Source organism: Crinia signifera, chromosome 12 (assembly GCF_055691185.1).
Source record: "Crinia signifera chromosome 12, ASM5569118v1, whole genome shotgun sequence".
Classification (NCBI taxonomy): domain Eukaryota; kingdom Metazoa; phylum Chordata; class Amphibia; order Anura; family Myobatrachidae; genus Crinia; species Crinia signifera.
This window is the reverse complement of record NC_139228.1, coordinates 20,812,404-20,956,582: the sequence shown is the minus strand read 5'-3', so window position 1 is coordinate 20,956,582 and position 144,179 is coordinate 20,812,404. Positions and strand designations below refer to the sequence as shown.

At 45.9% G+C, this 144,179-nt stretch overlaps 1 protein-coding gene across 2 annotated transcripts; it reads right to left on the bottom strand.

Moving 5' to 3' along the window:
- Positions 1-67,152: 67,152 nt before the first annotated feature.
- Positions 67,153-134,828, bottom strand: PELI2 (pellino E3 ubiquitin protein ligase family member 2). 2 transcript variants are annotated; one of them, XM_083167447.1, is made up of 6 exons: positions 134,749-134,828; positions 93,899-94,028; positions 80,399-80,500; positions 71,078-71,272; positions 69,236-69,424; positions 67,153-68,549 (listed from the first exon to the last, which is right to left on the bottom strand). In XM_083167447.1, exons 1-6 carry the CDS (start codon positions 134,811-134,813, stop codon positions 67,983-67,985), a joined length of 1,248 nt encoding a protein of 415 aa, XP_083023573.1. In that variant the 5' UTR covers positions 134,814-134,828; the 3' UTR covers positions 67,153-67,982. The 2 variants fall into 2 exon arrangements, with proteins under 2 accessions (XP_083023573.1, XP_083023572.1); XM_083167446.1 differs by lacking the exon at positions 134,749-134,828 and adding an exon at positions 121,071-121,592.
- Positions 134,829-144,179: the final 9,351 nt, after the last annotated feature.

The following is a 144,179-nucleotide window of genomic DNA, read 5'->3' as shown; positions in this document are numbered from 1 at the left end:
TATATCACCCACACTAATACACCCTCCCATCTACCCTACTAACACCTAAATTACCCACAGTAATACACCCTCCCACCTAACACCTATATCACCCACACTAATACACCCTCCCACCTAACCCACTAACACCTATATTACCCACACTAATCCACCCTCCCACCTAACACCTATATCACCCACACTAATACACCCTCCCACCTAACCTAGTAACACCTATATCACCCACACTAATACACCCTCCCACCTAACCTACTAACACTACAGTATATCAACCACACTAATACACCCTCCCACCTAACCTACTAACACCTATATCACCCACACTAATACACCCTCCCACCTAACCTACTAACACCTCTATATTACCCACACTAATACACATTCCCACCTTCCCTACTAACACCGATATTACCCACAATAATACACCCTCCCACCTAACCTACTAACACCTATATCACCCACACTAATACACCCTCCCCACCTAACCCACTAACACCTACAGTATATCAACCACACTAATACACCGCCCAACCTAACCTACTAACACCTATATTACCCACACTAATACACCCTCCCACCTAACCTACTAACACCTATATTACCCACACTAATACACCTTCCCACCTACCCTTTTAACACTAATATTAACCACACTAATACACCCTCCCACTTAACCTACCAACACCTATATCACCCACACTAATACACTGTCCCACCTAACCTACTAACACTAATATTAACCACACTAATACACCCTCCCACTTAACCTATTAACACCTATATCACCCACACTAATACACCCCCCACCTAACCTACTAACACTAATATTAACCACACTAATACACCCTCCCACTTAACCTACCAACACCTATATTATCCACAGTAATACATCCTCACACCCAACCTACTAACACCTATATCACCCACACTAATACACCCTCCCACCTAACCTACTAACACCTATACCACCCACACTAATACACCCTCCCATCTAACCTACTGACACCTGTATCACCCACACTAATACATCCTATTACCTAACCTACTGACACCTGTATCACCCACACTAATACATCCTCCCACCTAACCTACTAACACCTATATCACCCACACTAATACACCCTCCCACCTAACCTACTAACACCTATATATTACCCACACTAATACACCCTTCCACATAACCTACTAACACATATATTACCCACACTAATACACCTCTCCCACCTACCCTACTAACACCGATATTACTCACAATAATACACCCTCCCACATAACCTACTAACACCTATATCACCCACACTAATACACCCTCCCACCTAACCCACTAACACCTAAATCACCCACACCAATACACCCTCCCACCTAACCTATTAACACCTATATTACCCACACTAATACACCTCCCACCTAACCTACTAAAACCGTTTATTACCTACACTAATACACCATCCCACCTAACCTATTAACACATATATTACCCACACTAATATACCCTCCCACCTAACCTACTAACTCCTATATTACCCACACCAATACACCCCTCCCACCTAACCTATTAACACCTATATCACCCACACTAATACACCTCCCACCTAACCTACTAAAACCGTTATTACCTACACAAATACACCCTCCCACCTAACCTATTAACACATATATTACCCACACTAATATACCCTCCCACCTAACCTACTAACTCCTATATTACCCACACTAATACACCCTCCCACCTAACACCTATATCACCCCACACCAATACACCCTAACACCGAACCTATTAACACCTATATCACCCACACTAATACACCTCCCACCTAACCTACTAAAACCGTTATTACCTACACTAATACACCCTCCCACCTAACCTATTAACACATATATTACCCACACTAATATACCCTCCCACCTAACCTACTAACTCCTATATTACCCACACCAATACACCCTCCCACCTAACCTATTAACACCTATATCACCCACACTAATACACCTCCCACCTAACCTACTAAAACCGTTATTACCTACACTAATACACCCTCCCACCTAACCTATTAACACATATATTACCCACACTAATATACCCTCCCACCTAACCTACTAACTCCTATATTACCCACACTAATACACCCTCCCACCTAACACCTATATCACCCACACCAATACACCCTCCCACCTAACCTATTAACACCTATATCACCCACTAATACACCTCCCACCTAACCTACTAAAACCGTTATTACCTACACTAATACACCCTCCCACCTAACCTATTAACACATATATTACCCACACTAATATACCCTCCCACCTAACCTACTAACACCTATATATTACCCACACTTATACACCCTTCCACCTAACCTACTAACACCTATATTACCCACACTAATACACCTTCCCACCTACCCTACTAACACCGATATTACTCACAATAATACACCCTCCCACATAACCTACTAACACCTATATCACCCACACTAATACACCCTCCCACCTAACCCACTAACACCTAAATCACCCACACCAATACACCCTCCCACCTAACTTATTAACACCTATATCACCCACACTAATACACCTCCCACCTAACCTACTAAAACCGTTATTACCTACACTAATACACCCTCCCACCTAACCTATTAACACATATATTACCCACACTAATATACCCTCCCACCTAACCTACTAACTCCTATATTACCCACACTAATACACCCTCCCACCTAACACCTATATCACCCACACCAATACACCCTAACACCGAACCTACTAACACCTATATTACCCACACTAATACACCCTCCATCTAACCTATTAACACCTATATCACCCACACTGATACACCTCCCACATAACCTACTATCACCTATATTATCCACAGTAATACATCCTCACACCCAACCTACTAACACCTATATCACCCACACGAATACACCTTCCCACTTAACCTACTAACACCTATATCACCCACACTAATAAACCCTCCCACCTAACCTAGTAACACCTATACCACCCACACTAATACATCCTCCAAACTAACCTATTAACACCGTTATTACCCACACTAATACACCCTCCCACCTAACCTATTAACACATATATTACCCACACTAATACACCCTCCCACCTAACCTACTAACTCCTATATCACCCACACTAAAACACCCTCCCACCTAACATACTAACACATATATCACCCACACTAATACACCCTCCCACCTAACCCACTAACACCTACAGTATATCACCCACACTAATACACCGTCCCACCTAACCTACTAACACCTATATTACCCACACTAAACCACCCTCCCACCTAACCTACTAACACCTATATTACCCACACTAATACACCTTCCCACCTACCCTACAGTAATACATCCTCACACCCAACCTACTAACACCTATATCACCCACACTAATACACCCCCCCACCTAACCTACTAACACTAATATTAACCACACTAATACACCCTCCCACTTAACCTACCAACACCTATATCACCCACACTAAAACATCCTCCAAACTTACTTATTAACACCGATATGACCCACACTAATACACCCTCCCACCTAACCTACTAACACCTGTATCACCCACACGAATACATCCTCTCACCTAACCTACTAACCCCTATATCACCCACACTAATACACCCTCCCACCTAACCTACTAACACCTATATCACCCACACTAATACACCCTCCCACCTAACATACTAACACCTATATCACCCACACTAATACACCCTCCCACCTAACATACTAACACCTATATCACCCACACTAATACACCCTCCCACCTAACCTACTAACACCTATATCACCCACACTAATACACCCTCCCACCTAACCTACTAACACATATATCACCCACACTAATACACCTTCCCACCTAACCCACTAACACCTAAATCACCCACACCAATACACCCTCCCACCTAACCTACTAACACCTATATTACCCACACTAATACACCCTCCACCTAACCTATTAACACCTATATCACCCACACTGATACTCCTCCCACATAACCTACAAACACCGATATTACCCACACTAATACACCCTCCCACCTAACCTATTAACACACCGAAATCACCCACACCAATACACCCTCCCACCGAACCTACTAACACCTATATTACCCACACTAATACACCCTCCACCTAACCTATTAACACCTATATCACCCACACTGATACTCCTCCCACATAACCTACAAACACCGATATTACCCACACTAATACACCCTCCCACCTAACCTACTACCACCTATTTTACCCACACTAATACACCCTCACACCTTACCTACTAACACCTATATTACCCACACTAATACACCTTCTTACCTACCCTACTAACACCGATATTACCCACAATAATACACCCTCCCACCTAACCTACAAACACCTAAATCACCCACACCAATACACCCTCCCACCTAACCTATTAACACCTATATCACCCACACGAATACACCTCCCACCTAACCTACTAAAACCGTTATTACCTACACTAATACACCCTCCCACCTAACCTACTAACACATATATTACCCACACTAATACACCCTCCCACCTAACCTACTAACTCCTATATTAACCACACTAATACACCCTCCCACCTAACACCTATATCACCCACACCAATACACCCTCCCACCGAACCTACTAACACATATATTACCCACACTAATACACCCTCCATCTAACCTATTAACACCTATATCACCCAGAATGATACACCTCCCACATAACCTACTATCACCTATATTATCCACAGTAATACATCCTCACACCCAACCTACTAACACCTATATCACCTACACTAATACACCTTCCCACTTAACCTACTAACACCTATATCACCCACACTAATAAACCCTCCCACCTAACCTACTAACACTTATACCACACACACTAATACATCCTCCAAACTAACCTTTTAACACCGATATCACCCACACTAATAAATCCTCCCACGTAACCTACTAACACCTATATCACCCACACTAATATACCCTCCCACCTAACCTACTAACACCTATATCACCCACACTAATACACCCTCCCACCTAACCTACTAACACCTATATATTACCCACACTAATACACCCTTCCACCTAACCTACTAACACCTATATTACCCACACTAATACACCTTCCCACCTACCCTACTAACACCTATGTTACCCACAATAATACACCCTCCCACCTAACCTACTAACACCTATATCACCCACACTAATACACCCTCCCACCTAACCCACTAACACCTAAATCACCCACACCAATACACCCTCCCACCTAACCTATTAAAACCTATATCACCCACAGTAATACACCTCCCACCTAACCTACTAAAACCTTTATTACCAACACTAATACACCCTCCCACCTAACCTATTAACACATATATTACCCACACTAATACACCCTCCCACCTAACCTACTAACTTTTATATCACCCACACTAATACACCCTCCCACATAACACCTATATCACCCACACTAATACACCCTCCCACCTAACATACTAACACCTATATCACCCACACTAATACACCCTCCCACCTAACTACTAACATATATATCGCCCACACTAATACACCTTCCCACCTAACCTACTAACACCTAAATCACCCACACCAATACACCCTCCCACCTAACCTACTAACACCTATATTACCCACACTAATACACCCTCCCACCTAACCTACTAACACCTATATTACCCACACTAATACACCTTCCCACCTACCCTACTAACACTGATATCACCCACAATAATACACCCTCCCACCTAACCTACTAACACCTATATCACCCACACTAATACACCGTCCCACCTAACCTACGAACACCTATATTACCCACACTAATACACCCTCCCACCTAACCTACTAACACCTATATTACCCACACTAATACACCTTCCCACCTACCCTACTAACACCGATATTACCCACAATAATACACCCTCCCACCTAACCTACTAACACCTATATCACCCACACTAAAACACCCTCCCACCTAACCCACTAACACCTAAATCGCCCACACCAATACACCCTCCCACCTAACCTATTAACACCTATATCACCCACACTAATACACCCTCCCACCTAACATACTAACACATATATCATCCACACTAATACACCCTCACACCTAACCTACTAACACCTACTGTATATTACCCACAGTAATACATCCTCATACCCAACCTACTAAAACCTATATCACCCACACTAATACACCCCCCCACCTAACCTACTAGCACTAATATTACCCACACTAATATACCCTCCCACTTAACCCACTATCACCTATATCACCCACACTAATAAACCCTCCCACCTAACCTACTAACACCTGTATCACCCACACTAATACATCCTCCCACCTAACCTACTAACCGCTTTATCACCCACACTAATACACCCTCCCACCTAACCTACTAACACCTATATTAGCCACACTAATACACGCTCCCACCTAACCTAACACCTATATCACCCACACTAATACACTGTCAACCCTACTAACACCTATATTACCCACACTAATACACCTTCCCACCTAACCTACTAACACCTATATTACCCACACTAATACACCTTCCCACCTACCATACTAACACCGATATTACCAACAATAATACACCCTCCCACCTAACCTACTAACACCTATATCACCCACACTAATACACCCTCCCACCTAACCCACTAACACCTATATCACCCACGCTAATACACCCTCCCACCTAACCTACTAACACCTAGATAACCCACAATAATACATCCTCCCACCCAACCTAATAACACCTATAACACCCATACTAATACACCCTCCCAGCTAACCTACTAACACCTAAATCACCCACACCAATACACCTCCCACCTAACCTACTAACATCCTTATTATCCACACTAATACACCCTCCCACCTAACCTATTAACACCAATATTACCCACACTAATACACCCTCCCACCTAACCTACCAACACCTATATTACCCTGACTAATACACCCTTCCACATAACACCTATATCACCCACTCTATTACACCCTCCCACCTAACATACTAACACATATATCATCCACACTAATACACCCTCGCACCTAACATACTAACACCTAGTGTATATTACCCACAGTAATACATCCTCACACCCAACCTACTAACACTTATATCACCCACACTAATACACCCACCACCTAACCTACTAATACCAATATTAACCACACTAATACACCCTCCCACTTAACCTACTAACACCTACATCACCCACACTAATAAACCCTCCCACCTAACCTACATACCTATATCACCCACAGTAATACATCCTCACAACTTACCTATTAACACCGATATGACCCACACTAATACACCCTCCCATCTAACCTACTAACACCTGTATCACCCCCACTAATACATCCTCCCACCTAACCTACTAACATCTATATTAGCCACACTAATACACGCTCCCACCTAACCTACTAACACCTATATCATCCACACTAATACAGCCTCCCACCTAACCCACTAACACCTATATCACCCACACTAATACACCCTCCCACCTAACCTACTAAAACCTATATAACCCACACTAATACACCCTCCCACATAAACTACTTACACCTATATCACCCACACTAATACACCCTCCCACCTAACCTACTAACACCTATATCACCCACACTAGAACACGCTCCCACCTAACCTACTAACACCTAAATCACCCTCAATAATACACCCTAACACCTAACCTACTATCTCGTGTATCACCCACACTAATACACCCTCCCTCCTAACCTAATAACACCTATATAACCCACACTAATACACCCTCCCACCTAACCTACTTACACCTATATCACCCACACTAATACATCCTCCCAAATAAACTACTATCACCGATATCACCCACACTAATACACCCTCCCACTTAACCTACTAACATCGATATCACCCACACTAATACACCCTCCCACCTAACGTACTAACACCTATATAACCCACACTATTACACCTTCCCACCTAACCTACTAACACCTATATCACCCACACTAATACACCCTTCCACCTAACCTACTAACACCTATATCACCCACACTAATACACCCTTCCACCTAACCTACTAACACCTATATCACCCACACTAATATACCCTCCCACCTAACCTACTAACACCTATAACACCCACACTAATACACTGTCCCACCTAACCTACTAACACCTATATTACCCACACTAATACACCCTCCCACCTAACCTACTAACACTTATATTACCCACACTAATACACCTTCCCACCTACCCTACTAACACCAATATTACCCACACTAATACATCCTCCCACCCAACCTACTAACACCGATATTACCCACACTAATACACCCTCCCACCTAACCTAATTACACCTATATTACCCACACTAATACACCCTCCCACCTAACCTACTAACACCTATTTTACCCACACTAATACACCCTCCCACCTAACCTACTAACACCTATATTTCCCACACTAATACACCCTCCCACCTAACCTACTAACACCTATATTACCCACACTAATACACCCTCCGACCTAACACCTATATCACCCACACTAATACACCCTCCCACCTAACATACTAACACCTATATCACCCACACTAATACACCCTCCCACCTAACATACTAACACCTACATCACCCACAATAATACATCCTCCCACCCAACCTACTAACACCTATAACACCCACACTAATACACCCTCCCAGCTAACCTACTAACACCTAAATCACCCACACCAATACATCCTCCCACCTAACCTACTAACACCGATATTACCCACACTAATACATCCTCCCATCTAACCTACTAACACCTGTATCCCCCACACTAATACACCCTCCCACCCAACCTACTAACACCTATATCACCCACACTAATACACCCTCCCACCTAACCTACTAAGACCTATATCACCCACACTAATACACCCTCCCACCTAACCTACTAACACCGATATCACCCACACTAATACACCCTTCCACCTAACCTATTAACACCTATTTTACCTACACTAATACACCCTCCCACCTAACCTACTAACAACTATATCACCCACACTAATACACCCTCCCACCTAACCTACTAACATTGATATCACCCACACTAATACACCCTCCCACCTACCCTGCTAACACCTATATTACCCACAGTAATACACCCTCCCACCTAACACCTATATCACCCACACTAATACACCCTCCCACCTAACCTACTAACACCAATACTACCTACACTAATACACCTTACACCTAACCTACTAACTCCTATATTACCCACACTAACACACCTCCACACCTAACCTACTCCCACCTGTACTACCCACACTAATACAACCTCACACCTTCCCTACTCCTACCTGTACTACCCACACTAATACACCCTCACACCTACCCTACCTATACGACCTACACTAATACACCCTCACACCTCCCCTACTCCCACTTATACTACCCACACTAATACACCCTCACACCTCCCCTACTCCTACCTGTACTACCCACACTATTACACCCTCACACCTCCCCTACTCCTACCTGTACTAACTCACACTAATACACGCTCACACCTACCCTACTCCTACCTATACTACCTACACTAATACACCCTCACATCTAGCCTACTCCCACCTATACTACCCACAATAATACACCCTCACACCTCCCCTACTCCTACCTGTACTACCCACACTAATACATTCTTACACCTCCCCTACTCCTGCCTGTACTATCCACACTAATACACCCTCACATCACTACGTTTGGCACACTATTTTATTCTCCCACCACGCCCTAGTGGATGGTAGGGCATGAAATACCGTCTGTCGGAACATGTCGGTTCAAAAAACAGTGTCCATGTCCACCTTTTGACTGTCGACCTAGCCCATGTCGACCCAATGCTTGTGTTGACCTAAACCTATGTCGACCTAGACCCATGTCGACCTTGCTGCCTGTCGACCTAGTGGTGTCGACCCAGTGCTTGTTGACCTAGTTTGTGTAAACCTAATGACCTTATCCCTACTACCCACACTAAAACACCCTCACACCTCCCCTACTCCCTCTTATACTAACTACACTACTGCACCCTCACACCTCCCCTACTCCCACTTATACCTCCCCTAATCCCCTACTCCCTCTTATACTACCAACACTAATACACCCTCACACCTCCCCTACTCCCACCTTTACTACCCACACTAATACACCCTCACACCTCCCCTACTCCAACTTATATTACCAACACTAATACACCCCACACCTCCCCTACTCCCACCTGTACTAACCACACTAATAAACCCTCACACCTACCCTACTCCCAACTGTACTACCTACAATAATACACCCTCACACCTCCCCTACTCCCACTTATACTACCAACACTAATACACCCTCGCACCTCCCCTACTCCCACCTTTACTACCCACACTAATACACCCTCACACCTCCCCTACTACCACTTATACTACCATAACTAATACACCCTCACACCTCCCCTACTCCCACTTATACTACCAACACTAATGCACCCTCACACCTACCCTATTCCCACTTATACTACCAACACTAATACACCCTCAGACCTCCCCTACTCCCACCTTTACTACCCACACTAATACACCCTCACACCTCCCCTACTCCAACTTATACTACCAACACTAATACACCCTCACCCCCCCTACTCCCACCTTTACTACTCACACTAATACACCCCCACACCTCCCCTACTCCCAAGTGTACTACCTACAATAATACACCCTCACGCCTCCCCTACTCCTACCTATATGTACCTGCCAAGTAGGGAGGAGTTGTAGATTGCCAATGATCTGGGATATCAGCCTTTGCTGCACTGTAAGTGCTTCAGTAAGGATTTATTTTTATAGGAGGGCACAGAGCAGTCAATGTTATTAAGAAGCTAGATCTGCGCTAATGTCCTGACTCTTGATTTCTTCTTTGGTCAGAGAAATGACAGAGTTCCAGAAGGGACGGCGTGAGGTACAATCCCATCAGATGGAAAGCTTAGCGGGTGAGTGTGGGGATGCCACTAAGCCAGGGAGAGGCTCCCCTCTGCTGGTTATTCCACGCACCTGCCTTTAAAAAAAAAAAAAGGGAGCAGTGTACTGTATACCCGCCGCCACCGAACCTGCTCTGCCTCTGGCTGCCAAAAGCAGTGGGCTGGGAGTGCGGCTGGTGATCTCCTCCTCTGCATTCTTCATTGGCACCTCTGCAAAGGGGCACATCTGCCCAGATAAGTGGGGACAAATGTGGATGCAGGGTAGTGAGGTGTGTGATGGAGTTGAGGGAGGGTAATTTAAGGCAGTCAGGTGTGGGGCAGAAGCACTGGATAAGCAGTGAGGAACTCCGCTCTGCTGCCTATCTCCAACTGGATCCCGCACCTGCTGTTCAAGTAAAATAAAAAATACAGGATCCAGGATAAGTGGGTGGGGGAAGTGGAGGCTCAGAGACCCTGCATTACTCAAAAAATGGGCACCACCTTAAAGGAAACAGATGCTAAAGGTCCTCCTGCACCTCTAGCATCTGTCAGTATGCCCACCACTACCCGGAACGGCTGATTCTGGGAGTACTGGCACGCTGTGCTCCTGCAGCCACGGGTAGCGAACATGTACCCCACCCTCAGCCCCTGGCAACAAGCATGAAACCCCTGGCAATGAGCATGTAAACCCATTGCATCAAGCAAGAAACCCCTCGGCAAGTAGCACTTAGGTGGCATAATGTGTAATGGGCATCATGGTCTGAGGAGTAATGAGTAAGGGGTATCACAGTCTGAGGCATAATGCGTAATGGGCATTATGGTGTTAGGCGCAATGTGTAATGAGCATCACAGTGTGAGGCACGCATGTAATGGGCATTGTGGTTTAATGGGCATTACGGTGTGTAGTATAATGGGCACTACAGTGTGTGGTGTAATGGGCATTACAGTGTTTGGTGTAATGTGCATTGGGAATTACAGTGTATGGTATAACGTGTAATGGGCATTGTAGCTTGTGGTATATTATGTAATGGGTGTGTGATGTGTAATAGGCATTATGGTGTAACTTTTTTATACATAAATAAGTCACTTTCTATTTAGTTTGTATTGATGCCCAGTAGGCTGTGATGGACACGCCAAAAATGCTGTGATGGACACTGATAAAACAGATATTTATCTGATAAGCTTAGATATGATAAATAACCCAAACCAAATATATTTACTTTATTACCTTTAAATATAACAGCAACGCTGAAATGATTGCACACCCACACAACCTTATTATAAAATGTATGGCAATGCTTTACTTAAAGAATAGCTTCATTACAGATATTTGCAAATGCAGACTAACACAAGAAACATAAAATTGATTAGCTAATACTTAAACAGTAATTCTAAATCAAATCAAAATGGACACCTTTCAAGGACAGTGATCAGCCATGATTAAACCTCCTTCATAGTTACCTCCAGCCCCCTGTGCTTGCTGGTTCTTCCTCAACTGCCTTGTCCCTCCTTCTATCACTCTGATATTTAAACCTTTATCACATTAATTAATTAATTACTCATAAGCATTGAGTCTTATTGGAAAGCTCTGCTTTCAATCATGATGTCATAATTAACCCAACACCCAACTTCAGTGGCCTTGTGGGTCTACGCATGTGTGGCCTTGTTCCCATATAGTTGATGATTGTGGAGTCTAGGTGTCTGTCCTTGTTCTATTATACTGTCAACATCACATTCTTAAGCTTCTAAAACCAAAAACAATATTCTATAAGAAATCACTTTTACAGCTTTATTCTGACTCCACACGCCATCTTGTAACGAGATATGCAAGTCATGCCTCACAAAATGGCTGCTGCTTCTAACATATAATAACTGTTTAGCGCAAAGGGAAGGCCTCATACGCAGTGAATAGTACATTGTGCAACAAGCTAAAGTCATCTGCAGCAATAATAACAATATTTGAGAAAACAGAGTATAACAAAAGTATATAATTATTGATGCGTTATTTCAGTTTTAACAGTCCATCCTCTGAACTTCTCCAAAGAAAGTTCATATCTCTTGCAAAACGCATCATTTGTTTCTCTCTTAATACATCGGAAAACCTTCTTGAAGCATTTCACTAGTATACAGAAAAATCAATAATATTATCTTGGCAAAAACATTAAACTTCTTAAAGCATATATAACATTGACTTATGCGAACCAGTTATTGGGGTTCAACCAAATAAACCAACTGTAGGGAATCACATCACTCACACCTGTTCAATAAACTAATTTTTAACCCAAATAATTTCATTCAACTTTCCTTTTAATGTCACCATCAGTTTTGTACCATATTTTAATTATATTCACAAATTCAAATACAATTTTATAAACTTGGGAAAATGTAAATAAGTGTGTTTCTTTAATATACCATGTGTTACTTTCAAATCTTCATGTTGAATCACCACTGTATTAATTAGTAAAAGTAAATTTTATTACAATAGATCTTGTTTGTAACCATTTAGAAACCTTAAGTTTGTAAATATAGTATAATCCTTGTGGTAATATCCATGGCTTATGAGACAGTATGTTTGAGAAAACATCATAAGAAACAATTCAATGAGTACCCTTTTTTATTAAGATTTTCCACTAGCTCACCCAACTCTGTCACATGATAACTACATGTTTTGTTGTACTCCAAAATATCTCCTGTTATTACACTCTTTACCAATTTTAAACCTAGGGAGAGTCAGTAACCTTATAAGATTCACTCGTGTAAATCCTACATAGAAAATTAAGTGTTGTTTGATTTGACTGCAAATATAAGTAGCCATTAACCCAACATTACCAGAGTGATACCGTAGATGACAATATAACCAACAATCAGTTTACCTTATTGTTATTTTTATCAGCTCATGATGAGCGTCTTAAAGAAGAAATGTCAGTTTGCATATAGATATTATGTTTGCACCATTGTTACCATCCTTACTTAGAATGCCTCTTCTTTACTGATACCTCAACTAGATGTATTCTATCAATAGTTCTGGTGTGGGCGTTCTCAGTTACTTTTATGTTATTACTCATATATTTATTTTAAACCTTCTAATTAGTTTAACATATTGGCTATCAGTGTTTTATTACCATCCTCTGATGCATACCGAAACCTGGGAGCATCAGTAGTATGATGTATATGTGTGTCTGTTATGATTATTACTATACTTGTGGGATTAAAATTAAAAGCAGAAGTAGAATACACCACCATGACTCTAGTAATACCTCTTTGATAACTATACACACTGTCCTTGCCAGCAACCAATCCCTGGTAACCCTCATTCACTATAAAAATATGAAAACTTAAAAAAACCAAAATGACTTCTTCAGTTAGTTAATGTATGGGAAACTTGGTCACTCATGGGGATCATTGTTTTACACCTTGTCCACAACCCGCAGGGACACCACTAAGGGTATCCCCCGATTCCGTGGACCTCTTCTTGCCCACAACCCGCAGGGACACCACTAAGGATGCCCCCCGATTCCGTGGACCTTGTCTTGGTCTGTGTGGGGGCCCTGGACAGGCCCATCATCAAATAAGTTTATTAAGTTAGAATCAAAGTCACAATATTTATCTGCATCAGTTTATTTTTCTTTCAACTGATATCACCACCAGGTCGGAAACCTTCTTGCAGTGAGACGCATTAATTCAATTGGTTTGTTTCACAGGGACGGGTCTTGCCTTTGATCTACGAGACTTTTAGTTGTAAGAATTTTCTCACCATTGCATAGTCTCCAGGCTGGACCTTATAACAACATCCCTTCATAAGCTTGTTTGCTTTTCTGGCAAAGTATTTAGATGTTGTGAGAATTAGAGTGACAAGTCTGCTGCTGGATGTTGAATAGGGATTGATGGTCTCCCAAAAAAATGTATATATCAATTAAAATAATGATCTTATAAGGGGACAGGTTCAGTGGCTGCTGAGGAGTAGTGTGAATGTCATACAAAACCGAAGACAAAACTTCAAGTCAACTCATGGTAATTTCCACACCCACCCTAAATAATGTGTTCTCAATGTGCATTTGTTAACATGTTCAATTTTGACTAAAACCTTTTAGTGTGTGGTGAGTGCAACCAACCTTCAATACCCATATATTGACTTATTCCTTAGAATACCTTTCCTGTCAAATATGTACCTCTATGATTTCTTTAATACCATATACCTTATGGGATAACATATCTGAACACAAATTTCTCAATAAATTTCTTTGCTGTAAAGGATGCTGTACATGGGACAGCAAGGATGTTCCTTCTAATCAAAATAACATATCAGATACCATTTAAATATAATGACAATTTTAAATGCATGTAAATTCCCCAAAAATTATTTTTTAACCTTAGGAATGGACCAGTGGTAGGAGAAATGTTTGATGGTTCTATAGGAATAATTTTCCTGAGTTCATTCTTCTGCAGATGCGTTTGGGCCTCTGCATAAGATGAAATCAACATACATGCCCTCTCTCTCCCTACATGGGTCATCCCATGGGCAGCTTCCGCATATGCCAGGAGGAGGGGTTTTGAGAGCTACTGGTCTGCCCCCACCATCTTTACATAGGCCATTAGCCTTTTAACTGCATCCATTCATCATCCATTGGCACATTCCTTTTAAATACACAACTCTTGATGTTTTATAAGATTCTGCTGGTCAATTGTAAAAACATTAAATTGTATAGTGGTGTGATTCACAACAGTGGCCATCTTATTTTTGTTACCAAGTGCAACAAGATCACTTTATAGCATGTGAGCTTGACACTTAACAACTACTGCCTTTGCAGGGAGTTGCACAGCCTCAATGAGCTCCTGTACTTGCTGTGATATTAGCGTATTATATAATAGCAAAATCACGATGGAAAATGAGGATCTCTAAATCCAATACTACCGCATATCCCGTATATGGCCATCCTGAGTCTCCTTGTTGGTGACAACTACAATCTTTGTAGATGGTAGTGGCGTGTCAGAGATATCAGGTCTAATTGGAGAAATTTTGCTTTAAATATTCCTCACAATCATGTTCTAAATCCTGCCTCTCATCCATCCTCTGGGACTCCCGTGTCCCACCAGGTAGCAGAGTAGCAGGATTTAGCGTACCACACCTGACAATAGTCAGGTCATGTGGCGCTGGGAGAAAAGTTCCCAACGAGAGAACCATGCACTGGAAATGTGTCTTGTCCGTGAGGAATTCAGTAGAAAAGATGTAGCATTAGAGACACATAGTGTGCGGTGTTCTGTAATTTCTATACAAAGGCTGCAGCAGCCGCCACAGTCCTTAAACATGTTGGTAAAGCAGATGCCACTCGGTCAAATGTGCAACTGTAGTACCTGATGGGTCTATGTGAACCCCCATGTATATGTGTTCAAACTCCCAAGGCCGCTGCTTGTTGTTCATTACAGTAAAGACAGGTATATGATAAATCTGATATATCCAGTGCTGTGGTTTCTGTCAGTTCGTGTATCAGAGCCTCAAATGAAGCAATTATGTCAGTATATTGTACTTTGCCAGCTCTGTGTCAGTTAGATTTAGTAGTAGTAATAGAAAAGGTGTCAGTAAGAGAATCCTGTTAAGAATTTAAACACATCATTAGATCATAAACATATTGAATCAGCATTGTGGTAGCAATCATGCAACTCATTGTGGGACATAGTGGGACTGTCCATAAAACTTTGGCTTAATTAAGTCCACGTATATTGGACTGTGCTGTAAATAAATGTACTAAGTCCTGACTATCTGCTTTAAGAACTATGCAGATCATAAATCAATGATTAGATGACTGTAATAATCACATTGGACAGATAACCTGCAATAACAGAGTGTTGCAAATACTATGGGTATTAAATAGTATGCGTTGTTGTAAAATCTGGAAAAAAAACTATTTCTTGTGGTCCATAGATGTTTAGAAACTTGTGACATGATTAGTAATGAAAAACTCATCAAAATCCTCTAACCCCGTGAGGGTCCTCATATCGGTTAGTGCCTTCTGACAGCAGTCTCTCATGGATTCCTGTTAATAATACACAATTTCTTCCAAACCACTCTGAGAAAAAAATAATCATTAAATCATTACAAATATTTGAGATAATATCATGATTAGTTGTGCAGCAATTGTGATTTACTAGTAGCAGAACCCAGTAGCGCTGCACCTAATTGTGACCTCCATTCCTTATTTGTGGGCTCATATGCATGACCAATGGATCTAGTAAAGTGGCAACATGCAATCAGATAAATAAGTAAGCATAAAAATGCAACTCAATATGCATCTTATAATAATCACTATAAAATCTGTATTTTTCAATAAGGGCTTTGATAAGGATTCTGCAGCATTACCTGCAGACTCAATATTTTTTCTAAATAATTTCTAGTGGCTCAGTAATAATAATAATAATAATAATAGTAATAATAATAATAATATTATTTTTTTAAACACTTGCTTTTTCTGTGCAAAATGAAATGCATCAATTTGTAAATTAATCTTTTCTCTGGAATGGTCACACCTCTATTAGCTGGGATTTAATTTAAATAAAACAAGCAAAAGCAATAGCATTATTAAGCTCAGACATCATATTAGCATTTGTCATTTGGAAAAAAAAATGGCAGTTTTTTAAACAGATGTTGACAAAACAACATTATCACTTGAGGGAAGCAATGGGGAGGGGGCTGGAGGTCATCCTTGGGTATGGCTGATCACTGTCCCATACAGAACATTGCAATAACTTTAATCTATTCATTGTGCCTTTTCAAAAGGGTAAACAATATCTTCAATTCTAAGATCTTTTAACACATAATTGTTTATATGTCCTTGTTATGGAAAACAGTTCTGTAACACTCCTTGGATATTTCACATCATTTAGGAATAAAACTTTACTCTCTTATCAATCTCATTAACCATTTCCTGCCTTTAATCTCCAACAGAGTTATTTCTGATGTTACTCTCACCTCATCACTGAAAAAAAAACTTATTCCCTTCTGCTTTTTCAAAAATAAACAAAAAATTTTCAAAATTATTCTTTTTTTTCCCCATTTTTTTTTTCTCCCTAAGGCTCTAAAAGAAATATCACCTCTCCTCACTTCTTCACTGAACAGAATTAACCCCTCAGTGAGACAGTACAATCTTTCCAAACATATGTGGGTTAGTGGGATATACTATCTCAATTCTTGGAGCTTTCACCACCTGTCACCAGACCATTGCGCGTTCACTCTCATCAAATAATCATTACCTCACAGGTGCATCATCATCGCCAATTCCAACTAACTATGACCAGCATAGTATTTTCTATTCCTTCTCACTTGCTCACACTAGTCACATACTCAGAGAACTTTCTGTGATCCCATACAAATGCTTAAAAAGGTGTTACCTCTTTCAAAGACAAAAATATAAATAAAATAAATGAAAAATGTCCCCAAAAAACCTAACCTAGCGTTATATGTCACCCAAATGTTATCATACCTACGCTGCGTTATGTGTCGCCCAATGTTATCACACCTACGCTTTCCACGCTGCGTTATGTGTCACCCAATGTTATCACACCTACGCTTCCACGTGTCCCACCCCCACCCTGTCTTCTTTTATTATGTTTCCCCATATATTCTACCTTGTACGTAGGTGGCAGATACCCCCTGTGAATCTCGCTACCGGTCAGCACTCTTCACAGGAAAAAATCAACTCATCAAATCAGAAAAAAATTATATGCAATATGTCATTCTTTGTTACCATATCTGCACATTGTCTAAGTGATCATTACCCGATTAGATCACTATCTCCCCTGGTTATCTAGCTAACTGTGGCCACAGTATTAACCCCTTAAGATACTCTATAAATTTAGTACCCTCCCCCTTTCAAAACAAACAAAATTAAATTAACACAAATCAAAAACAAAACAAAAATTGGCTTAAAGAAAACCCCACAGCCTTGGGTCAGTTATCACTGATTACCTTCCATTCATAAGAATAAAAATAAACCCAGGATTTATCTGCGCATTACTCAAGGTATATCTGATTCAATATATGTATCCAGATTAAGCAAATAAGCAATAGAAATTGCCAACAGAAAACATGGTCTAATATATCAATATGAACCTTTAAGAATAGATGTTATATTGGACTTATATCTCATCGATATATATCACTTTTCTTATCCAAAATGTATTACTCATTAAATGAAAAAAACATTGAATTCACATGATCATTTCCTGTTTCTTCACCTAACATGGACAACTCCTTATCTCGCATTACATCAACTGAATCCATCACTTTAGAGTTTCCAACTCACAGCTGCTTTGTTTAATAAACCAAAAAAATTAAATCAAAAACCCATAGCAGAAAAACATCAGTCCTACATTACGGACTTCATCTCCGCAAGACAGGAGACCAAAAAAACTTTACAATGAGATAAACTCGATCTTTCTTTGTTATAAACAATATTCCAATTAACTTTATTTATTCTGGTGGTAAAAATGAACTGTTACTTGGCTTACAATATTAGCGTCTACTCCTTTAAACTCTGTATTTTAACGGACCTCTGTCTATGGATAAAAGAAACTATCTCAAATTGTTATTGTAATCCGACTGCTTGCTAGCTCTACCAATGCAACGTATACTTAATTATTTATTAACATTTTCTTATATAAACCATATACAGTAGAAAAAATCCGAGGGTTTCCAAACAATACAGATTATGGATAAATCATGCATTCCATTTCTTCCACATGTTGCTGGCCAGACAACCAGAAAGAAATGTAAATACACAATCTCCTATCTCTAATCACCAAATTATAAGCACGGGAAAACCTACAACAAATATATGCAACTTCTTTAAAATTTATAGATTGGACAAACAAAGAAACTCTAATTATCAAAACAACCGCTACAAATTAGTTACTTCAGCAATATCCTCAGCAGACAATATACACCAAACAATCCAACCGCGGTCAAAAAATAAAAACAAACAAAAAAATACTGTCATTTAAAGAATATTTTTTTTTAAAAAAGTAGAAAATTTATTGCCAGCATAACCTTTATACCAATATGCTTGCTATAGTCTGCATGCTTTGCAAATAAACTAAAGAAATACTCTTCCTGACCCAAGCAACGTTGTTTACAACTTCTTGCCAAGTTTCTCACTGCTCTCCTTATCTATTCTCTGACACAGAGAAGAAATGGGCGATGCGGGGGGGTTTAGCAAGCTGACAGTCTGCAAAATGCAGCGTTGTCTTTCCATGCCTTAAATTACGATCTATTTGTTTTATAATTAAATAGCGAAGTTGCTTCAAGTAATTGTGGATTACCATACCTTAACAGATGTTTGAGAAGATTAGGGTACACAAATGCACCGACTTTAAAAAAATTCTACACATTTTTTTTTTTTTTTTTCCAATAGCTAATTTTTTTTTCAAACTTTGATCTTCTCAATAACTGATAAAATATGGACACCAACCATCATTGAATCTCGCTGGGGCCTCCAACTGATAAAACAGATATTTATCTGATAAGCTTAGATATGATAAATAACCCAAACCAAATATATTTACTTTATTACCTTTAAATATAACAGCAACGCTGAAATGATTGCACACCCACACAACCTTATTATAAAATGTATGGCAATGCTTTACTTAAAGAATAGCTTCATTACAGATATTTGCAAATGCAGACTAACACAAGAAACATAAAATTGATTAGCTAATACTTAAACAGTAATTCTAAATCAAATCAAAATGGACACCTTTCAAGGACAGTGATCAGCCATGATTAAACCTCCTTCATAGTTACCTCCAGCCCCCTGTGCTTGCTGGTTCTTCCTCAACTGCCTTGTCCCTCCTTCTATCACTCTGATATTTAAACCTTTATCACATTAATTAATTAATTACTCATAAGCATTGAGTCTTATTGGAAAGCTCTGCTTTCAATCATGATGTCATAATTAACCCAACACCCAACTTCAGTGGCCTTGTGGGTCTACGCATGTGTGGCCTTGTTCCCATATAGTTGATGATTGTGGAGTCTAGGTGTCTGTCCTTGTTCTATTATACTGTCAACATCACATTCTTAAGCTTCTAAAACCAAAAACAATATTCTATAAGAAATCACTTTTACAGCTTTATTCTGACTCCACACGCCATCTTGTAACGAGATATGCAAGTCATGCCTCACAAAATGGCTGCTGCTTCTAACATATAATAACTGTTTAGCGCAAAGGGAAGGCCTCATACGCAGTGAATAGTACATTGTGCAACAAGCTAAAGTCATCTGCAGCAATAATAACAATATTTGAGAAAACAGAGTATAACAAAAGTATATAATTATTGATGCGTTATTTCAGTTTTAACAACACGTCCAATGGTGCACCCCCTAAGGAAATGAGCTGCGAACGCCTATGTTTATAGCCTGTTACAGGGATTCAAAAGTTGTAAGTGGTCTACTCGTTGATCAGTGGTCTTGAAAGAAAATGTTTAACATGGCGATGTCTCCAGATTTTGGAAGAGGGTAGATCCAGGTCTCACATACTGAAGGGAAGGAAAGCCCATCTGAAGGGGAAACCATGTTGACCTTTTAACTGTCGACCTTAAGCTTGTGTTAACCTTCCAACCCTGTAGACCTTAGCCATGTGGACCTATTTCAACCTGTCGACCTAAGCCCTGCTGTCCTTTAGTGGTCAAACTAATGTATGCCGACCTTTACCGACCCTGTGACCCATACCCTATGACCCATCTTCTAGCGTGATGTTTGTATTCAACCTCTCAGAGATTTCATTTATTGCTCTTTGTGATGTCTAGATGCCGGTGAAGGATTCTAATGGTGGCTGAAATACCTCTCTGGTGCCGGCACATTGATGTACAGTTGACATTTTATAATCTGTACGCGACTGACCTGGCCAGTTGGCACAAGTCAGTAACTTTAGGCAAATTACTTAATGGAGACGGTTTACACTTCCAGAATCCAACCCAATCAGTTAATGTAATAAATGTTCACATTTTGCTAGCACAGATATTATCTACTCCTGAATACCTCCAGCATCCATTACTCATTTTAATAGAGTATTGATCACCGTACCAATAGACATTGCTCAGCCGCTGCGTGCGCACTGTCTAATAATCGAAATTAATACAGCTAGAGGAAAGTTACAATAATAATAATGAGATATAGCATTTATACGTCTCTGCATGAGAATTCATTTGAGTCTATGCAACTTGGAAAGGGCTAGTTGCTGGTGTTCCGTGTCTAGCCAACCGATCGGCAAAGAATAAATAGCCAAACTGGAATACTTATATATTTTTTTTTTTTAATTCAGTAATTTTTATTAAATTTTTACATTTTTGAAACAGCGTACTCCGACAGAAGCAGAATAGACAGGTAGGGTGTGGACGTAGGCAACATCTTGGGTATACAAAGGAGAATGTGTACATAATTAGGATTAAGGCAACATTGTCACTTTTTACCACTGTAGTTGAATCATGCAACCCGAAGGCGCCATCCGGGCATACATAGCAGGAGATTATAGAACACAATCACAGGGCAAATATTTGAAAGATACCTCGGTCCCATATAGAAGAAAAATAACGGAGATTATTTATCTGTCGGAGACTCTATCCTACCCCACTATTTCTATTAAAATAAAATAAACCTCCCCTAAAACCCAAAGCAAACCTCCCAGATAACCCCCCTCCCTGTACAACCCAACCCCAACTAAGGCGTACCTGGATCCCAGTAACAATCCTATACCCACCCTAGGGTGTCCCACTAAACCTACCCTACACTAAACTAAACATATAAATCCCCCTCACCCCCCCCCCCCCCCCCCAATAAGTAAAGAGAGCTCAGGATATTAAGAAGCAAATATGTTGAGGGCTTTACACTTAGGACCCTGAATCAGGCTAGATGTGTCTATCCCACCCACCCAGATGCCCAAGTACAATATACTATACATGTTCAACAGGATATATAAGGACTATTGTCATGGGGCACACATGAAATTCTGAGCTGCTGCATGTAAAACAATAAGCTGAAAAAAAAAAAAAAGGGAAAAAAGAAACATCTTTCTAGGAGACAAAATTGGAAACAAAGAATGGGTTAGACATAGTGGAATATCCAAATCACAATATGATGTGTAGTGTTAGTCCGGCCACTTTTCAAACCGAGGAAAATAGAAGAAGAAAAGGCCAGGTTTTCCGTCTTCATCAAAGGGAAAGGCAGGATGAGTTCCATAATACGGATATAGCCAGATCCAAGTATTGGTATAGTGAATTCTATGTATATGAGGCAAAATGAAGCATGCGGCAGCATAAATGAGACCCCAAGGCCGGGCAATAGGCATATTTTCAAGTATTGAGATAGGACTCTGTGGGTAATTGTCCCGGATATCCGGAGAGGCAGAGACCATGGAAGTTGCGGAGATAGTACACCTATATTTAGTGCCATCAGGCACTGCAGCATGTGCGGCATCGATGCAAGAAGAAAAGGTAATATCCTGCTGCAGATCAGTAAGTTTAGCTAAAAGCCTGTCAGCAGAGGAGGCAATAGCTTGTAAGATATGGTATACAGAAGCCTCCATCTTGGGCTTGGTGAAAGGAGGGGACAAGGGAGCACTCTCAGCCACAGGATATCTCCAAGGGGAAATGGGGACGGCTAGCACGACCCAGCAGTGTATCTGGAAAGGCAGCAACAAGTCCTCCTACACCTTCACTCCTCTCAGTATAGGTATTCCAAGGAATATATCAGAGAGACAAGGCTATGCAGATTCAATTATAATAAGCTGCCAAAGAGCCAATTAGAGATTAGGATGTTTGTACTCGGGTCTGTCCCTCATTAAAATGCCAGGCGTCACCAGGTATATACAGCACGTACCTGCAGGTGTATTATAGAGAGTCCGGAGTGCTGGCAATAGACACCGCAATAGAATCCGGAGTGCTGGCAATAGACGCCACAGCCCCAGAAGCACACGGGCAGGAAGGCGCCCACTCTCCCTGCGCGGCCCGCGGCAGCGCTACCCGAACGGGAGCGCTCCCCGCTCTCCCCGCTCTGTATACAGGGAGCGGTAGGCACCTGTCGCTCCCGCCCGCCACACCAGCCGGAGAGGCAGCGTCAAACGTGGTGCCTCGACAGTACAGGAGAAGGCCAGCAGTGTCCAGTATATATGTAGGCCTCAGCCCCCACTACCTCGAGTCCAGCAGCCAGGTGGTCTCAGGGATCCACCAGTGGGGGTGCAGGACAGTCAGGAGGGTCTCCCACGCCTGTTGTAGGAATCAGGGTCCACGTTGGCAGCAGATCAGGATAAATTTCAGGATGTATAGAGGGAGCTCAGGAGATCTGCTGCCTACTCCATAGACGTCCAGGCCACGCCCCTGGAATACTTATATTTCATTTATTTTTATATAAAGACATAGAGGGTGAGATTTAATAGGATGAGAGATTCAGAAAGTGAGAGATTTGGTAAGAAATCTCCAGTTTTTTTTAAAACGGCAATCATTTACACTTCAAAATCAAACTAATTTTGCAGTGTAAATGATTGCCGCTTTAAAAAAACTGGCGATTTCTTACCAAATCTCTTACTTTCTGAATCTCTCATCCTATTAAATCTCACCCAGAGTTTCTTACATCTACATATACTTATGTAGGAAAAAACATATTTGTAATAATATAACATACAACTTACTATACACAGCTACAAACTGTGGTGTCAGTTGTTGGAGTATAGCAACAGCTACAGTCAATCTTAAGTAGCTGAGCTGTAAACAGTTACACTGGAGGGACAGTAGGTGGAGCTGTAGTTTTACTGTATAGCCACTCTTTGTTGGGACCTAACCATAGTCCAGCGTGAATAAGAAGACTTGTCCTCCATCTGTGTCCTCCCTGGTGTTGCTGTTGGAAAAAACTTTAAGGAAGCTGCTGTCTGTGCTCCAGAATGCTGTGTGTATGGCCATGGATTCTAACATGCTACATTTTAATGTGATAACAGGGGAACTGTAACAGCAGCAGTAGGCACAGGGCTCAGAAGATGCCACAGATGTACTCAGTAACATTGTTGTATCATCAACTGTCTTCTAAATAAATACTAAGGATGTTGAGTGAAGGGTCAGGCAAATGATAGTATGTTGAAATGCGGATTATAAACAGGATTACATGGGGTTGGTGGTGAGAGAGATGGTGTTGGTGAAGGGTGATAGATGGTGCTGGTGGGGGGGAGAGATCATGCTGGTGGAGAGGAGAAATGGGTGTTGGTGGAGGGGAGAGAGATTGTTTTGATGGAGTGGAGAGAGATATTGTCAGTGGATGGAGGGATGAGAAATGGTGTTGCTGAAGAAGGAGAGATGTTTGTGGAGGGGCAAGAGATGGTGTTGATAGAAGGGAGAAAGGCAATGGCCCTTATTCTAATCGGAACGGTACGGCCCGCGTGCGGCCGTACCGCCGATGTTTTAACACTGCACATGCGCAGAGGTGAATCTGCGCATGTGCAGCCCCCTTCGCCGCAGACGGATTTCGTCCGCCGCAAAGGGGGCGGATAGGGGCGTGAGAGGCATCATGCCCTCATTTCCCTATGTGTACGCCCCGCGTTTCATGGGCGTTCCCATGCAAACGCGGGGCGTATGCATGGTAATGAGGGCATGACGCCCTCATTACCATGACATGGGGGCGGAAAGCTGACGTCGCCGGATGTCAGCTTTCAGCCCCCATACAAGCTACCACACGGACGATTGTCCGTGTGGTCTTAGCTTGCGGGAGCTGCCGCGGCGTGCGGGCCTGCCTTCGATGGTCGACGACCATCGAATGCAGGGGGCAGCTCCCACCATGGTGGAGGCGTAGCCTCCACCATTTTAATGCGGATCGCCAGCCGTCCGTGTACGGACGGCCGTGGCGATCCGTCTGGTGGGCGGCCCTTGGTTTGTGCGGTCGGAGCCCCGTGTGCGGCTCTGACCGCACCAACCAGAATAAGGGCCAATGTTGGTGAAGGGGCAAGAGACAATCTTGGTGGATGGGCAAGAGATGGCATTGGTGGAGGGGAGAAAGACATTATTGGTGGAGGGAAATGAGATGGTTGATGGAAGGAGAGAGACCGTTTTGGTGACAGGGCAAGAGTTGGTCTTGATGGACATGGTGGGTGGGATAAAGATTATGTTAGTGGAGGGAAGGGAGAGTGATGGCATTGGCGAGAGACAAAGATGGAGAGGGAGAATGATGGTGATGGTGGAGGACAAAGAGAAAGAGGAACTTTTTTTAAAGGGGCAATTCTTTAAAAGGCATGGTTTTGCCTTGAAAATGACTGACCTTTAATAGAAAAAACCTCAGAGTTTGTCCAGGATTCCGCACACCCACACAGAGGCTATTACATTTGGCTGCTGGTGTTGGTGAAGAGGAGAGAGCGACCATGTTGGTGGATGGGAGAAAAATGATGTTGGTGGAGGAAAAGAGATGGTTTTGGCAGAGGGATAGAGATGGTGTTGGCAAAAGGAGAAAGGTGGTGTTGGTAGAAATAGAAAGAGATGGTGTTGGTTGAGAGATATAGATGGTGGTAGAGGAAGAGAGATGGTGTTGGTAGAGGAAATCAATTCCACTCAGAACCTGAAACTGATTCCAAAGTGGGACTTGATTCGATTTGGAACCCCCAAAACTTTTGACTGTTTGACTGTGTCGAGCTATTGTGTATGTCAACCTTTTGTATTCTACGCACGCACAATAAGACTCTCCAATAGCCTCCAAACATTCAAGCGTTCCCCTCTGAGGCACTTATGTATTATATAGCTTCCCTTCTGGACTTGTAACTTGGTGGGACTGCTATGGTATTACTGGTGCCTGTCCTTGTGTTTCCCCCTATATCCCTATAGATTGTAAGCTTGCAGCAGGGCTCTCCTACCTCCAAGTCTGTCTGTTGTTACCCAGTTTGTTTTATCACTGTCTACTATTGTAAAGCGCAACGGAATCTGCTGCGCTATATAAGAACCTGTAAATAAATAAATAAATAAATAATTCTACCATTTGCACATTGACCTACTGCCCCTGTCAACCTTTTGACACCGTTAACCCAATGCATGTTATTAAAACCGTTATTTTAATAACCCAGTGAATAATGTAGTAGTTACACTATATACATTACCTTCTACACCATGCAACAGGTTACCCCTGGCAACTACAGCCTGATACAGAGCAGAGCTTCTCCAATGTGACAATGTGAATGGTTGTAAAACACATTAGCATATGACTAGATGCTCCTGAATCCAATGTAAAGTATATTACAGGTTTAACCTATTCACTGGTTTTATAAGAAATAAAGCTTTACACTTTATATACTGTATGTCTAATGCAGCCGCACAGCTATTTAAACGTATCATTCAGACGCATCAGCGTATGAGACTCTCAATGAGAGGTTATGCAATGAATATATCTTTATAACCTTTGGATCACCATTAATTTACTGATTTTATCAGTCGACATACAAATCAGTCACTATTAAGGCTGGTGCTGCTAAGACACCGCTAATAGTTATAAAGAAATAGTACACTTAGACACTGGTTATATGAAGATCACGGATCTGACCCCGTGTCTTATTATATTGAAGTCCGTAGTAGACACAGGGGGTTACAATGTAACAAACAATATATATAAACTAGAGACTAATGCAGTACAGCTTATACATGGAAAAGAAACATTACTACAATGGGTATAAATGCATGTACAGCTAACCTATAAGAACTAGCACATATAAGGAATAACAATTACTGTCAAAGGAAGCAGAGACCACGATCGCATAAGAATCCCCCAAAGATCTTGGGAATGTGTTCTGATTAGATCACACGTGTGTTCAGCGATCCCGGGTTTAGGCTTTTAAAGCAAGGGGGTGTGGGGTCAAACTGGATGGTCATTGGTTAAAGGAAAGGGGCTTGGGCATCTCTTCATTGGCTCTCAGCTTCACAGGGACGTCTTCCTGTTCATGAGAGCCATGCGGTCCTTTGTCATGAGGATAAGGGGAAAACCAGTTTCTACTGGGATTATAGTTCATTGTTCCTTTGTTTGGTGTCTTCACATGTTGAATCTGGAGATAACACAGTCTGACTATCTCTAAGGTCGTGTATGGTGATTGTATTACAATCACCATACTGACCTTGCGTCTGTGACGGTAATTATAACAAGGTTAAAGAAATAAAGAAATCTAGTATGGACGGTCAGATTCCAATACTTGGGGAGTTACATAGAACATCATCAAAGGGGACATGTAATTACAATTTAACCATTAATGCTTCACGTCCGTTCTTGGTCGCTATACTTAAGCTAGAGATGCAAATGGCGTAGTTAATAGTGAGAAAGGCGGTCATAATACATTAATGGCGTAGAGATACAATTTAGACTTCCACAATGTTGACCCCATATATATAGGAGTTGATCTGTTAATTTATTTATTTATTTATTTATTATTTATTTATTTGCAGTATCTTATATAGCGCAGCAGATTCCGTTGCGCTTTACAATAGTAAACAGTGATAAAACAAACTGGGTAACAACAGACAGACATGGAGGTAGGAGGGCCCTGCTGCAAGCTTACAATCTATAGGGATATAGGAGGGAAACACAAGGACAGGCACCAGTAATAGCATAGCAGTCCCAACAAGTTACAAGTCCAGAAGGGAAGCTATATAATACATAAGTGCCTCAGAGGGTTATGCGTGTAGAACTTAAATATGATAGGCTTGCCTGAAGAGGTGAGTTTTCAGGGAACGCTTGAAAGTTTGGAGGCTAGCGGAGAGTCTAATTGTGCATGGAAGGGCATTCCATAGGATGGGAGCAGCCCGATGAAAGTCCTGTAATAGTGAATGGGAGCTAGTGATCCGCTCAGATGAGAGACGCAAATCTTGTGCAGAGCGGAGTGGTCGAGATGGGAGATATTGTGTGATAAGTGCAGAGATATATGCTGGTGCAGTATGGTTAATAGCTTTATATGCAAGTAGAAGTGTTTTATATTGAATACGGTAATATACAGGCAACCAATGGAGGGACTGGCAGAGCGGATCAGCAGACGATGAGCGTCTTGCAAGGAAGATCAGCCTAGCAGCAGCATTTAAAATGGATTGCAGTGGTGAGAGTCTGTTCTTGGGAAGTCCAGTTAGGAGACTATTGCAATAATCAATGCGGGATATAATGAGTGCATGGATAAGAGATTTAGTAGTGTCTTGTGTGAGATACGGTCGTATTTTGGATATGTTTTTTTAGATGCATGTAACATGATTTGGAGACAGATTGAATGTGGGGAACAAAGGACAGGTCAGAGTCGAGGGTGACCCCTAAGCAACGAGCTTGTTGGGTAGGGTAGATTGTCGAGTTGTCAACAGTGATGGAGATATCAGGATGGTAACTGTTCTTAGTTGGCGGGAATATAAGTAATTCCGTTTTGGAAATATTGAGTTTGAGTTGGCGAGAAGACATCCAAAGTGAGATGGCAGAGAGACATTCAGAGACTCGGCCCAAAACCACTGGTGACAACTCTGGGGTTGATAGATAGATTTGAGTATCATCCGCATATAAGTGATACTGAAATCCGAAGGAGCTGATTAGTTTGCCAAGCGAGGAGGTATAGATTGAGAAAAGCAGAGGACCTAAGACTGAGCCTTGCGGAACTCCGACTGACAGAGGTAGTGAAGAGGAAGTAGAGTCAGAGAAGCGAACAGTGAAAGAGCGATCAGATAGGTAAGATGTGAACCAGGAAAGGGCTGTATCATTAAGACCTAGGGAGTGTAGTGTTTGTAAAAGGAGAGTGTGATCCACAGTGTCAAACGCAGCAGAAAGATCTAGAAGAATAAGCAGTGAGTAATGGCCTTTAGACTTAGCTGTTACCAGATCATTAACCACTTTAGTCAGTGCTGTCTCAGTGGAGTGTTGAGAGCGAAAGCCTGACTGAAGCGGGTCTAATAGGGTGTTGAAGTTTAGAAAGTTTGTTAGGCGAGAGTAGACAAGTCTCTCAAGTAGCTTGGAGAGGCATGGGAGCTGAGAGATAGGACGATAGTTAGAGAGAGAGTTAGGGTCAGAATTGTGTTTTTTCAGAATGGGAGTAATCGCTGCATGTTTGAGCAGAGACGGAAAAGTACCAGTAGCAAGAGAGAGATTGCAGATTTTAGTTAAGGTTGGAATAAGCACAGGAGATAGATTTTTAATGACTTGTGCAGGTATAGGATCAAGAGGAGAGGTAGTAGAGTAGGAGGATAAGAAGAGTGCGGATACTTCCTTTTCATTTGTGGGCTCAAACGAAGAGAAAGTGCCAGAGGGTTCAGGTGTGGCAGAAAGAGGGTTAGAGATTGTGGAGCATACCATTTCATCTCGGATGTTATCAATCTTGTCCTTAAAGTAGGAGGCAAGTTCTTGTGCACTGATGGTAGCCGGTGGGGGAGGAGGGGGAGGGTACAGAAGAGACTTAAATGTGTTAAAAAGTCGCCTAGGGTTGGTGGCATGAGAAGAGATGAGAGATTGGTAGTATGTTTGTTTGGCCGTGTCCAAAGCATTGCAGTAGGAGTGGTAGCTAGTCTTATATGTGAGGAAATCAGTAATATTACGAGATTTACGCCATTGGCGTTCAACTTTACGTGACTGATTTCGTAGTTGTCTTGTTGTGTTGGAGTGCCACGGTTGGCATCTAAGCCTACGTGGGGTATAATGGGTAGCTGGAGCCACTTCATCAAGGGCTGTTTCAAGAGTCTCGTAGAGGTGGGAAACAGCAGAGTCAGGAGAGGTAAATGTAGAAATTAGTGAGAGCTGTTGTTGCAGGGAGGTGGAAAGTTGTGGAAAATTAATAGCATTAGTGTTTCTGCGGGTTAGAGTAGGCTTGCATGATTTCTGTGTCAGTGAGCTTGAGGTAATGGAGGAGAGTGAGAGAGTAATGAGGTTGTGATCAGAGAGAGGGAAGGGAGTGTTAGTAAAATCAGAGACTGAGCACAGCCTGGTGAAAACGAGGTCAAGGCAGTGGCCTTCCTCATGAGTAGCGGCGTCGGACCACTGGGAGAGGCCAAGAGAGGAGGTTAGAGAGAGGAGTTTGGAGGCATGCAGAGATGGTGGACTGTCAATAGCAATGTTGAAGTCACCCAGGATGATAGTGGAGATGTCAGAGGATAAGAAATGGGGGAGCCAGGCAGAGAATTCTTCCAGAAATTTAGATTTGGGAAGCCCAGGTGGACGATAGATAGCAGCAACACGCAGAGAGAGAAAGGGGAAAAAACCCTAATGGAGTGTACTTCAAATGATGTAAATGTGAGTGAAGGAACTGGTGGGAGAACTGAGTATGTGAAGTCTTGTGACAGTAATATACCAACTCCACCTCCTTTACAGTTACCAGGCCTAGAGGTGTGAGTGAAGTGGAAACCACCATGTGACAGTGCTGCAGGTGAGACCGTGTCTGATTGTGTGAGCCAGGTTTCTGTAATTGCCATCAGATTGAAGTTGTGGGAGATGAAGAGGTCATGGATGGATGTTAATTTATTGCAAACAGAGCGTGCATTCAATAGGGCACATGTAAGTTGTTTGGTGTGTGGTGGGAGGCATGTGATAACCGTCGGCCTATTCCTGGTTGACCAATTGATCCACACCCATTTTAAGGCAGCAAAGTACTCTGCACTGTACCTTGCACTGTACATTGCACTGTACCTTGCAGCCATATTGTACAATAGAGATATTATTCCATTTGCCCAGCTTGAATGCAGTATATTTCTCCCAGCAACAAGTTTATTACAAGAGGTGTCTCCAATAATTAATGTAAAATGAATTACATGCAGAACTAATTATCAGACAGTGGTTTCCCAGTAATTGCTGTGATGAATGGGGATGATTTATGCTGGACTTGAAGCTTTAAGGATACCGCTCTGCACAGTCTGCACACGCCGCAGAGCCCAAAATGCCCAACACCCCCATCCTGCCATAACTTCCATGACTGTGAGCCAGCCAGGAGGCAGAATATTAATTGTCAGCAGTGACTGCAGCCAAGCTGGGGCTGCCTGTTGTAGCGGATAGGGAGTCTTTGTTTCTGAATGACAGAATCCCAGAAATAGAGGCGTGCTGCAGGGCAGGAGCGCAGCATTGTCGCCGGTCCAAAAAAAAACCATATTGAGTCATTGTTGCTGTCTCTCTCCCAGGGGCTTAGATCATCCACCAGCTGAGGTTTGCCTGCTGGTGCCCAGACATGACAACTCGGCCATGGTGCTGGCATAGGAATGGTTTCCCGCAGAGGTGTATGCTTGCCACCTGTTTCAAAACATTTGTTCTAGTGGACATGACATAAATCAGAATGGATCATGCATTATCCCCAAGGCGGGTATGGATTAGACAGCATGATGGTCGACAAGCATTAAGGTCAACATGCATTAAGGTTGACATGGGTTAGGTTGACAAGATCATTAGGTCGACACAGGCATTAGATGGACATAGGGAAGGTCGACATGGGTTTCCACATTTTTTTTGTGCTGAATTTATAAACAGTCGACATGGACACTGAAACGTAGCAACACGTCCCCTCGCATTTTATTCTCCCACCGCGCCCTAGTGGATGGTAGGGCATGAAATACCGCCTGCCGGCACATGTCAGCTAAAAAAAAACCTCATGTAGACCTTTTGACTCCTCAACCTTCCCCGTTTTGACCTAATGCTTGTCAACCTAATGCTTGTGTCGACCTAATGACCCTGTTGACCTTCCTGCAAGTCGACCTTCCTGCATGTTGACCTTAATGCATGTCGACCATCTGCTTGTAGATCTAGTGACCGTATCCCCCCAAGGCTCATTCCATACCGCAGATCACACAAAGAAGTGTAAATGCAATTTAAACCAATTCCCCCCCATATATAACCTTATAGTGTAATGATGTATTTATTTCCATGGCGTCCCTTGATTCAAAGGTTGACACAAATAGTGTTGTTTCGGCATCTGTTCATTGCAGCATCCGATCAACATCAGAATCATCGCCGAGGCATCAGAGCTCTGAGTAATCTGTGGGTATTATTTGCAGTATAAAATACGGTGGTTGCTAGGGTCAGTCAGCCTTAAATGTTAATATTTGCAGGTATTCCCCGAAAGAGCTGTCCTGCAATTATTGTTTAATATATATGCCCCCAGGGCCGGTGCAAGGCACCGGAGTGCCCCAGGCGTGGGTGGGGGGGCGCCCCGGTGCTCACCCGGTCCACGGAGGAGGGGGGTGCGAGTGTGCGGTGGCCCGGCTACTGTGCTACACAGTAGCCGGGGGAGGAGAGGTGTCGGGCAGCTGCTACACAGAGGGGGGGGGGGAACGGGTGCCGGGCGTGCGTCAAACCCGGCAACTGTGCTACACAGTAGCTGGGAGAGGGAGGGTGTCAGGCGGCCGCTACACGGAGGGGGGGTGCTGGGCATGCGTCGGACCCGGCTAGTAGCCGGGGGAGGGGGTGTCGGGCAGCTGGTACACGGGGGGGTTGGGAATGCTCTTGCGGACTCACCCAAGCCTGGCGTGTCACTCCACGGGGGGCGGCGATGGGCGATGCGGCGGCGACAGGGGTGGAGGGGGGTTCAGCTGCTCCAACTTCCGCCCTCCAGTGGCCGGTGCCCTAGGCAAATGTCTAAGGCTGCCTAGTGGTAGCGCCGGCCCTGTATGCCCCTAAATCCTGTTAAAACATCCTAACATATAGTCCTACGGGAGACTCCAGTTTTTGCCATAAATCTCCTGCTCTCATGCATTGTACTCCTGATCTCCTGAGTTCTTCCGATTCAGGGATGCTACCACAGAGTTTTTTGCAATGACAATGATTTGCTGGAACCACTGTGATTGGCTGTATCTGCTCAGGAGTCCCAGCTGATGACTCATTATTTTTATTATTATTATCCCCCTTGTGGGAACCCCTGGCGGGAGAGAGACACATGATCTCCTTATCTGTGCTGGTGTGCACTCATCCACAGTGTACTGCTGCTGATCTGCTAGTTAGTTGTGATTTAGGGTGAGAATTATTGTTCGTTAAATTTCTGTAGTTATACACATTTGTTCCATTATAGTATCTGGTGTCCATAATGATTTGGCTAATGCTATAATGGTATGGAAAACAGCACATTCAGTAAATGTAGGTTGTGCCTACAAGATGCAGACAGTTCATAAAAAAAAAATACATTTAACATACTGAAAACATACTTATATGCTTAGGGATGAATTTACACAAGGTCAAATGGCATTTGGAATTTATTGCATAGGCATCACGTTAATCATGTATACCAGGGGTGTCCAACCTTTCACCTTCCCTGGGCCACATTAGAAGATGAACATTTGGTTTGGTCCGCACATAAAATAAAATAACAGTAACGATACCTGATCAGCCAAAAAAAACATAGACAACATAGTTAACATATTAAACTTAATTGGAAATGAAGTTAGTGAGATGTTTGACATTGTTTCTCACATTCTGACACAGAGAATAAGCCGAAATTCACTTTCTGACACAGGGAATGAGTAAAAATTCACATTGTGACACACAGAATAAGCCAAAATTCACATTGTGACACAGAAAATAAGCCAAAATTCACATTGTGACACAGAAAATAAGCCAAAATTCACATTGTGACACAGAAAATAAGCTGAAATACACATTCTGACACAGGGAATGAGTAAAAATTCACATTCTGACACAGGGTGCCAGATAACACATGCCCCCACAGTGCCAGGTGACACATATGCCCCCACAGTGCCATATGACACATATGCCCCCACAGTGCCATATGACACATATGCCCCCACAGTGCCATATGCCCCCACAGTGCCAGGTGACACACATGCCCCCACAGTGCCAGGTGACACACATGCCCCCACAGTGCCAGGTGACACACATGCCCCCACAGTGCCAGGTGACACACATGCCCCACTATACATATGCCCCACATTAAGCTCCATTATAGATATACCACACACACTGTCATGCACCATTATCTATATGTCCCACACCGTGATGCACCATTATACATATGCCACACCGTGATGCTCCATTATACATATGCCCCAAAATGTGAAGCTCCATTATACAAATGCCCCACAGCGTGAAGCTCCTTTATACATATGCCCCACACATTGATGCTCATTAAACATATGCCACACACCTTGATGCTCATTAATTAATAATCATCAAGGTGTGTGGGGCATATGTCACACACATGATGCCACACACATGATGCCCATTATACAAATGCCCCACAGCGTGAAGCTCATTATTAATGAGCATCAAGGTGTGGGCCATTTCTATAATGGGCATCATGTGTGTGGCATATGCCCCACACACCTTGATGATTATTAATTAATGAGCATCAAGGTGTGGGGCATATGTTTAATGGGCATCATGTGTGTAGCATATGTTTAATGTTTTATTAAACATATGCTACACACATGATGCCCATTAAACATATGCCCCACACCTTGATGCTCATTAATTAATAATCATCAAGGTGTGTACCTCAAGCAGTGAAAACAAAATTTTTACCTAACGCAGAGCAGAGGCTGTGGCGCAGGACTGACTCTTGAGCAGAGGCTGTGGCGCAGGACTGACTCTTGAGCAGAGGCTGTGGCGCAGGACTGACTCTTGAGCAGAGGCTGTGGCGCAGGACTGACTCTTGAGCAGAGGCTGTGGCGTCTATAGAAAGTGCGCAATTTCATACGCTGGGGACGTCAGCAGGTCACGTGGCACTCTGAGACCTCCTGCCGCCAACCGCTACGCTGCAGGAGGTCACTGCCGCAAAGTCAGGGCTACAAACGCGGCGTTAAATCACTTCCTGACCTCCTGCCGCCAAGCAAGGAACCTCTACGCGGCAGGAGGTCACTGAAACACGCCGAGCTACTTGAAAACACCCGGCGAGCTACCCGTCGCTCGACGGGTTGGCGAAGCCTGCCCTATATTATACTTAGAATTTCTTAAAATGCACTGGGCCGCATTACTACCCGACCTGGGCCGCATGCGGGCCGCGGGTTGGACAAGCCTGATGTATACTGTGCTGAGTGAGAAGAAAAGTAATATCACAGTCAGGGCCGCCGAGAGGGGGGGGGGGGGGGGTGTCGGGTACTAATTACCTGGGCCCGGGCTTGCTGGAGGGCCCGTCTCTCCCGGGCGGCAGCAGCAGCAGTACTAACCGACAGCATGTGCTGTCAGCGTGAGAGCTCTTGCTGAGCCTGTCAGTACAGCACATGGTGTGTGCTGCTGCTGAGGGGGGCGGGTAAGAACACTCCCCCCTCGTTTTTTTCACCCACCATAAACATTTTGGGGGTGTGGCCTAATCACTGGAGGTGGCCACGCCTCCCATGATTATGCCACACCCCAAACATTTTACCTGGGCCCAGCATACCTCTCGGCGGCCCTGATCACAGTGAGTATATAGTTGCAAACAAGAAATCCCATAATGCAGGGAGCAATGTCCATATGGGTTGGGATCGTTTGGTCTACAGTAAGCTGGACGACAAGCATTAGGTCGACATGGTTCTAGGTCAACAGGATGTTAGGTTGACACAAGCATTAGGTCGACATGGGGTTTTTCACTTTTTTTTTACCCGAATGTTGACACAGTCGACATGGACACAGTTTGAAGTGCACCGCATCCACTCGCATCACTCGCCATGCTTCGGGCACGGTGCTCAGCACACTATTTTATTCTCCCACCACTCCCTAGTGGATGGTAGGGCATGAAATAATGCCTGTCGGCACATGTCGGCTCAAAAAACAGTGAAAAAGCCCATGTCAACCTTTTGACTTTCGACCTAGACACTGTCGACCTAATGCTTGTGTCGACCTAACCCCATGTCGACCTAATGATGTCGACCCAATGCTTGTCAACCAACATACTGTAGACCAAATGACCGCATCCCGCCCATATCGATACTTGCAAAACTTTCCAAAATATCATATTCATATATCATATCATAACAACAAGCATTTATGCACGACACACCCATATGTGGAGCTGGACACGCCCTTTAGCAGTGTGACACGCCCCCTTGACTTCGTGCTGCGCATCCTACTGTAATCTCCCTCAATCTAGTTTTCAAAAGTAGACAAGTATACCAGGGTTGCCGACTTGCATTACGAGTTTTGGGGGCGGGGCTTAACTGTGACGTCATTAAGCCCCGCCCCCATTACAGCAAATAGCAGAAATAACTGATGTCCATGGAGGGGGCGGGGCTAAAACGTCATGATTGTGCCGTTTTAGCTCCGCCCCCTCCCCTGAGACCCGCGGATCGCGGCATATAAATGCCGCGATCGGGGGGCTCAGTGGGGGTCCCCCTGATTCCGGGAGGGTTGCCCACCCTTCCGGGGGCCGGGAGGAAGGACCCGATTTTCGGGAGACTCCCGCAAATTCCGGGAGGGTCGGCAACCCTGAAGTATACCTTATACTTGCAATCCTGATATAGTAAGTGGGTTCCAGATCTTCTGCTGGTGGGGTATTGCAGAGGATAAAATAGTAACTGGGTGTAGGAATGAGTTAAATGCAGCATTAATTGTCCTGCATTGTTTTCCTAATGTTATTGTACCCTGTGGCTGTCACTAGGCTGCTGCTGCTGCTGCTGAATGTTTATTCCGGAATAACTATCGGACCTCCGCATACGATCATTTTATAGTTTGTAGCTGACCCATAAGAAACAGCTCCGGGGTGAGGCTGTAACCAGCCTTATTGATTTCTCTGGAAACTAGATCAATACTAGTGCTTATTATTATCAGTATCATTTCAGCTTTCATTTGTTAGGAAGAAAAGTTCTTGAAGGTTTAAAAAAATAAATACAGATCTCAAAAGGAGTCCCTCGTGGTGCCTTTAGTATTAAGAGCTTGTGATGCATTTGTGGTTAACTCTTCCAGCTCTGGACAAAACATGATCTTGTGTCATCTGGATCATCAAAACTATCGATGACTGGTTGCATAATTGCCATCAATGGCGACTGCACCAATGGCCATCCCTAGCTGAAAGCAGCTCAGTTTTGCCGTTTGAGCTCAAAAGTCGCCCAGTGTGTATGGTTCAGCAGTGAGCGATGATGCGTGCTCCCGCATCATCGCCAGCCACCGATTACCAGCAGGTGAGCACACGGAATGGACGGCTTTCTATAGCGTCCTGTTCCTGGGGGAAATTGCTCAGTGTGTTAGCAATGAGCGATTTTCAGCTCAGGGATTTTTACCAATCGTCAATGTTCATACACGCTGAACAAAAACACCCACTGTATATGGAGCTTTACATTTAAATATTCTTTCTTTAACAATGCAACAATTCTACTTTAAAGTAAAGGCCCATACACACTGGGTGACTTTGAACTGAAAGCTGCTAAAAATAGCATGTTTGAGTGGCTTTCAGCTCAAAGCCACCCAGTTTGTATGCCCCGGCAATGAGCTCAACATCCCCAGGCAATGAGCGCAACATCTCCCGCAACATCTCCGGGAAAGCCGCTCATCTGCTGGTTATACCAGCAGATGAGCGGCTTTGAGGACGGCTTTGCATAGCTCTGTGCTATGCAAAGCCGTCCTCCCCCCTCCGTCGGTGCCGGGCAGGGGGAAATACCTGCAGCGGTGATTGTCATCAACGCTGTCCATACACGCTGGGCATAGTCGCCCAGTGTGTATGGACCTTTAGTTAGTCTGTAGAAATTGAGGTATACAAGTGATTGTGAATCTTTTTAAAAATAAATTAGTTTGTTTTGTTGCACATATTACTGCAATAAAACCATTATCTCCACTTTTGAGTCTATCCCTTGGGGTGTAAACAGTAATCACACCAGTCTCACAATTCTCATTTCAGACACATTAAGCAAGGTGCATTTAAAGGAAATGCTTTTTATTTGTAAATTAAATTACTGGAGTTTCAGGTAATAAAATCAGCCAACTGATGTAAAAGCAAACAAAGAAAATCTCTTTGTAATGTAGTTCATATGTACTAAAAACAAAATGGTCACTTTATTGATGTTGTGAAACAAAGTGTGCAGGTGTTGACATTGAGTTATATAGGCACATACCAGTGGATGACTCAAACTATCAACATCCCAGTTACTTAAACAGTGGTCTAGTCTACTAATAGATAGCAGACCCAGCTGTACTCACTGTTACATGCACACTGATAATGGAGGGGAGAAGGGGTCATACAGATCACCATCTGGTGAGTGTAGGATGAAAACAGGTAGCAGAACATAATGCTAAATCAAATTAATAGCTCATATTGGGTCTCTCATAGGAGTCCCACATTGTGGGTCTCTCATAGGAGTCTCAATGTGGGTCTCTCATAGGAGTCCCACATTGTAAAGAACAAGTTGGCCCCTTCACATGTCAGTAGAGATCCTGACAGCCATCTTGGCATATGGCATGATGCCTTCAGCATGCTCCTTTTTGACAATCCTCATTTTCTTTGACCTTGCTGGACACCACCAAGACTGTTGCCATGTCCACCAGACCTTGCTTGTTATGCCTTGTTTCCATTTGAAACCTGAAAAATATGAATATTAATACAGTACAGCACTTCATGAGCAATACTCTGTAGATACTTATTCTTTGTGATTTCACATGCTCCATTGGGTGACAAAATGTCTGCATGCGCTGTGTTTACAAAACAGATGCACTTTTAGCATCTCTGGTATGGAATGTCCCCCAGAGCAGGCCCTAGACATAGGCAAACTAGCCAAATGCCTATTGCCATACTTTCCAAGGTTGGCTTGTATTGCAGTAGTGGTGTGCAGGGCATCTGACGTGGGACATTGGCTGCCTACTGCATTCAAAACACTCCTGTCCAATCGGGCCCCAGCTCATACAGATGAGCTGGCTGATTAATTTATTTTATAAAAATAATATTCATATGTGTAAGAGGCATTACTGAGTGATAATTGGTAGTTGGTGCACTACTGTGTGGCGTTAAAGTGAATAAGGAGCAATATGGTGTGTTATAATGTGAATAAGGGGGCGATACGCTGTGGTGTAATGTGAATAATGGACCCTACTGTGTGATGAAATGTGAATAAAGGACACTATCCTTTGGTATAATGTGAATAAGGTTACAATATTGTGTGGTATAATTTGAAATGCGTGTACTATTGTGCGGCTAGGCCTCCTTCCCAGCAAGAATACACCCCTATTTTGCAGCACATGCCTTTTGGTGCGTTCTGTACTTGTCTGTCTTTAAATTATGGGACATCAAAATTAGGTTTGCTATGGGGAAGGGGTGTTGCTGGCTGCGGCTGAGATCTGTGCTGCTGGGTTATGGGTACTGTGCTGGGTCAGAGGCGGAACTAGCAGCGGTGCTAGGGAGCAACATCCAAAATCTTGCCTAGGGCCTCAGATTGGTTCAGGCCGGCTCTGATGTCATTCTGCTTTTAAATATCTATGTCCCCGTGTCTGTTATTGATACAAGTCCAATGTTATTGCGAGTTGCCTGTTACTGTGTAATATTTAGATTGTGGCTATTCCTAGAGACACAGCCTTTAACCGGAATACATGGTAAGGCAATCATGGGCATATCTGTGTGAATGCCTTTAATAGAAATTCAATCCTCTATACAGCAGCCTCAGCTCTCTAAGGTCACCTTGGAAGAGAAGTCACTGGGGCTTTGTTACTGCAGATATAATAAATCCTAGTAAGGGACAGAACAATTTTATGTACAAATCCTGCCCCGTATGCTTGGCAATTTCAAGCATGCAAGATTTAAAGATGTCACATCAAAGACAGCCAAGTGAGGAAATCTGCTGGAAGTGGAGACTAAAACCTGAAATTCTCCTTTTATTGTATGCGTTTTACTTGTGTTCACGTCTTCTCATGTAAGGGTGGCTGACTGACACAGGATACAGTCATCACAGCCCAATGATCCATGTCACTGATATAGCAGACAGGGCGGGACCCAGTTTTCAGGGGGCATTTTTAAATGCACTAAAGCCGCACCACCGGGGTACCATTGCGGGGGGGTATCCCCAGCCCTATAGAGGGCTATGGGCTTCTCTATACAGGGCTTGTGAGGGATCCGTCATGGATTCCTCCCAGCATGCCCCGCGGCTGGCGCAGAGGGACCCCCTGGTCTCAGACCGGAAGTCCAGTCATAGGTGTCGATTTATGTTTTTGCTGGTGGGTGCTCAAGCCAAAAATATAGGGGAGTGGCTTCAAGGGGAAGGGGCGTGGCCACAAAATAATACCAATACACAGCACAGTTGTTTCCAATATTCAAATTACGGCAGCAGAGTTCCCCTTTTTACACATAACTTGTGGACCTGCAGCTGTTTCTCTATGATAACCGTACGTACCCCCATGCACAGGAATGCCGGGAAGATGCTTTGGTCAGCTCTGTTAATGGCGCTGGGCAGCATCCTTTATGCGGCAGCCGCCGGTTCACTAAAGAGCGGACGGAATACACTCTTCCCGGCATACTGTTTGCCAGGCGGCAGGGCTGGCGATGCGGGTGCTGCAGCTGCAAATTAGCAAGGTAATATGGCGGCCCAGCAGCGCGACTCGGGCCCGTGGGTGCTCATCAATTTGCGTGGGTGCTCGGGCCCTTGAGCACCTACAGAATCGGCACCTTGGAGTCCAGTGCCAAAGCTGCATCACAGAGGACAGCTCTTATAGGAAGAGCTGTCCTTTGCGTTAATAATCACATATGTTAGTAGGATATGTTTCTGCTGTAACGGTGAATGTGAGGCTGTTGATCTTCATATTCTGCAGTTGCAGGAGGCCAAAGGTGACGCACCAGGAGGCCAAAGGCTGTGTGCCAGGACAGGGCCGAAACTAGGGTTTCTGGTGCCCGGGGCAAGACATTAATTTAGTGCCCCCCCCCCAAAATGGTACTTGTGTACTTGCATTTTTTGTAAAAAATCGCATGCGATTTTTAACAGAAATGCATCCAAATTAGTATCAAACATGTTCAATGGCCCCCAAATGTCATTTTTGAGGCTGTACCACCCCCACTATCAACGCGAACCCGAAACATGGCGATATATATATTTTTTTTTTATTATTATTATTATTTTTTCAGAAGCAGGTACACATTTGGTTTTGCACACAAAGAAAAACATTCATCAGAAGCCATTTATGTGCTTACAGACAGCAGAAGTGTGATATTAAACCAACAAACCGGACAATACTGTATATCATATATTATTATATATACACTGTATTCTGAAATGAAATATATATTTATAAATTATCCCTCAGTCACTGACTCTCTGAAGGTAAATTATTAACCAGTTGCTGACTAAGTGGCTCAGTCAGCAGTTGGTTAATAATAATTTACCTTCAGAGAGTCAGTGACTGATGGATAAATATATATTTCATTTCAGAATACAGTCGCTGGCTGGCTAACCCGGACCCCCACTTTCTCCCCAATAATGTACTGACATGTGCAGCTGTAACTTAAGTTGTTAACTTTCACTGACGACTAAAAGGCACCCACTGACTGTCACTCACTCTGCTGGCTCAGGCCAGGGGCTGCCACTGCTCCTCCGGACAGTCCTCTGCGCCGTCCTCTTCAAATGCGGTGATGGCTGGGCAGTGATGGGGAGGCCTGATGGCGCACTGGCAGCGGCTGTAGTGCTGCCTAGTCCTGCCAGCTGTCAGAGGCCAGGGGCTGCCACTGCTCCTCTGGACAGTCCTCTGCGCCGTCCTCTTCAAATGTGGTCATGGCTGGGGCAGTGATGGGGAGGCCTGATGGCGCGCTGGCAGCGGCTGTAGTGTTGCCTAGTCCTGCCAGCTGTCAGAGGCCAGGGGCTGCCACTGCTCCTCTGGACAGTAGTGATGGGAAATCTAGTTCGTTTTGGTGACTAGTTCATTATGATCTAGTTCACCCAAAAGATTAGATCAGAAGATTAGTTCATCTAGTTCATTTAGTTCATTATTCCATCACTGACTCAGAGACTGAGAGGAGTGCATGGATCTAGATGAACTAGACTAGATTATGACACACAGAGCAGGCATGTGTAATACTAGCTCATTGTAGGAGTTATAGTCTTGTTAGAATGATCATATACTGTATGTTTAATAAATCAGATTATTTTCTAGTTTAGAAAAGCAATAAGTTATACAGCACCTTCTAGTGACATGTTTATTGTTTAGCTCTGCAATATTAATCCCATTGTGGTTATTATTTTACATTCCATAATATGCAAGTAAAATACCCAAATTCAGAGTAATTTAATAAGTCAATTTTTTTCTGCTTTTAAAATACAGTAATTAGAAAAAAAACATGTCACCTTGCCCCAATTAAGCTGACCTTAGAGAGAGATAAAGTAGAGACTTTGCAAAGTAACCAGTTGCTGATTGGTTGCTAGGGGCAACTGCTCCACTGTATGCATCATGAAGGTTCATACATATCCATCTCTGACTGTAATGTGGAGTAAACAGAGCTACTACAGTATACTGTATAACATGCAGCAGCCAGCACTGTGTCTGTGGCTGCATACACACAATACATGTGCCTGAGCACAGCAGTGCCACACATGGTAGCTCACAGGTACTGTACAGTCTCAATATGGCTGTATAGTCAGAGATTAGTTCAGGGATCTGTATGATCAGTGAACTAATTGAACTACTAAACTATTTGCAGGACTCATGAGTCATCAGGACAATGTAGTTCATTTGGATCCGCAGAGTCCAGACCATGTCTGAGCTCAGCACTGCCACCTGTGGCAGCAATCATGTACTGCCTCCTGTGTATTGCATGAGAGCTGATAACATGGCTGCTGCAGAAGCACCTACACAGGTCCCAGCAGAAGATTTAGCCCAGCAGTATGCTCAGGACCCAGTACCAGAAGCAGCAGCAAGTGTTTGGACATCTGAACTAATCATATAATGATAGTATCACATAAAGGTGAGCCATAGTTACCTCCCCTCCTGCATTCTGCAGGAGACTCCCTGAAATAGCAGCAATCTCCCTCTCTCCCTCATTAGTCTAGCAATCACCCCCATGTCACCTAGCCCACATTACACTGTTACATTTTTGGGGAAAAAAGGAATAAGATATAGATACATTTACATTGAACCATCAGCACCATTTCCCAGCACTTTACCAAGTATAGTGTCTCTTACTAACTGCTTTGGGCTCATCTACATTTGGATATAAGTCATTATAAAAGATTCCTCTCAGATGTAGCAGTACACACCCACGTTCACAATCTTTTCACAATCTCTCCATATATGGAATTAGACACGCCTTTTGGCTGGAGCATGACACGCCCCCTCAATAGGGCACTGTGCAAAATTCTGCTACCAACTATAATCTCCCTGAAACTGGTTTTCAAAAGTAGGCAAGTATGAGGTGAGCAGCATGAGCACACATTCTCACTCACAGACACACCACACAACTTTGGCTAGGCAGTGCATATTTTTATTTTATTAGATCTGTATTTGCTGGGCTTTGTTGTACTTTTAACTTTAGATTCAGGAAGTAAAGATCCAGTAAATGAGCCTTATGCTGCTGGGCTCTGTCTGTCTGTGTTACACTGGGCTCTGTCTGTCTGTGTGTTACACTTCCCACTTGCTTTACTTTCTGGTGAACTAAATGAACTAATCTTTGCCAGAGCAGTGATCTGAACGATTTAGTTCACTTTGAAGATTAGTTAATTTTGATCTAATCATTCACGAACTACCCATCACTACTGGACAGTCCTCTGCGCCGTCCTCTTCAAATGTGGTCATGGCTGGGGCAGTGATGGGGAGGCCTGATGGCGCACTGGCAGCGGCTGTAGTGCTGCCTAGTCCTGCCAGCTGTCAGAGGCCAGGGGCTGCCACTGCTCCTCCGGACAGTCCTCTGTGCCGTCCTCGTCAATTGCGGTGATGGCTGGGACGGTGATGGGGAGGCCTGATGGCGCACTGGCAGCGGCTATGTAGTGCTGCCAGCCTAGTCCTGCGCAATGCCTTCACGCGCGCGGGAAAGAACAGAACTTCCCGCACGCTGACTTTCCGGCGCCGACTCACTCTTCCCCCTCCTCCTATGATGCACGTGTGGGCGTCACCTGCGTCATGACATCACCCGCACGGCATCACAAGGAGGAGGAACCCGGCGGAGATGTCAAAAAATCAGTGACCCGGCACTGCGGTCACACTTTGACACACTCCACAGTGACAGTATTGCGCCCCCCCCCTCCAGTGCCCGGTGCGCGTGACCCCCTAGCCCCCCCCCCCCCCCCCTAGTTACGGCCCTGGCCAGGAGGCCAACAGCTGCACACCGGCCTCTAAACTGCCAACAATTTGGAGATGCGGGACCTGGTATGCTGGGAGGCATTCCTTTGTATGAAAAAGGGGTGGGGCCTCAGGTGGATCGTACCATGGCTCCTGGTTTCATCATTTTGGGGGCGTGCCTAGTGCTCCCTGAGCAACTGGACAGCCCCCCCGACTTACCTCCCTGCACGGTTAGATTACATACGCGTGGCTTCTATTCAGTGATGACCGTCTGCTTTGCAGTAGCTTATGTCAGTGGCAGTGATGGTGGAAGGTAGGTCTTGCCGTCCTCACCCTTAGAGTCCTGATTCCTGGCCTGCAGTAACTTTGTGTGTTAGTGACTCAGATATTGGGTTGTTACCCGTACAATAGATGGCAGGGGAACCCATTTGCAAATCAAGATCACAGAAGTAATGTAAAGGCGATACTTCTAATGGCTAACTACATTGGAAATCGTTGCAAGCTCCGATCCTCTAAGGAGCCTTTGTCTGTTAATGTAACAGATGGTGCTTGGTGAACCAGAGGAGACCTTGCACTCGCGCTGTAATCTGTTTGATTTGTTTCCATCTATCTAACTGTTGTCAGCATGAAGAGCCCATTACGACTTCCTTACACTGGTGCCAAGTGGCAGATACTAAGCTGATGAGGAGGGCGGAGTCATCTGGCTGACGGGAAAAGCAGAAGCACACATGATCTCTGTGCTGCGTGTTATGCACCCAACAACTCAGAGCCTACAATGAAATATTGATTCCATTCACATAACTCGTCGTCTAGTGCATGCGGGTTATAGAGAACTGAGAATAAACAGGGTCTGGAAATAATCAGATTCATTATAAATAAAATATTAATTGTAGAATTAAAATAAAAAAGTAGTTGAATTAAGCGATCTGAATTTATCAGACACCATTATTGTCTGCCCTCCAGCATTTAGCGGGAGGCTCCTGTTTTCCTTGGCTGTTTATCACTCTCCATTTGATCACTTTTGTAGCTTAGTGCATCTGGCCCAGACACTCCTAATGATGCTCATCCCAGCAATGTGTACACTTTAGGGATCGTGTTTCTGCATACCTCATCAGACCTCAAATGCAACAGTGGATATTACTGGGAGGTATCCAGACAATCTCCTGGTACATTGTGTGATATGTGGCCCATTGGCTACAATGGCAATTAAAGGTCAGTGTAGGGGTCAGTGGGTACCACAAAGTGTAGGGGTCAGCGGGTACCACAAAGTGTAGGGGTCAGCGGGTACCACAAAGTGTAGGGGTCAGCGGGTACCACAAAGTGTAGGGGTCAGTGGGTGCGTGTGGGTGTAGGGCCCTGGAGGTGGGTGTAGAAGATCTGTGGGGAGGAAGAAGGTGGGGCACCCAGAAAGGGTATTACTTGCCTCCTGACACTGCCTATATCAACTGTTGACTATGGCCACTGCACCCCATGACCCAGTACATTGGCGCCTCTTAACTATTTGGGGAGGATGTTGCCCCCTTGCATCCTCTGTTCCATACAAATGCCCACCCACCAAACTTAACTTACTAGTAGGGTCAGATGTACTGATGCAGTAACACACATCAGCTAGCCCACTAGGTCATTGGTTCATTAGGTCACTCCCCTTTGTGGTCAGATCCATGGATCTCCCCCATTTCCATCATTCCAGGATGCACCGGGTCCCAGCGCTAATCAGCGGCCGCACCACTTAGTACTATAATCAGATTATCTATGATGCTGGTGTCCCCTTATTGTAATGTATGCTGGTGGAGGGTAGGGATGGCCATTGGTGCAGTCGCCATCGATGGCGATACTGCAACCAGCCATCAATAGTAACAAACTATGCCGTGGATGACCAACAATAGTTTTTACCTATCGATGGTCATCCCATGGGCCAATCAGAATGGGGGGGCAGGGCTATGCTCAGTGTCCCGGCACCTTGGATAAAAAAAACCATCGGTTTTGCTGTGCCATCGATGGAAGAAACCATCCGGTTCTTCCCCATCGATAGCAAAAGTATTCGACATCAGCCTCTGCACATGTTACATCTGCCCCCCTGCAGTGCACATGGTTTTGTCCATCTAAGAAGGATTTTGTCAGAAAGAATGAACTAGAATAAACCCCTCTGTTTCTATTCATAGTAAGTAAGGCATTACTAAGCATATAAACTAATGTTTACTGAGAAGTTCTACGTTCCATGGGGGAGGTGCGGCAAACATTGGTGAGAGAGATAGAAATAAAGGACCAACCAATCATCTATCATTTTTCAAACACAACCTGCATTAATCAATATCACTTCCTGACATGAAGCCAGCGTCTATGAATAATGCATGTGCTTGCTATACAGTGCTCTGTACTTGGAAGCTTTGCCAAAACCTACATGTTCTTCCCCATGCAGACTTTATCAGTTTTATTCCATTATTCCAATTCCACATTGCCTGACCTATTATTATATCATTGTGAGCACGTCAGTACACAAACATTACTTACACTTGCCAAGAAGGATGAATGCATTGGCGGATCCTGTGTTTGAACAGATGGTTGAGAGAGAGGAGCACTAGGGGGTTGACTAGGCATATACTGAAGTACAGAAAACTATATTAGTATTACTCTGTATGGATCTTATTGTCTCTCACAAACACCTTTATATCATTTATATGCTAAGAGATTTTTTTTTTCATATGTTTGCGTTTCATATTCTAAAAGTTGTGGACAATACAGACTTATTGGTGCAGGGACCAATCAATAATGAAAAAATTCTATTTTAGTCAGGTGGAAACAGGGGGTGGAGGAATGTTGAGTACACACCAGGTGTCACCGGGATATGGTCGAATGGTCGGCCACAAGTTGGTCGACAGTCATTAGGTCGACACCATTAGAAGGACATAAAGGAAGGTCGACAGGGGTCTAGGTTGACAAGGGACTAGGTCGATACATGCGTTAGGTCGACAGTCAAAAGGTTGACATGTTTTTTTTTTACTGTTACTTTGGTACTTGTTTCCTAGCACGGCCACACCGATCATGATCGTGGGCATCGTGAGGAAAAATCGGGGGCATTGCGGCCATCGCAAGCACTAAAAAAATCGGGTGCGATGGTCGCGATTTCCCCATAGGGAACAATGTTAAATGCCTCAATTTACCCGCGATGCCCCCGATTTCCCATAGGAAACAATGTTAAATGGCTCAATTTACCCAAATCATCATAGGGAACAATGGTAAATGGGCCAGAAAACCCAAAAAACACCAATGTCCCCCCAAAAGTAGTTGACGCCACCCCACGATCAACGTGAACCCGAAGCGTGGCGAGCGCAGCGGTACGCGTCCTACGACCTTTTCATACCCCCACTATCCACGTCGGTGTGGAGTTGAGAACAGAATAGTGTGGCGAGCGCAGCGAGCCCCGCGAGGGGATGCGGATACCTGTGAAGCCCGTGAAGGGACGCGTTTACCTGTGAAGGTATCCGCGTCCCCTCGGCGCTTCGGGCTCGGTGGCTCGCTGCGCTCGCCACACTATTCTATTCTCAACTCCACGCCGACGTGGATAGTGGGGGTATGAAAAGGTCGGAGGACGCGTACCGCTGCGCTCGCCACGCTTCGGGTTCACGTTGATCGTGGGGTGGCGTAGACTACTTTTGGGGGGACATTTCACTGTTCAGGGGTGCTTTTTTTGGGTTTTCTGGCCCATTTACCATTGTTCCCTATGATGATTTGGGTAAATTGAGCCATTTAACATTGATTCCTATGGGAAATCGGGGGGCATCGCGGCTAAATTGAGGCATTTAACATAGTTCCCTATGGGGAAATCGGGGGCATCGCGTCTGGACCATTTAAGCCATTTTTAGCCGCATAAGACGCGACCGACGCGATTTTGACTTTTTTCTATGCATTTCAATGGGAAAATCGGGGGCATCGTGTCGGTCGCGTCGCAGACCACTAAAAATTACACCCGATGCCCGCGATTGTGGCCGTGCTAGGAAACAAGTACCGTTACTTTAAGCCGACATGTGCCAACAGTTGTTATTTCATGCGCTACCATCCACTAGGGCTTGGTGGGAGAATAAAATAGCGTGCCCAAAGCAATGCGGTACACTTAAAATTGTATCCATGTCGACATTCGGGTAAAAAAATCCATGTCGACCTTTCGACCTAACCCATATAGACCTAATGTTTGTGTTGACCTAGACCCATGTCAACCTAGAACTCTGTCGACCATGACCCATGTTGACCTAGACCCCTGTCGACCTAATGACTATCAACCAACTTTTGGTTGCCCTTGCTTAAGAACATTTGAAAGCAGTTTTGCAATGTGAAAAACAGAAGGGAATCATCACTTTTGAACCCTTTGAGTGCCAACATCTCTATGTGCAAAATATCCACTAACAATGCCAGCGACACTCACATTTGTTATATATATATACAAATAAAAAATGTTGAATAGGGGTAAAAAAAAGATGGTACTTGTGAGTTATCCGGGCGTCCGATTTTGTACTTACGATTTGCATGCGATTTGCATGCGATATCGCATACGATATCGCATACGATATCGGATCCGATTTGCGATTTACATGCGATTTACATGCGATTTAGCATGCGATTTGCATCAGATTTGCTATTCATTTCATTACCCCACTATCCCCAAAGTGTGTCTATCAACGTGAACCCGAAGCGTGGCGAGCGCAGCGAGCCCGCGAGGGGCGGCGGTACGCGTCCTCCGACCTTTTCATGCCCTACTATCCACTAGGGCGTGGAGTGAGAATAGAATAGTGTGGCGAGCGCAGCGAGCCACCGAGCCCGAAGCGTGGCGAGCGCAGCGAGCCCCGCGAGGGGACGCGGACACCTGTGAAGCCCGCAAGGGCACGCGGATACCTGTGAAGGTGTCCGCGTCCCCTCGCGGGGCTCGCTGCGCTCGCCACGCTTCGGGCTCGGTGGCTCGCTGCGCTCGCCACACTATTCTATTCTCACTCCACGCCCTAGTGGATAGTAGGGCATGAAAAGGTCGGAGGACGCGTACCGCCGCCCCTCGCGGGCTCGCTGCGCTCGCCACGCTTCGGGTTCACGTTGATAGACACACTTTGGGGATAGTGGGGTAATGAAATGAATAGCAAATCGGTACTTGTGAGGCTCCCGATTTTGTACTTACGATTTGCATGCGATTTGCATGCGATATCGCATACGATATCGCATACGATATCGGATCCAAAATCGGACGCCCAGATAACTCACAAGTACCAAAAAGATTATATTTCCTATATAAGACGATGCATGGTCTCTGTCAAACATGATTGGGATGTTGATGTGCTGTCGACATTTCTACCCTATCGGCATACCTGATGTCAAGTCATAGCACATCCGTATAAATGGGGTGAATGGTTAGAATGAAGTGAAATACTATATTATTATATGTATAATTTACACATATGGCAACATTTATTGTAGCGTTAAGGGGGTTCATAAGGTTATGGGTCATAGACATGAATTAGGTCGACAACACAAGGTCAACATGACAGAAGGTGGACATGGGGTTAGGTCGACAGGGTCATTAGGTTGACACGGAGAAGGTCGACAGTCAAAAAGTCGACATGGGTTTTTCCCTTTTTTTGTCACGAATTTTGACGCAGTCGACATGGACGTAGTACCGCGTCCCCTTGCTGCACTCGCCATACTTTGGGCACGGTGCCTTGCTATGCAAGTCACATTATTTTTTCTCAAACCCCCCCCTAGTGGATGGTAGGGCATGAAATACCGCCTGTCGGCTCAAAAAAAAAATTCCCCTTGTCAATCTAATGACCCTGTCGACCTTCTGTCATGTCAACCTTGTTTTGTGTGTCAACCTAGTCCAGTGACCGTATCCTGTTAAGGGGTAACAACGAATCCAGCATTCTTACAGCTGTAATGCCGATCCAAACAACATGCACTAAGTACCATATGAACCTTTTCAATATGACAGTGCCTCTAATTGGTTATAGTGTGTAAAGCAGGGATGGGGAATCTTGGCACTCCAGCTGTTCTTGAACTACACATCCCAGTGTGCCCTGCGACAGTATTGCTATTTAGTTGTGCTAAAACTGCGGCATGGCATGCTGGGATGTGTAGTTCAACAACTGCTGGAGGGTCAAAGGTTCCCCATCCCTGCAGTAAAGAGTCAACAATGTCTATGTGGACACCAAGATAATAAAATCTGGAATTTTTTTTTTTTTTTTTTGGGGGGGGGGGGGGGAGGCAACCAATAAATCTAAGGCCTTAGATTCTTTGTTGCATTCATGAAGCATGTTCCAAGGATGCCAAGGTCCGGTGATCCCCCAATATTAATAACGCAGGCACGCGGCTGTGGTTTGTGAATGCGTGCCCATTTCATATGCACATATTTTCTCCTCTTTCATTAAAATGATTTTCCCATTAGACGGTAGACGGTTTACACAATTAATAGAAGGATGAAAGAAGCGATGTAACTGAACCCCGTGATAGGAACAAATACTCGTTTGTCTGAGTGTTCCGCTGTCTCTCCTCAGAAATGGCTCGGAGATAGTGTACGGCCGCAGGCGTCTCCTGTGCTGGCCTCACACCAGCAGGACAAATCTTTTCTTTTTAAAGCCTTTAGGCGATTTTCCTGTCACACGATGTATTCTTCAGGCAGCGCAGCGATTCAAACACTAGATTGGCTTTCAGCTACAGCTCCGGGAGGGAAATGAGACTAATTACTATGTTTCCCTTTTTTGACTTCAGTTTATATGACTTCAGGGCCATTCCACTGTCAATTACGGGACACATTTTTAGTTACACATACTTTTTTTTTTTAACATAGTGTCTCCGTTATCCCTGACACAATGGGGGTTATTTTGGTTAGTTCTTTCTGACACATTCCTTCTTAGATGGACAAAACCATGTGCGCTGCAGGTGGGGCAGATGTAACTTGTGCAGAGAGAATTCGATTTGGGTGGGGTTTTACTTCAAAGTGAAATCTATATTGCAGTGTAAAAATAAAGCAGTCTATTTTCCCTGCATAGAAACAAAATGACTCACCCAAATCTAACTCTCTCTGCACATTTTACATCTGCCCCCCTGCAGTGCACATGGTTTTGTCCATCTCAGAAGGATTTTGTCAGAAAGAGTGAACCAAAATAACCCCCAATGTCACAAACTATTGTGCAGGGGACACGCCAAGTACACCACCATTTCTGAAGGATACCTACTTGAGAATCCAACTCATCTTTTTGGCCAGGTTGTAATGGATTGCAAGTCCGGCGGCCGCGCGGGGAGCCGGCTGAATTTTTCTAAAGGATCATCCGGCACAGCTGCCATACTCGCAACCCACTACATCCTGCCCTTTATATGAAGGTTGGCAGGCCTTGGGTCAACATGGAGTTAGGTCGACAGGGTCATAAGGTTGACATTGGTAATTTCGGTAGTTGAAAGGTCGACATGAGGTTTTCACTTTTTGGGGGGTCAACATGTGCTGACAGGTGGTATTTCATGAGCTACCATCCACTAGGGCAGGGGTTCTCAGCCTCGGTCCTCAGGACCCCCAACAGTTCACGTTTTCCAGGTCACCCGGCAGGTGCACAGATGCACTCATTACTCACTGACACATTTTAAAAGATCCACAGGTGGAGCTAATTATTTTACCTGTGATTCTGTGAGGAGACCTGGAAAACATGAACTGCTGGGGAGGGGGGGGGGGTTTCTGAGGACCGAGGTTGAGAACCACTGCATTAGGGTGCTTAGCGTAGTGAGTCATCGTGCCCGAAGCATGCGCAGCGATGCACCGATACGATGTCCATCTGGACTGGGTCGATATTTGGGACTGAAAATATTGACATTTTGACTGCCAACCTTGCCCGTGTTGACCTAATGCTTGTGCCGACCTAATGACGCAGGAGTATCCCTTAATGGTTTGGAAGTCTCCATGTACATAGACCAATTAGTCTTAAGGTGCCCATACACGCACCGATTCTGCTGAGCAATGTGTGCTATGAGATGCGCGCTCCCGCGGCATTTCATCGCACAGTACAAAAAGTATGTGCTGCACATACTTTGTGTACTGTCTTTTTATCACATGCATGCACATCGCATGCATGTGATGCGATGCTATTTTAGCACAAAACGCACGTCAGAATCGGTGCGAGTATGAGCACCTTTAGTCTAGTACTGCACTGGTTAATGATGGGGAGACTCCTGGTTCTATGCCCCCCTGTAGCCATACTTTAGTTATATGGGAATCTACCAAGCATTGCACTACTAGAGTGATAAAACTTTGCGGACGCCTTTCTCTTCATCATGTCCTGTGTTGGCTCTCTGGGCTAGTAGCCTAAAGCTATAGTTCATAGGGATGGGGAGCCCCAGGTTCTATCCCTGTTGTAGTGCTAACATTTACATATATTGTAAGTCTCCATGTGTATCACTATATTGATCAAGTGTTCTATAAAAGTACCAGTATGTCAGGTTCTGAGCTGGCTCACTGAGCTAGTAGTCTGGGACTCTGTGATCAGTGATTAGGAGATCTAGGTTCTAATGGGTGTGGTATAACACACTGACAGTCGGGATTCCGACAGTCTTTAGCATGACGTCAGAATCCCGACTGCACAGCGGGGGAGCGCAATGAAGCCCCTTGCGGGCACGCTGCACTCGCCACCTATTTTATTCTCCCTCTATGGGGTGGTGGACCCCCACGAGGGAGCAGTCGGGATTCCGATGTCGGAGTAATGACGGTCAGAATCCCGACTGTCGGTGAGACGTCCGGCACCCGTTCTAATTCCTGTGCAGTTTAGATTTTAATATTAACTTTTAAAAATCAATAGAATTTTTTTTTAATTTGTTGGTAAATAAGCGATATAGCTCCTGAAACACAACATTGATTTAAAATCAATATTTAATAAATGTACTCATTATTGTCACTGCTGCATTAGAGAGAGGAAACTGGTTTTGGTCACCTCAGTTCCATTTCTCAAAGATGACTCAGCTGTACCTTGGTATGTTACACTAGAGTTTTGGTAATCACTGATCTGACCCAGCTGCCCAGTAACATACCCTCCAACATCTGAAGGGCAGAATTCGGTACAACGAAAAAAGGGGTGTGGTCATGGGAAGGGGGCGTGGTCATGCCTCGTCTCCTATACTTTCAATGGTACTGGAGTGGAAGTAACATAAAATTATACTAATGCTGCTGCTGGTATGGTACAGTGTCCCGCATTGGCCTGCTCACATCAGCACACGCGGCAACAGGGGTCTGAGTATAGCACAGCGCAACAACCACTTTACCTGACAGTTGATAGCACTGACTCCACATGGGCAGCAGAATTGGAGTAAACACAGATGCTCCGCGCTGCACATTCTCATTCACCCGGCGCCCGCCGATGCTCTCCCACCTCTCAGTTCGTTGTAAAGCGTGCCATGTGATTGGCTCGCGGCACGCTCCTCCTCTGTCCCTTCTGTCCTGTCAGCTGTCTACCCCTCACGCTACCCAAGAAGCAGCCGGCGGTGTAGGAAACTACATCTCCCAGAGTCCCCTTGGCCACCTTGGGGGAGGAAGCGCAGTGCTACTGCATTAAAAATGAAAAAAAAAAAACGGTACAATCGATACAGGGATTTTTAGCCGGTACAGGCCGTTAAAAAACGGTACTGTACTGGCTAAAACGGTACAGTTGGAGGGTATGCAGTAACCAGGTGCTCTCCTGCCAGCAGTGGGGTCTTCTTGGTATCTAGGATGCTGAACTATGTCCTTGGATGCTGCAGGTGAGGTGACTTCAGTTCCCAAGGCATAGCTCATAATCATCTCTCTCGGTAATAGCAGTTGGTTCCCTGGTTTAAATGGTGCTTACTGTTTAGATCTTTGGATTTTGCACTAGACTAGATGACAACACTTGTAGCATGCATAGCTCAGTTAGAAGTTGCTCTTGGTCTTTGTCAGGGCCGGTGCTAGGGTGTCCGGCACACTCCTGCAAACCATAAATTTTGTGCCATTTCGCATTGCCATTGCAACAAGCTGCAGCCCGATTGTGGGAGCGTATGCAACATGCGATCCTATGGAGGATCTCAGGTGCATGTACATGTATGCATACACCATCTCAGTGCTGTGTCCGGAAAATGTTGCAGGCACTAAAGGTGCCCATACACGCTGCGAGAATCACATACGTTATGAGCTAGATCGCATCACACGGCATGCATGCAATGTGTGTGCGATGCAATCCGAAAGCAGTACAAAAAGTATGTGCAGCACATACTTTTTGGTCTGTGTGATGCGATGCCCGCAGGAGCGCACATCGCATCGCACGCTGCTATTGCAGCGTGTATGGCCATCTTTAGGCACATAACCCAGCCCATTATTTAAAAAGTGTCTAAATTAATATGAAAAAAATGTACAATTATTAAAAAAATTGTTAGAAACATGTATAATAAGACTCACTGTTCTTTTGCTATGCAGTCCCTCCTCTTCTATCTGCATAGGCAGGACACTGAGGAAGCCATTACACCCCTCTTGTGACTGAGGGGGAAAGGAGGGGAGAGAAGGAGGAGATGGAAGAAGAGGGGAGGAGATAGAGGGGGCGGAGTGTTGAGGACTGGCAGTGGCACTGGCACAGCACACTGAGAAGAGGGAAGGAAGGGGATGCGGCACTGCTACCTGTTCGTCATATGATTGACAGCTGACAGGCGCAGGGAGCAATGGGTAGGGGGTGGATCCGGACATGACATGTCATCCAGGCATTCACAGACAGCGCTACATGCCTGAGCGCAAGTGTCCGTGAGGAAGAGGGGGCAGGTCGCAGGAGGACGACAGTGTATGCACGGTGTAGGGAGCTGCTCAGCCTCTCCATACTGCCGCCCCCGCTGTCAGACAGGCACTGAGGGCGGCGTGCAGGCTGTGTGCACTCACAGTGCAGGGAGCAGCTCTTTATACTGCCTCCTGCCGTGCAGGAGGCAGTGACTGAGGCAGCTTTAGCAGAGCAGGGAGGGAGACAGCGCCTTTTCAGCATGGCACCTCCCTGCTTTGCAGGAGCTGCTGAGTGGGTAGCGCCGGCCCTGGTCTTTGTACTGGCGATGGGTTTCTATTTATTTATGTAGATTTTGCAATATGCTAGATAATAACATTGAAATAAAAATACAAGAATTACTGCAGCCTGCATAGCTCAGTGGTCTACTAGCTGTTCTCTGTACTGGCAATGATAATGCAGACTCTGGTGTGAATCCCATGGTGACTTAAATTAAGTTCTGTGGATTCTGCACTGGAGATGATAACACTGAGAATAAGGCAGCCAACTTACTGTAGCCGGCATAGCTAGTAGCTGCTCTCTATTCTGGCATTGATAGCTGGGTCCGTTTCAAATCCCATGGTGGTTTCTCTTTAGCACCTTGGATCTCTCATGGATGATGAGAAAACCCTCGCCGCTTCTTATAAGCGCCCTCCACACTGCATGCTCACCCCACACCACAATTACCCTGCATGCTCCCTCCCTCCAACTCTGACAGCGATGGTCATATCCTCGTAGCTAAGTGCCTCAGGTGGTGGATGCTCCGCAGCAGCCCTGATGGTGTATTAAGCACAGAGTGTGTGAGGAGCATCCCCTGAACAAGGGTGTCCATGAATATGGCCAGAACGGAGAGTGGCTGCAGAGCTAGACAAGCTTTTATTGTTTTATAGCACTATGCAAAATTATTAAAACAACAACATCCTCTGTTTATATCTTTGCGCAGAGAAGATTTATCATCTAGCCTCAACAACATTCTATATAGTAACATTGCACATAGTCTTGTCCTCTGCCATCGCTGGTAATGTATAATATACTGTGCTGGCTCACTGGGCTAGTAGTCTGATACTGCACTGGTCAGTGATGGTGGTACCCAGGTTCTAGCCACATATAGATTCCTTTTTCCTTAGTTGTGTCTCCATGTATATCACTAGACTGATCGAGAACTTGATAAATCTAGGAAGAGTCTGCACTTTGGGTCAGGTACGATGTTGGCTCATGATCTGGTAGCTTTGTCCTACTCTGGATGGGTAAGGAGAGCCAAAAGCTCTCTTCCTCTTGCAGCTGTCTTCATAGAAAGTTTGGAAATCTTCATGTATTTTAATAGATCAATAGTACTTGATAAAATGTCAAGGATTCTTCCCTCTGTGTCAAGTCCTGTGCTGGCTTGCTAGGATATATACAGATTACCAGCAGTAAGAACATTGATAACGGCATCCTGAAGGAGGGACCCCTTCCTGCTCTATGCTAGCAATTCACCAATCCATAGCCACTGAGCTTGATTAAATAGAATGTGTCTCCATACAACCCCCCCATCGCTTTCTGGGTCTCCAGCCAGACAGATTTTTTTTTCTCTGTTACCAATTATGCCAGTGCAATGGCCAATACACTGCTGCCTACACTGCCAGAGTTAGCCAACTGCAACTTCCAGAGTAGCCAACCCAGTTCCCCATGGATGACAAACAAAATAACCAAAACACTGTCTCATTAAACTGCAAATAAGTCTAGTATAGGCTAGACCAGGCTGTGGTCTACAACAATGCTCACAATCACAATGACCACATCCATCCCAAGTTCTTCCTTTGCTGATTGATTGCCATCTATAGTAAATGTTGCTTTTTTTTTTTTTGTGTGTGACCCTAAGCGAATGCAATAAAACTTCCATCATGTGGGAATGTTCTAGGAATGCCGCAAGTCAGTGGAAGTTGGCTGCTGTCTCAGGCAGCATAGCCGCTTACATAGCGATTGTGTCCAGATGGAGACAGCGCACTTACCATAGGCTGGTGCAGGAGTTGATGGCGGTCAGGGAAGGGCACTGATGGTGGCTGGTCTTGTACCACCCGCAGTGCTACCGTGTGCAAGGGAACACTAAGTGGGCCATTGTTCTGGTCACTGCAGGGTTGTTACTTTCTCTTCTATCCTTCAGTTTTACAGTGCAATTATTTGGCGAGTGGGAAGGGGGTGAGGCTGAGTGATTGGTTGTGGAGAAGAGTTGACCCAGGATGGAGATATATTTAAAATTTAGTGTCTAAGAGGCGAAAAGTATATTGTCTGGATTTCCCAATATTTGGACATCATTTTACATATGGTTCAGACAGGCTGAGCATTTGATTTCATTTATATTATTTGGTACAGGCCTGATTCACTTTTACTATAGATTCCATACATAACTGAAATTGATGGCAGATAAGAACCATTCTAGTGTGCCCCTTTTTGAACCTTTAGGTAACTTCAGTCCTATCTGATCCTTAGATCTTTCAAAGGACATCAAACATGCTTGGGATAGACCTACCGTCCTAAGCTGGCCATACCCTAGAACAGGGCTGGGCAACACCGGCCCTTCAGATGTTGATGAACTACACATCCCAGCATGCCTTGCATCAGTTTCAGCATGGACACATAGCAAAACTAATGCAAAGCATCCTGGGATGTGTAGTTTATTTACATCTGGAGGGCCGGTGTTTCCCTGCCCTGCAAGTACCTGCCGGTCGTAAAAGTGATTGTATCATACAATACGGGACTGTGTATCATACAAATACCACACAATCGACCGCTCAACCTGTCAAAGTTCTAGTACAGTGGTAGCCAACTCCAGTCCTCGAGAGCTACCAACAGGTCACATTTTCCAGGTCACCTCGCAGGTGCACAGCTGCACTCATTACTGACTGACACATTTTAAAAGAGCCACAGGTGGAGCTAATGCCTACACTTGGGATTCTGTGAGGAGACCTGGAAAACATTAACGGTTGGTAGCTCTTGTGGACTGGAGTTGGCTACGTTCTAGTGTATGGCCCACCTTTAGACTCAACCATCTTTGATGGGAGGCTACGAAACCCACCCACTAGCCTTGGACCTTGATATACTGGAAAGTTTCTATCAAGTCACCCTCTTTCCCTGGTCTGGTCTGTTTTTAGGATTTAGCCATGATTTCAGTGTAATCCACAAAAGGAGTTATAGGCCACCTTTATGGAAGCTCGACAGGCCACAGGTTTATTTAATTCGATTTTTGGATGGTCTTAAAGACTTCACTGAGCACCAAATGTTCATTGTACAGTTTTCTTTTATCACTATTCATTCAGATAGATAAATAATACCATCACGTTGGCAAGTAATGACCATTCGAATGAGCTTCAACTCATCCCGGCAGTGCTGTTTTTCCAAGTTCAAGGATAACACATAACTACAGTCTAAACACTTGCTGCCAACACAGATACTCATGATATCCACCCAATAGCATCATCCCAACATTATCTATAGCCATAAACATACTACTTATAGAGAAGTGTTAAGAATAACCAAAGAACATCCACCCAATAGCATCATCCCAACATTATCTATAGCCATAAACATACTACTTATAGAGAAGTGTTAAGAATAACCAAAGAACATATTAAAAAAGGAATGCTAAATATAATCTATATAATAAAATCATGTGCTGATAAAAATAAATAGATGGAGGGGGAAGAGACAGATTGAGGGAACGGAATGGTGGGAGTGCTGAAACAACACAGGTAACAAAAACCCAACAAGAAGGTAGTATCAGGAACATGTACTTTCCCATTATACAACTGAAGAACCTGCCACGTTGTTATACAGTGTCTTGGATGAACCCTTAATAAGGTTCAAAATGAAGACACTGCAGGCATCCAGTTACGTGCACACCTTGTATTGTGAGCCAACCAATTCCCATGGTTCATATCTGTGTGTTAAGAGCCTGATCTGAAGTAGGACCGAAGTGCATTTCCACCCCATCCTTTTCCATGTGGCGCTCAATTTGTAGCAATGAAGCCGTGCACATTGGCCATCAGCAGTGTAACAAGCAACAATACTACCCCTTGTGGTGTAAGAGGCAGATCAGGCGTTTGTCATTTATTTGTTGAGTAATTTCCATGATGAATTGGAGACACGTTCTCATCAATGTCTCCTAGATACGTGAAGGCAAGAAAAGTAGCCCAACATTTGGTCAGCCATTTCATTATAAATGTATTGATCGATGGTCATTAGTTCTAGAAGATAATGCAGGTGAGCAATTACCTGAGAACATGGTGGGTGTGCAGTCAGGCGTAAGTCACTGCAGAAATGGCACGCACTAGATCAGGCTGACTTATGGCCCCCCAAGTAGTCACCAAGGCACAATGTGGCTGATGGCTAGTTCCAGCTATTCATCTGCTTCCAGTTGTCTCACCCTTCCACAGCATAGCCAGTATTGGTGCAATCCGTGGAACAGCCACATTACACAGGTTTTGCACGTTTACAGAATCGCCACATCACCATATCACATTCCACATTATTCCAGGACTGAGATGGTGTATACACATTGCACATTATGGTATAGTCATTGTGAAATCATAAAGAAACCTAAATCATTTACTATATTCATATCCAAATCCAGAATGCGGGGAATATTTGAAAGTCTTTAGTAGATGCCGCTTGTGCCAGGAAGACGTCCAGGGTGGAGGAAGGGTAAACCGGGCATCACAACCCTGCCCCTAAATGCATATGGAGGGGGTGACATTGCAGCTTGTGCAGATTGCAGACTTGAAGCATCAGCAGAGTAATATCTATAACTGTACCAAACAGGAGAAGGATAGATCGCATACTTATTCAGCAATAACCCGTAAGCGCGCCTTGGTTAGAACCAGACAACACCATGATACCTTAGGACACCTGGATGCTTGTTGGCCTCTTTGATAGAGGCGGCACAGTGCAGACAATAGTGGGCAGGGGTTCCCAAACTTTTTGAATACAGTATAGGAATAGTTTTCATGACAGCCATAGGCCAAAAAGTTTGTTACGGATCATTTCAGAAAAAAAACAACTACAGGTATTAAATAAGTTGGTATAGACCAATTATGCACCATAACTTCCCACCTTGAGTAGTGTAGGGTGGGTGTACCTTGCGGATACTAATGAACAAACCTTAAACCCATTCTCACTATTCCTTGTGTTGACCTTTTGTGATCAACCTGCTGCAATTTAGGAGATTTTCTGTACCTTAGTTTACACATACAAGAAAGCACCACCCATACGGAGGCAAATACAATAACTTGAACTCTACCAAAGGAAGCCTACATCCACTGAATGTGAGCTTATGATCCGCCTCAGAGGTAGAGGTGTATGTATCATACACCTCTACCTCTGAGGCGGATCATAAGCTCACATCCAGCTAGAATACAAGTTTTCATTTAGTGGCTAATCCAGCATAAGCCTCCTCCATAAAAGTCAATAGTACCGCCAATCTAGGACAACAAAATTAAAATCATATGGAACAAATTACCATCTTCGATACCCATCTAGTTGCAAGCAAATGTTAGATTTTAAAAAAACACCAACAAAAAACAAAACAGTAAACATTACCGTTACTATAGTTATAAAACATACTGAAATATATTATATATTTTTTTAAAAGCACTATTTACCCAAAATACTGCAAAATGGTTTTATTTAGTAGTGATACATAAGAACAAGCAGTAATTGGTAAAATAAAAAAAAAAAAAGTTATCTGTAACCAAAGTCTAAATCTGAAGACAAATTAAATGCAGGAATCTCTGGGAAATGTAAGTATGAAGCTGGATTCTATTTATATACAGATACTTTGCAGAGTACATTATAAGAAGCTCAGTGGCTTACTGTATCAAATCCCCAATAAACTGTATCAGACACATATGAAATCATACATCCACACCAACTATGTCCTTGCTATAGACAGCAACATACCAGAAGGGACTTCCATAAATACTTCCTGACCATACTGGTGTGTAGCGGGTATAGATTCAGGGACTCACTCACAAATGCCAACATGGTTATCAGAATGTCAACATCCTAGGTTTTTTATTTGCCGACATCAGAATCTCGCATGCAACAAGCTCCCCTTTAACATTGCTCCTCCCAGGTAGTACCAGAAAGCTCCTCTTCTACCTGTGTGTTGGCAATACTCACAAGTACATGCACTGTGGATGCTGCAAATTGGACTCATTCACAGCAGAGGGTGTAGTTCTGCATTCTACCATCTGTAGCTGCGGACACTGGGGCCCGCGCAGTATTGCATCAGGCCTGGTTACATATCAGGCATTTTCAGGGCACACGTACATCAACACTAGCACAAGTGTAGAATAGCCATCTGAGAAGAGGTACATTGTGATGCACATACAGCTCCAAACAGCCCGCGGTTCCACACAAATGCCTTCTCTAGGCATCCAGATTTGCCCCTTCAAAATAAAGATGCAAATAAGTTACGTAAGAGACTGAGGTACAGAATTATTGAGCTTAGCGAAGTGATAAAGTGGAAGGTGATAATGCAGCAGCCAATCAGCTTCTAACTGTCAAGTTACAGGCTGGATTTGAAAAAGTAGTCAGAAGCAAATTGGCTGCTGCATTATCACCGGTTACTTTATCACATCGCCAGGTTTAATAAATCGGTACTCTTTACCTAGATGGGCGCCAGCGATTGAAATCGCGGGCGTCGGGGGTAAAAATCGCGGGCATCGCGGGTACATAAAAATCTGCTACCCGCGATGACCGCGATTTTCCCATAGGGAACAATGTTAAAAAGGCTGATTGAGCGCGATTTTCATGTAAAATGCCTCAATGCCCGCGATTTGGCCATAGGAATCAATGTTAAATGGGCCACAGAGCCCAAATAGGCACAATTAACCCTTAAATGTCCCCCCAAATTTTTAACGCCACCCCACGATCCACGCCAACCCGAAGCGTGGCGAGCGCAGCGAGCCCGCGAGGGGCGGCGGTACGCGTCCTCCGACCTTTTCATGCCCTACTATCCACTAGGGCGTGGAGTGAGAATAGAATAGTGTGGTGAGCGCAGCGAGCCACCGAGCCCGAAGCGTGGCGAGCGCAGCGAGCCCCACGAGGGGACGCGGATACCTTCACAGGTAGACGCGTCCCCTCGCGGGCTTCACAGGTGTCCGCGTCGCCACGGACACCTGTGAAGCCCGCGAGGGGACGCGTATAACTGTGAAGGTATCCGCTGCGCTCGCCACGCTTCGGGCTCGGTGGCTCGCTGCGCTCGCCACACTATTCTATTCTCACTCCACGCCCTAGTGGATAGTAGGGCATGAAAAGGTCGGAGGACGCGTACCGCCGCCCCTCGCGGGCTCGCTGCGCTCGCCACGCTTCGGGTTGGCGTGGATCGTGGGGTGGCGTTAAAAATTTGGGGGGACATTTAAGGGTTAATTGTGCCCCATTTAACATTGATTCCTATGGCCAAATCGGGTCCATTGAGGCATTTAACAGTAAAATCGCGTTGGTCGGGCCATTTAACATTGATTCCTATGGGAAATCGGGTGCATCGCGTCGCGGGCATCGCGGGTACATTTATGGACGGCCGCGACGCGACCGACGCGATTTCCATGTTTAACATGGGTTTCAATGGGAAATCGCGGGCATCGCGTCGGTCGCGTCGCCGCCAGACATAAATGTACCCGCGATCACCACGACGGGCGCCCTTCTAGGTAAAGAGTACCAATAAATCTTCCCCTGAACCTTTTATTGGGGCAGATTTATTAAGCCTGGCGAAGAGATAAAGTGGAAGGGGAAAACACACCAGCCAATCAATCCCAACTATCTCTTCGCCAGGCTTAATACATCGGCCCCATTGACACATACAGTATGTGCCAGGATAGTACAAAAATATGCAAGACCATCAGGAAACTTGAATTCAACTCAGCCCCAATGCGCACGCTGGGCGCTATTATTAGTAGCAATGCAGTGCCACAGAATGTGTCCCCCATGCCCTGGCACAGGGGCCGCATTTACCAGCAGGTGAGCAGTGCACACACACATTAAAAGGGCAGTCTTGTTGCCACAGATGCGGATCGAGCAGAAAGCCTCATAAAATGTGACCAGGATGTTTGTAGACTATCAGGTTACACAAACAGAGTCCGCTGGCAGAGCCAAACAGCACTTACAGTACATGGGAAAAACACACCGAGAATCCAGTACAACAAATGTTTATTCTATCATTCCTACAGATGCATAAGCCCTGAGCACATGGACAGTGTAATCACACATTAAGCCTTGTACCTGCCCGGTATCCTAACCAGTGTTCTCTCTCCATAGTAATGGCGTCCTGTAAGTTGGAGGTGCTGTTTGTGGTGACTGCTGGGGGCAGAGCTATGGCAGTTCCGAGGTGACTATCTACCGCAGGTGAGCCGTATTGCACCTACATTATTATACTCCAAATATCCCAGTTTGTGAATTACACCAATCTCTCAACACATATACGCTTGTAGTAGTCGCATTTGCTTAGTGATTCCAAAGCTTTAGCAATTTTTCCCAAAACCATACTTCACACTGGATTCAATTGACCCTGAATTTAATTGATGAACCTACTTAAAAAATACTTTAACGAGAAGATCACAATAACATTTTGGTGGAAGCATCACTTCTAAGTCATGGTGTTAATGGTGCACAATTTGAAACATCTTGTTTAAAATGAAAGAATTCTAGGTCCATTCTTTATACCACCAAAAGCTGCGTTGGGCACAGACTGGAGGAGAGCAGAGGCACAGTATAGATATCGCGTAATATTGGTAAAGTCTACCTGAGCTAATGATATGATAAACTGCTGCCCAATTCTAGTATTAGCACACTGGGGATTGTATTAGCACACTGGGGATTGAACCAATCTACATATTTTCTAAGCGAGTGCCCTGTGGCGATTAGATGACAAACGCCGGGAAGATACTGTTCCAGGTGGTGGTGTGGCAGCCTATGTGCAACAAGCTGTCCCAGGTTCGGGAGCCTATGTGCAACAAGCGGTCCCAGGTTCGGGGGCCTGCGCAGAACAAGCGGACCCAGGTTCGGGGGCCTGCGCAGAACAAGCGGACCCAGGTTCGGGAGCCTGCGCAAAACAAGCTGACCCAGGTTCGGGAGCCTGCGCAAAACAAGCGGACCCAGGTTCGGGAGCCTGCGCAGAACAAGCGGACCCAGGTTCGGGAGCCTGCGCAGAACAAGCGGACCCAGGTTCGGGAGCCTGCGCAGAACAAGCGGACCCAGGTTCGGGAGCCTGCGCAGAACAAGCGGACCCAGGTTCGGGAGCCTGCGCAGAACAAGCGGACCCAGGTTCGGGAGCCTGCGCAGAACAAGCGGACCCAGGTTCGGGAGCCTGCGCAGAACAAGCGGACCCAGGTTCGGGAGCCTGCGCAGAACAAGCGGACCCAGGTTCGGGAGCCTGCGCAGAACAAGCGGACCCAGGTTCGGGAGCCTGCGCAGAACAAGCGGACCCAGGTTCGGGAGCCTGCGCAGAACAAGCGGACCCAGGTTCGGGAGCCTGCGCAGAACAAGCGGACCCAGGTTCGGGAGCCTGCGCAGAACAAGCGGACCCAGGTTCGGGAGCCTGCGCAGAACAAGCGGACCTAGGTTCGGGAGCCTACGCAGAACAAGAGGTTCCAGGTTCAAGCGGTTCCAGGTGCTGGTTTGGGAGCCTACGCAGAACAAGCGGTTCCAGGTGCTAGTTTGGGAGCCTACGCACAACAAGCGGTTCCAGGTGCTGGTTTGGGAGCCTACGCACAACAAGCGGTTCCAGGTGCTGTTCGGGAGCCTACGCACAACAAGCGGTTCCAGGTGCTGGTTCGGGAGCCTACGCACAACAAGCGGTTCCAGGTGCTGGTTCGGGAGCCTACGCACAACAAGCGGTTCCAGGTGCTGGTTTGGGAGCCTACGCACAACAAGCGGTTCCAGGTGCTGGTGTGGGAGCCTATGTAGAACAAGTGGTTCCAGATGCTGGTGTGCAGAACCCTGTAACTGGCAGTTATGGACAGTAAGAATTTCCTTACTGGCTCCTCACACCAGCATCTGGAACCCTAACATTAGTGAAAATAGCTCACCCATTCTACCCAAGGACTAGTAACCTGCTCTACATACTACACATCTGTAACAGTCTTGAGTGATGTCATATCCTCCTATTACGGGAAACCTTTCAATAGTGCCTGGAGCACACATTCCAAAACAAACTGATCTTCTGACTGTAACGGAGCTGCGGCGAGTACATACAGGGTGTGCCGCTGAATTCTCATGATGGATGTCACATACATGGCACCTCATAGTCTACCAAACCTTCAAAGTAAATTACACATATCATTATTAGGTTACCAAACAAGGTACAAACCATTAACATTCTCTGTGCAGCAAGAACCTTTATATAGCGCTGTTCACGATTGCTTCATCACAAGCACACTCCGGGCTGTGTTCACTTTTATTTAAGACTAAACCGATTGCAAAGGAAGCAGAACTGGAAGGACAATAAAATAGGTACATTCATTCAGAGAACTGGTCAGAAGAAAATGACAAGAACAAATATTGGAATTCTGAATAATTGCATTTGTTTGCATTAAGCCCTGTGATTAAGCCCTTGCACTGTCAGGCCACCGTAACAGGTCCTCACACAATGAAGCGTAAAGGATGCTCCACGATCCTATTGGGGAGGATTCAGGTAGCCAAGATGGTTGCCTGTATCTCACTTGCTAATATAAGACAAGTGATCTGTTTCCTCCCATAAACACCCACATTGTGCGACTCAGCGGCTAAATGAATTCCCCCTGTAAGTCCATCAGCTTGTGAGATCAAAACAAAAAAGGGGAAAAAAAGGGTTTACAGCAGTGGTTGGAAACGTGAGACCTCCAGCTGCTGTGGAACTACACATCCCAGCATGCCTTGCCACAGTTTAAGCATGCCCTAACAATAAAACTGTTGCAGAGCCTGCTGGGGATGTTTAGTTCCGAAACAGCTGTAGTGCCCACACATTGCCTTCCCCTGGATTACAGTATTCGCAAACAATATAGGTATACAAAAAGCAGATTGGTACTCATTAAACATGTCACAGACCTGGTAAGCACTGAGATAGAGGGGAGGACATTGCAAGGGAAGAGGTTGTGGACCCTGCTGTAAAAAGGCACTGCAGTGTGATTCTGCCTCTGACAGAGAGGGGTTTATCGTTGTAATGAAATAGTTTCCTCTGAGATACTTCGTGAAAGAGTTAAAAAAAAAAATGGCCGTCACTTACATTAGGGATTCTCAACGTTCATTTATTTGAAGTACCAACGCGCTGGATATAAGCATATACAAAGCAACCCTTATTATCCAGCTTAAGTACCCAAAGGCTCATGTACCACAGTTTGAGAAACCTTGGCCTACACTCAATGAAGGCGGCCATTGTGTAGGCGGAGCCAAGATTCAGTCTAGTGTTCAGTCTAGCACACTGCACTTTTCAAAACCCGTGCAGTTAGTCTTTCCTGCCTGGGGTGTCAGTCTGCTCTGGTGCTTTTAGTACAGTCTGGTCTGTACGGAGATACAGGCCACAATGTGACAGACACCAAAGCAGACCGCAACACCCCAGGCAGGAAAGAGGAACTGCACGGGTTTTGAAAGGTGCATTGCGACTCACGCCCAAGGAATATTGGCTCGGCCCACCTTGCGTAGGTGAAAGGTGGACATTAAGCAGCAGCACGAACCTACAGTTATAAATTATAATCAAAGAAAAAATAAAATTGGGGGTGGGAGAACTTAAGGAATGTTAGTTTAATTAACTACTGAACATTCCGCTTTACAACAAAAAGACTGTATTAAAACTCATTTACAAATATAATCTGAACCAAATAAAAAGAAAGGGATAAAATGAAAAGAAATTCCATGTATAAGTTGCTGGTAGACATGCCAAATTGCTGACATCTGATCAATAGGAGGACACAAAATATTCTGTCATTTGATCCCCTTTAATAAAATTATAAAAAAGTAAAATTTTTAGTATTAGTGGTGAAAATTTCACAGTATTTTTTAAATTTTTTTTGTTTCGTTTTTATTAACAAAATGTTATTTATGGTCAGATATAAATAGCTCAGTCAATGGGGCCTTGGAAAATAAGTTTAACGCAGCTCTCCTCGCCAGTCAGTTGCGTAGCGCAGAAAGGGCAGGCGGCGTGAAACGCGTGGGTGCCGTGAGGAAGTGGGATCTGAGACCAATATTTGGCAGACTTCTCGGAGGAGACGTGTCCGCAGGGGCTGAAAGCGTGTGTAGGAGGGCCAGCATCTACGTAAAATCCAGCTTCGCAGCCCAGCCAGAGAGGCACGTAGGGACCAATTGTTCTGCACATAGGACACTCCCTCTCGTTGGCTTCTGTGTCGCTCCGGTGACCCCAGTTGTGATATCCGTGCACATGGCCGCAGGTAAGGTAAGCCCAAGGTTGCTTCTCTTCCACTACATCCTTGCGGTTAATACTTGGAAAAGCTAAAGTGTTTAATCCAACAGGGCACTGAGGCCTGGCGGCGTTTATCTCCTGTCTTAGCGCTTCGATGTGTTTCTGCGTCGGAGTGTGAAACAAGCCGTCCGCTGTTCTCCAGAGTAGGGTTGCGCCGCACAGATCAACAAGAGAACCGTCTTGAAGAATGTTGGTTTCATTTTCCACCTGGTGCGACAAGAAAATATATATATTAGTGCACGATATTTTACTGGCCACATGAATATAGCGGTGTCTTGTAAATATGATTAAAGGGATTGAGAACCTCACCCATAGTGGTTGCATGGATACAATTTCCCCCCTATATGGCGACCTTTTAATAATGTCGATCAAATTATTTTAGACCAGGCATGTTCAAACTCTGGTCCTCCAGCTGTTGTGAAACTACATATCCCAGCATGCCTTGCCATAGTTTTAGCATTACCTAATAGCAAAACTGTGGCAAGGCATGATGGGACTTGTAGTTTCACAACAGCTGGAGGGCCATGCCTGCTTTAGACAGGTCATCCAGATACCATTAGAAGTCACTAGGACGTCCTTTAAGCCAAACCGAAATCTATAGGGACTTCCAATATCGGGATGAACATTACATACACACTTAATATACATCTCTCATTCTCTACAAACGTTTTACATGGTTAAAAGCCTTGGCCCTCCAGCTATTGTGAAGCTACACATCCCAGCATGCCTTGCAATAGTTTTGGCATGATGGGACTTGTAGTTTCTCAACAGCTGGAGGGCCAAGGTTGGACATGCCTGGTGTATAGAGTATGAGCAAATATATATACACAGCTATCAGCATCCTACAGGACACACAACGGCGTGACTCATACACCACACATGTAAGTACATACCAGCTTTCCTCTCTGCTGCGCAGATCTGGTTTCTCTGAGTGTGTACACGTCACCACAGACAGATATCTCCCTCCATACACCGGGCTTCGATTCTTCTGTGAAACCTCCCTTTGGATGCATTACAAGAACACCATTCGTGGTTAATCCATCCATGTGACCATCAGGATTCTTCCATTTAGCTGCTTTCTCCTAGAAGCGGGAAGAAAACATGTCCAGTTTTCTTAAGGTACAGCACATGACGGTCTATTCATACTTAGTCCTAATCACTGTAGCTGTACGGAGAACTCTCCTTCTACCAATAGCCTGACCTGGAAAGAAGAAGTTTCCATTGGTCCACTTTAAACGAGCGTTATAACTGCTGCCATGTTAAACAGGATTCAAACTATACCCTTCAGCCTCAGTCCACAATACAGCAAGGTGTACAATCACTTCCTGCATTCCACCCCCCCCCCCGCCCCCCAACCAATCCCCATCTACATCACAGACACATTACACCTTGCTATAACTGCACTCTGATGGATTGTTCCAGTGTAACTGGATATCGCCACTTTATGTTCTGTGATGTAAAAGCAATTAAAATGTATGCTCAGCCAGGAACCAATCACAAGCTGAGTATATCTGGACAAAGGCCCCCGGGATAAGCAATTCAAAAACAATTCTAGCGCAATTTACTACAATGTGAATAGAAAAACTTTACACAGTGCTTCTCCACTAGGGGAACAAAACCTGCCTGGTCAGAAATGGAAAATACAGGCTTATTTGTCATTTGGACTTATATTTGGATAGCTATATAATGCTTGAGCTTCTGTAAGATCACCATTATTATATTTCTGATGGAACTTTAATAACCATCTAAATAGTCACCCTTACTTCAGAAAACTAAAAATCACAAAATCAACTATAACTGAAGGGATGTGACACTAATTAGCTAATCCGGTATCGTCTAACCTGGGCCCATACACGGACATCTCATTCATCCACAAATGTGGGGCAAGGCAATCAGAAATACAATAACAGTTTTCATTGGTTTAGATGTTACACCATGGTAATGAGCAGAATTTATATTTAGCCAGCTCTGTGCCTTTCCAATGCGAACCTGGCATACATACTATGGGGGCGATCCTATTAAACACGAAGGGTGCTAGGTGCAGTTTCAATGCCAACCGATCTTGCCTCTTTTGCATGCCGTTATTCGCTGAAAATTGCTTGCTATCCTGTGGGGCAGCGAGTACTTTTCTGCGGACTCCGGCTGCCGGAAATTGTGGCTGCTGCCGTGATGATTCGCGCCCATAAACTCATTGTGGCTAGTAGGATCGACCCCTATAACTGATGACATCATTTTGTGGTCAAAGTGGAAAAAGTTCTCGCCAGACTTGATGTCTACATTAAGGCCCTTATTCTGGTTCACTCGCAAAGGCAAATTCCTTCTCAAATGGACAAAACCATTTGCACTGCAGGTGGGGCAGATGTTACTTGTGCAGAGTGTGTTAGATTTGGGTGGGGTTATACTTCAAAGTGAGATCTATATTAGTGTAAAAATAAAGCAGTCAGTATTTTGCCTGCACAGAAACAAAATAACTCACCCAAATCTAATTCTCTCTGCACATGTTACATCTGTCCCCCCCCCCCCCCTGCAGTGCACATGGTTTTGTCCATTTGAGTAGGAATTTGCCTTTGTGAGTGAAACAGAATAAGGGCCTAAGTCTTTTAGACACATGGTGTAACATTAGAATCGGATTTGAATCCAAAAAAATCAGAATATAAAACTTAATTGATTTCAAACAATAAAATGGAATAATTTTATAACAAAATTTTATTTTAGTTTCCAAAAATACTACTTACACCGAGAAAGATATTTTTGGAGGAGTCAAATCCTGCAGCAAAGATTCTAGCTGTGTACGGCGGATTTCGGTCACAGACTATCCTGCAAGCAAATCTGGAAATTGTACTTTGTGTAATCTGAGTCTCATCGTTCTGGTTACCAGAAATCGTGTCCGTCACGACAAAGTCAATTGGACTTTCTGTTGATCGGCCAATCTAAAAACAAGGAGAGGGAGGAAGATTGTTTAGTTACTATCATATTGACCTGTCATGTTTACATTATACAGGAAACCCTGTCTCGTTACACAATGCAGTGGGAGAATGTCACAGTAAAGGTGCATACACACTGTACAATTATTTTTTTTTTGGACCAATTTGGTTGAAAGACATTTCCATTGAACCCAGTGTCCTGGACGAAAGATGATACGCATAACCGCCAGTTGTTCATCAAGATTGTTCGTCAACTGTTCATGCAGCTCAATTTGGATATCTTTCGAAAAGAACCTATAAAAATGTAGCTAGACCTTTCGTCCAGGACACTGGGTTCAATGGAACGGTCTTTCAACCAAATTGGTCAAAAAAGTGTACAGTGTGTATGCACCTTAAGTGTGTGTGTGTGTGTGTGTGTGTGTGTGTGACATGCAGGGAGGTAATTATTAGCCCAAGGGTTTGATGTGGACATTACATATAGGATGCATCAGTACATACTGAAGCACACTGATACTTTAACCCAGGCCTGGCCAACCTGTGGCTCTCCAGATGTTGTCAAACTACAAATCCCAGCATGCTTTGCCACAGTTTTGCTAGAAGGGAGTGTTAAAACTGTGGCAAGGCATGCTGGGATTTGTAGTTTCACAACATCTGGAGAGCCACAGGTTGTCCTGTCCTGCTTTAACCCATTAAATGGGCAATACACAGTATCTTTGCAGCTTATTGTCCATGCTAACAATGTCATGTTTTAGTGTCAATGGGAATAGTATGAATACTTTCTCATTAGAGGTGCAGAGGAGTCTTGTACACCGATGTACGATACATTGTGATTGAGGTCTAATATGATAATGGGAATGCCAGCTAAACAGAGACCACCAGTACAAGCAACTTAACTGGCTGGGAAAGCCAAAGTTTTGCTCTAGTGGCTGCACCCCCTAATGGGGAACACAGCAGTTACACTGAACACTGGAGGGGTATTCAATCCCGGCCAAATTTTTTGGCAGGCGAAAAATCTGCCAAAGTTTTGCCTATCTGTATTCAATCATGGATGTTTAATACATTTTTGCCCGTGCTGCCACTTTTTTGGCAAAACCATGTGGATTTTAAACAAAAACACCAATCCACGGGTTTTTGCTGATGCTGGATTTTTTTCCCCAGGCCCAAAAAAATAAATGTGCAGGGATCGAATAGAGTCCGATTTGCGATGAATATAAAGGGATTTTTGTAAGAACTTACCGTTCGAATCCCTTTCTCTGATATGGTCCTGGTGACACAGCTCAACACTGGGATGTAGGAGGGTCCGAAGGAGCCAGGCACCTATCCTAAAGTTTTAGAGGGTAGGCTCCTCCCCTACTGCATCCCTGGACTCTTCAGTTCATCTTTCAAAGCCACTGGAATACATTAACTCAGTACAAACGCCTGCACATATTATATGCACATTTTATAACAGAAACTGTTAACTTTTAACCATTTTAACATGAACATCATGAAACTTCTGGCATACTTACTGAGCGTAAGGGAGGGATCGCTGTGTCACCAGGACCATATCAGAGAAAGGGATTCGAACGGTAAGTTCTTACAAAAATCCCTTTTTCTCTTTCAATGGTCCTGGTGACACAGCTCAACACTGGGACGTTCCAGAGCCGGTCCTTTGGGAGGGTACGCTCAGGTCTGCAGCTCTCAGCACTGCTCGCCCGAATGATGCGTCCTCCGACGCGAACTCATGGAATCTATAGAATTTGGCAAATGTGTGAACAGATGACCAAGTGGCAGCTCTGCAAACCTGCTCAGCTGTGGCCCCATGTCGAACCGCCCAAGAGGTGGCAACTGACCTGGTGGTATGCGCATTTATTTTGGCCGGTACTGGTCTACCCACTTTGGTGTATGCAAAGGCTATCACAGACCGCAACCACCTAGCAATAGTCTGCTTAGATGCAGGCCAACCAATTTTGTGTACGTCATACAATACCAACAATGTGTCAGTCTTCCTGACACTCTTCACTCTGTCCACATATATGCGTAAGGCACGCACAACATCCAAAGTTCTCAACTTGTCCCTTTTCTTAGAACCCTCTGGGGGTTGAAACACAGGTAGAACTATCTCCTGATTTAAATGGAAGGTAGATACCACCTTCGGTAAAAACTGAGGCACTGTTCTTAAAACAGCCCTGTCATCATGAAAAATTAAGAAGGGAGATTTACATGACAAAGCTCCCAATTCTGAAACTCTTTTAGCAGATGCTACTGCTAACAAAAACACTAGCTTCCACGTGAGAAACTTAAAGTCAGCCGACCTTAAAGGTTCAAAAGGTGCCTTTTGAAGGCATTCCAAAACCAGTGATAGATCCCAAGGTGCTACTGGTTGCTTGTATGGAGGTTTCAACCTGGATACTCCTTGTAAAAAGGTTTGAATTTCCGGCAAAATGGCTATCTTTTTCTGGAAATAGATGGACAAGGCCGAAATCTGCACCTTCAGTGACTGAAGGCTTAGGCCCGATGAAAAACCATCTTGTAAGAATTCCATCATTCTTGATAGCTTAAAATGAGATGTATGAGCCTTTCTTCTCTCACACCATCGAATGTAAGTCTTCCAGACTCTATAATAATTTGCCGAAGATACAGCTTTTCTGGCTTTTATCATCGTCTGTACTACTGCCTCAGAAAACCCTTTTCTTTTCAAAATGGTGGTTTCAATAGCCAGGCCGTCAAAATCAATCGATCGGAATCCAGGTGATTGAATGGGCCTTGTCTTAGAAGGTCTGGTCTCAGAGGTAGTCGCCATGAGTCCACAGACAACCTCTGAAGCCTCGAGTACCAGGACCTCCTTGGCCAATCTGGGGCCACTAAGATCACTGGAACCTTCTGCCCCTGTATTTTCTTCAGAAGTCTCGGTAACATTGGTACTGGTGGGAATGCATAAAGGAGATCTCCCTGCCAGTGAATAGTCATGGCATCCACTGCCTCCGCCAGTGGATCCCTCGTTCTGGCATAAAACCTGGGCACTTGACGGTTGACCCTGGATGCCATCAGGTCCACATCCGGGATTCCCCACCTCGAGGTGATCTGGTGAAACACCTGAGGGTGTAAGCTCCATTCCCCTTCCTTGAGCTCCTCCCTGCTCAGGAAGTCGGCTTCTATGTTCTCTATTCCTGGAATGAATATAGCCGATACAGCTGGAACATTCTGTTCCGCCCATAGGAAGATTCTGGACACTTCCCACATGGCCAATCTGCTGCGTGTACCTCCCTGGTGATTCAGATACGCCACAGCTGTGGCATTGTCGGTCTGAATCCTCAAAGGGAGGTTCTGTAACCTGTCTCCCGCCAAGGAAATCACTTTCCAGACAGCTCTCAGCTCCAAGATGTTGATCGGTAACGCTGATTCCTCTGCCGTCCACAAGCCCTGAAGCCTGAGATCCAGGACTACTGCCCTCCAGCCCCTGAGACTGGCGTCGGTAGTTACTACCAACCAGTCCCAGGTCTGCAATGACCGACCCCACTGAAGGGAATCTACTTCTGTCCACCATTTCAAGGATTCCTGAGTGTCCGAAGACAGCACTATCATCTCGGATTTCATGGTCAAAGTGTTTCCTGACCAGGCTGACAAAATGTTCCATTGGAACCTCCGAGAGTGGAACCTGGCAAATTGAAGCGTCTCGAATGACGCCACCATTTTCCCCAGGAGCTTGAGGCACCTCCATACTGAAATGCTCTGAGCCCTGAGAATCTCCTGGACTAGGGTGACCAGATCCCTGGCCTTTATCTCCGGGAGGAAAACCCGATGAAGATGGGTGTCCATTATAACTCCCAGGAATTGGAGTCTTTGTGACGGTACCAACTGAGATTTTTGTAAATTTAAAATCCAGCCGTGAGCCTGCAAAAAACTGATGGCCTCTGCCAAGTGACTCTGCAGCATGGCTGCTGACTCCGCTTTGAACAGGAGATCGTCCAAATAGGGTATTACTGTGATTCCCCTGAGCCTCAGCACCGCCGCCATCACTGACATTATCTTTGTGAATACCCTTGGCGCGGTTGCTAGCCCAAAGGGTAACGCCCGGAATTGTAAATGCAGGTCTCCTATGGCAAACCTCAACAAGGTCTGATGCTCCGGGTGTATAGGGACGTGCAGATATGCGTCCTGGACATCCATGGACGCCAAAAATTCTCCCTGGTCCAGACTCAGGAGTACTGACCGTAGAGACTCCATTTTGAAATGGTCTACCCATAAATGAACATTTAGAGACTTCAAATTTAGTATTGGTCTGAAAGACCCGTCTGGTTTGGACACCAGGAACAGCGTGGAGTAAAAGCCTTTCTTCCACTCTGTCTTGGGGACTAGTGTAACCACCCCTTTTTCCAAAAGGGAGTGCGCTGCTCTCACAAGAGCTGTACGCAGCCGTGCCTCCTTTGGTAAGGATGTGGGAATGAACCTCTTCGGAGGTGGCCCTCTGAAAGGGATTTTGTAACCCTGTGTTATGATGTCTAGCACCCAGGCATCCTGGCCTAGAGAGGCCCAAGCGTCCCTGAAGAGTGTGAGACGCCCGCCCACTTTTGTCACTGTCGGGCAAAGCCCCTGACAGTCATGCAGAGGGTTTATCCTCTCCTTTATTGGCAGGCTTCTTGTGAAAAGAGCCAAATTTTGACTTTTGTGTCTTGCCTCTAGAGGGCTGAAACCTTCCCCTGAAAGACTGTCCTCGAAAGGACGCACCACCTCTAGGGGAGGGCCGAAAGGACGGCTTAAAAGCAGAAAATCTGGATGTCTGCTTTGCTGAGGAGGCCGGCAGGAATGTACTTTTGCCGCCTGTGGCCTGTTTTATAATCTCCTCTAATTCGGTACCAAAGAGTACCTTTCCTTTGAAGGCTAATGTTTCCAGAGCCTTCTTGGACTCATTGTCTGCTTCCCAGGCTTTAAGCCAAAGCACTCTCCTGGCATTAATGGAGACTGTGGACACTCTGGTTGCCATTTTAATAGCTTCCTCCTCTGCTTCAACTGCATATTCTGCTGCTGCCTTAATCTTTTCTGCAAGCAGTAATGCACCCGGGTCAGCCTGCAGCATGGTGCATAATTCACCAGCCCACTCTATCATGGCCTTAGAAACCCAGGCTGAAGCAATAAGGGGTCGTAAGGTAAACCCCACCCCTTCAAAGATAGCCTTGAGGTTTCCCTCCAGCTTTTTATCCACAGAATCTTTAAAAGCTGCACCGCCTTGTACTGGTAATACAGTAGCCTTGGACAAACGTGCCACTGAAGCGTCCACAACTGGGACCCTTTCCCAGAGCTCCGCATGAGACTCTGGCATGGGGTACAGACTAAGGAATCGTTTTGGCATCTGAAGCCTCTTATCAGGAGTTTTCCAAGCCCCTTCTAACAATTCCTGTAACCCCTCATCTGAAGGAAAAGTAACAGCCTCCTTCCGCTGTCGCTTAAAAACACCTTTAACAGGAGTCTTATCCTCCACAGTCAGCTTTAAAGCCTGCTTCACAGCTACAATGAGATCCTCTATACCAGCAGCAGAGTTCTCTTCCAAATCATCACCCTGATCCCAGGGGATGTCAGTATACTCTCCTTCCTCTTCATCTACCACAGTAGTTAAAGCATAAGACCTTCTAGGGGTCCCTGCCACATCATCCATTTTGTCCAGCATTTCACTGAACCTGTTAATCCCTTTTGCAGTATCCTGCATCACCTGGATAAGTGCAGGATCTGCCTGGGTAAGAGGCAAGGAGCCAGACGACTGCTGAGATGATGGCATAGGTCTCTGTGATTCTACCAGCCCATCACTCTGCCTGTCCAAAAGCTGCACCAAAGCGTTTACTGACCTGCCTAGGGCCCTGGCCCACGCAGGTTCCATCTGCTCTGCCCTATGGGGATCACTGCCCATGGGTCTCACATCAGCGCAAGTAATACATAAGCCCCCCTTGGTTATCTGCTCAGGGACAAACTTTTGTGTGCAAACATTGCACGCGCTCAGTGCATTAAGGGCTCCCTCCCCCAAAACCACAGCCTGATGCTCAGACATGATGCAAGTGATAAATGTATATCTATCAGTATACACAGTGCAAACAATGTACAAGCGTTTATACAGAGCAATGCACCCAGTCACTTATCTGTCTGTTGGTTTCAACTGCGGGGAAGCGATGCCCAGGAAATCCAAGTCACTCTGCCAGGATCAGTAAGCCAGCTCAGCTCCGCTGCAAGCGTTCTGAAAGGCGCCAAAGTCAGAGTGAAGGAAGAGACCACAGGTCCCTGCTGCTGCGGGGTCCGTGACCTTTTGGCGCCAACCACCCCCAGCAAGCCGCTCCTTAGGTAGGATTTCCTAGTTCCAGTGTCTCCCCCTCAAATGGGGATCACTTGGAACATGCCTGTCACAACGCTGCTGTCCTCTCATCTAGGAGCTCAGCGTGTAAGCTCCGCATAAAATGGCCGCCGCCATCACGGAGCGCCTGTCCCCCATGATCCCCACCTAAACGTGGAGCCGGTTTCAGGGTACTCCGGAGCCCAGGCAGCCTTTTAGAAAAGGCTATAAGCGCTGCACAGGGAGACCAGACAGTGTCTCCCCTGTGCACAGTGAGCTGACAGGACGCGCTTCTGTCAGCTCCTGCTGCGCAAGCAGTGTGAGGATTCACTATGAGAATCCTCACACTGTGCCTACCTAGCTAGGGTAAAAGTTAATAAAATAATAAAAATCCCCTAACTACTCTAATTCTTCGGCTGCTCCTGCAGCCCTTTAGAATAGCACCCACTCCAGTGGGCACCTAACACGAACTGAAGAGTCCAGGGATGCAGTAGGGGAGGAGCCTACCCTCTAAAACTTAAGGATAGGTGCCTGGCTCCTTCGGACCCTCCTACATCCCAGTGTTGAGCTGTGTCACCAGGACCATTGAAAGAGAAAAATAGTCAGAATTTAATACCCCACTATTCCTTACTGAAATCATGGAAACGGCATCATATCACCTCTTGGGCACGTTACATTAGCTTACAAAGATATTGCTTCGAGCAGGCTCACTAGTTGTGTATATCTACATAGGTTATGTGCCAGAATTACATACAATAGACACTGTAGCCGTCAGGTACATAACACAGATTTGTTTGTAACTGGGAAATAAAGTGATTGTATCTGTAGCCAATGTATACGTATCTCAAAGCCAACACCTCAATATCGCATGAAACCAGATTACATAATGTGTATAACAACAGCAATATCATCAGTGTGTGACACGACCTTCAAAAAATTACATAGCAAGATGGAGACCGAATGCATTTTATAGATTGACTGCAACACGGACATCTAGGAGGTCAGATGTAGCAACTACATTAGAAATATACAAATAAAATAAAAGGGCCCCATTATTATTGTGAGCCATATTAACAAAATAGTATTTTGTTTTATATTATAGCTATACTAAATGTTGCTGGTATTTAAAATTATTTACCCCTCCGGCTAGAGGTGCAGCGAGGTTGCCCTCCCTTTGGTGCTGGCAGTCTACCACTGCCAGGGTGCTCTGTAATGTGCATCACGGGTTCACCCGGTGGGCTACCAATATTACCTGGAAGACTTCACTGAATCTGGAATGGCTGCGCTAAGTCCCCATTGGGGACCAGATCACTCCTGCCGCTTATGAATTGCGTGAGCAGTCAGGGACAAACCTCTGTAATTTGGGAATCCCTGACATCTCATACCCCTTTCCCACTGCAGCTCTTAAATGGTAATTTGCCATTTTTTTAGCCTTTTTAAATAGGTAGAGCTGCAGTGGCAATGCTCCAGTTTGCTGTACCCATTTAAAAATACCTTTTTTTTTTAAATGGGTAAAAAGCAGAGTTTTACCCGTTTAAGAGCCGTTTTTTTGCCAGTGGGAAAGGGTCTTAAATGGTATTTAGTAATAATAATAATAAAGGTTAAGAACATGATTGGCTTCCTGCTTGTGATGACTGTACAGTCACCACATCCAGGAAGTAATCACAGCAGACAGACAGAGAAGAGCTAAAACGTGTTTGTGCTGTACTGCTGTTTACATTCTGCTACCATGCCCAGTTGGACAGTGGAGGGGATCAGGGAACTCCTTCAAATTCGTGGGGAAGAAGAAATCATGTGTCAGATGACCGGTACGGTAAAGGATGCTGTAATATACCGTAATATCAGCAATATGATGGCAGCATCAGGATTTATAAGAACCACTACGCAAATTATAAATAAGCTGAAGGCATTCAAACTATTACATGCTAAATCCAGCAGCACAACAGCAGAAACAAGCATGAAATCAGCAGACATGTGCTCTGTCTGCCATTATTGCAACACTGATCAGACCACTCCCCACCCTCCTTTTGTTCTCTCAAAACATCATCAGTGTGGGCCTGTGGGGGCAGAAAAGCCCATTCTATATGACAGCCCATGTTTACTATGGGTTTAAATGGGTTGCTTAAATGGGTATATATGAATTACTGTTTAAGAGCTGCAGTGAGAAAGGGTCTTTATAGCTCTTACCCGTTTAAAGACCCATTTACAAATACCTGGTCTTTACCCGTTTAGGCAGTGGGAAAGCAGCATCAATTAGCAACTAAGGCAATAACATGCGATGGGTTGGGTAGAGACTTATTTTATACATAGTGTTAAGACATTTTTGAAGTGTTTCCAAGTTCTGCTTGTACAGAAAGCAAAGATGCCTGTATTCTAGACCAGTGGTTCTCAACCTTGGTCCTCAGGACCCCACACAGTGCATGTTTTCCAGATCTCCACATAGAATCACAAGTGAAATAATTAGCACATTAACTTGTGGATCTTGTAAAATGTGTCAGTGAGTAATGATTGCATCTGTGCACCTGCTGGGGGACCTGGAAAACGTGAACTGTTGGGGGGTACTCAAGGACAGAGGTTGGGAACCACTGTTCTAGATGACGGGGATGCTCAGCGTTAACCTTGTACCAAGATGTGACATAGTTACTGTATCAGTACTTGCTGAAGCACAGACATTACTAGAAGAGTCCAGATGTAGAATAACCCCGCCTTTCTGCGGAGCACCAAACCACTACAGATTCCTCGCCCAAGATTACCTCACAAAAGTAAAAATACAAGTTCTTTTAAACTGTGAAGACCTGGCGAGTGCGGCAATAACCCGTATGCATAGAGTAACGTACCTGAAACATATCCGTGTCCTTGTCATGGGTGTACTCCACGACGACGGTCTGGTTCCTGGACAACGTGTAGGAAATGCTGTGCTGACCTCTGCTGCTGATTGCCTGCCAGGAAGAACACAAAGAAATAGCCGGTTATTGATCTTGCAAATCTACTGTAATGGCCATCAGTTCATTTTAGAATAAACAAAGGGGAGGGGTGGAGAGATATCACACACTATATTGTGTATGCGCTGACCGATGATGGGGGAAAAAAAAATAATAATAATAATAGTTGGCCTGCAAAACATACACACCGGGCGATTTTTCACCCGGTTTAGTGATTTTCCTGGGGGTGGACGAGTTTCCATATCAGGACGCTATGTAAATTCATCCATCCCGTTGCTCATCAGCAGATGAACGGCCAGGCCAGCGATGATAAAGGAGCGCACATTGCTGGCCCACACACACACTGGTTTAGTTTGATTGGAATTAAATCCTGCATTCAAGCCAATGAAAAATGAAGTTACAGGCAGCCATGTCATCATGCTATTTATATAAAATACCAAAGGATCTGTATTAATATTATTGTTCTAGATTCTTTTTTTGAACAGTAAACTGCAATTTTTCTTTACTTGCACTTGGCAGTACGGACTGTGTAATGATTAGCATTGCTGCCTCACAGCAATGAGGTCATGCGTTCTATTCCCACCATGGCCCTAACTGGGCGGAGTTTGTATATTCTCCCCGTGCCGGTTTCGTCCCACAATCCAAAAATATACAGGTAGGTTAATTGCAATACAATTTATCCCTACAAAATTAACCCAAGAATGTCTGTGTGCGTGTACATGTGGTAGGGAATATAGATTGTAAGCTCCACTGGGGCAGGGACTGATGTGAATGTTCAACTATTCTCTGTAAAGCGCTGCGGAATATGTGTGCGCTATATAAATAACTGGTAATAAATACGGTGGTTCATGTGTTTGTAACTTCAGAGACCGCCACTAGAGGGCCCACGTCCTATAGGCCTACATGCACAGCAGGAATTCTACAAGGATGCCAAGTGTTCTAGCTGGAGTAGGTGTAACTGTTGACAGGCGCGCCATGTGACAGATGTGTAACCGTGCATAAAATACACTTTTTTTTTTAAAGTGTTCTGGTACAAAAAGGTCAAAAGATCAATGTACTAAAATAGAAAGGGTACTTATGAGTTATCCGGGCGCCCGATTTTTTGATTGTATGCCTTAAGTTAAGGCATACAATCAGATGCGATGCGATATCGCATCGCATGCGACCATCGGATGCGATGACCCGATTTTTCCATAGGAATCAATGTTAAAATGGACAGAGTCCATTTTAACATGGAATTCAATGGGAAAAAGGGGTCCTCTTCATACCCCTACTATCCAAGTGGGCATGGAGTTGGATATAAACCTGTGGCGAGCGTAGCGAGCCACCGAGCCCGAAGCGTGGCGAGCGAAGCGAGCCCCGCGAGGGGACGGTATTCTATGTCCCCTCGCGGGGCTCGCTACGCTCGCCACGCTTCGGGCTCGGTGGCTCGCTACGCTTCGGGCTCGGTGGCTCGCTACGCTCGCCACGCTTCGGGCTCGGTGGCTCGCTACGCTTCGGGCTCGGTGGCTCGCTACGCTCGCCACAGGTTTATATCCAACTCCATGCCCACTTGGATAGTAGGGGTATGAAAAGGACCCCTTTTTCCCATTGAATTCCATGTTAAAATGGACTCTGTCCATTTTAACATTGATTCCTATGGAAAAATCGGGTCATCGCATCGCATCCGATGGTCGCATGCGATGCGATGTGCCCGATCCGACCCGATTTAGAAATCGGGCGCCCGGATAACTCACAAGTACCATAGAAAGTCCCTTTAAATGTGATTACATGTTTCACTGAGCCACAGCCATTATGGCGGACATAACTATTCTTAAGGGCCCCTTACACTTGTGAGATTTTGTCAGATTTGACCCAATTCAGGTGGATTGGGCCAATTTATCTGACAAAATCTGATGTGCCTGATGCCTTATAGGACCCAATGCACAATCCCGTGGAATTGGGTATAACCCAGAGATTGTTCCACCTGCACATAGGATGAATCTCAAGTCAATCAGGTCCAACTTGTCCCTCAGACAAGTTGGACAAGCGTAAGGGGGCCTTTAGTCTATCAGTATAAAATGCAGTGTAATACACACAGGAAACACAACTGTTAAGTGAAGAGACCAGTCACAAATGCAATAAAACAACATTATTCTACTATGACAAAAATGGGTGGCCCAGGGACCAGCAGTAGCCATTAAACCAGGCATGTCCAAACTACGGCCCTCCAGCTGTTGTGAAACTACAAGTCCCATCATGCCTTGCCACAGTTGTGCTATTAGGGAATGCTAAAACTATGGCAAGGCATGCTGGGACTTGTAGTTTCACAACAGCTGGAGGGCTGTAGTTTGGACATGCCTGTTCTAGAAGGTGCTAAATAAATAAGCAGATTCTGATTGGCTGCCCATAGCAACATCACATGTGAAACAGAACTCCCATCTTCCTAAACAGCGCACGTAATGAAGGCAGGACACCACAGCAGTCACGGAAAGGGCTATTGCGGCATGTGTGACAGCTCTGCCTGCCCCCTCCATAGACGCGCTGCTGTGAGCACTTGGCTGTCACCATGCTCATCCACATTACACGTTAGTACATGCAGTATGTTTACCCATTTGTGTAATATCAGCATTTCATTACTGCTTCACTCAGCCGGCCTCTGTTAGCACAGCAATTGCTGCACGGCAGATTGTTGTCTGTAAATACAGGCTGTACTCCTGTTGCTTCCATTGGAGCATCTGGCTGCGTGGTTCTGCTGACGATGGATCACGTCAGATTTCTTCCAACAAGGATCAAATATTCTATTTAACACAATCCGGCAACAGGTTTGTAAGCTATCTGTTTGAACTTGGTGTAGTGTCCCCCAATCAGTGGCATTCTAGTTAACATACACACAGACTTCCAGTGGTGCTCATAAGTTTACATACCCTAGCAGAATTTGTGATTTTCTGGCCATTTGTCAGAGAATATGAATGATAACTCACAAAATTTTCTTTCACTCATGGTTAGTGATTGGGTGAAGCCATTTATTGTCAATCGACTGTGTTTACTCTTTTTAAATCATAATGACAACAGAAACTACCCAAATGATCATACCCTGGAGATTTTGGCCTGATAACATGCACACAAGTTGACACAAACGGGTTTGAATGGCTACTAAAGGTAACCATCCTCACCTGTGATCTGTTTGCTTGTAATCAATGTGTGTATAAAAGGTCAGTGAGTTTGCAGTCTCCTGAAAGACCATTGCATCTTTCATCCAGTGCTGCACTGACGTGTCTGGCTTCTGAGTCATGGGGAAAGCAAAAGAATGGTCAAAGCATCTGCGGGGAAAAGGTAATTGAACTGTATAAAACAGGAAAAGGGATATAAACAGATATCCAAGCAAATGAGAATGCCAATCAGCAGTGTTCAAACTAATTAAGTGGAAAATTGAGCACAATTGTATATTATTGAAGGCAACGTATTGTTTTTGCCTATTTTTCTGGATTTGTGAGCTATACAAAGGGTAGATTTACTTATGGGTTGGTTTGTCCAAACAATCACTGATCTTTGTTTAAATAGAAACCGGAATCATTGCTAAAAATCAGGATTGGTTAGCATAGAATCACTTTGCTATTTTAAAAATCCGTCACAATTGGCGCATTAAACCTAGTATCTATTTCACCAGATTTGCACCAGCTCCCGCATATCGCAGGCTAGTACATTTTGACCCAGTTCTCAGCTAGATCCATCTGCAACAGAAGTCAGAAGCTGGCCATACACTTTAACCCTTAGCGTGCCACATGTGATGTATCGCATCGCGTAGAACACCCGGAGCATTATACTGTAAGTCATGTAGAACAATCTGCTCCACATACTAGAGATGCTCCCTATCTGGAAGCAGAGTAAGTGGAGAGGGCTGCGTCTGGTACAGATAAAGTGTACTTGGTAAATAATATTTGAAACTAAATGATTCTTTGTAACTGATTCCTTCATAAATTATGCACCATCCGCTCTAACCCACAATGGAATTAATTAGTGCAGCCGATGGAAAGTAAAATCGATTAGAATGTTAATCTAAAGAGAAGGGGTCCTGAAGCAGCCACACAACCAACCCGCACAGAGATGAAAGGTTTAGTACAGATGTTGGTCATCAAGGAAGTCAAACCTTGTGTTTCCTGGACAGAATCCAGAGGTTCTATAAATACTGCACATTCTATGTAAACTCACCACGTAACTGGTTAAGCTTCAGATCAGTGTTCCCTGGAAGGTTCTGTAGGCCTTCTGCATCACCGGTGAGTGGTCCATAGGTTTCCTGCCCACTTCTCTTGATCCTTTGCCTCATTGGGCACTAAGTCTACTTCTCATCTGATTTAGGGCTACTTCTAACCCCCCCCCCCCCCTCACCCCCCTCACAGCACTAAAGGCCATGGGTTCCATTCCCAAGCTGGCGGGCTTCCCGGCAGTGGGGGTCTACCGGGGTTTCCCTCTGTCCCCCTGTGGACCATTCCGACCCGGCCCGCTATACTGTGTGATAGGTGTTCGCTTTTATTTGGTTTTAACAAAACTTGTTTAAAATAAAAAAATTAAAATCTGCGTTTACTAGACTTTGGGTTCTAAATACCGGACACTTCCGATACATTTATTCCAAAATTTTATTGGTAACATTTTGCTTTTAAAATTTTCAGAATAAACATGATCGGAATTACAGAATTTTAGAACTTAAAGCTTAGTAAATACACCCCATTAATGTAAAATGTGGCTTTGACTCACTGCTAGGTGATTGTAGAAAGCCAGGACACAGCAACAAATCCCAAGTATAGGAAATGTATATACATTTGGGATATTGCAGTGGAAATATTCTAAGATATCAACTTTTTTCAATTTAATGCTCCTAGTAATTCTGCAAACAATTCATTGAATACAGAGATGGATATTCTGGGGTCTACGGTTTCATGACACTGTGCCCCGAGCAGTTGGAAGTAAAGGGGAATTACGGAGTAAGAGACAAATCCCATCCCTGACCGTTTGCCCAGAAAGCATTTATCCAAGCTCTTTAGGGGATAGGAGATCTTCCAGACTACTGAGCTGTTCCCGGAAAGATGCAAGGCAGAGATTACAGTAATTCAGCCCAATAATGAGTGGTGTGCAACACAAGAGCAAGATAATGGTAAGGCCTACTGTAATTACATCACTACGTGTGTATGGGCGATCTAGCAAGCCCTGGGTGCTGTGCAATCTGACTAGCCTAAATTGCCAAGCACACCAAGTCGCTCTGTGTACGAGCCTTTAGGATTAGATAGAAGCACAATGTGCTTAACTGAATATTTTTCCACTTTCTCAATGAGAAATTTTTGGTCTAGGGGTGCCGGTAAAAAAAATTCTGATACTCCGGGGTGCCGTGATTCAAAAAAGTTTGGGAACCCCTGGGTTAGCACATAAAATACCTTGAGGTCAGGTACCACACATTTATTAAAAATATCAGTTACCAGACTTTCACAATCACTTAGTTCACGTAGTTTGTATGGGATTGGTCCCCCAGCCATGTTATATGGTAATAAGCAGAACACAACGCTATACCCCACTATGTTATCATCTACTGCATGAATCTGCACTAATGACCACACAACGAGGTGGGGGCCAGACATCACGCCATCCACCTTGCCATTCCCTGTGCTGAAACCTGCTAGCATTCTGTTCCATAAAGGAGAGGTCTAGGCAAACTGCTAGCAAACCAGGCAGCGCACACTGCGCGATCACCAGGCAGCGCACACTGCGCGATCACCAGGCAGCGCACACTGCGCGATCACCAGGCAGCGCACACTGCGCGATCACCAGGCAGCGCACACTGCGCGATCACCAGGCAGCACCGCTTAAGATATGGAGATAGAAGGTGGACACAACACAGAGGAGCGGTACCCTCTACCCCAGTGGTCACGGAACTCGGTCCTCATTACCCCACACAGTGCATGTTTTGCTGGTAACCCAGCAGGTGCACAGGTGTACTAATTACTCACAGACACATATTATAAGGTCCTCAGGTGGAGTTAATTATTTCACTTGTGATTCTGTGAGACCTGCATGGGGTAATGCACTGCGTGGGGTAATGAGGACCGAGTTCTCTGACCACTGCTCTACCCGAAACAAAGAACTTACTTAATGTGAAAACTTCCCAAAATACATTTCAGTAGTGAGATTGCATGCGTTTAATAGACAATCATCATGCAATCTGTAACAGACCTGAAACAAATACTTAGATCCCAGGAATAGGAGTCATTCTAATCCAATTCTTCCCCAATCCGTTATTTAATGCTGCAATAGGGCAAGGTCTTAAAACCTCATTCAGCAGCTTCATTTCAATATTAAATCCAGATTTACCCAAATGTTCCAGATTTCGATGCATAACATGGCCACAAACTGCATGCATAAGGTGTAGTTGTTGCCCAGGCAAAACACACTATGGAGGAAGAAATGTGATCCAAGTGACACAGCGTTTGGATGGTCTCAAAATCATGAGATCTCCTGAGACACTTCCAGCACAGCTGTGCAGAGTTTACAGAGGATGATTGGGTGAAAAAAAATACTCCAGCAAGTGTCCAAAAAATGCTTTGTGAGTGCTACAACAGACTGGCCAAACTGGTACACGCTGACAGAAACTCATGTGTTTTAACAGTGGCATACCGGAGGGCTCTCTGGACTTGTATAGAAGGCATTAAGTGGATAGGCTCCAAGCCGCAGTACACCACACAGAGATCTACCCTTTGGCTCACCAAAACGACACAGCCACGACTGGGAAAGCATTGCTTGACTTGGCAAACCACAGTGTACCTCTACCTTAATGGCTACTTCCATCCACGGCCCAAAGAAAATCTCATTGTGGCTACATGGTCAGTACAATACTGTAAGTGTACTCAAATGCCTGGCGTTTTCGTGTAGGCACCAGAGTCTCTAAGGAAGGCTTCCAAGTTACTCTGTGGTCAAGGGGGTCCCTACCCAGAACCCACATAAAGTGGCCACTGAGTATATTCCAGGTAAAACTAAAAGAGATTACCGCTACATCTCAATGTAAAGCTCTGTACACACTGGATGAGGTGTTCACCCAGAGACCTCTTGCGTGACGGGCCCAGCAGGATGCCGGCATTGGCAAGTGCATGCTCACTTGTATTCAGCGGTATGGCTCTCGCTAGTGACATCCTCCATCATCTTGAATGTACAGACTTCGGAGGTTGCCGCTGACGACGCACAAGAGTGAACAGAGTCAGCAATATTGTGTGATCTCAATGAGCGATATTTAGATTTGGTCGTTCAGACGTGTCTGAATCTGAAAAATATTTTAAAGGGGTATGGATCATTATGTCTCCAGCAGTTAGGTCGACATGCAGAAAGTTTGACATGGGTCTAGGTCGACACAAGCATTAGGTTGATATGGGTAAGGTCAGTCTAAAGGTCGACATGGGCTTTTTACCAGCATATCGACACAGTTGACATGGACACTGAAATGTAGCACCGCATCCCCCTCTCTGCGCTACGCTCGGCACACTATTTTATTTTCCCACCGCACCCTAGTGGATGGTAGGGCATGAAATACCGCCCGTCGACACATGTCGACTCAAAAAAGTAAAAAAACACTCATGTCGACTTTGCCTGTGTCAACCCACACCCATGTCGACCTAATGACCGGATCCTTTTAAAGTGTCATCCAGTGTACCAAGCTTAAGGCTTCAGAAATAATGCCACACAACATAAAAAAAAAAAAAGTTCATTGCGTTAGCGCCGGTCACGTAGTTATTAAAAAGGTTTATTGCAGAACCACAGTGAAACAAATGCTTACGCTTCAAAAACATATGATCATTTATATATTATTTAATCCATCCTTAAAGCTGCAGAAGTTGCTGCGCAAGCCAATACCAGAATACTGGGCCCCTATTATACGACATTATAATGTAACACACCCTGCAACTATTACATGCACGGTTACAGTATATCAGAAAACGGATTGCAGATGCACTGGCCCTTTAAAGAGCTTTAATTCCACGGGCATACTAAATGGAATGTCGGATTAGAATAGCATTCGGGATCATTTACATCTAATACTCCGCTATTAGAACAAGGAAAAGCAAATACAGATTTCGCTTTACTTCCTTTTATCCTGACTGAAAACTGAGGCATTCAAGGTTACATGTGACAAAGGCAGGATACCTTACATAGCAGCGCTCAGTTCTAATCTGCTTTGATCATAATACCTATAGAATACACCTTTCACAGTATTATGTAAAGCCGCAGAGGCTTTTAAAGTCTTGGGTTCTAAGAAAGGTTAAGAACAGGGTGTGTGTTTTCTTTTAAAAGGAATATGCAGCATTGTTGCTGTTCCCATGTTGTGGAAACGGCGCGGGCTGTTGGGAGAACTCCTCCTCAGGTTCCGATCTTGGCTGGGAACCACGGAACAATGAGAGATTGTTTAGAGGAGACACTCGGCGGTAACCGCTACAAAAACAGGACCAAATACGAAATCTGTTTGACATAAAACACCAGCGCGCAGTCTGTCGCCAGGGAACGGGAGCGCATTTTCGGGTGTTTATCACTCTGGATTCGTGTAATCGCCCCATGAACGTATATTTAACAAAGCAATGGTAGGATGTTCTAGCACCATATACGGAACAAACAGAGGAAACATTTACATGGCTTTTATCTTTCTACTTGTAGAGATACATTCATCTCCAGTTACTGTATCCGCAATGCCTAATTGTGTTTGTCATCTGTAAAATACAATCCAGAACCAATTCATCTCAAATGCTGGCTTCTAGCTGGCCCACGCCGCCTGATGTTCCAGATAATAAGGAAGCAAACTAGATATTAAGATGTAACCACTTATAGTAATAGGACGATGACAACTTTGTTTATAATGCATGGATTTTTCTTGCTAATAGGATAGTAAGGGTCCAATTAAGACCCCATCGGACGGGGCCAAATTTGGCATGCTAGCGAGGGGATGTGGGCGGAGCTGACTCTCTAGGCTGCGAGTACATTAGCAGTTTTAGTTGTACAGCTAGGGGCCTAAAGGCCGCCATACACTATGCGATTTGGCCCCGATTTCACCCGATCATGATGGATCGGGCAGTGAAATCGGACCAAATCGCAGGTTTTGACACCCGGTCCGACCCGATGCACGGTTCCGTGCGCATCGGGTCAGAGTCGGGACGTCGGACCGGCTGCACATAAGATAAATCTTATGTGCAGCCGTGGGGACTCTGAGGACGCCGGCGAGGGAGGGGGGCGGCAGGGGGAGCCGGAGCAGGGAGCTGTCATGCTCCTTCCGGGTAGGGGGGGGACACGCCGCTAGTAGTGCGGACGCTGCGGGGGACACAGGCGGCAGTGACATAGAGCCGCGCGGGGGGAGCCGGGAGCGGTCAGCACTGAAAAAAAAAAGCCCATACAATGAATGGGCAACCTGTGATTGGCTGATCGCTCTCTCAGCCTGTCAGCAATTGGCTGAGAGAGCGCTCAGCCAATCACAGGCTGCCCATTCATTATATGGGCTTTTTTTTTCAGTACTGACAGCTTCCGGCTCCCCCCGCCCGGCTCTATGTTACTGCCGCCTGTGTCCCCCGCAGCGTCCGCACTACTAGCAGTGTGCGTCCGTCCCCCCAGCCGCCTTGCAGCATCCCCCGCCCGCCACCTCGATGTCCCCGGCCCCCCTGCTCGCTCCACATTGCAGCTCCCCGGGAGTTGCAAATGTATGGGGAATGTATGGGGACCTTTGGTGTTTGCCTATCATAATTGTGAAGTAGATACTGGGGCAGATGTATTAAGCCTTAGCAAGAGATAAATACAAGGGGGATGAGAGAAATAAACATCCAGTCAATCACCTGTTAACTGCCATGTTACAGCCTGTGTTTGAAAAAAAGTCAGTAAGTAGCTGATTGGCTGGATGTTTATATTGATTATATAAGGGTTCAACCTAGCACCCTGCATCTTTCAAGACCCTTGCAGTTGCACTTCCCTGCCTGGTGTGTCGCTCTCTGCTGAAATGCTTCTAGCAGTCATGTCTGCATATCAGTGCTGAAATACAAACTACACTGTGCTAGAAGCAAGACCCCAGGCAGGCAAGAGGAACTGCATGGGTTTTGGAAGATGCAGAGTATAAAATGATAATTCAATTATAATTCAAGCACCTCCTTAGCCGACAACTATTCAACTAAGACGGCATTACCTACAGTAGATGTTGCCTACTGTACAGGGGTGTATGGACACTCCCCAGCTGTACCGAAGCCTATACACCAGCGAGAAGCAGTTTACAAAATAAACGATACTGCCAGATTCAGTGTTATTGACCCATAATTAAAGGTTATATAAACAACCGTGCCTTGTGATTGGCTGTACTCTACAGTTGAGCACTATTACTCAAGTTCTATTGGCTGAAATGAGGACCAGTTAAAGTTCTCTGTATCTAATACTCCTGGGAATGTGTTTGTGTACTCCACAAAAGGAACTGCCCACAGGCACAGGAAGAACATATAAACTCCACACAACTTGCATACTTCAAAACCAAACGCATGACCCTGTGCTGTGACGCAGCAATGCTAACCACTGTGTTAAATATACACTTAAATATTACATTATGAAGTCTCAAGTACTTAAAAAAATAATAGCTACAATTACTCTTAACTCCAGCATATTAAGAATAATAGGGAGATGCATTAAAAACAATCAGCTGAAGGAACGTCAGCCGTAAACCAGCGATTGAGACACAAATGCACTAGAAATATAGAATCTATTAATATTGGATGAGGCAACTATCGATTTTTTTGGTTCCTGGCAAACGAGGCAGACTTTCCAATAAACTCAATTATGCACAAGCTTCTCGCGACCTCAGAGATGTCTTGTGAAAAAGGAGTACACAACGCAGGTCCCAGCGCTCCCGAGTCTCCGAGCAGTGGGGGTGGCTCGGACTTCCTCACATAAGCCACAGATGTTTGGGTGGAATTCACATCTGCAAGTGTTTAGATCGCATTCCATATATAGCAGCACAAAACTGGAACACAATGTCCGTGTGCGTTCTGGGACAAGCGGCAGAAACAACCCCAGCTCAGCCCTGCTTCTTGTCCCAAACTGCAGCGTCGTCCAAGTTACGTTGTCAGAAATGTCTCCATGACACATTGTCCCTGGGGGCCCGGTTACTCATCAGGTTAGGAAGTATTGTTCCAGGCAGTCCTATCACAGACCACGGACCCCTGGTAGCGGGTTCGGTAAACTGAATGATAGAAACTCACACACTGACTGAGCCATGCGTGGTGAAGTACAGAGGACCACATCTATAGCGATATATACCTCCCCATCTCCAGTACTGCAAAGCCAGCTGCTATAGACCAATGGGTGGAGACGAGAGCTTATGTCAACCAATGGCATTTCTCCTGCACTACATATTTCAGGTGGCCTCCATACTGTAAGCATTTCTGATGCTTATACAGACTCAAATAGACAAACTTTGGTTATAAAAAAAGAAAAAACGATTAGCCTTTTTGCGTTGACCATTTCCATGTCACCCTAGCCCTGTCGACCAAGTGGGTCAATACTTCTATTTAATGTGTGTAGATCGATCATACAACTCAGTTAGGTCACGTTTACATTAAACAAAAAGAAATAGCCAGCACAGGACCCTCGCTGTATATCTTCTGGTCCTTATCATAATGTTCTTTACACACCACCAAAACAATGGAATATCTTGTAACCAGGACCAAGATAAGGAATTCAAAACAAATGCTTAGCAGGAGACAAGCTGGGAAGTCTGCCCCAAAATAGAGCGTTTCTCACTTTCATATCACAAAGACTCTCTCTAATATAATATTAGAACAGCCTGAATAGAGCCTGCTGAACCCTGGCATGCAGGTACGGATCTACAGGATACAGCACAAGACTGATTTATGGCCACATACTGTATTTGCTGTTTGGGTCTATAGCCTGCATGTTACTAGTACACTGAAGTAATAGTAACTAACTGGAAGCAAACAGACGTGCTTATATCAATATATAGCCCTCTGCTACTCAGTTATACCACTGTGACACCAAAGATGCCGGGTCGCACCCATGTTTTTGGACTGTGCTCCAACCCGGATGCGACCCGTCAGTTGTCCCCTTTTACACCAGTGTCTCTCCGGCGTAATGCCGGGCGGCTGGCACCGGCGAACGTGGACCCTAAGCCGACGCTTGGAGATGACCAAGTGCCGGAAAATCCACCAGCCGGGCCCACTGTGATATTAACTGACACTCTGGGGGCAAGCCAAGCACCCAGGAAAGCTGCCACCAGCCTCCGTCCGGGAGGAGAACGCACACAGGCATCCATTCACCTCCTCGCCGGCTTGGCTGCTGTCTACATAGCACAGCAGCTGAGGCTGTACACGGCACCTACCCAACCTCCGGACGGTAGGTATGTGCTCCCTTCATTGGTGGAAAGGAGTCCCGGGTCTACCTGTTTACACAGCCCCTGACTACAGGTATGCCCCTTCTACCATGAGCATTTGCAGGGTTCGATTGCCGTTTAACAGGACAGGGGTTATTTTTTGGGGGGCCCATTAACACCAAGCCCAGACCCGGAGTGGTGCAGCAATAACCTGGGAAGTGGCTCTAGTGTAAAAGGGGTATAAGTGTTCTTCCCCAATACAAAATCCCAGGCTGTATATTAAGTTCCCCAGTGGGTGTCATGACGTTATATATGGTATAGACACAGAAGACCCGGGTGAGTCCTCGTCCACATGCTGCAAAGATCGTATTATCTCAGAGAACCTGCTTCATATAAAAACAAAAACTCTCAGGGGGCAATTCAGACTCGCTCGTGCAGGCCACATTCCCTAGCCAATGTTAGAGGTCTGCACATGTGCAAACCCCCCAAAGCGACCGCCTTCGGCAAGTTTCACACTCTACAGGGCTTTCGCTCCAGGGGCTGGATACAGGGGACCGTCCTGCTTGTGGTGGGCTGCTGAATTATTTTTCCGTGCGAACGCATGCAAGCAGATGTGTCCATGGCATCTGCTCCCCAGCACACAAGGGTATTTGGTGTGTCGTTCGTCCACCACCACCACCACCCCCCCCCCCCCCCCACTAGGATAGTAATACAGAGATGTATGGCGCCACCATGACAACATAACTGTATAGTAATGAAAATGGCTTACATAACACATTGCTCAGTAATCAGACATATATACGGCTAGCCCCGATATTACAGCCCATCTTATAGGGCATGAAAATATTCCAATCACACCCAAGGCTACATGTATGGGACACAGGCAGGTTCTTCCATAGGAACACCCCATCTGGGAGCTCTTACACACAACCTGCTATATACAGGGCAAATATAGACATACAACATTTGTTACAGGATCTTTTGCTCACTGACGCTGGAGCCACTTGTAGGAGGAGGAATACAAACAGTACACCTACCTTAGAGGCCTGTGGAGTGGAAATCACGTGTACAGCGCTGGCTCGGACGCCATTGGATTTAGGCCGCTTATAGAGTGCAAATCTACTTTTCCGCCGTCCCCTGTCCCCGTTCGGGAGGCAGCCATTGTACCTACAAAGAATAGAGAAAAGCCTTAGCGCAATGCTGGTAACAGTCATAGGAGGACAAGACCGATGAGTAAGACCTTCTTGAAGCGCGCGCACACACACACACATTTGGGACCATAAATGTTTATAAACATAAAAAGGGCAAGTACAAGCCAACAAAAGGGAATGTAAAAAAAAAAAAAAAAAAAATTGGAATATCCCTTTAAATCATCTCAGTGCCACAGAGCAACAAATGTAGTCCGCAGAACAAGGTGGCAAAGTGTAAAAATGCGGTATAAAATTAAATTGTTTGGTACTTGTGTAGTTTCACGGCGGCAGGCTATGCTGCGTAGCCCAACAGCAGCCTAGCGTAGTGTCCCAGCAGCAGCCCTGCGTAGTCAGTGTAGTGTCCCCGTCAGGCAGCGTAATCCCCGTACTGTCCCAGTGAGCTGCAGCTCTGTCCCTGGCAAGCCTAGTGAGCACCTCTCACACAGCGCCGGTAACCACCAGATCCCCTGCGCTGGCTTATGCTGGGGGAGAGGCGATCCATCTGCCTGAAACTCAGTAGTTTGTGCGACAGGGTTCGGCAACCGAGCCCGTGTCCGCTTCGGGGAGATGGTCAGGGTTAGGGGTAGCGCGTGCGTCTCATGCACAATAAAAAGGACGCATTTGCCAGTGCTCCATATTACATACTGGCAAATGCCTCAAACCCCCAGTATCGATGTCAGCCCGAAGTGTGGCAAGCACACGCGGTACGCGTCTTCCCGACCTGTTCATACCACCACTCTCCACGTCGGTGAGAAGTTGACTCTATAAAGTGTGGCAAGCGCAGCGAGCCACCGAGGCCGAAGCGCGGCAAACGCAGCGAGCCCCGCAAGGGGACGTGGAATACACGTCAAGTAATCCGCGTCCGCTCGCCACACTTTATAAAATCAACTCCACGCCGACGTGGATAGTGGGGGTATGAAAAGGTTGGGAGGACGGGCTGACGTGGATAGTGGGGCTGTTTCAGGAACACATTCACACCTGTCATGTCAGGCAGGTAAAAAAACTGTCAATGGTTCCCACACAATGTAATAAGTGCTGACTACGCTAACTACATAAGCCCCAGTTAGGCATGAACGTACACACAGTCGCAGACACAAGCTGACTATGCTGGCCGCGGGAACACGCTGATTACGATAGGGGCACTACGCTGACTACGTAACTGCCACCGTGAAACTACACAAGTACCAATTGTTTATTTATATTGGGCCTGTTGTAAATACAGCACAATAAAATAAATAAATTATCTGGGACAAACTATGTGGTCATGAAAAGCAGAGCAATCTAGTCTTCAAGATTTTGAGTGTTAACACTGTTTGATGCTAGGCAGATTTAACACCTTATCGGATTCACCTCCCTAGGTCTTTAGTGTGTGTGCGATTTACTGCATTGGTTCAGCTTACTTCAATGAAGACCACAAGCCACAAGCATGTGGCATAATACCAGGGATTCCTTACAATAGGCTTCAAAACAAAGTGGTTTAAGCCAGCCAACCGATATGTGTGCACACACACACACACACTCTCTCCAACAGGACTCCCATATTCGAAACAGTGGTCTTTAGGTCACCCCGTTAGATGACCTGACTTGTTTTACTTACAGAATAAAGACAAGGTACATTAGTTTGTTACCAGACAATTACTGATCTGTGAACGATGGAAACGGGTGTGAAAATGGAGGTGAACTTTTATTTTCTGTACATGTCTTAGAAGAGGAGATTTCAAAGACTAAACAAACATGGAATTCCACCGCCACACGCAGTTTAACCACTACAATAAAACAAAGCGTGTTGGAACAAAAGGAGGACCTGAAGCAGAAGTACAAAGGAAGCCATTGATATTGTAAAGGATTAAATCGGTGAGTCACATATTCAGACAAGCAAGCGCAGAGCATGTCACCCCGAGTGCTACAATATAAGCAGCTGCACTAGAGAGCAGACGGCAATTAACCTTTACGGGTCTATATACAAATATGCACATTCAGAAACCAGCACTCTAGGAAGACCTCCCGAGTCATTCAGGGGAAGAACTCATAGTTTGTGCCTCCAAAAAAAACTATTTTCTTATTTGTACCAGCGCGGAAGCTCCCAACATGTCCGTTTGCTGGTATTAACCACTTGCTCTGTGTGGTAGCAGCCCCAGCAACCACAGGCAGGAGGCTCTCTGATGTGGTCACATGACAGATGGAGGTAGAGGAAATTGCCTGTAGCTGAAGGGGCTGGGCTGTGACATAAATCACCTGTGTGACCGCTGACATCACTTGTACCCACCAGAATCCACTGTGATTGACAGGCAAGGAACCCAGGTTCAAAATTGCTTAGAGGTGAACTTAATTCCCCCTCCTTGAGCATTCTATGCCTGGTCTGTGCACTCAGAGCTGGCTGATGTGTGATCACCAGTAATGCAGAGTCCTGCTCCCCTAGGGGTACAGGCATATTCCACCTCACGCGACTGCTCCCAGGGTTAGTGCTACTACAGAAGTGTGTTACACCAAAGAGGGGTTGGGTATGGGTCACCTGACTGGGTATGGATCATTGGGTAGACAGCAACTAGGTCGACACCACTAGGTCAATATGCAGGAAGGTCGACACAAGTATTAGGTCAACAGTCAAAAGGCCACATGGCGTTTTTCCGTTTTTTTGTCCCAAATGTTGGCACAGTTGACATGGACACTGAAATGTAGCACTGCATGTGGTCGCCATGCTTCAAGCTCGGCACACTATTTTATTCTCCCACCACGCCCTAGTGGATCGTAGGGCATGAAATACCGCCTGCCGGCACATGTCGTTCCACTAAAAAAAAACATGAAAAACCCCACGTTGACCTTCCCCATGTCAACCTAATACTTGTGTCAACCTAATGAGCCTGTCAACCTAACCCATGTCAACCTCCAGTCAAGTAGACCTTCCTGCATGTCAACATTCAGCCATGTCGACCTAGTGGTGTCGACCTAACACTTGTAGACCTAATGACCGCATCCCACCTGACCCAGGCTTCTAACCATCACAATCTATCCCTTATCAAAGTGATCATTACACATGCCCATTTTTACAGCTTCAAGAGCTGAGTGCTCACTCACTGAACAATACCCCCCCCCAGCCATACCTGGTGCCATGGTAACGGGATAATCAATGCTATAATATTATGGCTGATGCACTGTACGTATGTACACACAAATACACATGTACACAAAAACACCGAAGACTGCTTCCTGCCGCCAATAATACAAAGTGGTCAGTGCAGAGACAAATGATTGCTGCATGAATCTGCCAGAACAGATGTTTGTTTCAGAGGCTCCCAGACTGGATTGTGAGCTTAGCAGAGCCCAGCGCGCACATCTGCTCCGGTCGTTCTCTATTTATTAACACACAGAATCAGGAATGTTATTAGATCCAGTCATCTGATCTGTTTATACGCAAGAGCTTTATTTTATTCAGAGAATGATTGGAGAGAGGAAACACCTGAGAATGAAGATAATGCAAGTGAGTTCTCAGAATGCCCAACGCTCTACCGCTCTCATTTACTGCCACCCCTAACAGTGCAAATACCCGATACCAGTCTCATACTCGACGGGAGACCTATATTAGTGCCCAGGAAATACACACCTGGCTGTTGGATAATAGGGAAACTCCCGGATTTAGTACCTACCATCCCGGCGTACTGGAGCTAGAACATAGAGGGCCGGATTCTCTAAGCTTCAAAAGTGATAAAATGGAGAGTGATAAACAGCCAGCCAATCAGCTCCTACCTGCCATGTCACAGGCTGGGTTTAAAAATGTCAGACAGGAGCCGATTGGCTGGCTGTTTATCACTCTCCATTTTACCACTTTTGAAGTTTAGAGAATCTGGCACCATTTTTTTGGGACTGTGAATGTACATTAATATCACTGCGTCGCTCAGGCCTTTATTCAGATCTTATAGCAGTACAGATTTGTTCTCAAAATGGGCAAAACCATGTGCACTGCAGGTGGGGCAGATGTAACATGTGCAGAGAGTTGAATTTTGGTGGGGGGTGTTGAAACTTATATCTAAATTGCAGTGTAAAAATAATGCAGCCAGTATTTACGCTGCACAGAAACAAAATAACTCACACAAATGTAACTATACATGTTACATCTGCCCCACCTGCAGTGCACATGGTTTTGCCCATTTTGAGAACAAATTTGTACTACGATCAGATCTGAATAAGGGCCTCAGTCACAGTGCCTTAAGGTGCCCACAGACGCATCGATCCCGGCGTGTGTTCTGTGCTTAACTAGCACACATAGCATCGCATCGTATCGTATGCCTTGTGCATGCGATGCGATAAAAAGCTACTACAAAAAGTATGTGCAGCACATACTTTTTGCACTGTGGGATGAGGTGCCGCGGGAGCGCGTACCCCATCGCATAGCATCGCCGGGATCGGTGCGTGTGTGGGCACCATTAGACCAGGGTTGCCAACCCTCCAAGAATGGCCGGGAGAGGCAATCGGGTCCCCCCTCCCGGCCCCCAGAAAGGGTGGGGCAAGCCTCCTGGATTGTGACCAGCTGCCCGCGGGGGTCCATGGGAGCAAATGACGTGCATTGGTTCACTGTTGCCCTACGTCGCTCCCCCCCCATATCCATGCAATTCCTGAAATACCAGGGGGGGGGGGGGGGGGTTGGCTATGTGGACGCAGTTGTGCTGACCACACTTGATTGTTAACCTAGACTTTGTCGACCCACGGACTGCATACCCGCAGCATGACTGATAGGCGGTGGCCATTTCGGGAGTAGATAGGGGTACCGCACCCATTTGAGTGCCGGGGCAAATGACTGCGTCTTCCAATACAGATTCATTGGCCTAACTGCGAATATTAAGCGGCCTACACATTAGGCAGATGTGCTGCTGAGCGATCAGGCAGGGCCAGTGTTCTATGGTGAGAACATTGGCCCTGACCGATTAATAACCAGCATGCTGGTCCCTACACACGGAGTGATGTAGCGGCATTTTCTACGTGATCTAGTGAGATCGTTTAGAGCAGGCATGTCCAACGTTGGCCCTCCAGATGTTGTGAAACTACACATCCCAGCATGCTTTGCAATAGTTTTAGCATTCTCTAATAGCAAAACTGTGACAAAGCATGCTGGGATGTGTAGTTTCACAAAATCTGGAGGGCCAACGTTGGACATGCCTGGTTTAGAATGCCCTAAAATCGCCTGGTGTGTAGGCCACATTACTTTAAGAGCAATTTAAACTTGTCACACACAATCGAGTCCTGTTGGAGAAAGTGCGCTATATAAATTATACTTGGATTCTCTGTCCAATCTAGGGCAACACGGATGGTGTAATGGTTAGCATTACTGCCTCACAGCGCTGAGGTCATGGGTTCTATTCCCACCATTGCTCTAACTGTGCAGAGTTTGTATATTCTCCCCGTGCTTGCGTGGGTTTCCTCCGGGTACTCCGGTTTCCTCCCACATGCCAAAAATATACTGGTAGGTTAATTGGCGCCCTACAAAAGTAACCCTAGAATGTCTGTGTGCGTGTACATGTGGTAGGGAATATAGATTGTAAGCTCCACTGGGGCAGGGACTGATGTTAACGTTCTAATACTGCGGAATGTGTAAATAAATCTATCTGGGTCATAAAAAAAAAAAACTCATGACAGCCTTTTTCTATGTGTTGACATTTTGCGTGTGTGTGCGTAGACCAATAGTGTCAACCTAATGACCGCACACTGTTCGCTCGCTTAAAAATCGATGAGATTCACCCTATTTTTCCCGAACAACCGTTTGACCATTTCCCAGATTTTGAGAGCAAATTGCAGATGGTCACTTATGATTGGACAGATAATCTTACAGTGTGTATCCAGCTGTACTCAGATAGGCGATTCTGCGGTTGACTCGTGGTTCCAACCAGATGCTGCTGCTTTGCGCTGCTAGTCTGGCCTGTTCATTCCCATGTAAAGATTCCTACGGACAGATTCAGCTGTAGCACCTGCCGGTAGTTTTCCCAACACGGCCACGGACATCCTCTTTGCATTGTGTCAGACCCTGGAGCCAAAACCTTTTTAGCATGTTTCAGGATAAGTGGCTTAAGCACATGCTCGATATCCAGCGAGCTCGATGAAGATTACGCATTCAATGTTAATTAACAAACAGGTTCTTGCTTACATCATTTTCCTGTGTTTAATCCCCTTATCCTGCAAGGCTCCGTGAGCGGTGCTCGCCACATCACAGTATCAGCTGACAGCAGGCCTTGGACTACCACCAAAGAGGCCTCCGACACTACAATGTCATACTGATGTGTTATAGCCCTTTTACACCAGAAAATGCAGGGACAATGGTCCCTGGATCATGTAGGGACATTCCCGGTTAGCCCCTCACGCCACCTTTGTCCCTGCATTTTCTGGTGTGAGGGGGGGCAGCAGGGTCCGGGCAGTGAGGTCCAGTCTGCGGGGATCAAGGCAGCGGTGGCTGGGCGCTTCTAGCGCTATTTGCAGGGCAGCGGGGCGGGAGGCGCTGGATTTGAAGACGTATTAAAAAGCCTGGCCGGACTCTGATTGGCTGAGAGCATCTGGCCAGTCTTTTCAAAAATTTTCAAATCTAGCGCTAGAAGCGCCCAGCTGCCGCTGCCCGGATCCCCGCCGCCCGGACCCGGGTAAGTAGCTTTCACACCAGCAAGTAACCTGGGCTGGTTGCGGGAGCAACCCTGCTTATTAGCAGGGTTGAAATCCTGGCAAATTTTCCCAGGAATTTTGGCTGGTGTGAAAGGAGTATTAGGGTGTGGGGCCAGGAAGGCTGAAGTGACTAGCTCCCGTACGTACAGGAGATACATGCACCTTAAGTTATATTCTACCTATTATTTAACACTTACATAATGCTGAGCATGGTATACCTGGGATTCAAACTCAAATCATCATAGTCAGTTTAAGCAGATCCACGTTGGCATTGTGCAGATTACATACATCTGCTTAAGTGCAATGGTTTAAACCAGGGGTAGCCAACTCCAGTCCTCAAGAGCTACCAACAGGTCACGTTTTCCACCTCACAGGTACACAAGTGCACTCATTACTGACTGACACATTTTAAAAGATCCACAGATGGAGCTAAATACTTTTTTTCGAGGACTGGAGTTGGCTACCCCTGGTTTGAACTAAAAATCACAAACAAGGATCACACAAATCATACTATTACGGATAGCTCACAAATGTGTGAGTAGGAAGATTGGTATAAAAATACCTTGCTTGGAGTGTTATGTAACTAGGTTACTGCAAATAGCTAAAACATTGGAAAGTAACAGTGTGTTCCTAAACCAATGTTTGATGACCAACGTTAAACATTGGCGCAAGAAGGGTTTCCCTTTGATGGCCCTTCCCTATTAGTATGTCTGGGAGAGGGGAGGGACCGAACCAATAAGAATTAGAATTGCATTGTATTGGGAGCTCCCCTTCTTCGTACGCACACACAGAAAGATCTGGGCTTATAAGCCAGCAATTTTACATGCATGCTTAGGCTATAGCTACTAAGAAGGATTTGCATCGCTGAACCTTCAATGCTAAGAATCCAGTACGGAATCTATTGCTGAACCTTCAATGCTAAGAATCCAGCAATAATTTATGGTTTTGTGACCAGCCTGTAAAAATAGTGTGATGCCAAATACATATATAGCCTTCTGTCCGTTTTACAGGGGAGGGAATTCATATGAACGCAAATTTATTTAGGAATGAAAGTGTCTAAAGCTATTCAATTGTCAACATTATACCCGCCACTTAAGCACGGTGATGCTGTTTACTGCCTTTGGCTTGAGTCATTAATATGGTGGAGCCCTGAGAAATGGAAACTGGAACAAGATTCCCATGGCTCTACTGTTTCTCTAGTGCGTTATCCTCCCTGCTAGCGGCACCAACACACAGCTGTAACCTACATATGTGCATCTACTGATGACCAGCATGGTAACAGACCTAGGAGGTCTGCCTATAAAAGTGACCAGCAGAGCTCAGAAAGACCAAACTGCAGGATAAATTCCCTTGTGGTTCTGGTGAATGGCACAGGTGGTATTGCAGCGATACGGTGACTATTCTTGTACAATAACAGCACCCTTCTCCGCTTTACACTGATCTATGCACTAACTAGTGATCATTCTAGCATTCTGCACCTTTCCAAACCCTTGCAGTTCCTCTCTCCTGTCTGGGGTGTCGCTGTCTGCATTGGTGCTTCTAGTGCAGTCTGGTCTGTATTGAGATACAGGCCACAGTGTGATAAAGACATAACAGCAGACAGCGACACCCCAGGTGGGAAAGAGGAACTGCACGTGATATGAAAGGTAATAGAATGAACATTACAGGCGGTCACATGTGACCGTACCAATAAGGTCACAGTCACAACTGACTAACTTTCATGGGCTGTTCGCTCTACTGCTGACCAAACAAGTTTAGCAGTCTGTATTAGCACTATTAAAGCAATATGCGTAGCGGTACAAAGACATTTGCATTGGACATTACAGTATTCATGAAGCTCTCTGACAATATGGTCAATAAACACACCCTCAATGCACTACATGCTCCAGCAACCCCTATGACAGGGCAAAAGACTCTGGAGGGTTGAGTGACCAATGATACACTGCAGTCCTGGCCAACCAGTGGCTCTTCAGCTGTTGGAAAACTACACATCCCAGCATGCCCTGCCACTGTTAGCCTCCCTTAAGAGCAAAATTGTGCCAGGGCATGCTGGTACTTGTAGTTTTACATCTGGAGAGCCACAGGTTAGCCAGGCCCGATACTCTGCAACACTGCCGGAATAAGATGCAACAATAAGTCCTCTTTGGTATTATTTTTTCATGTGTGCTTGTTAGACCACACGGCGCGGTTCCAGGCTCAGTGCAAAGACGGCACAATAAATCTCACTGTGGAGATTATGGAGATTTGAGGGCATGAGGGAGAGTGGTTACACAGGATGCATAGCAGGAAATATTCTGCGGGAATCCATGGCTGTGTGTCAGCTAGTGGCCAGCAACGGACATCTGAGAGCGGGAAGTAATGTGAAACATCCCATATCTCCCCGCAGCTTTCAACAAGTCATTTGTCATGCTGTAAAGCAGGTGCAGGGCCCTCTGCTTTGTCAGAGCTTCATGGTGGCTCTACAGAGAGAACGCAGGAGTGCGAATTGTCCTGACATGATTGTTACTAAGCAAAACCTTTGTTGCCATAGAAACAAACAATTCAGCTGCAGATCAGGAACTTGGGCCCATCTCGGGTGCCCCCTTACTCCCTACCTGCATTCCAGGTTATCCCAAGAACGGAGGAATGCAGATTTCACCACTAATATTTATATCAAGCTGATCACATCTGGGATGGAGAAAACCCAGCAGCAAATACACATCCAGAGTACAGCAAGAGGAGAGAATGGGTAGAATACAGAATTATCTCAATGCTGCAGGACCAAATGTACTCATTCACCTGGGCTCCTATCAGTGAAAGGCTAGTGTTATATGGTCAGCTACCCTGGAGGGGTGTGGATCGTATTGTCGACCCGACTTAAGTCGACAGTCATAAGGTGGACACCCTTGGGTCGACAGACAGCAATGTCGACAAATGGGTTAGGTCGACGTGGGTTTGTACACTGTTGTTTTTTTTACCCAAATGTCGACAGTCGACATTGACAAAGATGGAAGTCAACCGCAGCCCCTCGCTTCACTCGCTAGGGATTTTATTCTCCCACCAATCCCTAGGGGATGTTAGGGCATGAAATACCGCCTGTCGACTCAAAAACCAGTGAAAAAACCCATGTCGACCTAAGTCGGGTCGACAATACGTGACTGGCTAGTGTTATATTGTTAGGCAATTAGCTACTTGGAGGCCTGGGCTATTATTTTAATCATTTGTATAGTCTAGAGCGGACCTGGTCAAATTGTGGCCCTCCAGCTGTTGTGAAACTACACATCCCAGCATGCCTTGCCATAGTTTTAGCATTCCCGAACAGCTAAACTGTGGCAAGGCATGATGGGACTTGTAGTTTCACAAGAGCTGAAGGGCCACAGTTTGGCCATGCCTGGTCAACTAGTGGCTCTCAAGCAGTTTTGAAACTACATGTCCCAGCATGCCTTGCCACACAGTTTTGCTATTAAGGAACACTAGATCTATAGCAAAGCATGCTAGGATGTGTCGTTTCCCAACATCTGGAGTCACAGGTTGACCAGGCCTAGTACATTTAGATTTCCCTTACTCTGCAGTGCAGCCATGTACATGAATACCATGTTAAACATCTCTATAGCCACACAGAGCTAACACAGTGTGAGGCACAAGCTGTTGCAGCATCCTTCCGCCGGCACACGGTGACCACATACACTGTGACCCGGCATGACACAATCAGTGAGCCATCGGGGCAGCCTGTCCGCTGACCCAGTTATGCGGCATAGCTGCCAAACCAGGACTCCAGATTATCATGTTTCCACGGCAACCAAATGTAATTAGATTAGGGCTACAATAATTGTACCAAGTGAGGGCTCCACAAACAAACAATGGACGGCTCATTTAAGGGAAAATTACATAATTGCCCAGTTAAATATTACCATGTGCGGCCACCATTCTAGCATGATATTCATGGGGAAAAGCCTCCACAAACACATTAAACCAGAGTTTCCCCAAAGTGCACCATTACAGTAAATGAAAACAGAAATGTACTAATTAAGTTACCTGGGCTCAAGCAAGGATATCCTTAAAACCTGGACTGTAATGGCAGAGATTGGAAAACTGTGATGAAGTCCAGGAATGACCGGCTACACCGTCTAACGTAACACACCACAAGACAAATGGATTCGCCACCGCCCATATACAAAACCAACAACATATACAATCTCTCTGTACTGCCCCAGAGAACCGACCACTCCAAGAAAGTTTAAAAAGCAAACTGTTTGCTGCACAGACCAGTGTACAACCATATGATATCCGGACCCTGGGTCACCCATGTCTAGGTCAACAGGGTCGACTCAAGCCTTAGGTCGACAATGGGAAGGTAGACTAAATTTTTCACACTGTTCTTTTTAGCCGTTATGTGCCAACAGGCGGTATTTCATGCCCTACCATCCACACGGGGGCGTGGTAGGAGAATAGAATAGTGTGCCCAGCGCAGCAAGGCACCGTGCCCGAAGCATGGCGAGCGCAGAAAGCCATGCGAGGGGATGCGGTGCACTTAGACGGTGTCCATGTTAACGGTGATGACATTCCGGAAAAACTTGTGTCGACCTTTTGACCTATACATGGTCGACCCAATATACCATGGGTCCTCAAACTGCGGCCCTCCAGATGTTGTGAAACTACAAATCCCAGCATGCCTTGCCACAGTTTAAACACTCCCTTATAGCAAAACTTTGGCAAGGCATGCTGGGATTTGTAGTTTCACAACATCTGGAGGGCCGCAGTTTGAGGACCCATGCAATATACCATTACCCAGCCATACGATACAGTAACAGGCAAAATAATGGGAAAGATTCACATAGAACAGGATATACTTACAATCACCCAATATTGACATTAACTTTACAAAGATCAACAAAGTAACAGATATAGATATACACACACAAACAAACAAAGGCCCTTATTCCAGTTCACTCGCAAATGTAAATTCCTTCTCAAATGGACAAAACCATGTGCACTGCAGGGGGGGCAAATGTAACATGTGCAGAGAGAATTAGATTTGGGCGAGTTATTTTGTTTCTGTGCAGGGAAAATACTGACTGCTTTATTTTTACACTGCAATATAGATCTCACAGTGAAGTAAAACCCCACCCATATCTAATTTTCTCTGCACAAGTTACATCTGCCCCACCTGCAACAGATAACGCATTGTTGCCACTATAGAATTTGCCAAAACCAACACAAGCTATAGATCCACTTACAGCATAAAGTCCAAACTAAGAAAAAATCATATTTATTTTTAAGTAAAAAGGAAATGACAAAGGCTTGTGTCTCTCGGGCACCAGCAGCAAACTGACCCGTTACTGACCTTCGTATGTGTCAGGGATGAGCCAACAGTGCACAGAAATAAGGAATTTGGTACTTACCGATAATTCCCTTTCACCGAATCAGCAGGAGACACTGCAGTCATTACATGTGGGGATAGAGTAGGTGTACTGGAGGAGTGGCACTTTAAGAAAACTTTACTGCTGCAGGCTCCTCCCTCCTCTATCCCCACCCAGACCCCAGTCTTAGAAAAACTGTGTCCGAGAGGAGAAGAGAGACCAGGGCCAGCCCGGTAGGGAACGGAGCTAAAACATAAACAGAGTTAGTAGACAATGCACATAACGTGAACATACTAACAAAACAGAACACATAGGATTTTTGAAAAGTTCCCTATGTAACAATAACTATGCAACAAACATTGCAACAATAGAAAGAGTATATCTTTCACACACACACAAACCACACTAACATCATGGCAGGAGAACCAGTGCTGGGTGGGCGTGCAGTGTCTCCTGCTGATTCGGTGAAAGGGAATTATCGGTAAGTACCAAATTCCTTATTTCACCTACATGCAGCAGGAGCCACTGCAGTCATTACATGTGGGGATACATACCCAAGCTTTTAAGTCCGGGCGGGAGAGCTCTGGGGCTCCTGTAACACTGCCCTACTAAAAGCCGTAGCCGAGCTGGCGAAGGTATCAAACCGATAAAACTTTGCAAACGTGCTAGATCCCGACCAGGTAGCCGCTTTGCACACTTGTGTCAAGGAGACACCTCTCGCCATGGCCCAAGAAGTACTTACTGACCTCGTGGAGTGCGCTGACACTCCCGATGGTACCCTCTTTTGTGCATACAAGTAGGCTTCCCTAATTGTACAGCAAATCCATCTTGCCAAAGTCCTTTTTGTCGCAGGCCAACCTCTCTTAAGTGCATCGTAGAGCACAAAAAGGCTGTCAGATTTCCTTAGATGTTGGGTTCGCCTAACATAAACCTGTAAGGCTCTGACTACATCCAGAGAAGCATCTTCACCCTGAAGAACTGGTACAACAATAGGCTGGTTTACATGAAATGCAGAAACCACTTTAGGAAGGAAATTCCTGCTAGTACGTAGTTCAGCCCTGTCCCTGTAAAAGGTAAGGAAAGGAGACTTACACGATAGGGCTCCTAATTCAGAAACCCTACGTGCTGAGGCCAAAGCCAGCAGCATCACTGTCTTCCAAGTCAGAAATTTGAGATCCGCGGTGTCCAGTGGCTCAAAAACATCTGCCTTCAAAAACTCTAGAACCACCACTAAATTCCATGGTTCCGTAGGAGCAGTGAACGGTGGTTGAAGTCGAAGCACTCCTTTAAAAAAGGTTTGTACCTCAGGAATCAGCGCTATCCTGCGATGGAAGAATACTGAGAGGGCTGAAACCTGGACCTTGAGAGAAGCAAGCTTCAAACCTGATGCAAGTCCCACCTGCAGGAATTCAAGAAGTCTAGCTAGAGAAAAGATTGCCTTAGGCACCTTCCTAGCCTCGCACCAGCGGATGTATGACTTCCATATTCTATGGTAGTGAGACGCTGTTACATCCTTCCTTGCTTTAAGCATTGTAGGAATGACCGTTCCTGGTATACCTCTTCTCTTCAAAAGTTCGGCCTCAACCGCCACGCCGTCAAACGTAGACGAGGCAAGTTTTGGTAGACGAATGGACCTTGCTGCAGCAGGTCTTCTCGCAGCGGCAGGCGCCAAGGTTCCTCCACCATCAGGTCCCTGAGGTCGGAGTACCACGGACGCCTGGGCCAATCTGGAGCGATTAAGATGACTTCTGCTGCTCCCTTCTTTATCCGTTTGAGTACCTTTTGAAGTAACGGAATAGGAGGGAAGAGATATACCAGGTCGAAGTCCCAGGGAATGGAGAGGGCATCCACTGCCGCAGCCGCTGGATCCTGAGCCCTTGCACAATACTGGGGAAGTTTGTGATTCAGTCTGGATGCCATGAGATCTATCTGTGGCATCCCCCATCTCTGAACCAGCTGTTGGAAAACCTCCGGATGAAGACCCCACTCTCCCGGGTGGAGGTCCTGCCTGCTGAGGTAATCCGCCTCCCAATTTTCCACTCCTGGAATAAAGACTGCGGAGAAACCGGTGGTGTATGTTTCTGCCCAGGACAGAATCAGGCGGACTTCCCGCATGGCTGTCCTGCTCCTGGTGCCCCCTTGTCGGTTGATATAGGATACTGCCGTGATGTTGTCCGACTGTATCCTTACCGGCAAACCGACAAGAAGGGGGTGGGCTTGTGCCAGTGCCAACTTGATAGCCCGTAACTCCAAGATGTTTATGGGTAAGCGGGCTTCCTGGCTGGTCCAAAGACCCTGGAAAGTGCGACCCAGCGTGACCGCACCCCAACCCCGAAGGCTGGCATCTGTGGTCACCATAGTCCAGACCTGAGACTGGAAGGAGCGACCCTTGGTAAGGTTGGATGTATTCAGCCACCACTGAAGAGAGAGTCGAGCTTCCTTGGACAGAACAATGGTCTTGTGGATTTGAAGATGGGATCCCGACCATTGAGCTAGAAGATTGCCTTGGAAGGTCCTGGAATGAAACCTTCCGTAAGATAGGGCCTCGAAGGCTGCCACCATCAGGCCTAACAGCTTGGTGCACAAATGCACCGATACTCTGCGAGGCGTCAGGACCTGACGAACTCTCTGCTGGATGACTGTGACCTTGGATAATGGCAGAAAAACCCTTTCCTGGACAGTGTCGAACAACAGACCCAGAAATAATATCTTCTGTGTTGGTTCCAGCTGAGACTTTTTGAAATTCAGGATCCATCCATTCTGAACCAGGAAGTCGCAGGTAGTCCGGGCATCCTGTTGTAGTTTTTGTGGAGAAGATGCTTTCAGGAGAAGATCGTCCAGATAGGGCACAATCGTTATCCCCTGAATCCGAAGGGCTGATATCATGCAAGCCATAACCTTTGTGAAGGTTCTTGGAGCTGATGAAAGACCGAAAGGGAGTGCTCTGAACTGATAATGCTGATTGCGAATCGCAAACCTGAGGAACCGATGGTGTGGTTCCCAGATCGGAATATGCAAATAGGCATCCTTTATGTCCAGTGATAAGAGGAACTCCCTTGGCTCCAGGCTTGCAATGACTGACCTTATAGATTCCATCTTGAACCTGTGGTACACGATGTAATCGTTGAGGTGCTTCAGATTGAGAATGGGCCTTACCGAACCGTCCGGCTTCGGTACTAGAAAAAGACTTGAGTAATAACCCATCTTTTCCTGAGCTCTGGGGACAGGTATAATGACCCCTGCTTGTAAAAAACTTTGAATGGAGTTGACCAAAGCTGCTTGTGTTGTTACTAAAGCAGGTAGGCCTGTTGTAAAAAACCTGTTCGGCGGAGCCTGAACAAACTCCAGTTTGTACCCGTGTTCCACAATCTGAAGCACCCAACTGTCTCGACAGTGAGACCTCCAGACGTTCTTGAAGAGGGATAACCTTGCGCCCACCTTGGGATCCCCCAAATGGGCGGGAAGCCCGTCATGCCACAGGTTTGTCTGCAACCTTGGTTTCTGCACGACGGGTAGAGGTAACTGCGGCTGTGGCTCCTCTGCCACCTCTGCCTCTACGCCCTCGAAAGGACGAAAAACCTCCCCTGGCACGTCCTCTGAATGAGGCGCCCCCTCTGAAAGCCCGAAAGGACGGTGTAAATTGTCTCTTCGGTGGGGGAGTGGCCGAAGGGAGGAAGGTAGACTTACCTCCGGTTGCTTGAGCAATGAGCTTGTCAAGCTCAGGCCCAAACAACATATCTCCCGCATAAGGCAAAGCTTCTACTGCCTTTTTTATGTCGGCCTCCGCCTGCCAAGATCTTAACCAGATAGTACGTCTGGCCAATACCGCTGAAGCTGAGATTTTAGCACCCAACTCAGCTACATCTGAAGCAGCTTCTCCTGTATAGACAGCTGCATCCTTAACATACAGAGCCAGCTGTAGCAGCTCGTCACGGGGCCTACCGCTCTGTAAACCCAACGCAAGCTCTTCAGACCATTTTTCCATGGCCTTACTGACCCAGGCTGAAGCTAAGGCTGGTCTGAGCAAGACCCCTGCCGTGGTATAAATAGTTTTTACCGTGGTCTCAAGACGGCGGTCAGGAGCCTCCTTTAGAGCCACTGCAGCCGGAACTGGAAGCGTAGTTCGCTTGGATAGCCTGGACAGCGAGACATCAGCTGGAGGCGGAGTCTCCCATTTTTCCCTAGATTCTGGAGAAAAAGGGTAAAGCAACTTCATGCGCCTAGACAATTGGAATTTTCTGTCTGGCGTTTTCCATACATTTAGGAGAGGTCTGTCCAATTCAGCCGAATCAGGGAAGGTAACCTGCTGTTTTTGTGTCCGCCCAAATAAGGACAAAGGAACCGGAGTATCGTCCTCCACCAAATTAAGTGTGGTGCGAACAGCCTGAATCAGGCCCTCTACCCCCTGAGGATCATCACGCTGTAGCGCCTCATCCTGAATGAATTCAGGTTCATCTACCTGAAGCAAATCCACATCTTCATCCCCATCAGTATCATTATCATCCTGTAATTGACCTATGGGAGATCTGGGACGCTTTTGTGGAGGTCGTGAAGGCCCAGCTACAGGGTTGGACCCAGAGGCCACAGATTGCATCAGCGTCTTAACCCAGGCTGGTTCAGTAGAACCCATAATGGACAGGTGAGCATGAAATCTCTCCCTGTCCTTCCTGGAAGCAGCTAATTCTGCAGCCAATCCAGCCAACACATTCTGTAGTAAAGGCTCAGAAGATTCTGACTGAGAAGACTGTGTCTGAGGTTCAACTTCCTGTGTGTGCTCTGCCTTATAGCAAGATTCACACAATGAAACACCCTTTATATGCTGGGTGAACTGCTCCTTACAGGACTTACATGTAAAAACCTTAAGGGCAGCCTTGGAGGCAGCTTTTCCTGCCATATTGTCAGTGTATGAGATTAGTTATAAAATCACACACACACACACAGACACAATATAAGAGAGTGCACAGACTTGTAAAGCAACAGATACTATTCCTAAAACAGCGGAGCTGAGCTAGGATAGGGAGGGGGAGCCTTCCGCCCTTGTATCAGAGATTATGCACAATCTCTGTAAACTGTGCACAAAAAATAATCCCCCAGTAACTTACAGACCTGCTCTGTAGTGGGTAAGGGGGGCGCTGGACTGCAGTGCGTGCGCTGGAGCGCTGTACACGATGTCCTCAGATCAGCCTTGCGGTGGGACAGCAATGGCGCCGGCAGCAGGGAGAGAAGAGAGAAAGAAAGGGCGTCTGCTTGGTGACGTCACCTAAGCCCTCCCTCTCCCTCCGGCGCGTAGTTTTACTAGAGCGGAGCGCTGTGTACAGCCTCCGCTCTGATGCTGTCCCCACTGACGCTCCCCAAAATGGCGGCCGTCAGACTACAGGCTGCTGAATCAATGAGAACGGGTGCGCCCGCCCGTCTCAGGCCACATTTCGGCGCACAGCGCCGCTTACCTGCAGCGATGCTGCCTTCTGTCCTGGAGTAGTGGCCAGGCCTTGGACCCGTAACGCGAGCCGCGTGCAGCTGCGGCGGGTCCCCGATGCGGTGGCACCGGTGGCCGGGTGCATGGAAGGCGCACTGCAGGCAGTGGCGACCAGCACCCCTCCAGGTCCCACGGAGCAGGCAGACCCTGCGGAGGGGTCTGCCTGAGTTCAGCAGATCAAAAATAAAAATTCCATAAAGAAAAAATAAAATTAAAAAGTAAAAGACCTAACTCCCTGAGGAGAATAGGCCCAGAGAACCTACTCCTCCGGGCACTTTTTCTAAGACTGGGGTCTGGGTGGGGATAGAGGAGGGAGGAGCCTGCAGCAGTAAAGTTTTCTTAAAGTGCCACTCCTCCAGTACACCTACTCTATCCCCACATGTAATGACTGCAGTGGCTCCTGCTGCATGTAGGTGAAAGGGTTTGGCTTTTTATTACAGGAGGGGGGGGGGGGTGAGCGCACATCGACCTATAGTCTGGCTGCAGATGTCCAGCAATCTGTGGAGCGCAGTAAACAGGGAGCAGAGGCCAATGGTCAACAATAGAACTAATGGGCTGCACCATTTGCTTCATATTGCCAACTGAGATCACAGTCCGTTAGGATGGTGCCAGAAATACTAAGGAGTGGTATGTCCATATGCTGCACCCACAGGGGTTCTAGGACTGGACGGAGAACAGTGTTGGCTTCAAAGACTGAAACATGTAGCAACAATCCGGAAGTTGATGTAGAGTTGAGGGCATCCTTTGTTCCTGCTTTGGAACACAGGCCTCCCAATGGGCCCAATTCAGACCTGCTTGCTGGACTGCAGGCGTTCCGAGCCCAGCAGAGCAGGTAAACGGCACCCCACAGGAGAATTGGCAGCGGCCGTCGGTGCGGGGAAGGCCGCTGATGACGACTGTGGGCCTCCTTCCCAATAGCTGGGGAATGCCTGCATTTTCTGTGACACTCCTATAAAAACGCAGTTACCGCCCTCATACGGCCGTGGGGTGTCAATCACCCTGCAGTCATCCAGTGAAGGCTAGCTTACGCTGGCTGTCTGTGCACGGATGGCTAGATCATGCGCACAGTGTACCATCTGAATCGGGCCCAATGTTCCATGCCCACAATGCAGTACCAATTACACCAGATTTGCACTCAGAAAAGCATCAGCCTTATACTTATGGGGTTACATTCAATTAATGTCAGATCCGTTCCAACATTCACTTGTTGGACTAGATTTGAGCCAATCAGAGCTCATGTACCTGCAGCCGATCAGAGCTGATTGCCTCACCAGCTGGTGCTACATTTTCATTGGCTGGCGGCATCCTGAGTTGAAGAAGCCTGCGCTCCGGGACCTCTGGGCTGCATCTCAGCGGACGAGGAGATGGGGGAACAGGAGCCGGGCTCCGGTAAGTCAAATGAGGAGAGGCCCGGGGCCTGGACTGGAAATGAGTGCCGGGCCCCAAAATTCCTGTGGGCCGTCCTGACTTTCGGCCCTCCAGCTGTTGAACTACACATCCCAGAATGCTTTGATACTGTTTTAGCTTGGCCAAATGGCAAAACTGTAGCAGTGGGTGCTGGGATGTGTAGTTCAGCAACAGCTGGAGGGCCGAAGGTTCCCCATCCCTGCCTTATATAGAGGCCTGTATACTGTTTGGAGGACAATGGTCACACACACACACACACCGTGCCCTAAGTAAGGTAATAGCCTGCGCCAAGTCTGGGGTCCTTTCCAGAAAATAAAAATGACTAATGAGCCACTGCATCGGCTCTTCGAGCACACGGCCAATAAAACCCAATCATAGCATAACCTGTGTCATAAAACCCGTTACCTTGGCCAGACCGGTCTCTTTAGGACTGAAGCTGTTAACATGCCTCTCGGAGGAACAATTGTGCGCCTTATTAGCTCCCAACTGTATTATTTACACTGATAATTATAAAATTGGCCCAACATCATGCTCAATTACTATGATACTTCTGGGCCATAAAAACAGTCAATTACCTGATCCTCGGAGAATAGGATTATCCTGTTGGAAACCAAATGTCTTGAAGTTTTTGACGTTTCCATTTCTTGCTCCACAGTGCTAAATGTGATGCCTTTACAGTCTGACAAATCCATTTCTTCTGTCTTATACATATTACAGGGTAATGGAACCTGACTGGTTAAAACCCCGGCAAAATGACGACTTCTGCAATGTACTTTCACTTTGAGCAGCGATAGTTTTAGCCAAAAAAAAAAACTCTCCACCCCGCTCCTAGTCCCTATCCCCAATCTCCACAGCTCCCTATCTCCAGATCGCCATATCTAGCAAGGTGGAAATCAGCGTCCGTGCAAAATTTGCCTTCACTTTCTGTTATGACATCTTTTCGCACACAAAGCAATTATTAAGTCCATCGATTGACCTCTAATGGTCACTGACGGTACTCCACCTCATAGAGGTAAGGAGTAGCTAGCGATTAGATAGATAGGTAGGTAGTGTATTGTGGGTGTGGTATGGCGCGCCGACAGGGGGATCCGGTAGGTCAGAATCCCGACTGCTGGTGCTCCAACAGGAGGCGAGCGCAAAGGTCCCTTGTGGACCCCCCTCAAGGGAGAATAGCCCCTTTGAGTCGGGATCCCCCTGTCGGAGCACCGGCAGTCGGGATTCCAACTGTCGGTATCCCCCCTGTCAAAGCGTCATCCGGCACCCTTGTTTTGTTGTAAGAAGTTATTACTTCTTATTACTTGCTCAAGCATAAAGGGTCTTTAAAAATGTGAAAGTATAGTTAAAAAGGTAACTGGTTCTCCAACAATTTAGGAATAAGATATGTTGTAGGAGACCATGGAGACATGTTATCTGTTGAAGCCAACTGGTTGATCATGGAAAATTGTCCCAGGTGCACCACCACAATGTCCTATATATACTTAACTGAGTTCAGATCTGGTGACATCGGTGTAATGCCAATGGAAGCGATCGGTGATCCCCGCTGCTCTGTGGATGGAGCAGAGTCACCATTGGAGGGCATGCTTGCCATTACGAAAGACCTTCTGGAATATGGGGTGAATGGGAGGCCTCTCCCTACCACTAAGAAGAGACTAGAATTCCATTAAGGAAAACGTGGCTGACAAAGGAACCCAACTGCTAAAATAAACAGCTGTAATGTGCATTTGGTTGGCATCATAAATGCACAGGTCCATACGTGGAGAACAAATCAAGGTGGCGTATGATCTTTTTTTCCTCATCTGCTAAGTTCTTAGCAGCAATGAGCCCGGGCAGACGTGCACCACCAAGTAGGATGAGCCTTTAGGGGTGCAGCTCAGCTAGAAAACCGATTATAAAGTTCTCTCACCTTCTGGTTAATACATCCGTAGTTGCTCATCCAATCTTATTTATTTGCCTAATTAATGCATGAGGGGCCATCTTGTGAAAGTCCCTTACTTTCAATACTCTGTGGCTCCCTTGTTTATCAAGGTGTTTCCCTTGTATATCCTTAAAAAGCTCCAACACTGATGTAGGATCTCAGAATGATCTTGACATCCAACAACAGATTGCCTGAAAGGTTGGTCAATGTGGTAGATAGGATGTCTATTGGTCTCTGTGCACATTCATCCGGCCAACAGACTCCGGAGATACCAGTAGAGGTCCGGTTGTGCTCCTATTGCTCTATGGCCTGACGCTGGAGAACAAGGGGCACTTTGAATGCAGCGGGGCGAGCACGCCCACTGCCATCAGAAATGTGGGCGGCAGCCCGCTGAAGTCTATGTTGGGGGCATGCCCGGCACCTACGTGAGTGCCGGGCTTCTCCCTAGAGCTCTGGAAGCCCGCCGTGGGGACGGACCAGATGGGTTGTTTTAGTAGGGGGCTGCAAAATTTGTGCTAAAAACAGCCTAGCGTGAACACTAATAGCAGGTAGACACGGTGCCATTTTGCTTGAATGGTACGCAAAATGCATTAGATTTCACTATATGGTACAGATCTGTACTATATACTTTTGCCTGACAACACTATATTTCTATTCTATTTACACTACATAGGAGAACGCATTAGGAATCAAATCTGCATTGAATGTAGAAAAACCATTCGATGTCCATTCGATTTTCTAGTGGATTTTGCTTCTATAAGCAAAATCAAATAGAAAAATATTGCATATCTCACAATGTGTACCCAATATTAGTCTCACTTACACTCAACACTGATCTGAGCCCTTGGGCAGAATAACAGGACTATATGGTCTGTAGTTACAAACAAGGAGTGTTGTGAAAGAAGGAAGGGGGTATTCCCCAGTGCTAGCTGGGGAGGAACAGCCATTGCTCTGCACAAAGTAATACAAATAGTAATAAACAACATTAACTAGCCCTATATAAAAAACCTCAAACACAAGTGAACAACTAATAAAGTCATAACCAATACTATGGCAGTATTATAACTACATGAGATAAACCCCTTTACATAGGAAAGTATATAAGGAAAACCACTGAAATGCACCTTAATGTCTAACAAGGTGTATGGTACAATGCAAGTGCTGAAACTTTATGACAAAGGGAGATTGCAGGGAACACACAAAACCATACAGTCACTAAATACAACCACCGTAAGACTGCAGTGCTTATTAATTGGGTCCCGGATGACCTCCCGACAGTCAGGGGCTATTCTCCCTTGTGAAGGTCCACGGCCCCCCAGAGAGGAAGAATAGAACCTGTGACGAGCGCAGCGATCCCGCAAGGGGCTGCTTTGCGCTCACCCCGCTGTCTGAGTACCGGCAGTTGGGATCCCGATGTCAGACACCCTATTATTTGAGTTACCCATCAGGCTTCAGATACTGCTGAGATCACAGCTTGTGTTATAGACAAATAGGAATTTCACACTTCCCTCCTTAACAGGCCTTCAGCAGATGTAGAAACAGACATGCAGAAGCTATCATAATGCAGAGCAGTGAGGTAGTGTTACAGTGAGGAACGGTGTTTTTATTAATTCATTGTCATCCTCCAATATTACTACATGTTAACACTAATATGCAGGCTAGAAATGCTATTATTATTCAAGGGTATCCAGCGTAGAAGTCAACAATGTCTAGGTCAATAGGTTGACACCAAATGAACAACAAGTTGTTTTTTTTTAAGTTTTTTATACTTGGGGGGGGGGGGGGGTGGGGGGGGGAATATCGGCCAGGACCTATTCAATCCCAGCCAACTCGCATCTGCAGATTTTACTTTTTTTTTTTTTTATAAAGTTGAATCTAACTGATGGTATTGGACAACAGCGGCCGTTTCACAAAATACAGATACGACGTTTAAAAAAACAGATTCGCCGATCCAGGTCTTTTTTTTACTTTGGCAGATGTTTGCGAAAGATCAGAACGGACATGGAATAGATCCAATGTAAATTCAAGCTATTCTTATAATAACTAATGACAGATGTTTCTGACAAATCGGAAATATCGGCCGGCATTGAATACACTAATACCCCTTCCACATTGCAAATGACAGGTCGCACCCACGAGTTGGGAACTGGTCCACCCTGGGAGCAACCCAGCATTTGCGCTGTTTAGTGCTCACATCGACTTGGCTTATTGCTGGGTCACTGACATCATACAAGGGGCGGGGCGTCAGGCAGAGGCAGGAGAGGAGGCAACACAGAAGTGATGCTGCCAATCTATTTAAGTGAACGGGAACCAGGTCATTCGACCTGGGATACCCGTTCACATTGCCCAGCAACCCGGGTCCGACCAAGGAAGAACACTGCTTTTATTCCGGGTTGTTGGACCCGTGATATTCAACATGGCCCTTTCACACTGCACACCAACCTGGGTCAAACTGGCAATAACCAGGGATCAACCTGGGGTACAAAATACTTCTGTGTCGCAGATTGTCTCCATCCAGCAGAAAAGCCAGAAATACAGAATGGGATAGGAAAGCCTTGCATGCGGATCACACAGTCTGCGTACAGGAAGCAGCAAGGCTCTAGAACAGGCATTCCCAAGCACGGTCCTCAAGGCACACCAGCGGTGCAGGTTTTGTAGATATCCAGGTGACTTAATTAGTATCTGAGGGATTCTGATTAAACAGTCTGTGCTGAAGCCTGGATATCACTAAAACCTGCACTGTTGGTGTGCCTTGAGGACCGTGGTTGGGAATGCCTTCTGTAGAAGAACACAACATTGCTTACTATATATTAGCCGGGCTCCCTTAGGCTAGTTAGGCTCTTCTATACAAGATAGTGTCCATGACAAGGAGTATGGACAGAACCCTGCAGGGACATACCCACTGAGAAAGCAGCGGTGCTAATGTAGATACACAACGCATTTTGTAAGGAAAAAAAAAAAAAGCACTGGAAACATTCTCATGCGTTATCCGAGAAAGTTCCAGGAAGCTGTAACAGCAGCACCACCCAAGGGAAAGTCCTACTTCCACCGTAAAGGCTTTACTTTACTAAATGTCAAGTTCTAGAACTCAGCACTTCGCTTTAGGTCTAAAACTACAAAAAAAGGGCACTCCGTTCACTAGCGATACATGGCTGGTAATAGCACCTACCCTTTTAAATTTGAGGCATAAAACACAATCAGAAGCACCAGGTCTTTGAAGCTGACCCTTATAAAAATTAACCCCTTAGTGTCTTCCGCAAAGGGCTACTGAGGGTTCCATGCTCTACACCCAACTGCCATACATTTCTGCACCGGAGGATGAGCAACGCAGCCATCTGCCCCTTTATTTTTATGCCAAGCGACAGCACCGCAAACATTTCTTAGCGTTATTTTTAAACTTACATTTATAAACACTGCTAGATTTAGCGTGCGTAAACAGTGCCAACCACTTGACTATGCCTGCAGCGACCAGCAGCTCTATATTTGGGCATTTAAGTAGCAGCAATGTAATGCTTACTAGCTACGCTGTTTGGAAATAGCACAGCTGGAACGCCTAAATACTAAAAACACCAGAATACCAGGGCTGAACCACACAGGCCAATTGTAGCGTGGAGGCCCCTGTAGGGAACAGTTGTCTGACTGTACAGCGGTCCTGTCATATTTCCAGCCAGATCCGTACCATGCCAACAGCTCCCGGCACTTGCAGAAGCAAGAATAGAAATATCACCGATCACAAAGCGGGCTGCGCTTTGCAGTATGTATTGGTTCCTTACATCAGCAGGCCTCAGTTTCCCCCGATTCAAGAGCACCATCGATGATTGGCAATCTTGACCATTTTTAGTTGGGATTGGGGAATTCAGATTTTTTAAACATGTTTAACCCTTTGAGTGCCAATATCTGTGAGATGTTCAAAAGATCTGCTATAAATGCTGGTATCTCTCACATTTGCTATATAAATTCAAATAAAAATGTGTCAAAAAAATATATATATTTCCTATAGAAGGTCAACATTACAGGTTATGATGGATATAAATGTTTGCTTGGCAATTCTCACAGCTAATTTGACAAATTCACTTGGCCCTCAAAGGGTTAAGAAACAGTCAACAGGAGACATCCACATAGTGATTCCCCTAAACAAAACAGTATAAAGACCCAATACACATGTAATCTCCCACCCTCAGCTGTGATATGAATGTTTAATTATAACCTACCCATGTAGGTTACCCAGCCTTTAGACCAGAAATGGCCAAACCATGGTTCTCCAGCCGTTGTGAAACTACACATCCCAGCATGCCTTGCATTCCCCGATAGCAAAACGGTGGCAAGGCATGATGGGACTTGTAGTTTGTAGTCACAACAGCTGGAGGGCCATAGTTCTGTCATGCCTGCTTTAGACCATTAATAAAAAATATGATAAACTGGGGGTGCATGGGCGTTTCTCTAACTTTCAAAAGGGCCGTAAATTCCCAAAGGTCCCAATAATAAGTAAAAACGATGCATCTAGTCAAAAGAAAGCCACCCGTCTCTAATGACACCTGCAAGTATTGTAATGGAAGATGAACAAGTACGAAAACTAAACCATCAACAAGGCAGGAAGGGGAGCTGGTGTGTTACCCATTGATGCTTTCGATATAGCATGTGACACATTGTGCAGCATATAACAATGCCAGCACTGCATTCACCACAGAGATCAGGAGGCACTCCGCCTGCACCCCTCGTACTAAATACCTTGTGACACTGCATGTGACCCTGTATCGCCATGAGAAAGTCATATAAGGACCAATGACTAACGTGTGGAATGTGGCAGCACTAAAACCATAATTGTGAGGTTTCTATTGGCTGTTTAAACACGCTCAAGGTTTGGGTTTAGAATACAAAGATGTCACCATTCCAACAAGCTAGATGCTTTATTTGCTATAGAAAGGTGGCAAAGTATCATACTAGTAGGGTATAATAGTAACTGGACGTGTAATTTGCAATCGGTCATATAAAAGAAGTCTTCCAAAAACAGAGAGAAGTGAAAACCAGGACTCACATCCTAATATTATTTTAGCAGTGACCTAGAGAAGGTCTTGATGCGGACTCAGCCACAGCCTGTAAAGTTATGGCATAAATATAGGGGTGGGTGCACTGGGTTAGCGAAATTAAGTAATCCATTCATACGGCTATTAACACTGGGAGCTGGGTGCCAGCTTTCTACCACTGTACACTTACTTATTCCTCTACGTGAACATAATGGCTTGTAGGAATTAATATAAATATTGCCAACATATAATTACATCAAAAAACCTCACATACAGTACATTTCATTGACCAGCACTGTATGCTCGCACAGTACCAGCTGTATGGGGAAGTGAACACTTGCACCATGTAAAGTAAAAAAAAAAAAAATCTCGTCCATATAGGTTTGCAAACGCCAAACCCGCCACTATAATTCCTCAGTAAACCAGGTAAGAAAGTGTTCCACTAAAGACAAACTGGTAGTCCATTGGCCAAGGCGTTGGGTCACTATTTCTCTGTAAAAAAAAAAAAAAATACCACGTTTGAACGGAGACATTGTTGCAACCATGAGACTCATGCCTTGTGGCTTCCACTTTTGTGGATGCATGAGCGATTGTCCATTACCAAGTACATTATTATGTAGCTACTGTGGAACATGTGAGACCTCTGTGACGGAATAGGTTTGTTATCTGCACATGAAATGCAGAGGCGGACCTTAACAAAGCCAGTGTTTCCCAACAACCTACACCCCCCATCCCCCCTCCAAGGGTGAATCCCATGACACATACACACAGTTATAATATACACCCATCTCCATATATAATACACATACAATATACATCCACCTGCAGATAGAATACTACACACACACAATGAAGGCCAGAGTTAGAGACAGCTGTGGCCAATGGAGGAAGGGTGCCATTGCTTAGGCACCAATAGGGACTAGCAGGAGGCTGCACACAGATGTATATAGGGCCCTGGCAGTAACCAAACAACAATGCACAGGGCCATGTACATAGAGCAGGCCCCGGACGCAGCTCTGGCAGCCCTGTGCCCGGAGTGTCGGTGCCCTGGCACTAGCTAGCAGCACTGCGTCAGCCCGGGGATGCCCCCGCAGGAGCACAGGGCCAGCAGCAGGCAGGAATCCCGGGCTGGTAGGAGGCTGGGACAGACACAGGGCCGCAGAGAGGACAGTGGGCCCGGGAACATCACACACAGGTGGGGGAAGGGAGGACTACTCACCCCAGCACCACCAGCTCTCCGTACTTGATGGGCTCCTTATTGGGGGCGCAGTGCTCCTCCTGACTGGGGGAAAACATGGAGATGGATAGAGCCCGGTCCCCCCCTGCGCGCATCCACAAACCCCCTCCACAGCCGCCGCCGCAGCCGCTCAGCTGATCTCGCACAGGCAACAGCCCGGCAGTTGGATCATGTCCCCGCTGTGGCGCAGCTCCCCGTCAACGGCTGCTCGGGCGCTCTCCAGGCCGGCGCCGTCCGGGTCCTTCCGATCCCCGCTGCGGGGGGAGAGACAGCCCCCCTGTCACATGCACCCCGCCGCCTTCTTCTCCGGTGTGTGCAACAGCTCCGTCCCCCGGTTGTGTGAGATAGGGAGCCGCTCCCTCCCCGGATACAGATCCGTTGCCGCTGATCGCACAGGATGATGATACTGCTGCTGCCACCGCCGCCGCTGCCCCCTCCTCTATCCTCCTCCCCCCCTGCTCCGGGGCTGCGAATGACTCGCCAGAGCGAGCTCCTTCCTCCTCCCCCTCTAGACAACAAATGGAGCCTCGCTGCTCTGCAAGTGCCGTGGCAACAGGACGGCGGACGCGCGGCGGGGGGGAAGGGGGCGGGGCCTGTGATCATCACCGAGCTACGGGTCACCGGGCGGCGGTGTGCTGCGTGTCTCCCGGCTGCGCATACTCGCCTATTGACCCTTATCCATTACACTTTGGACGGACCGCTCCCAGAGCCGTGACGGGCAGGCAGCGATTCCTGGTCACCCCCCCTCCGGCCGGGTGCGCAGTGGACTCGTCCATACTGTTATGTAAACATAGAGTAAAATGGGATGGGAGCTCTTAAAGGGGTCGCTCTGTTTTTATACATCATTACCCCTGTACCCTAGCACCTGGGGGGTTATTCCAATAGTTTTCCTTTTATTATTAATTATTATAATTATTTTAATATTAACATAATCATCATTAGCATTACTGTCCAAATCAATCAATCTATCTATCAGCCTGTAGCATAATCTTCTCATTATTTATTTTTATTTATTAACAGTTTCTTATATAGCGCATACATATTACGCAGCGCTTTACAGAGAATATTTGAACACTCACATCAGTCCCTGCCCCAGTGGAGCTTACAATCTATATTCCCTACCACATGTACACGCACACACAGACATTCTTCGGTTAATTTTGTTGGGAGCCAATTAACCTATCAGTATATTTTTGGATTGTGGGAGGAAACCGGAGTACTCGGAGTAAACCCACGCAAGTACGGGGAGAATATACAAACTCCGCACAGTTAGGGCCATGGTGGGAATCGAACCCATGACCTCAGCACTGTGAGGCAGTAATGCTAACCATTACACCATCCGTACTGCCTCATTATTCTAAAATTCTCATTTGGGAGTTGCAAGTTTACCCCCATCCCAAACTTTTTGGGACTGTTGAGGTCCTATTATGCACCTCTGCAGTCCCCCTTTGTGAAAAGTTGCCGAGCTAACCGCAATCATTGGGGGTGGCCCAGGGGTAAGGGGGGGGCAGGCGTATGGGGACGCCCGTCATTTCCTGGGCATGCCCACAGAAACCTGCCGGGGGTGGTCGGCAGGTCGACTCTTGTGCGAATGGATGTTTATGCTACACTTCCATTCATGCCGGGGTGGGCAGCACTAAAGGGCTTGCTTAACGGGCCTTACTGCATTCATGTACATTACTTATGACCTATCTACTAATATAATATGAGATTCATTCATGACAATCAAAAATGTATCGGAGGGATAGAGTCTGCTAGAGGGGAGATGCAGATGTATCAAGGCCTGGAGAGAGATAAAGGCCTGTATCCTATTAGCTTTGGTAATTTATATCTCATAATAGGTTTGCCGGGGGCTATCCTATTAGCACAGATAACCGGCACTTATAGGGGATTATGTTTGGGGTGCCTGGGGCATACTCTGCAAAATGCAGCACTCGGAGCCGCAAGAACACATGGGATCGGGAACTTATCCCGTGTGATAACGCCCGAGAAAGGATCATTTTTAATTTCAAAGTACCTGATGACAATGGTTTAGCCTGATAATGACCATCGGGCAATAATAGCCAATTTCATTGCAGATATTTATGCAGATATTTAATTGTATACCCCACAATGTACCAGCCAATCATCACCTTCCTGCCATGTTACAGGTTGTGGGCAATTGTACTCAAGGAAAAATGTGGGTTTCTTACCGCATTGTCATATGTACTAAGCCAGTGGCGCGCTTCGATGCGGAGAAGATGCCAGCTCTTTCTGGCACCCTATAGAACATGGGCTTCCTTAAGCATCCCGCAGCCTCTCCCAATAGAACCCACCAGCTCTGGCATAACACTGTGCCCCCCTCACCTCCTGTGCTGTCAGCCACCGTGTGCCAAGCCATCTGTGTGCAATGCTTGCGGATCCCCGGAGACCCTTCTCTCCCAGCAGCACAGCCAATTGTCCGACCTCACCTCCCGGTGAGCCCATACACACACACATATGCCTGTTCCTCTGCTCCTGGCTGCACTGGCAGAGCCCCGGTAACAGCAGCTGGGGGCCGTTAGCCAATCGCAAAGGACGGTACTCATCGGAAGAGCTCTCATTTCCGATACTAATGCAGATGCGATTAGTATCAATGGGAAGTGTGACCGAATGTTCCATCACAGCTTAGTACATACCATCTTGTTTTGAAAATGACCGCAGCTGGTTGGTTGGTACTTTATCACTCTCCACTTTATCTCTCTCCAATGCTTAGTTTGTGCATCTGTCCCTTTAACTCTGTCCAAGCTTTGATACATCTCAGTGCCCTTGTGTCAGCAGCAGTTACAACTATGGGGGTTATTCAGACCCAATGGCACGGCTGCCATCGGGAGAAGCCTGGAGAGGAGATTTGCTGCAGTCCGCTGCGGGCCTTGGTGTCATTAAGGGGCCCAATATTACAGCCCAGGATCGCATTGTAAAATGTGATGTATCACCCCCCCAGGCGCAGGGATAGAGCTCTGAAAGGAGCCCATCCCTGCAATGTGCTGAGCTGGAAGGGGGGTCTGCGCATGCGAAGTTAGCGATGACGCCCCGCTGACCACACTGCCCCAGTGGCAGTGCGATCCGTAGCCCATAGGCTACAATAGGCTACCGCCATCCCAAGCCCAGGGATGCAAAGCACTGCTGCCTGATGTTGATACATCGGGCAGGTTCGCATCCCCAATAGAAACCTATGGAGGATGCGGCCGGCGGCAGTGCAGGAGGGATCGAAGATTCCTGCTGCGATCAATACATTTGGGTGATACTTAACATTTGTGGGTGTTTTCAGGGATTTAGCCGCAAATATTGATTGATTCCTGTAAATGCCGTGATTCGCGGTTCTTCGGGGAAGAAGTGGTACTAAAGGCGTGATTTGCATCTTTTTAGCCCTGTGGGGGGGCCCGCTAAATGAAGGAGGTTTGCCTAACCTTCCGAGGAGTCGGGAGGGGGTTCTGAATTTCGGGACCCTCCCGGCCATTCCTGGGGGGTAGGTAAGTAGGATTTACAGCTATTCATAAGCCTGCAATATCTTTGCAAGGGATTCAGTACTGAATCCCGGCGGTCGGGATCCCGGCGTTCAGAATCCCGACGCCGGAATCCCGACAGCCGAAATGCCGACAAGGGGGGGACGTGGATCGCCCCCCCTTGCGGGCTCGCTGCGCTCGCCACGCAGCGGGCCCGGTGCCTCGCTACGCTCGGCACACTAATTTATTCTCCCTCCAGGGGTGTCGTGGACACCCGAGGAGGGAGAATATGTCGGTATTTCGGCGGTCGGGATTCCGGCGTCGGGATTCTGAACGCCGGGATCCCGACCGCCGGGATCCCGACCGCCGGGATATTAACTGCATCCCCTTTGCAAGCAATTCGCAGGCTTGCACAAGGCGAGATTTGACTCTGGCAGGGGCGGCGTATAACTGATCTCCAAAAATTGGCGGCCATGCCTGGTCTGTCTCTGAATTAGGCCCCTATACCCGTGCCTCAGGCAGATAGTTAACCAGATAGGTTTAATTAGCAAAAATAAATAAGGCAAGTCAATATAAATAACTTTTATTGGCTCGGTGCTCTAAAAATTGAAATAAATAAAATGTAGATATAATTATTATGTATCTTTGTGACCCGGTATTTAAATAATTGTGTATAGTTTGCATGCATCTGAAGCACCTTAATGACAGCAGGGAAGGCAGATGCTGATTACATTATGCTAATTGCAGTAGAGGTTATTTAAACGTATTCACTAACATTCCCTCCCCATGTTCCATCTCTCTTGTCTGTTGTTTTGTCTACCTATTACTTAATCAGATAAAGACCACCCCAGGAGAGCGGAGTGACCAGGTGCAGCCCCTTCTGTGGACTAGGGCTTCCGTGACCTCCTGGCCCCAGCTAAGAACACTGGGAAAGGAAGACACCCAGGCTGCGCTAGCCGAGCTGGGGGAGCAGATGTGATTTGCATGTGTGGATTATGTTGCTGCTTTTTACTGGCTGCTCCTAATCTGCTGAAGCAACACTATAGTAATTAGCAATAAGATAACTGGCTTTGAAGGAAATGTTCATTTGTTATGCCTCAAGCACACGGGCAACTTGAACTTGTGTAAATTCCACGTACCACAGAAACATCCAAGTTTCTTTTTCACACGGTCATTTCTTCAGTGTTCAGTTTATAGGGTATAGTGATGAAGTAGGATACAAGGAGGATCATGTGGTACATGTTATAGCAAGTTACGTACGGAGCATTCAGAATACTGACACAAAAGAGGGAATGCTAAAAGAGGTCAGGTAAGTATACCCCACTTCCGTTCTAGCAGCCCAATCCAAACCAGAACCCCCCACTCACCACCACCACCAGCCTGACCCTAACTCTTCCTGCTAGTGTATTACTCTTCCTGCACACAAGAGAAGAAATGAGACCTGACCTGGAATGTTTGCCAATGTTTGGAGGGGCAGTTGCTGCAACTCTCCTATTTAAACTTTAGACCGCACTGCAACCCCACCCCCCTGGATCAGCCACTGGTTACTACTTTCCTGGGATCTCAGAGAACTTCTCTGTAATATGGAGTCTCACAGAAATTCCAGGACAGTGGGTAACTATCAAACATCTAAGTGCAGTCCCACCAGTGCCGGATTAAGGTCTGTAGGGGCCCTGGACAACAACATTTTGGTGGGGGCCCCCACAGACACCCCCCACACACACACACACACACACAGATGACAAAGCACCCCCCCCCCCCCCCCACCCCCGGCAAGGCTGGTACCTGGTCAGGCGGGTAGAGGGTCTCTGCAGTGGTCTAAGCAGTCAGCGCCAGGCCGGGGTCCCTGCAGTGTATGAGAAGTCAGCTTCCTGGTACCTGCGGCAGATGGGAACTAGTAGCGGTATTGGCTACTAGTTTCCATCCGCCGCATGGACCCCCGCCGCTGACATCCCATTTGCGGCAGGGACCCTGGCCGGCACTGACTGCCCGGACAGCTGCAAGGACCCCCTGCCCACCTTCCCTGCGCTACCCAAGCACGGGGCGACAGGAGCCCTACACTGGCAGCAGTGCTGGTGTGGGGGCCCCCAAATGTGTGGGGGCCCCGGGGCGACCGCCCCTGTCGCCCCGTGCTTAATCCGCCACTGAGTCCCACACAGGACTTTGTCTTGGTTAATACTGCACACTTGCCTACTCTATTGGGTAGTACACTGGTGATATGGGCTAATCTGTGGGGTACTAAGCCTTGAAAAGTGATACAATGGGGAGTGATAAACCACCAACCAATCAGCTTCTAAAGGCCACCATACATTTGTGCGATTTTTCCTCCGATTCCAATGGATCGGGCTGAAAAATCGGATGAAAAGTGTCCAAATCGCAAGAGTTTGCCGTCTGATAGGATCCGGGTTTCCATACACATCATATCTGAGTTGGGGGTCAGACCTGTAGAACATAGGATGAGTCAGAATCATCAGTGGAACACCCGCAATGTATTGCATCCGATCCGGTTCGTAGGTGTGTGCCGGCAGTGCTAAAGCTGAGATACGCCTATAATCTGCAGAGCAGGGAAGCGCAGGGCAAGAGGGGCGCTCTCTCTGCTCTACTTCCTCCAAGGAACAGGCTGCGGTAGCAACGGGCGTGCAGGAGATATCAGAACTCAAATTTAAATGAAGTTTGTATATTCTTCCGTACTTGCGTGGGTTTCCTCCGGGTACTCCGGTTTCCTCCCACAATCCAAAAATATACTTTGTTCACTACAAATCACCCCTAGAATGTTTGAGAGCTCTCTCAGCCAATCAACAGCTGTCCATTCATTTGAACTTTTAACTTTCCCGGCAGCTCATTCAACTTTCCCAACTTCCCCGGGAGCTCCACCAGGGGCACATTTTTACATGCAATAAATCGCATCAAGTGCCAAATCTTATGTCAGCACTCCTGGGGAGCTGACGGGGAAGTTGAAGGTAAATCAGATCTGACTTGCCCTTTAGTGGGAATAATGTATGGGGGGCTTAACTGCCATTTTTAAAACACATTCTGTAGCATGGCAGTTAGGATCTCTCATTGGCTGGTACTTTATCACTCTCCACTTTATAACTTTCCACGCTTAGCATTTCTGACCTGATGTGTCATACAAAAATGTCGACATGCTCAATATTTTAACATAGTGTTTTTTTTTTTTACTTCTTTAGGCTAACCATAACCTAACCCTGAACTATGACCATGTCGCCATTTCTGCATATGGACATGTTAAGTATCCACATGGCATCAATGTCAACATTCGGGTGTCGATGGGCCAACGGACCGGATACCTGCTATTTGTCGCATTGCACCTTTAAACATGTGATTTAGCCATGCAATAAGGAGACACGATCTGTGTGCTGTACATATGTACATACTTTGGCACACTAGATCAGTTTGCTGTAATTGTAGTTCTGTCCTAGAACTCACCCTAGCAGGTGTCCTTCCAGATGTTTATAGGGATACTCTTCTCCTTATTAGTACGAATCATATCTAGAAGCAGAAAAACAACTGGATACAATGACTTCCTACACTGTTCCCACTAGTAATTTGTATTATTTACCGGATGTCCCATCCTGGGGGTGTCTTTTCTGGGGGGGACATGAGGAAGGGGAGATTACAGCCTCCCCGTGTGGTCTGGACCGTTCCGGTTTTTGCTACATGCCCGGACCGTACAGGGAGGCTATAATCCCCCCCCACCCCATTCCGGGGTCTTGTCCGGGTCCAGTTTTTACCCATACCTTAAACAATACAAATTCATAGTGGGAAAGTCATTGTTTCCAGGTCATTGCATTCTAGAGCTTGTAGTGTCCGGTCCGGGGTGTCATGTTCCCTTCCCCATGTCCCTGGTGAAAGCTATCACAGGCAAGACACCCCCGGACCGGACACTACAAGCTCCGGAATGCAGAGTTTGATGTCCGGTTCGGCGTTCCGGCATTTTGTCCGGGTCCGGTTTTTACTGAGTCCCTATTATTTATTTGTACTGTGTCTTGTGCATTTGCCAGTCACAGATGTTAAATGACAGATTCCACTCTCAGACAAGTAAATGTCTCTCTCCCGTGCACTGTGCTTTTATCGCAACTGGAAAATAGCGAAATGTAGTTGCAAATGTCAAATCCTTACATTTCAACTCAAATATTTAGAGTGCTCTAAAATGGAGCTTTTCTATTTGAATAAGCTGTGGACTTACTAACCGGGTAGAAGAATGGGATGCATTCAGCTCGCTGACACACAGTAAACACTGTATCACTGTACATGGGCTGAATGTTAAATTCCGCTGCGTAACAATATAATGAAAGCAGCCATTCTCCGCTCACTACTTGCTCTTCTTGCTCTTTTAACAATGTTAATAAAAAGTTGCCTTTAGGCGTTATGTCATTTGCACATTATTAAAGGGACAACATCATGAACAAATGCTGTTAGTGTGTTTTACAGTTTTAGAAATCAGATAGCGGTAAAATGAACACATGTAACGGAAAGTTGGGATCATTCGGGGTTATTTAAGAAGTCCCGACGTTAGCTCTGTAGTGCAATGTGAGCTCTGATTGTTTGTAGATTTGTATAAAGTTTCTGAAAATGGCAACATTACAGAGGTTTTTTTTTTTTGTGTAGAAGATCTATCTATCTATAATCTATACAGACGAAACACCTCGCAGCCAGCGCCGGGGCTCGCCAGAATGGCGTACAGCGACGGGGAGGTGACGGGGACCAACGGTGAGCTCCGTCGGAAGGGGATGCGCGAGCGTCTTGTGCGCGTGCGCCCCCTTCCGGCGGCTGTCGGTTGTTAATCCGACCGCCAGACCCCTGCTTTTTTTTTACAGTTTCTTATACAGCGCAGCATATTCTGTTGCACTTTACAATTGGTAACAACAGTGATTAAACAAACTGGGTAGATACAAACCGTCATGGAGGTAGGAGGGCCCTGCTCGCAAGCTTACAGTCTATAGGGATAATAGGAGGGATACATAAGGATAGAATTCCATAACAGGGCAGTCCCATCAGATTATAGGCAGTCCTGATGGGATGCAATTAGATATGAATGCTACTGGAGGTTGTGTGGGGGTCCTGAATATGATAGGCTTGCCTGAAGAGGTGAGTTCTCAGGGAACGCTTGAAAGTTTGGAGGCTAGAGGAGAGTCTTAGTGTGCGTGAAAGGGCATTCCATAGGGTGGGTGCTGCCGGACAAAAATCCTGCAAGTGTAAGTTGGAGCGAGTAATAAGTGTGGATGAGAGACGCAGATCTTGTGCAGAGCGGAGAGGTCGGGTGGGGATATATTTTGAGATAAGGGAAGAGATATAAGTCGGTGTAGTCAGAGTAATGGCTTTGTATGTAAGTAGAAGTATTTTATATTGAATGCGGTAATATACAGGCAACCAATGGAGGGACTGGCAGAGCGGATCAGCAGACGATGAATGTCTAGCCAGGAAGATCAGCCTCGCAGCTGCATTCAAAATGGATTGCAGTGGTGAGAGTCTTATCTAAGGAAGACCGGTACGGAGGCTATTGCAATAATCAATGCATGATATAATGAGTGCATAGATTAGAGTTTTTGCTGTGTCTTGTGTAAGGTACAGATGAATTTTGGATATGTTTTTTAGATGCATGTAACACGATTTACAGACAGATTGAATGTGGGGAATGAAGGACAGTTCAGAGTCGAGGATGACCCCTAGGCAGCGAGTTTGTGGAGTAGGATTAATTGTTGTGTTCTCAACAGTGATAGAGATATCAGGTTGGTAACTACTCGGCTGGTGGGAATATAAAGAATTCTGTTTTGGAAATGTTGAGTTTGAGGTGAGGAGATGACATAAAAGATGAAATGGCAGAAAGACATTCAGAGGCACGGAGCAATACTGATGGTGACAATTCCGTGGAGGATAGGTAGATTTCAGTATCATCAGCGTACAGGTGATACTGAAATCCAAAAGAGTTGATTAGTTTCCAAAGTGAGAAGGTATAGATTCAGAAAAGCAGAGGACCTAAGACTGAACCTTGTGGTGGTACTCCAACTGACAGAGGTAGTGAGGAGGAGGTAGAATCAGAGAAGCGAACACTGAAAGAGTGATTAGATAGGTAGGAAGAGAACCAAGAAAGGGCTGTGTTCTGAAGACCTAGGGATTGTAGTGTTTGTATGAGAGATCTAGAAGAATAAGAAGTGAGAAATGGCCTTTTGAGCTGTTTCTGTGGAGTGTTGAGAGTGAAAGCCTGACTGAAGTGGGTCCAATAGGTTGTAATAGTTAAGAAAGTGTGTGAGGTGAGTGTAGGCAAGTCTCACAAGTCGCTTGGAGAGGCATGGGAGCTGTGAGATAGGACGGTAGTTAGACAATTTCAATCAGAATTGTGTTTTTTTTTACAATGGCAGTGATAAGTGCATGCTTGAAAAGAGAAGGAAAGACAACAGTAGAGAGAGAGAGAGAGGTTACAGATTTTAGTTAAACTTATGATAAGCACAGGAGACAGAGCGGTACTTATGTAATATCTGGGCTCCCGTTTTTCTTATGAGACCGTGTCCCCTTGCGGGGCACGCTGCGCTCGCCACGCTTCGGGCACGGTGGCTCGCTGCGCTCGCCACACTATATAAAATCAACTCCATGCGTAGTTGGATAGTAGGGGTATGAAAAAATGGGGTGCATTTAACATGGGAGCCCAGATAATACATAAGTACCGACAGAGCTTTATTGACTTGTAAGGATATAGGATCAAGAGGAGAGTTAGTGGAGTAGGAAGATGAGAAGAGTCTGGATACTCCATCCTCAGTTGTGGGGTCAAATGAGGAGAAAATGTCAAAGCAAGTCACTGGCTGAGGAAGAGCATGCCATTTCGTCTTGGATTGTAGCAATCTTTTCCTTGAAGAAGGAAGCAAGCTCTTGTGCACTGATATTGGCAGGTAAATACTCCTCACCTCTGAGGTGAAGTACCACCAGTGACCACTAGAGGCCACTCAACGGACCAAAGCATTCCTTTACAGAAAGTGAAAGCAAACTGATCTGTTTCAAACTTGCTGGATATGGAGCTCTGAAGACAGAGATTGGGGCTAGGAGCAGATAGGGACTGAGTTGTCATTTTGACAGGCTTTTAATTAGCAGATGCATAAATCCCCAAGGGGGATCCAATAAGTACCCTCCCAGTGTCCCCCGCGGCTTGCTCATGTGCTGGCTGACTGTCATAACCTGGAACGGCGCTTAAAGTCGCAGATACAAAACGTTGACAGTTGCAGAAGGTCACCATAACACCATAACAAAACAATGGTCGCCACATGTTTTTTTTTTTTTGGGGGGGGGGGGGGTTACATGTTTTCTTAATATTTACTATCCACATGGACATCTACTAGGCACAGAAACCTGTACCAGAGTGAGCCACCTTGCCCGCGAGGGTGCACATTTAGACTGGTGGTGGCCGCATAACATGTAAGATTCGGTCCATTTGAGTGTCAACCATTGTCAAGTTGACCCAATGCATATGGTGTAAACCCTATTGACCATCGGCCAATAGATTGTTGATCTGTTATACCACACCCGACACCGTGTGCACGACAATGACCAATAAGATCAATGGACAAGCTAGACTCAATGACTCAAACAGCAGCCTATGACCTACCACACGTGGACCCCGGGCAAAGGTTCCATCATCTGGATGAAGTGGAATGATCACTCTCTATGTGGCCAGTGGCTGTTTTGTGGACTCTTCTATTCATTTAAATGAGCATCTCATGTATTTACCAGTGTATGTTATACTGGTCTGTGCCTGTTCTAAAAGTGCAATAAACAGCTCTAGCTGTACCACAAATTCCATAGTCACACAGTATGTCGTAAGATTTACATTATCACAGGAAATACGCCTGCGTCCCGTCATGTGTTACTCAGCGGTATCCCAGCAGCCTCCAGGAACTATACATTTCTGTCTAGCAACAATGATACCAGATGTACACAGCGTTCCGTCACAGCTGTGCAGAGATCTGGAACAAGGTCATAGGATTTATTGATGGATATTTCACAACCGGCAGGAAACAAGAGATGATATTAAATGTTAGTTTTAGCACTTAAAGATGCCTGATTGCTTCCAATACGGTCTGTTTTGTTTTACAACGCCTTTTGGTTTTCATTTTCTTTACTTTTTATTGAAACAAGTGTTTTATTGAAATTTTTGTGCCAAAGGGCAAAAGGCACGCCAGATATACACAGTCTTACAGGGAAATATTTTATTCATTTGTTTTCGCTTTTATATTTACATACGGAGGCAATACGTGTGTACAGTTAGCAGGCCAGTCCGGGCAGCAGTTCAGCGCATCCATATCCCCACAGACAACGGCACCCACACTTACTCAGCACCTCCCCGCGACCACGTGGTCTGTGGGGCTACGCCTTCTCAGGGCGGGCAGCTCACATCACATGACGTCAGCGCCCGCCCCCGATTCAGTGATCTGCGGGCATCTGAATAATAAGTATAGACTTTTCAGAGCGAAGGATGAAGAAATCGTTCGATGGTCAGCAAAAATCGAATGATTTCTCCTCCGTTCTGCTGCATGCAAGGGGATGTGTTCGCGGAGATATCCCCTTGCAGGCTAGCCTAGCGAGGGGACTCGGACACCGTTGGGGGGGGGGGCAGCATTAGGTCGGGCGGTGTTTACCTGTTCGCTAGACTGCGATTACATGCATCGGCCCCTCTGTAAGCTGGAGGTTAGTTCATATAACTTTCTCTGATCCTATAGAACATTTTGCTAAGTGATCGCTGCTGTGCAAATTTGCAAGGTGACTGCGCATGCATGCGTGATCCCAAACAGCGAGAAAATCAGCAATTCATTGTTTTTTGCAATCCCCACGCAACTTGACTGACAGGAAGATTACTAAGATGATCGTTTTATTGAAGATGGGATGTTGTCCATAGCAAAAAATAAACATGTTGACCTTCCGACCTGTCAACCTAACCCATGTCGACCTAACGCTATGTCGACCCTGTCCTATGTCGACCTAGACACCGGTCGACCTTCACCTATGTTGACCTAGACACCTGTCGACCTTCCCCCCTGTCGAACCAACGGTGTCGACCTTACTGTGGTCGATAAAACGATCCACACCCCTTTTGAAGCAGTTTTCATGATTAACTGCTCCAAACCCTTTAATTCGTATTTATTACGTAACCAGATCACATTTCCCATACTTATAATCGAAATGCGATCTGGCTAAATTTACAAAAAAAAAACATAAAAAAAAATCATGAAAAAACAACGTAGTGAGCCCTGTGATAATAAAGCCATCTTCAGCTGGCAAATCACAGGTCTCACTGTGATATGCCAGCCCTGCTTTCTCTGCCCCTGGGCAGAGTTTAAGTATAATACGGAAACCTGAGATCTGGCCCTTTGTGCTAAAGAATAAAGATGATTAATTTTCCTGTTTGCACAGAACTCTGAATGCACAGCTCCACTATAGACTGTGCATTGATGAGGCATGAGAAAACACATGCACTGTTTATTACACAGTCCATGGGCTAAGCAATGTTTCTTGAATCCTGCATTTAAATATAGCACAATGCGCTTTGTAAAAGAAAAGAAGTGCAGCGAGTCAGTGGCAAGTCCCACCAGCCTCCATGCTGGGAGTTGAAGTAGAGGTCTCTGTCTATTTAAAGAGGGGCATACAGGCCGTGGTGACAAGTAGGAAGGGCCTGGTAGTGTCGGCCTGTGAGAGTCTCTGTTATTTCAGCAGAATGAGCAACACATACAGACCAGCAAAATGTACAATAAAAGCACTTAGCGAGTCTGAGATTAAATGTTCAGAAGGTTTTTCTGTATTTGTTTAGTGCAGGGCTGGGCAACACCGGCCCTCCAGATGTTGATGAACTACACATCCCAGCATGCCTTGCATCAGTTTCAGCATGGCCACATAGCAAAACTAATGCAAAGCATCCTGGGATGTGTAGTTCATTAACATCTGGAGGGCCGGTGTTGCCCAGCCCTGGTTTAGTGTCACGGCGGCAGCATGGCCGCGTGCTACTTTCAAGTTCGGCGCAAACTTTCTAAAATAAACTAAATAAACTCCATGCCAACTGGATAGTTCATACCCCCACTATCCACGTTGGCATGTTTTGGTTCCGAGCCCGTCCTCAGGGATCAACAGTGACAACTTTTTAAATGTTAAGGCAGAACCCGCCCCCAACAAACACACCCCACATGGATTAAACTCACCTGCGACATCCATTGCCAGACCCGGCTCTCGCTGTCCACACCCGTCGCTCCGCTGGTGACGTCATTCAGGGCAGCCAGTGCAATTACCAGGAAGCGGTTTCCATGGTGATGACAATACATCTGAGAAACCACATAAAAACATTGATTAAGAGGCTTAATATAAGCCATTTGGGAGGCGGCAAGCTGTCATATCACTTGTGTGTATTAAAACAGTGTGTGACCAGGCCCAGTGACACCTCTGAGTAATAGGAATTAATGGGCACAAGCACCCAATGCTTTCTATCTGCACATGAGACACACTGTGCATCCTGGGGGCGCAGACCACAACATGCATGGAGATCCAGATTAGGACTTCAGGGGAATTATCTTTGCCACCAGTTTTCACGGTCTCCAGCAAGTTACTTGCAATGGACATTCTGAGCATCAGTAGGGTTGCTCAGTATTCCAATGGTGCGACCAATGTGTGCAGGATTCGCAAGTGGAGGATGTGAAAAGTGGGCATGTGCTTGCAACGCCGTCTGCATATGTTCTCAGCAGCAATGGCACTGCGGCCACCTCTGAATTGGGCCCTATCTCCGTCCCTCCCTCTCTCTCTCTCTCTCTCTCTCTTTTCCTCTCTTGAACATGGTCTTGTTTTATTTTTCTCTTGCCTCCCTTTCTGTAACTCCGTTTACATCACTACTAATGCCTGGATCTAGGTAATCCTGTTTATGTTTACTAGGATTGAAGATGTCACTAAACCGGAAGAAGTTCTAATTTATATAGGATTTATAGGACTGTAGGATTACAGCCATCTGTTTATTTTCTATACATTAAGAGGGAAAAGGACAAAGCAACTTTTACGGGTAAAGAAACTGAAAAACATTAGTGGTGAGGGGTCGGTACAGTGCAGTGTGGTGAGGGGTCGGTACAGTGCAGTGTGGTGAGGGGTCGGTACAGTGCAGTGTGGTGAGGGGTGGGTGCAGTGCAGTGTGGGGAGTGTTGGGTACAGTGCAGTGTGGGGAGTGTTGGGTACAGTGCAGTGTGGGGAGTGTTGGGTACAGTGCAGTGTGGTGAGGGGTGGGTACAGTGCAGTGTGGGGAGGGGTGGGTGCAGTGCAGTGTGGGGAGGGGGGGCAGTGCAGTGTTGTAAGGGGTTGGTACAGTGCAGTGTGGGGAGTGTTGGGTACAGTGCAGTGTGGGGAGTGTTGGGTACAGTGCAGTGTGGGGAGGGGTGGGTGCAGTGCAGTGTGGGGAGTGTTGGGTACACTGCAGTGTGGGGAGTGTTGGGTACAGTGCAGTGTGGTGAGGGGTGGGTACAGTGCAGTGTGGAGAGGGGTGGGTGCAGTGCAGTGTGGGGAGGGGGGGCAGTGCAGTGTTGTGAGGGGTTGGTACAGTGCAGTGTGGGGAGTGTTGGGTACAGTGGAGTGTGGGGAGTGTTGGGTACAGTGCAGTGTGGGGAGTGTTGGGTACAGTGCAGTGTGGGGAGGGGTGGGTACAGTGCAGTGTGGGGGGGGGTGGGTACAGTGCAGTGTGGGGAGGGGTTGGTGCAGTGTGGTGAGGGGTCAGTACAGTGCAGTGTGGGGAGGGGTTGGTGCAGCGTGGTATGGGGTGGGCACCAGTGGCGTGCGGTGGGGTGAGGCACTGCCTTTCCTGTCATACTAATGTATATGCCGATGGTTTGAATTTATAAAGTATGTCAAAATACTAAGAATATATATAAAAAATCTTATTTTTATTATGCTAATCATTTTTATAATCAAAACTCTGGAGTAAAACGTCTATGTCAGGTGAGGCAGTGCCTCACCTGGCTACCTTTTCTGCACATCTCTTATCAAAACTCATCAAATCTCCAACAGTGTATACTGCTGCACATATGTATAATGCCGGCATATTGTGTGCATATCTGGCTCTGGTACTTGCCAGGGACTCCTCCGCTATTTACGTCACTGCACGTCTCTGGTGGGCACAGTGCAGTGTGGGGAGGGTGGGTGGCAGTGCAGTGTGGTATGGGGTGGGTACAGTGCGGTATGGGGAGGGGGGGAATGCAGTGTGGGGAGGGGTGGGTGCAGTCCAGTGTTGTGAGGGGTTGGTGCAGTGTGGTGAGGGGTGGGTACAGTGCAGTGTGGTGAGGGGTGGGTGCAGTGCAGTGTGGTATGGGCTGGGCACAGTGCAGAGTGGGGAGGGTGGGTGGCAGTGCAGTGTGGTATGGGGTGGGTACAGTGCGGTATGGGGTAGGGTGGGTACAGTGAAGTGTGGGGAGGGGTGGGTGAAGTCCAGTGTGGTGAGGGGTGGGTACAGTGCAGTGTGGTGAGGGGTGGGTGCAGTGCAGTGTGGTATGGGCTGGGCACAGTGCAGAGTGGGGAGGGTGGGTGGCAGTGCAGTGTGGTATGGGGTGGGTACAGTGCGGTATGGGGTGGGGTGGGTACAGTGCAGTGTGGGGAGGGGTGGGTGAAGTCCAGTGTGGTGAGGGGTTGGTGCAGTGTGGTGAGGGGTGGGTACAGTGCAGTGTGGTGAGGGGTGGGTGCAGTGCAGTGTGGTATGGGCTGGGCACAGTGCAGTGTGGGGAGGGTGGGTGGCAGTGCAGTGCAGTGTGGTATGGGGTGGGTACAGTGCGGTATGGGGTGGGGTGGATACAGTGCAGTGTGGGGAGGGGTGGGTTCAGTGCAGTGTGAGGAGGGGTGGGTACAGGTTGGGGGGTGCAGTGTGTTGAGGGGTGGGTAGAGTGTAGTGTGGTGATGAGTGGGTACAGTTTGGGGGGGGTGCAGAGTGGGGAGGGTGGGTGCAGTTTGGTGAGGGGTACAATCTGGTGAGGGATTTATGCACTTGCCAATGTAAGCACCCAGCCGGTATACATGATATCCACTGTGTACCCAGATTAAGATAAAAAGCTGCACAACTCGGCCATTGGAGCAGTGGTCCTTCTACCAGTACGTTACTAATCCATTCTGCCAGCAAGATGCAGACAATGAAAAGTGTTTGTTACTGGAAGTCAAAATAAAAGAAGCATAGTTACTTCCCAAAGCCTGATCCTACTCCACCTTAATGACTGTCGTATCCCCTGCAGCAAAACCCTAACTGTACTCCCTTGGTGCTAAATCCTAACTCTCTACCCCCAAAACTAACCCTAACCACCCCTCCCCTGGCAGCCTAACCCTAACCTCCCCTATACTGCCTAAACCTAACACCCCAACCTGACAATTACCCTCCCTTTTTAGTACCTAACCCCCCCCCCCCCAACATCCTAACCCGCCTTCCCCGCAGCTTAACGTATCACCTCCCTTATAATGCCTACACCCAACCCCTTCGCCCCCCAAAGCCTAACCCTCCCTTCTTAAGGCCTAAACCACTTCCTAACCCTAACCTTCCCCCTTCCGACAGGCTAACACCTCCCCTCTCCTATACCCTTACCCCAGTCGGGATTCTGTGGATAGCACTGTGAGCAGTGTCAGAGTTCTGGTTCCGGCTTTTCACCGGCGTCAGGATTCCGGCATCGATCCCGTTTAAAACCTCAATGTCTTTATATATTTAAATAAAATGTGCACCAGTCCAGTATTCTGTTGGCAGTATCCTGTGTTTCTGCTGGTTCCGGGGCCCAATACAACAGCACTGACAGCTCGTATCAGCAATCAGACGGACTCTAATGGGCTCTCATCTCTCTGTCACTGACGCTCATTACCGTGTTATTCCCTGGTTATTCGGGGAGAATGGATACGGTGTCCAGCTGCATTACACTCTCAGGGGAAATGTTACCCTGATCAATAATTGTAGAACATGAATAAATGGATGTGAAACTATTAGGTTTCAGCAAAATGAATGTTCATAGGAAACGCCTAGAATGGGATCTTGCTAAAAGCTATGAGGAAATATTGCTTCTTGGCTTCAGAGGGGCACATTTTACATTATGGCTAATGCACAAATGCAGCAAGTAACGCAGGGCTGGGCAACACCGGCCCTCCAGATGTTGATGAACTACACATCCCAGGATGCTTTGCATTAGTTTTGCTATGTGGCCATGCTGAAACTGATGCAAGGCATGCTGGGATGTGTAGTTCATCAACATCTGGAGGGCCGGTGTTGCCCAGCCCTGAAGTAACGGCTGCAGGGGTATGAGTCAGAGGATCGACACTGTGAAGGGCAACATACATTGGGTTGACCATTAAAGGTTGACACATGAAATTGGTTGTCATGGCTAAGATCATCAGGGTTGGAAGGTCGACACAAGCATTAGTTCGACAATAGGAAGGTCGACACCAGTGGCGGTTTTTACCTATGGGCCCCCCAGGTAAAATCCACCACTGTCTCTGCCTAAAGGGAAGCCAGATGCAGTCTGTGAGACTGCTCTGGCTTCAATGTGACTGGCAGTGACTTCCTATTGGAAGTCCGACCTGCCAGTCACTCTAGGCAGTCCCATTGGACAAAAGATCAGCACAAGCATAAAGGTCAATGTGGTCGACACATGATTAGGTTGACGTGAGGTTTTTGGACCTTTTCTTGCTTAATCATACTTTACCACCCACGCCAAGCGTGGTGAGCACAGCACCAGTGATGTGAGGGACTGGCTAAAGCATGGTGCTATTGACACTTTTTTTGGGTGTCATTGTCCATGTGCTCAGGTGTCGACATTGACACCCAAAAAAATACTCTTGTCGATCTTTTAAGTGTTTACCTTTTTCCAGTGTCGACCTTGTGCGTGTAGACCTAGACACTGTCACCTTCATAAACGACACCCATTTTTATTTGACCCCTCTATCTCCACCACCATCCCTCTCCATATAGATTTTTCCTCAACAGTTGGAGGCATTTCTTGTCCTCCCCAGATACGGTGCATAGTGTGTATGTATGGTACTTGAAACCAAGGAGATTGCCGCAATCATAATATATCTGTAATCCTGTACATCTACCAGTGTGTACAGGAATTGCAGAACAGCACTAGACAGCTGCTCACTGATACCAGGCCGGTGTGGCAGCTGTGTTACCTCCAGGGCATCATGCACCGCCTTTACTACGGCCTTTGTGTCCTGCTATCGTCTCTCCCCACTGGTTTGTGGGTTTCCCCCGGCCTTATCTTCTCCTACAGTCTGCATTTCCCTCTTCCCTCAGCTGACCACTTATACCAGCCTAGTGCTAATTTTCCATTTGTCTTGGCTACGTAAGTCTATTGTCCCTGTTCTAGAGACTTGACCTTTCCACATGTCTGAATGTGCTCTTGTCTTCTGGATCAGTATTATGCTTCCATTTTCCATCCACAAATCCCAGCTTGCCTAGTTAGGAGGTAGAGGGTAACGGCCTAGGTTCTCCAGGCCTCCAAGTCTATATTGCCTTGCATTGGTCCTTGGTGAACACCAGGGGCACAATTAGACTTGACCCTGTTAGCGCAAACCTTAACTGGTGCAACAGAAATTAGGAGGACAAATGTCTTCATTACACCTAGGTCCAGAATGGAAGAGGTTCACTGATTGTGTCCCCATACAAACATCTCTGTAGTTCATTACATACCAGTTGGATCCCCAAAATAGTTTTTTACACATACATATGAGTTGGTGTATTTCAATTGTTTATCACACCCGATGGGGAATTAGGGGTATGCAAGCTGAATGTGTCTCTTCTACCCCTTTCACACTGAACAAATAACCCGGATCCGACCCGGGTCTCTGTGCAGTGTGAAAGTGCAAAAAGGAAAAACCGGGTCCAGCAACCCTGCAAACCCAGGTCCGACCCGGGTAAACCCTTCTTTTAACCCGGGTCGGACCTGGGTTTGCTGGGCAGTGTTAACAGGTAATGGGGACCCGGATCTCATTTATACTATAGGAAGGAGGCAGATTCAGCTCCACGCACTGCTTCCTCCCCTGCCCCCCGATGACGCGCCGTCACCTCACACCGGCCCTGTGTGACATCAGCGACCTGGTTTATTACGATGTGAAAGGGGTATTTGATGTAAAGCCAATCTGTGCAACAATTGAATTGCTCCATTAGGTGCCATTTAGTGGCAGTTGTGGGAGAAACAACTAAATTCCGCTTCAGAATCTTTTGTGTTGTGCTGTTGATCTACCTTTCACTTGGGGGTAGGGTAGCATACTGTGGGCAGTATTCAATGCTCTTTTGCGAGCTGTGACAGAGAACAGTGATGATTGTTTGCCGTCACAGCTCGTGGGTCAGTATTCAACTGCATGGTTTCTACAACGAGGTGGAAACGGCGTGTACGGCCACCAAAACAGTCAGGCTCGCAGCTAAATGCAGCTGAATGCAACAGTAGGTTGAATAGGGTGAGCAGCCTAAGTGTGGTTAAACGGCGATGGTGGTTGATTTCGGCGATCCTCGTTGCTTAACCCCCTTGCTGTCGACATTGAATACGGCCCACATGTTTATATTACCCCTGTAAGCCGCAGTACAGTCTCCATAACATTGTGATCCTGTTTCTAGTCTAATTTATCTTTTTCACCTAATGCAGGTTCCTATCTGCACCTATAGGCTAACATGACATGGGCACATTGGGGTGGGTGCATTTTAGCCATAGCAACAGATGCACTTTATTACTTCCTGTCACATGACCACGGATACCATCTGCAGAAAGCATTAGACAGCAAAAGAGCTGAGTTACCTAGGATATTATATATATATATATATATGTATGTGGGGGGTACAAATGCTGTTAATAAAAGCCGTAGGCACTGACCGACATATTTACCTAAAAAATCAATTGTCTTAGAGCCAAACATTCCATAGATTGGCAAGAAAAGATCAGACAATCATCACAAAGAACTGTACAATTTATATACGTGCCCTGCTTAATGAATGTGGGTCTTTGTGGTTTCCAGTATATGAAAGATGACATAAATCTCAAGCTGTTTATGTAACAGAAGGGACCTTTGTTCTTTTCCCAGGATTCACCATCTGGATCTATATTTGGACTAGTCTACTGCGCATCGCCTTTATGGGCTTCATTGTGTGTCGGTGGGGAGGGGTGGGGGTTGGGTCGGGGGAGTCAGCTGTGAAGCTGCTCCATTAATGAATGTACTGTATAAGCCCTTTAGCCCCAGACAGAGGCCCTTATTCTGATCTGTGCGGATATTCCCGCATTCTTACGGAGCGGTCCGCACGCCACGGTGTTTTGCCGCGTGCGGCCATCGTCCGTAGAAACGCCCACGTGTCCTCCGCATTCGGACGGACTCACTCTTTAAGAACAGGGCGTGTTTACGGACGACATACAAACCATGCGTGTGCGGGAGAAACACTCCGTTTCGGCACGGTATTACAGAGTATTACAGAGTATGCTCGGGAATACCGCATCCGAACGGGAGCCAAGCGGTGCTACCGCACGTAAGCGGAGGATTTACGCCAAACAACCCACTATGAAGTATCTTCTGCAAGACATCACATGACCCACTTATTCAATTACCTATCCTCATAAAAAACTGCTTATTTGGAATTGGAATCAATTAGATTCCAATATATCCTTACAAGCATGCCTAACACATGCATAGCACACATTAACCCTTACAGCAATTGAAGTGCAATGGTTTCAATTAAAGCACTGACAAGCGTCCTATTAGTGAGTAATGAGTAAAGGAGTAGATTCTATTGGGTTCAGGTGTTAATGGTTGTAGTCATTAGGCGTACGTTCGCCTACCGCATGAACGAGTGGTGTCCGCAAAGCAATAGTACACTTGTGGACACCGCACATTTCAGCCCTTTTTGCTCGCGTGCATTCGGAGTGGTTTCCGAATGTACGCCCCCCAACATAAGTGTACTCCCCCGTGTCCGCCCATATTTCCGCCCCGTTTTGCCCACTTTGAAACTACGCCCATGTGTCATTCCGCATGACGCCCATAATACGCCCCTATTTCCCGACTGATTGCGGTGACCAGTTTTGGACGGGCTTTGTCCGAACTGGTACCGAGTCAAGGCGTGGCACATGCGCGTAGCGTTCTCCACGCATGCGCAGACGCCGTAAAGACGCGATCCGTAAGAACGCGGTAAAGTCCGCATCAATCAGAATAAGGGCCAGAGTGACTTATCGTCACTGCCTCTACTGACAGCAATTCAAATAAAAAGGAAGTCAATAAATACCTCACAGTTGTCCCGATTTTAGTGGGACGGTCCCATTTCACAAACTTTGATAGGGACAGTGTCTCACCCAAAAGTGTGAAGGAGTGAGGTACGGGTGCCGGATGGCCTCCCGACACTCAGGATCCCAAATTACAGGGTCCACGACCCCCGTAGAGGGAGAATAGAACCTGTGGCGAGCGCAGCAAGCCACCAAGCCCACAACTTAGCAAGTGCAGTGATTTCTACAGGGAGGCTTCCTACCCTAACCAAAATGGCCGCCAAACCACCTATTACTGCGCCATTTGTAACAGTGTTATAGTGCAACCCTGGCAGTATTTATTTGACTTTATTGATATTTAAACTTTAGTTTATATAATGCCAGCATATTATGCATTAATCTTTAGAAAGTTAGTTTTAATTGCAAGTTTTACACTCATTTTCATATATGTTTATATTTATTAATATACATTCTGGGTTGAGTAACTACACTATTTTAAGCATTAAAAATAAATTGTGTTCTTTGTCAGCGTACGGTTATGAACAATGCTGTGATAGGACGCACTCACTGCGGAAGCGATTGTAGTGTGCACGTAGGCGTGAGGGTATGTTGCCCACAGCACACTCTCTTATGCATCAAGTGGCATTATGCCTGTAATAGAATAAACCACATTTGCTCAGTAATTAAATTAAATTAGTATTGTAGCTATAATAAAATACGTTATTTGTTTCTTACTAAAATAATACATGATAATCGGCTACTCTATAAAATAAAACATTACTTTTGGCTAGTAATGAAGTACACACACTCCTCTTGGTTTCTTAATAAAATATGAAATATTGGCTTCTTAATAGGGTAATACATTATTTAATACTATCCATTTTGGGCCAGTCTTGTTTTCTCAACTGCGGGCCTCAGTGTCCCGCCCCTGGGGGTGTGGCAGTTGAGCGTCGTCCTCGTCCCGCCCCTTAACTCGCTGCTCTGCAAACTCTGCATTTGAATTATACATTATACATATGTCACATTATACAGCACAGGATTGTGGTGTATTCCCTTTAGTGCTTTGCTGTTATTAATCTGGTAGATTATCATGATGCACTAGCTGTATTTTCTAAATAAATGTATCAACGCTTATATACGCAGCTTAGCGAGCAGATCTAAACTGGGCCCCAAGTGTGTAATAGAAGGAAGACTCTTCTTCATTCACTCAGCTGGGATTTTAGTAAATAATACCCCTTTTACACCAAAATCCCGGATCCGACACTGTTCCAAGCAAGGTTGGATCTGGGATTTTGGTCCGTTTACACTGCGGTGCCGACCACCCGTGTAAACGGGTGGGTGGCACTTGGAGATTACATCACCTCCAAGTGCCGGGACCACCAATCGCCACGCCAAGCCCCGGACCT

Coding starts and splice junctions, on each gene's coding strand:
- PELI2 (XM_083167446.1), bottom strand. CDS start 121,183: ATGCGCGCAGGGGGGGACCGGGCTCTATCCATCTCCATGTTTTCCCCC. Junction 94,029..121,070: donor GGAGAGCTGGTGGTGCTGGG/GTGAGTAGTCCT, acceptor TATTCTTTGTAG/GTACAATGGCTGCCTCCCGA. Junction 71,273..80,398: donor AGGACACGGATATGTTTCAG/GTACGTTACTCT, acceptor CCTTGTTTTTAG/ATTGGCCGATCAACAGAAAG.